This window comes from Punica granatum, chromosome 7 (assembly GCF_007655135.1).
Source record: "Punica granatum isolate Tunisia-2019 chromosome 7, ASM765513v2, whole genome shotgun sequence".
Classification (NCBI taxonomy): Eukaryota; Viridiplantae; Streptophyta; class Magnoliopsida; order Myrtales; family Lythraceae; genus Punica; species Punica granatum.
The window spans coordinates 15019599-15150198 of NC_045133.1; the positions used below are offsets into that span (position 1 = coordinate 15019599).

The 130600-nt window shown below is 36.5% G+C and overlaps 6 protein-coding genes, 2 long non-coding RNA genes and 1 pseudogene across 10 annotated transcripts; 5 read left to right on the forward strand and 4 right to left on the reverse strand.

Moving 5' to 3' along the window:
- The first annotated feature begins 6597 nt into the window (after window positions 1–6597).
- On the forward strand, window positions 6598–12735 carry LOC116212610 (protein PRD1). 2 transcript variants are annotated; one of them, XM_031547227.1, is made up of 9 exons: window positions 6598–7193; window positions 7592–7701; window positions 7793–7968; window positions 8243–8548; window positions 8923–9892; window positions 10003–10720; window positions 10812–11092; window positions 11173–11842; window positions 12202–12735. In XM_031547227.1, the coding sequence occupies exons 1-9, from the start codon at window positions 6714–6716 to the stop codon at window positions 12427–12429; spliced, it is 3939 nt and encodes a 1312-aa protein (XP_031403087.1). In that variant the 5' UTR covers window positions 6598–6713; the 3' UTR covers window positions 12430–12735. The 2 variants fall into 2 exon arrangements, with proteins under 2 accessions (XP_031403087.1, XP_031403088.1); XM_031547228.1 differs by lacking the exon at window positions 6598–7193 and having other exon boundaries at window positions 7593–7701; window positions 7798–7968.
- Window positions 12736–13058: 323 nt separating this feature from the next.
- Window positions 13059–20875, reverse strand: LOC116213371. Its single transcript, XR_004158077.1, has 4 exons — window positions 20749–20875; window positions 20426–20575; window positions 20035–20087; window positions 13059–13806 (listed from the first exon to the last, which is right to left on the reverse strand). It is a non-coding gene; the product is annotated as an uncharacterized LOC116213371 (long non-coding RNA).
- A 568-nt stretch (window positions 20876–21443) lies between these two features.
- On the reverse strand, window positions 21444–27256 carry LOC116213809. Its single transcript, XM_031548885.1, has 5 exons — window positions 27036–27256; window positions 26401–26592; window positions 25538–25714; window positions 22752–24962; window positions 21444–22429 (listed from the first exon to the last, which is right to left on the reverse strand). The coding sequence occupies exons 1-5, from the start codon at window positions 27073–27075 to the stop codon at window positions 21822–21824; spliced, it is 3228 nt and encodes a 1075-aa protein (XP_031404745.1). The 5' UTR covers window positions 27076–27256; the 3' UTR covers window positions 21444–21821.
- Window positions 27257–65896: 38640 nt separating this feature from the next.
- LOC116213087 (xyloglucan endotransglucosylase/hydrolase 2) lies at window positions 65897–67277 on the forward strand. The gene is made up of 3 exons (XM_031547898.1): window positions 65897–66237; window positions 66354–66547; window positions 66764–67277. The coding sequence occupies exons 1-3, from the start codon at window positions 65968–65970 to the stop codon at window positions 67140–67142; spliced, it is 843 nt and encodes a 280-aa protein (XP_031403758.1). The 5' UTR covers window positions 65897–65967; the 3' UTR covers window positions 67143–67277.
- A 309-nt stretch (window positions 67278–67586) lies between these two features.
- LOC116212940 lies at window positions 67587–71097 on the reverse strand. Its single transcript, XM_031547702.1, has 7 exons — window positions 70615–71097; window positions 69958–70063; window positions 69182–69819; window positions 68981–69083; window positions 68329–68894; window positions 68131–68229; window positions 67587–67999 (listed from the first exon to the last, which is right to left on the reverse strand). The coding sequence occupies exons 1-7, from the start codon at window positions 71056–71058 to the stop codon at window positions 67940–67942; spliced, it is 2016 nt and encodes a 671-aa protein (XP_031403562.1). The 5' UTR covers window positions 71059–71097; the 3' UTR covers window positions 67587–67939.
- Window positions 71098–71949: 852 nt separating this feature from the next.
- On the forward strand, window positions 71950–73667 carry LOC116213322. Of its 2 annotated transcripts, none has more exons than XR_004158061.1 (3): window positions 71950–72235; window positions 72431–72691; window positions 72931–73667. It is a non-coding gene; the product is annotated as an uncharacterized LOC116213322 (long non-coding RNA). The 2 variants fall into 2 exon arrangements; XR_004158062.1 differs by having other exon boundaries at window positions 71951–72691; window positions 72931–73270; window positions 73434–73667.
- A 2069-nt stretch (window positions 73668–75736) lies between these two features.
- On the reverse strand, window positions 75737–80728 carry LOC116212765 (crocetin glucosyltransferase, chloroplastic-like). Its single transcript, XM_031547444.1, has 2 exons — window positions 79859–80728; window positions 75737–76536 (listed from the first exon to the last, which is right to left on the reverse strand). The coding sequence occupies exons 1-2, from the start codon at window positions 80694–80696 to the stop codon at window positions 75875–75877; spliced, it is 1500 nt and encodes a 499-aa protein (XP_031403304.1). The 5' UTR covers window positions 80697–80728; the 3' UTR covers window positions 75737–75874.
- Window positions 80729–105169: 24441 nt separating this feature from the next.
- Window positions 105170–107325, forward strand: LOC116214421. Its single transcript, XM_031549829.1, has 3 exons — window positions 105170–106370; window positions 106481–106623; window positions 106762–107325. Exons 1-3 carry the CDS (start codon window positions 105170–105172, stop codon window positions 107323–107325), a joined length of 1908 nt encoding a protein of 635 aa, XP_031405689.1.
- Window positions 107326–115749: 8424 nt separating this feature from the next.
- Window positions 115750–117893, forward strand: LOC116215077 (annotated as a pseudogene).
- Window positions 117894–130600: the final 12707 nt, after the last annotated feature.

A 130600-nucleotide genomic window follows, 5' to 3' on the forward strand; every position in this document is an offset into this window, starting at 1 on the left:
TAACTCTTCTTATAGTGGAAGTTTGATATCTTATCTGCCGCGATAATGGGTGAGCCTTGCACATTCGTTGCACATTGAAGAAGTACATGGCGTTGTTGCGAGCCTCTACGTTGGTCAGTCTAAAGTAGTGTCTGAACACGACTAGTGAGTAGTTGTAGCGGCGACGCTTGCAGTAAATAAAGAATGTAAACCTCTCGCCTGGTGACCAAGAGGTCCTGAGTTCGATACCTAGTGAGACTATCCGTACCCTTTTATTAGATATTTAGGATTTTTATTTCAATGTGTTAGGCCCATCAGCCTCCATTGTAACAAAAAAAAAGAACGTAAACCAAACTCTAAAAGCGTGAGGGGTCAACTAAGTAGGGGCAGTCCTCTAATGCCTTGCAATCTCAAGAATAGAATCATGGAGGGGCCATCGTAGCCCCGCCTTGATCTGATCGGGGTATGCGACAATCTGGTCTTCTCGGGCATCGGTGGAGGTTGTATATTAGCTGGGCAGTTCAAGCCCGTCGTCATGGTATAGCATTCCTTTCGCTACAACATCAAAAAATGACAACTTCCAGAGGTGATTCACCAGAGTTGAGATCTTAGACGAAGCAACAACCTTACACTTAGCTTGGGAGGATGACTCTTCTGCCATAGCGATGGTGGTGTTTGTAACGGGGACGACGAAGAAGAGATCGAGGAAATACTTCAAGGTTGAGAGAAAGGAGTTTTAGAGAGATAGTGGGGATACTTGGAGTTGCAGAGGAGAAATGGCGGAAGGATGGGGATAAAATAGTTTAAAAAGGAATGAAGAAGCAAACGAAGAGATGGGGCATGCTAGGGGCAATAATGACACCCTAGACCCCGCGTGGATGGCTTTGGAAGATGAAGCGGCTGCTGGCAACTGTTGATATTACACGTCAAATGTCGAGATGATGCGACTATCTAACGGTCAAGGGGCACGTCCACTGTGTTTCCTGTGGGTCGATTTGTTGGCCAGAATGCGCCACGTTGATATCCCCATCCATGATCCGTGTGCTCACGTCTAAATCAATCGTGGGTTGACGCGTGTCAACGTGTTTGCTTCTTGGACAAGCCAGGAGCCAAACAAGGGGCAAATGATGGACTCTGGGCCTAGCAACCCAAGTCCAGGCCCATCAAGCAAGCTTGCTACGTTGGCTCATTAGACCAAGGGTAAGCGACAAGGCCCAACAGGCCTCAACCCGCTACTAAGTCGAGTCCAGTCGAGTGCCTACAAGACAGGTGATGTGATATTTCCTCAATCATGGTAACTCGTATCATCAAATATTCACAGAATATAACTCCACCCTAGTATCTTGGGAAATCCTGATATTTCTTCCCTCCTATATAAACATGTCAGGTACATTATTTATGATTAATGCAACACTAAAATAAATCAGAGACATCGAAGGGGAAATTGAGGAACACCTTCTACGTCCTTTCGTGCAAGTTAGCTTGGAGTGTTGTTCATGCGGATCGGATCGTGAAGACTATCAATACCTGAAGTTCGGATCCCAACTCCATCAAGTAATTACCTAATGCACTAATATAAATAAGAATTCCACTAAAGAAGTTCTCTCTATCTTCGATAGAATTGAAAATTTCCATCCAAAATCAACAAATTTAAATATTTACTCCCTCGGCAAAGTGCGGGTTTGTAGTTGATAAGGGCATATTATACTAATATTTTATTGTGCAATTCATGTTAAATTATTATTAATTTAATAGAAATTATAAGAAGTTGGTGCTTAATTATGTGTAATTTGATATTGTAGGTCTTTGAGGACTTAGATGGAATTACGAGCAATATTGAGGAGTTTTGCGCAATTTGGAGCCAGCCTATATCTTTCGGAAATCTTTTTTGTTTTGGATATAAATACTCCTCATAACAAGAATAGGAAACCCTGGAGGGGGAGCCATTTTTCACCATTCTTTTAACCTAGAGAGTTTTTGGAGAGAGTCTTGTCTGGAGCCGTCACTTGGATCAATTGATTTGAAGCGAAGAATTGTGGAGGAGACAATTCCTTAAAGGAATTGTTGGGTTTTTGTTTTAGGATTCAATATCTTGACTTTACTGCTGAATATGAATTCTCTTGCAATGACTCCTTTGAATTATAATTGTCTTTTCAATTCCATGATGTTCTAAGCTTCTCTTGTGGGAATATGATGAAACCCTAGGTAGCTAATTGATGATTGTCGCCATGTTATAGGATTAATAGATGTGTTAATGATTCATGATTGCAATTCCTATAATTTCAATTTTAATTCTTAATTGGTTATAATTGTTAGAAACACTATTGATACGGGAGTTGATATAGTGTTTGTTAGGAATTCTTGATTAGACTAATTAGTTAAATGCGGAAGCTACGTTAATTAGTTTAATTAGAGATTATCCAGGGATTAATGCAATGTTTCTAGTTAGTTATTCGTTAAGACATTAGGGATAATTAATTTAAGGCATTAGACAATCATAGCACTGGAAGGTGTATGATTATAATTTAGAGTCCACTATTAATTAGAGACGCGGGAGCTGATTGATTAATTAGGGGTTTAAGACTTTAATTTTAAAGGCTTAATAAACTCACTTGAATAACCACATAGCTATTAATCTATATAACATGATGGCAATCTGATTAGTGAAACTAGGGTGGATTCTATTTTTCCCACTTTCAATTGATATATTTTCATACAATTCTCTTTCTGCTCTTTGCGACGATTTATGTTGATTAGTAGTTAATTAGTTAATTCTCTCAATTTGATTGCTTAGATAATAATAGAATCTAATATAGGTTTAGTACTTAATTAATCCTCGTGGGATCGACACTCTATTCATCACTATATTACTTGATCTGACCTAGTATACTTGCTGGTAGAATTCGCGCTTATTTTTATATATATTTGCAGTGAATTAGTAATCACCGGTATATTATTATAACGAGATAGTATATCTCCATGCTCTTCCCAAATCATGTTGAATGTCAAAGATGTGAGGCTCTTATCCATGAATAATTATGCGATATTCCTAGCATAGTGGTCAATTAGATAACCCGAGTCTCAATTTCGAAAATTGGAAAGTACAAAGAAACTCGAAAAAATAATTTCATTTTAGATCGAATGAGAGTCTCTCCACAAACTTCCTGCATGACAAGATTGTTGAGAAAACGTGTAATTTTCTAACAAATTGCACATTTTACATATTTCCCCGAAATGTTAATTGTCACACGACAATTAGTGTTAACCTTTAATTTCATCCTAAAATCTATCCAGTCATATCCGTTCTACCTGCTTCTCCGTTAGCAATCTTCCGATTTTCCGTTAAGTTACCCTCCCTGGTCATTGCAGTAGAGAGAGACTCCCACTAGTGATATGTAACATCTAGCACTCTACCCTAACCAAATTTCGGAGATGATCTCACGCAATTTACCTTACACTGGTCAATCCACTAAAAGAATCAATTTTTCCATTCTGAAGTGAATGGACAAAACTTATTCATCATCGCATGAGAGAGATGAAAGACAAAAACACAACGCTTCACCAGACCATTAGATATAAAAATTGATTTTCAGTTTATTACAGATCGAGATCCTTAAGACACAATGAACACACGGGTCCAACGCCTATTTATCCAAAACACCCAATCCGACGTGACATGGAAAATCGAGAGGAGGTTCATGCGCCTTGACTCGAGTAGGGTCCCGATTTGAAGCGGCTCGAGTCGGGACGGGTGAAAATTCCTTCGACCTTATCTGGAATAGCACCACCGACTCCCGACTTCTAACTCCCCTGGAGGTTCATGCGACCCCCTCGGTGTCCAAAGGGCCGATCGTCCTCAGTCATAGGCCAAGGCGGCCTGCATTACACTATTCTCATTTTTAAACCATCGTCACGCACCTGAGCATTAAATTGGGAACGTGAGCGTCATAAAATCCAAAACACCGACCATCGATGATTCACCATACAGAAAATATGACCCGAATAGGCCCGATTTGACTCATGGTCGGCCCATTGGACGAGCTTGGGTCTTATTGGCACCTACTTTGGTTCAACCTCATCTGGATTACGGATCGGCCTATTGGGTCTCATGTGGGCCGAGATCCCACGTGGGGTCCCATCAGTCGATTTGAGCTAGTCCCCGGCCTCCAATAGGCCCAAGCCCATAAAATCATGAATATCCACATGATTTCACAAATCACAGTGAGAACGAGAGATTGAGACTAAGTGCATTTTAGTCCTAAGGCCCGTCTATTTTGGGATGAATTTAATAAAACGGGAAGACATTAAACAGATTCCTCGACTTCAGAACCCACAATTGTATTTATACAAGGGCCTTTAGCTTAATGCACATGAATTTGGAGTGAATAGAGAATCAAAATCAAAGTGGATTACGAAACCATATAGGACAGGCCAAGCCTATTATGCCACATGGGTCACTCTATGAGTGAGGACAAAGTGGCCGGGTTGAGCCCATTATGCCCAGTGGGCCACTCCACGAGCGAGGACAAAGTGGATTGGGCCGAGCCCAAAGCCCTTGGGCCATTCACAAAGCTTGACGAGACGAAATTCGGGTTCGCACAACTTGACGATGATCCGAGATAAAGAAGGATAAAGATATAAAGAGTGTTTAAGGTGTGGGAACTCTGGATACCATCGAACATAATACCATCGAACATAACACTAGGATCGAGTTGGGGCATGATTCCGTGATGTGTTTGTACATGAGAGATGAATGAATACATTCGAATTCTGCTATATTTTGTGTGTTAGCTTTCAATCTCTATATTTTTCTAACTCGTGTTCCATTTTAGGGAGCCTCGGTGTGTCCGAAATTGAGTGCGAGTGGCTGGTTGAGAACACGAAGCTGCTCAACACCATCACAGGAGAGTGATTCGAGGCTAATATCTGTATCCAGCCCAGACCCTATGACAATTGTTAAAGAATGAGCAAATAAAATTGTATGGAATAATTAATGGAATAGATTTGAAAATTGAGTAAATAAAAGCATGCAAGTGGAATGAAGTTGAAATTAAGAGAACAAAAATTAATAGAATGGAGGTGAAAATGTTAAGAAATTAAGTTTTATTTGGTTTTATTTAAAAATAATAATAATATGAATAAACAAATACATGCATACAAAATGATAACATATTATATATATTTTTACATATTCGATTCCGGTTTCGATTTCGAGTTTTTGTCTATTGAAACCGAAATCGAAACCTATTTTTACTGGTTCCTAATTTTCATTTCAGAAAACTACCCATTTTTTATTGATAGCTACCTAGAATCTACCTAATAGGGTATGTTCCAATTGGTTCTGGATATACCCTATGCAGTGCATACCCCGAATTATGACCTTAAAATTGTCACTTTGTCCCCTTAATAGAACATGTGCCTACCATTTTTTAGTGACTTTTTGGGGATAAACCAAACTAAACCCAATCGAATATTTTGGATGACCGAAATGAAAAGAGAAATGCTATGACCTCCAAAATTGGCAATCCCAAATAAGGGTGTGCGGGTCTGGTACCCTGTTTTTTTTTTTTCACGATGCTCGGATTCTACTTTGTAAGGGACATGTTCCAAGATTTTGGAATTGGACTCTATCTTGTTGAGTCCTAGAACCGAAACCTACCCAAAACTCGTATGAGGCGTTTGGTTTCAGAGTTAAAGTAACTTTGATTGTGAAAAATGACAAATGTTGTATAGCGTGTTGAGTTAAAGTTAAAGTTGACTTCGGAAATGTGTATTTTTGTTGTGTAGTGGGTTGAGTTAAAGTTAAAGTTAAAGTTTTTTGTGATTTTAACCCTGAAAACAAACGGGTCGGTATTATACCACAGGTTCCGGATACTCTGTTGAAACTTATAAATTTTTTTATTTCACTAAATAAAACCGAAAATGTCTCACCTATAATAATAACGCGAAACGAAATGTTGACATAGATTTAGATTAATTCACAATATATTTACAATAGAGAGTAATATGTCTCGTTAATTTAGCCTAGCCCACCTGAGCTCAATCAATCAATCCAGCTCCCTCCCGGTAACATTTCCCGATGATTGGTTCTTAGGGTTATGAACAATGGGGCTAGCATTACCGTTGCCATGACGTTACCGTGAAGTGTAGCAGGAATTAATACTATACAAGAGGAAGAACGAAAGACTAAAGATGGCTGATGGGCCGAGCCAATCCTTTTCTAAGTTTAATTTCCCTGAAGAGTGCAAATATTGAGATGAGGCCTATCCCATTTCTCTTTGGGCTGAACCGTTCCTTTTGTTTTTTTTTTTTTCCACATTGAGTTCTGATTTTAAATATCCTATATGTAAGAATTGAAATCGAAATTGATTTTCACCAATTTATTATTTTAATACTTGGACCCTACCTTATTTCAATACGTTCTACCCGGACTCTACCCTAATGGATAATTTTCGACCGGTTCTAAATATATCCGGTATCCGTACATACTCCAAATCCTGAATCCTCCTTATGAGGCAATTTTGTAATTTTAGTGGAAACTAGGGGCATCTTTTAATAAAGAGAGAGGGCCGAAGATTTATACACCGAAATCTTTCGGAGGAAAAATACTTTCTGAAATGAAAGACGGTATCAATCAGCGCACCGAACGGCTCAAGCTGACGGAAAAGTAAGAAAACATACGCGCGCGAACCAGAAAAATTCAAAAACTTTGATTTCATTCGATCATACTCACGATGTACTTCGACGATTCCCAGCTTCCCGACTTCTCGCAGTCGGAGCTCCTCGTCGACGGCGACGACGGAGGAGGAGGAGAAGCCGATGAAGCCTTCTTTCCTTGCTCTCGCGGCCACCGTTCCTCCCTCAACCTCCGAACCTCCCAGGGCGGCGCCATCTGCCTCGTCTGCGTCTCCAATCTCCTCATCGCCTCCCCTCGGGCCCCCACCGTCCACGTCTCCTACGCTCTCTCCCAGCTCTCCCAGGCCCTCTCTCAGCCTCCTTTCCTCAAATCCCTCCTCACATTCCATCCCCACTTCCTCACCTCCCCTCTCGTCCACGCCCTCTCATCCTTCGATGACGAGCCCATCGCCCGTCAGATCATTCAACTCGTCTGCGATCTCTGCGGCCACGGTGCTCTGGCCGGCGAGTTCGTCACCAGAATCTCGGCTGTGCTTTCCTCCCGCGCGCTTGCATGGAGCCGGCACCAGTTTTTCACTGTAAGGGTTTAGTACATTTTTCGCCTTTCCCGTACAACAGGCAGAGGAATTCCCGATCGGAACCACTGATTGGGTAGATTTTAATTAGATTAGCGGAACAGAGAGGAATGGCATGCTAATGAGTAGAAGCTGTGATTGAGTGGACATTGATGAGAGAAACTTCATCCTTACTGTAGGAGGTTGCTTTGAGGGAGACGATTTCAAGTACGGAACCTATGATTGGATTTTGTGATAGTACTCGTATTGTAGTGGCCATTTGTGGTCATTTTCGACCTCTGTTTTCCTTTATGAGGCCATGCACATTGACTGATTTGATTTGTGTTTGCACGTCTTAGTTCGCTAGTCGATCATGAAGTTACTGGGTTTGCTGAATCCTTTTGGCTGTCTCCCAACTGCAGCTCAATTGTCTAGGTGTCCTGCTGGATTCTCAGACGAACGGTTGTGCTACCTCCATTAGAGACCTGGATGTGCTAGTCTCTAATCTCGTGTCTGGCCTTCAGTTGCCAAGGTAACACACTAAAAGGACGGGAACCTAGTGTTTCACTCCTCCAAGCACTGAGTCCGTCCGGTCCCTTACTTTCTCTCATCCCTCCGTGCAGTGAAGATATACAGGGGGAGATCCTGTTCGTTCTGTACAAGTTTTCGCTCCACCATTATGCATCCAAGGAATGCGATGGAACCGATCCTTTCATGCCATGCTGTCCCAAGCTATTGTACCTATCACTGGATGCTCTGCTGAAGACCCAAAATGATGACGTCCGCTTGAACTGCATAGGTTTGTTACCTTCTTTCAGAAATAGCTTGTACTTCCTATGAAAATACTGACATTACCAGAGGTATCTCTCTCCAGTCAGATAGCGTGGTTTTAAAGTCATCAAATGTAGGTTTACAGACTACAGAGTTGATAAAAATATTCCGACGTAGAATAGCCGTTACATTTGTCTACTGCCAGTAAGTAGAACTGGTTCATTCTGTTGACAAGCTTGAGCTAGTGGACCATTATATTCCGTTCATGTCCATCTCTAACATAATTAGTTCAACTTGGCCAGCTTTTTTGACGGTCTTGACGCAGAGAGGATTTTTTCAAGCTTCCCATGCAAATGGCATGCGCACCTTGGCCTCAAATGCCGATACTAGTCTACAAATACCAAATTCTACTGATGGATGCCATCTGTATACCTTATTCACAGAGGCAATAAAAGGGCCCCTGCTTTCATCTGATGAGCAAGTCCAAATTGGCATTTTAGATTTGATATTTTATTATCTATCGTGTGAAGAAAACCCAGAGAAGAAGATCCAACTTTTGGTGGAAAGCAGCATTGGGGATTACGTATTCGAAGTACTCAGATTAGCAGGCAAGTATCCCAGCAGTTTTTTATTTTTGCTTCTCTCTAGAGATGCAGCACTGGTCTATTGTGAACTTTAGATATCAACAGGAATTTGGTGCATTGTAAATGGACTTTGGTGGGTCTAGGCATTTAAGAGTATAAGTGAGACAGTAGCCATTGTTTGCTAAGATGCTAATGATATATGGATGATTATATTAGACATCAAAAGAGCTGTTAGTGCTTGTCTCAACCTCCTTAGTCTCTACAAAGTAATCTGCTGAATTTGCTGACATTACATATCATGTGAGTCTGCTTCTTGATTCAGCAAATTACATTTTGTAAACCTTGCGATGCGTAAATAATTCAGATGATTAACATGTTTTATTGATGAAAAACAATAGGATTCAGGGATCCAGTGGTCAACTCTTGCCTCAGAGTGCTTGATATTCTATCAACAGCTGAACAAGCTTTCAGACAGACTCTTGCTGTGGGCTTCACGACTCTGATTCCGATCCTTCAGTGTGTGGCTGAAGTTCCTTATCATCCTTGTCAGAGTCAGATACTCAAGCTAATCTGGAGCTGTGTTTCTAACTTCCTTGGAGTGGCAACGACCTCTCAGTGTGAGGAACTAGTTCTTATCCTAACAAAGATGTTAAGGAGGCACAGAGAGGGTGAATTTGGCATGCTTTCAGAAACTTTTACTATAATCTGCTCTATATTTGTGAGTATGATAAAACATCCATCTTATCATGATCTACTAAAGCTCATTATAGGCGTCCAAGAAGCATCAGAACTTGCCATATTGTCTTCCCTGACTGTTTCTGGAATGAATTCCAACCAAATTCTACAATCCTTGTATCTGCTGAAAGAGGCATATGCTTATGGTCATGAAGATCACTCCACTAACAACTCCAATAAGGGAAAGCTGAGGCGATCTATTGTAGATGTCTGTAAAACACATATATTGCCTTGGCTAGTGACAGCAATCAATGAAACAGATGATGAGGAAGTTATTTTGGGTGTACTCGAGACTTTTCATTTCATACTTTATCAGGTATCGGATAACCTGGCCAGGGAACTAGCGGAGACCCTCATCTCCTCTTCTTGGTTCAGCTTTTCTTTTGAATCTTTAGGCTTGTTTCCTACAGAAAGAATGAGGTGGAGAGTGTATCTAATGATAAGTTCACTGGTTGATATTCTTTTTGGGAACGATAGTGGGCAACCAATTAGGGAGGCTGTGTCACACCTGCCATCTGATCCTAGCGACTTCTTGTTTCTGCTTGGACAAAAGAGTTACCGTGATGTGTTACTGTCTTCTTGTCAATCTGCAACTCTATTCATATTATATTGCAGCTCTTTGTATGACGAAAGGTTCGCTCTCTCTATCTATCTGCCTGTCTATCTATGCATTTATTTTTCCGTCTATCTTTCCATAAAGCTTATATATATCTCTCACATGAATGACATTTTTCTTTTGACAGATTAGCAGATGATAAACTGGTTTTAGCTTCTCTGGAACAGTATATTCTTGTGAATAGTTTTAACCTGAGATGCGGGTCAACAGATTCATTGACAATCTTCCTGTTAGTTAATCTGTATGGCCTATATAGGGGACTTGCCAAGATGAGCTACCAAATATCATACAGTCCAGAAGCAGAGAGAATCTTTTTCCAGCTTTTAACTGAACACGAATGGGACTTGGCTTGTGCACCAATCCACTCAATTTCCCTAAAATGGCTGTTCCAGCAAGAGAAAATCTGCATTTCACTGCTGACACATCAAATCTTGAAACTTTGTAGAATATATAGTTCAAATAACATTCCTGGCATCATCTGTGGTAAAAGTGGTCGAGTTTTAGATGTGCAAGCAATTGCACAGTTGGTTGTATCTGGTGATAATTATGCAGCAAAAGTTTTTGTCTGCTTACTGGAAGAGCTTGTTAATGAGAAAAGCCAAGAGTCTGACTTGCTTTCGTTATTGAATCTTGTTGAACATATCATAGGAATCCTTCCCGACACTTCTGACCAGTTATGCTTGAACGGTATTGCCAAAGCAATGCGGATACTTTACTATGACTCAGGCCCTAACTTTTCTCCTGAGGTATATTCAGATAGTTTGATCATTATTTTCAACTTGTTGAGTTCAGTTCACTCTGAATCAGTGGCCGATGGTGATGCATGGGTTACTGTGACTACGAAGGTGCATGCATGCTAACTACTCTTAAGAAATATAAGATTACTCTTCCGCTGATATCAACTCGGACATGCTAATTGTATTGTTTCTCTTGTAGTTGACTGATCAATTGATCTTCAGAGGGGATATGGTAAGTTTTAATCATGAAGAGCTGCTAATACTTGGCATTCTTTGCTTGATTTTGTACCACTCAACAAATGGAGCTCTGATGGAAGCTTCAAAAACTATACTCCTCAATACTCCCCTGACTTCAATGATGTGTACCATCATTCACCAAGCCTGTTCCAGTGGACCTACCTTACACGATGATGATGAGAAGACCATCAGTGGGACTATACTCCTTCATGTGATCTTGCTGCAATATTTCTCAATGAGAAGGTCAGCCAAATATATTACCAGCAGCACTTTGATTTACAACTCATTTAAAATTTCCTTCTTTTTTTTTTGTCTTGCCTCAGCGTGCATGCTGTTCTGCCTGGGACAATAGACTGGTCGAGTTTTCTAGACAAATCTAATACCATGCCAGTACTCCCCTTGTTGAGAAGCCATTGCCATGAGTTATGCATGTTGATACACTATGGGTGTCCTCTAGTCAAAGTTGTCGCTTCGTATTGTCTTTTGGAGGTGTTTACAAGATTGTCTGACCAGAGACAGAGACAACACGAGGATTTCAAATGCAGCAGTGTATATCTGAAGTCTGTGATGGCGGTCTTGGAAGGTTTACTCTTCTACAATGACAGCAGAGTAGCTGTGAACTGTGGCCAGTGTCTCTCCATGATTTTTGAATGGGAAATGGTGAGAAGTGGGACCAAAAAAGTGGCTGAGAAGAATAAATGGTGCAGGTTGATTGTCGAAGAGCTTGCAATGTCTCTAGCAGTTCCATCTCTGGTGTCGAAATCTTGCAGTAATAATCACAAGGCTTCAATTTATATGGCCATTGCATTGCTGAAACAAGAAAAAGTTCCTGGGTGGATGAGATCTGTGTTCGATGATGCTTGCATAAGCGGTATACTGCAAAATCTTTCAGGAAGCTGTCTGAGCACGGAGCTGATACTTCTATTTCGAGAGCTATTGAATGTTGGGTTCTTAACTGCGGAGCATATTGGTAGTCTAAACAGGGTACTCCAGGTACCTCTTCAATTTTGCTATGCTTGCTTTGACACGACTTGGTTGTTCAAATCCGACATGGCATTCAATAAGATACCCCCTTTTAAGTTCGAGGAAATTCTTGCATGTTAGGTGTCTTGTTGAAAGTTGAATCTTACTATTTGTACCATTTAGTGTGACACATTTCAACCGCTTGCTAGAGTTATCATTTCATATATTTCATCATCATCATCTTGCTTAAGGAACTAACTTAATCAAGAAACTGACAAATGCATAGGCACAAATTTATCAAATCACAGTATTTGCAATTGCGGATAGGGACAGATGAGCTGATCACCATTTTGGGCAACCGAAGTGAATAACATCTGGTACATTTGCAGGAATGCCGAAAGCTCATGTACCATGAGAATGTGGAAGTTGATTGTGAAGAAGTGTGCCCCGGTAAGGCTGCTGCAGTCAGGGATGATACCAGCAGAATTACTGATCATCTAGTTCATTTAATGTCATATAGCTCGCGCATCAACAGGGGGGGCGCTTCTGGTAGTAAACAACTGTTAGAAGAGATTGAGACATTCTTAAGGGCATCAGCAGAAGAAGGTAATGGTTAAGGAGGGCATGGCGAGGTTTCATGCTTTACTTGCATCAGCCAGCTGCTACAGTACTGTTTCGGTTCTTCAGATCCGGGTCATGCAAAGTGGTTGGAGGTTTGGAACGAAGTTTATAGAGATATGCTTTTAAGTATGTGTATAAAATGAAATTGTTTGGCTCATCGAACTAATTAATTTTAATTGTGGTCTGAGGACGGGAAAAGTACGATGCTGGGGAGTTTTCTCTTCGGGCCTTAGTTCACTGCTGCTTATCATATTAACTACGCTTATTGAGTTAATTCTAATGTTTAACTCAGTTAATTGCTATTGCCCTTCAACATTAGTTATTGCTTTTATCTTTGTCGTTGCCGGTCATATGTGTAGAAAATAATTTTAGAAACACGTGCTCCTCTATGGAGACAAACCGGGCGTGGATATAAAGGTCACAATCAAGATTTCGATTTTATTTAAATTAGTCCTTGTTCTAGTGTCTTTAGATGTAAGTACTCCGTAATTGTTAGCACTACATGCACGCTTTACTGAATTATGCATCCGTGGCTACACTTTTGAGTGCTCAAATTGAGTTACATAGCCATCATCATCATTCATGTATCGCAGGATTCGTCATGACAAAGCTTTTCCTTGTAAAGCTATATCTTCCCTTAGGAGATGTTTGTTGGATTCCCAGCAACTATATTACTAGTAATGTATATTCCCATCAATGTGAGAATTCATGTTCCCATCCCTTAGAAGGCTTTTGGTATGTATTACCCTAGGAGAATTGCAGGCAATTTTACATTTAAATTGCTTGGGCCCACACATTACCTTATTTGGTGACACTTTCTAAGAGGCAATCTATCTTGCATTGGTAATCTCCATTACATTTAGTGGGGTAATCCATATTGACTAAGGGAGAGAGTGCTATGTGGATCGCCACCAAGATGACCATCTGAACAAAATAAAATTACAAAACTACCCTCATCTTCTTCATCTCAGCCTTCTCCCAAAAACAAAAACTTTACCCGCCTCCTCTACCACCAGCACCGCATCCTCTGCCGCCCCCACCGCGTCTTCTGCCACCACAACCGTCACCTCTGCTACTCCCGGCGTCTCCCTCCACCGTTGCCTGAGCCCCCCGCCGCCACCTTCAATGTGCTTCGGTTCGAGTCACCTGGCCTTCGATTGAAGCTCAGAGGACTCGACGATCGAGTCCTCTGTCCTTCGATTGAAGGTCCCAATAGTCCATTAAAAAGAAAGTCCAGAAACGAGGAAGAAAATCTTGAGATGCAGCAGAGACAAGTCTTTGACGAAGGCGGCGTGCGCGAGCTGCAGGTGACCGTGGCAGAGGCGGAGCCGTGAGGTGACCGTGGCGGAGGTGAGTTTCAGGTGCAAGGGTTTCTGTCATAAAAAAGAAAGGGAGAAGGAGAAGAGGTGAAAGGGTTGTATTTGTAATTTTGAGTAAAGTCAAAGTCAACAAAAATATATTACCTTCAACATTGATTGAGCAAGTCAAACGCAGTAAAATCACATTAGCGGTGATTTAAAGGAGGAATCTATCTAGTGATAACATGGATTACCACTTCAACATTGCTAGGCAATGTATAAACACCCCCTAGTAATCTACATTACCATTCGAGTGGAGAGTGAAAATATAGATTGCCATTGACGAATCAAACATGAGAATCCTGTGAATTCATAAAATTTAAATCAATTTTCATGAGAATCCACATAGATTCTCATGGACCAAACGTCATCATGGAGATTACCATTCAGTTCGAACAAAATGAAGATAATGTATGGGCAAAGAGATCGAGTGACTAAGAAGCCGTGACATCCCATTTAAGCCCAGTCAGCCAATAAATATGTTCGGAAATGGCATGGATCTACGATATTCTTACTAATAATTAAGCCCAAATTTGCTTGCAAATCTAAATTCTACCAAGTAATGAAGTTATATTGCTGCACTTGGGATTCCCGTTCCTCCATTCTTTTGAGACTGCCACATTTTCCCAATTCTACCGATTGAACTTATCAATGCATATTGTAAAGAATGTATTATGACATATTTCGGGAATTCTTACCCTTGTTAAGAGATACACATACAATGTATGTGAATTTACCTTGTAATCATAAGTTTATAAATATACAATGAGCAACCTCTATTGGGTAAGGCATTAACCATTCACATCGTATCAGAGCAAATATATTAGTCTGCCAAAATTTTTCGCCGACAGGTCATCCGATCACCTCACCTCACCTGTCATGGAGTCATAAGGAGATAACATCAACGCCAACCCCTCTTCTTCCCCTCCACCTAATTCCTCTTCCTTAGACTCAACATCCCTCACACCACCCACTACTCAACCAACACTTTCTATACAAATTCTCCATACAAACAACGACACCATCACTATCCCTAACATCACAAATCTGATCACGATCACTCTGAATTAGAGGAACTACATCATCTGGAAATCCTTATTTTCCACTTTCTTGCTCTCTCACAACCTCTTCTGTTATGTTGATGGTAGCTACCCATGTCTAGAGCACACAGATGCAAATTATGCAAGGTGAATGCACACGGATCAACACATTCGCTCCTGGATCTTTGCAACCATGGATGAGGACCTTCTTGAAGAGGTTCATGATCTGTTGACTGCTAAAGCCGTTTGGGATTGCCTCCAGACCCGATTCGTGGAGCTTACACGCTCCCGTGCCGTGGATATCAAGATCCTCCTCTCTCGTGTGAAACTCACTAGTCAAGGAACTGATAAATATCTTCGTGATCTAAAGGTGATGGCCAATGAGCTCAGAGAAATAAGAAAACCCCTGTCCGATGAGGACCTAGTCACGTATGCCCCTACAGGTCTTCCCAAGGAAAACGAGTACTTTGTCACCACAAATGCAAATGATCGGAATCCACTGACCTTCGAAAGGCTTCACATAAAGCTCATGCATCAGGAGAAGAGACTCAAGCAATTTTACCTGGAGCCCAACTCTGGTTCACCTATTAATCTACAGATGGTGCTCCAGACACACTCAACCCGCTCAAGGGAGCGCTGCTCGAGGGGGTGGCAATGCTCGTGGTAGCTGTGGAGGTCGAGGTCGTGGTCGTGGCTGTGATAGACGTAACAACAATTAGTGGAGCCAAAACAACAGTAACTGGGGCAACAATCACTAGACAAATCACACGTCTGGTGGTCGCGATGCCAGTGGACAAGGTGCCTATAGTCGAGGAGGTTTCTCTCAGCCTCCTATGGGCAGAGCTGCTCCCTTCTAGCCTTCAGGTTCGGTAAGATCGTTCAATAATTCTCCACCTGTAATTGATTGAATTTTGGGACATGGCTCTGCTACTATGATTTGTCAAATTTGTAACAGTCCAGGTCCTACTGCCATCAATGCTATGAACTGTATAATGATTGTCCTACGCCGAGTTATTCAAAGTCCTTAGCTACCATAAACTTGAATGATCCATCAACACATGAGGCTTATCTTGACTCCAGTGCTTTCACACTCGACTCTATATTACGGTTCTGATGGTGTTATTGTCGGAAACAAATCATTACTGCCTATTAAGAGCATTGGTTCTATGACAATTCCTGCTTTACACACTGATCTCCAACTTAAAAATACTCTTTATGTCCCTAATCTTGACTACAATCTTGTGTCTATACAACGTCTGTGCAAAGACAACAATTACCATGCCATTTTCACTGATTCTGGTTTCTTTGTTAAGGACAATAACTCATGGAAGACATTGCTCAACAGCCATATTGATGGGTCCCTATATCCAATCACTCTGCCTCAACCTACAGCCCTTGTTGCCACCACCTACTCTCTTACAACTTGGCACTGTCGTCTCGGCCACTCGAATAAAGTTCCCTTGGAAATTATTAGATCTCGTAATCTGATTTCTAAATTTTTCTCATTTAAGGATTTATGCATATGCTGTAATTTGGGAAAGTCTACTCGTTTACCATTTTCAAATGTTAAACATTTATCTTCCTTTCCTTTGGAAATAATACATGCCGATGTATGGCAATCTTCTATCCTATCCAATATGGAATTTAAATATTATGTTATTTTTGTTGATGATTTTTCTCGATATACATGGATTTTTTCTTTAAAACACAAATATGAGGTGATCAATAATTTGTGCACATTCAAAATCCAAGTTGAAAACTTACTTAATCGAAAAATAAAAAATTTTCAATGTGATGGAGGCTTGGAATTCAATAATTCTCAATTTCATAATCCATTTTGTGAATCAGGGATTTCTCTTCGAATGTCGTGCTCACACACACCACAACAAAATGGTGTTTTAGAACGTAAACATAGATGTGATGCGATTCCCGCCGAAAATGACGAGACCCGACAACAAAAAGGTTCCAAAGATCATTCTATAATCAGAATTGATTGACAAACCTTCGACCTGTTATTTATGACATAAAGAAGAACTTTGGTATAACTGACCTCAACCCGTTGTTTATTGCAAAACAAGAACCTCGGTATAAGAAGACGCCACAAATGGTGGTGGAAATCCATTTAATAAGTCGATGATGAATGCCACGGAAATTTCCGATGAGTTCAAATTAGTTCTTCAAGAACCAAAGAGAATACTCTCACAATTTTCTGAATGGTCATTCTTTTAAAAATGACTAAGATAAGTATATATAGACCAAAACTAATCATAATCTGGCCATATTTCCTCGTAAAGTAAGGAAATTTTTTTTTAAGTATCTATAGAGATATGACTTAATGTATAAAGATATGAAATCTAAATATTTCTATAATATCTCCATGAGATTTAAACTTTAAACAAATCTGATGATAGCTTATCTTGATCTTCAACAAATATTCTAGAAACTTCTAGAAAATGGTATTATAATGGGATTAATCATTTGCATCATAGACTTGGCTGTAATCTTCTAGAACTTGAATCATGTTGATGTATTTTTGTTGATCACGCGGTTCATGTCCAATGGGCCTCAACGAATTTGCTTGAACCCAAACCTCTTGAATCAGCCGTTGAGTTCATCTTTAAATTTCTTTACTCGTGCTCGCGTAACCGGTCCAATTAAAACTTGAACTAGATCATTTGAAGTCGTGCTACAATTTGCATCAATATGGTTCGTACTTTGTTAATTCAAAGTCAACTACCTCCAAAATTCTGGGTAGATACGGTTTTAACTACAGTTTATACGATCAATCGTCTACCATCTTCTTCACTAAACAACCAGTCCTCTTTTGAAAAATTATTTAATAAAATCTCCGACTATAATTTCCTAAGGATGTTCGAGTGTGCATATTTTTCAAATTTAACTCCATATGTTTATCACAAATTGGAACCTCGATCAAAAGAATGCGTCTTCTTAGGATATGCTGTAGAATACAAGGGATAGATATTTTGGTCCAATTGAGAATAAAGTTTACACCTCCAGACATGTCAAGTTTAATGAGAATTGTTTTCCATACGAGAAACTTATTTCGACCCTCTCTTCATCTGTTAAGCCCGACACTTAGACTACAGTTCGCATCATGCCCATCCTTCACTTCGGCCTAGTACACACGCAACCCATGGGCTCCTCAACTCAGTCCTCAGAAAATACCCGGCCAGAGATTCAATCAAGCCAACCCACAAAACTACTCTCTAAACCCATCTACAGGTAGTCAGGCCCAAAATGCATTAGCCCAGTCTATACCTGCCAGCCCATCTCTGCCCAAATTGAATCAATGTCGTCTTCCGCTAACTAGCTCGTATCTCCAGACCAATCAAATGCACCGACCCAATCTCTACAAATTTCCGCACAAAACAGACCTCCCCAAATTCCTAACCCCTCTGCACCTACAAATCACCATCACATGATTACTCGTGCCAAATCTGGCATTCACAAGCCTAATCCCAAATTTTCTTTGTTTGTTTCCTCATATAATTCTGTCATAGAACCCAAATGCTATTCGCAGGCAATTAAGAATCCTAACTGGCATCAAACTATGGCTGACGAATTCAATGCACTTATTCAAAATGGTACTTGGAGTTTAGTTCCTTCGAATCCTCAAGTAAATGTGGTTAGGAGCACTTGGAAGTACAAGATCAAGTATCATGTCGATGGGTCTATAGAGCGATATAAGGCTCATCTCGTCGCTCAAGGGCTTCGGCAACAATTCGGAATAGACTTTCAAGAAACCTTCAGTCCGGTAGTAAAACCGTCTAGTTATTTCACTTACTCATTCTTATTCTTGGTCCATACGTTAATTAGATGTCAAAAATGCATTCTTACATGGATTTCTGTCTGAGGAAGTCTACATGCGTCAACCTTCGGGATTTGTCCATCCACAGTTTTCGCATCACATATGTCGTCTCCATAAATCCTGATATGAATTAAAGCAAGCTCCTTGGGCTTGGTTCATCAAGTTTAACACCTTTCTCTCAACATTACAATTTAATCCTAGATCAATTGATTTATCTTTATTCATATATCGTAATGGTTCTCATACTATCTTACTTCTTCTTTATGTTGATGACATAATTCTTATAGGCAGTTCTCCCACTCTTCCTAAGCGTTTTGTTAGAATTTTATTGGATGAGTTTGCAATGAAGGACCTTGGTCCTTTGCACTTTTTCCTTGGCATTCACGCCACTCGCTCCTCTGGCAAATTGTTCCTTTCTCAGCATAAATATATTTCTAACATCCTTTCTCGGTTTGGATCAACAGCGGTCAAAACAACCTTACCGTCCCGAACTCATCTATCATTAACAGATGGTGATTTATAGGATGATCTAACTGAATATCGAAGTATGATTGGTGCTTTACAATACATTACTATTACGAGACCTGACATTTGTTATGCAGTGAACTTAGTCAGCCAGTTCATGCAAGCAACTCGCAAGCCTTACCTTCAGACGGCTAAGAGGATTCTTCGGTATCTTTGTGGCATGTCCACTCATGGGCTTCATCTCCATTAGTCTACCAACCTTCACCACTTATACTGATGCTAAATGGGCTAGGTGCCCAGATACCCGGCGGTCAACAGCTGGCTATGTTGTGTTTGTTGAACCAAACTTGGTCTCCTATCGATCTAACAAGCAATCGACTATATCTAAAAGTTCGACTGAGGCTGAATATCGAGCTTTAGCTTATGCAGTTGCAGAGACACTATGGATTCGACAATTACTGCTCGACATTGGTTTGCATGCTCCTAGTCCAATAATAGTATGTTGTGACAATATCAGTGCCACATATCTAGCGGCAAATCCAATTCAGCACCAACGATCCAAGCATATTGCAGTGGATTACCACTTCGTACGGGAAAAGATTCAACGAGAGGATCTCCTTGTTCGCTATTTACCTACGTCAGCTCAGTTGGCAGACATACTCACCAAGAGTCTCTCGGTTTCGTAATGTCAAACACATTGTCGCAATCTGTTAGTGTTTTCGCCTCAACGGATTGAGGGGGGTGTATTAGAATATATTTCAGGGATTCTTACCCTTGTTAAGAGATACACATACCATGTATATGAATTTACCTTGTAATCCTAAGTTTATAAATATACAATGAGCCAACCCTATTGGGTAAGGCATTAACCATTTACAGAATGAAATGCGAAAAAAATGAACATGTTACCTGCTGATTGCTGAACGATTCTCTCCGTCATTGATCTCCTGAATATTTTCCATCTGCATTAGTATATTTTCTCCCTCATTCTATCTTGACATGAACTTTCAATTTAATAATCAAATCAGGAGAAAGAAATAGGTGTGTTTGGAGTAGAAGAGGAGGGAGAGGGAAAAAAAAAAGAGGAGCAGGTAATTATGCCCTTAATGTAAGGATCCTTAAACGATGTAATATAAATTATAGGGGTAAAATATGAAATAAAAAGTTAGACGAAGTAATTCCTTTTTTTTGAAGTAGTATATATACTATAAAATTTTGGAAGCGGAGCACACCCCGTCAAAATTACAAAGTAATACTGTATTTGAATCATGAAGCATCCAAAGAAAATACAATGCAATACCCCATTTAAATTATGAAGCGCCAACCAAGACCTGATGAACTCTTTTCGAAAACCAGATTGCTTCCTCGAAGTACTGTATTGTCCCTCGCGTAATGTATGCCGAAGCACTTCCTTCAAGTGCTTTATCTTCCCACCGTTAGCAGTCGTAACCTAGCAGAAGGGGAAAAAGTATGGACGGTTGAAAAAACCATTACACAATCACAGAGAAGGAAGAGGACCGGGATGGAAGAAAATAACCCATTGGTGTGATGCCTGTCGGGTACAAAAGAAAGCAAGGAGCAGAGAAAGAAACTACTATGAAGGAAAAAGACAAAGCTGCTTACATTTGCTATCAACAGAGGAGCGGAAGAAGACAACGTCAAAGTCCTTTCCGTTGCAAGATGGAAAGAGAGAAACGGGAGCCTATGGGGGACAGTGCTTTGTCAGATATAAGGAGGAGTTGTGTAAACCCTCAGAGGTAGTGGGAGGAGAAGATGAACGTGGGTGTCAGCGGGAACTGTAATTACCATATAACTTCTGGCCCTCGATTTCTTTACAGTAGTTTGATATTTGAGGAAAGAAGGGTAAATAAGGAAATGAAAACTGGGCTTCTTCTTTTTGAAGCAGGATAGATATAATTAACATGAGAAAATATTGTCCCAATCAATCACTGAACTTTGGAATCTTTTCGTGGATAATCTGCTTGATTTACATTCATTGATTGAATTATTTCAGGACAGAAAAAATCTCATGACAGATTTGGCATTATTTGTTGTAGCTTATTGTTAACTCCATAAATCTTTTTTTTTTCCTTTTTGGTTGAACGAGAATTCCATAAATGTATACTTGTAAAGTGAAGATATGTAAAAATTTATCCTTGAATCATATTTCATTCCAGTTGTTAACAAGCCCAGGGAGAGAAGGACTCACTGGTGATCTCGTCTCTTTTCCAGTTGTATATTCACAGAAAATCGAATCAGGACATCCTGATTCCTTCACAAGTCAAAAAATGAGTGTCACTAAAATATGAGTCACTGTATTACATCCCATTTTTTTTTAATATTAGGTTATGTTTTACCCCAATCAAGGGATTATTGATACGAACTGCAGGACCACATCTTAGAGATAACACCATATTTCTCTCGCAAACATCACTTGGTCTATATATCCACACACTCGTCCAACTATCGGACTCACTCAACCATAACACAAGACCATTTTCTAAGTACAAAAGAATCTCCTGCTAAAATCCAACAAGACCGTCTATGGATAAACCCCAAAAGTACAGTCACGAGCTCCCCGACCGGCTTTCCGCTCTCAACTCTTATTGGGTCTAAATAGAACTCATCCAATATGGACTGTCAGATCTGTTGGACTACTGACGGATGTTCTACTTGGATGGGATCCAGACCTTCAATCAGTTCACCGAAGAAGAACAGCAGACAAACTGAGCCCAGATTGGCCTCCCCTTGACTTTCCTCTTCTCCCTCTTAATCTCCGCTGGGTATCGGGCCGGGGAATTCCACTCTTGGGCTGTTGCCTGCTTCTCCTCATCTGCCTTTTGGGTCTCGGAGCCCAATATCGAGCCCACAGTCACACTCTTCTCCTCCTTCTGAGCTTCGACTGGTGCGCTCTCTCTCGGATTTGTTGACTTGGGCTTGGCATCTCGGTTGGCTTCTATGAGGAGGCTCTTCAGAGGAGAGTGCTGCTGTTGGTTAGAGCTCCAGTTTGTAACCTTTGAAATGATCTCCTCGTTCTTCTTCCTCCCCGGGGAATCGTTCGTGACATTAGTGAGGGATGGGAACCACCCAGGTTGGCCATGACTAGAGGAAGTCGCTGTCTTCTCGCCTTTCCCCGTAGGCTCCACTAACGTCATAAAAGATGGAGGCTCAAAAACCTCCGACTTTTCCAAACTTCTATTGGCCTCAGACTCCAATTTTGGTAGGTTCGAGGTTGATTTCCCAGCCTCTGATGTTGCCTTGGAATCTTCAACTGCAGCTAGGGTGTCCGACTGAGTAGAGAGCACTGTTTCATTCCAATACAGAAGAAATTTAAGAGCATTGTTCAAGGTAGAACTTCATCTTAATATAGCAAAGCCGTAAAACTCGAAAGATGTTTTTGTAGATAGAAAAAAATCATTTGGCTGACAAATAAGTAGATGCCAGTCTCCATTCCAACGTAGGATGGTCTCACGAGAAAGCCATGTTAGACCAGAATGGAAGCATTCTGTTAAGCTAAATATTACATAGAAGAGACCTGATGAAGCATTTTATCAGCAACCCCATGCAAGAATAGCCATTGACAACAGAACAAATCTGAATGAACAAATCAAAGCTAAAATATTTACCTGATACAGATCCCCAGTTTGCATCTAAACTGTCCGTACTTCTCGAATCGACTGAAGCATCGAGCGCATATCCAGATAATGGCGGTTTAACATGGTTAGTTTCACCCTCATGTTGCGAAGGATCAGACCCGGGCCCACCTAAATCATTGGCTCCACCAACTTCTATAGCTGCAGAAGCCGGAACCGAAGAGGCAGAATCTAAAGAAACCAAAGTCTCTTCCACCACATGATCTTCAGAAGGCAACTGCGCTCTTTTATCCTTTTCATTCATGTCACCTTCCTTTAGGGTTTCGTGGGAATCAGAAACTGCATCTTGGGCTGCTGTTAAAGTCTCCGAGTAGCCATCATGCTTATCCTCAGCTTTGCAAGATTCCTGAACATGGTCAGCTGACACTATCACATCTTCCTTAGCCGCACGATCATCAGAAGACGACTGCGTTCTTTTATCCTTTTCATTCATGCCACCTTCCGTTACATATTCATGAGAATCAGAAACTGTATCCTGGAAGGCTGTCATTACAATCTCTTGCTTATCCTCAGCTTCGCAAGACTCCTGAACATGGCCAGCTAGTGCTATCACATCTTCCTCAGCCGCCCGATCTTTAGAAGACAACTGCGCTCTTTTATCCTTTTCATTCAAGTCACCTTCTGTTAGGTTTTCATGAGAAATTGTATCTTGGTATGCTGTCATTACAGTCTCTGAGCAGTCATCATGCTTATCCTCAACTTTGCAAGATTCCTGAACATGATCAGCTGATACTATTGCATCTTCCTTAGCTGCAGTAGGTTTTTCTTCAACCTGTTTCTCATGGCTGAAAGTTCTTTCCTCTCCGATTGGATTGGCCACAGAATTAACTGGCACTTCATGGAAATTCTCAGCCGTTTCAGGAACTATAAGGTTTTCAACAAGACTCTCCTCTGCAACTCTTTTGCTTTTATTTTCTTCTTCAGCAATATATGATTTCTCCAACTTAGATGCAGATTCAGGAACTCCTCCTGCCAGGACTTCTTCCAATCTCTCCGTATGCTTTTCAACCTGATCAACTTCAGCAGTATGGGCAATATCCACTTTAGAGTTACCATCAACACTTCCCAAGAGTTCATGGGCACTTTCCGAGAATTCCATCTCTGATGAAGCATTGACCGCACCGCTAACTTCCTCACTATCAGCAGTCACAGCACCTTTGCAGATTTCCAAATCAGTCAGTCCGATGTTCCCGTGATGTGGAATGATTTTCCCCTCAATAAAAGCTGCTTCTTCCACAGGCTTGCTCTTCTCAGCCAGTTCGGAAGGGACCTCTGAATCCTGCAAACCTGAAGAGACCCCAGAGCCTTCATTTACAGCTTCTAGCCCAGACTCGGGAGGAGAAGCAATGATGACATCATCCTTATTTAGAATCACTTCAGAAGAACCATCGTTGGTGTGGAACAACCCCATTATTTTAGGGTCCTTAAAGCCTTCAATAACTCTCTCTGGATTCTCCACCTCAGGCAGACCATGAGGCACAAAGAACTCGTGAAAGTTTTCATCTACTTCTCTCTTATCATTTTCATGGACATCATTACAGGAAGTTGAAAACTCTAACTCTCGATCCACATGGAACTCAGCTTGAGGGGCGTCACCAGAGAGACCCACCTGGTTGGGAGCTTTGTCTTCTGGAGAAAGGCCAGTAGCAACGGTTCTACAAGTCTCTTCTAACTTTGGAATTGGTTCAGGGGCATTGCTGACACTGTTACCATCAAGAGATAATGGATTAGTTTCTTCAATTATCTTGACATCTCCCGGAGGCATGGGAATAACAGTTGTTTCACCAGTCTCCAATTTTGGAATAGCTTCAGGTGTATCTCTTGCATGGTTATTATCATGAGATAATGAATCAGTTTCTTCAAGTGCCTTCACCTCTGTGTCCCTTGACACACTTTCCAACAAGCATTCTGATACTCCCTTATCTTCATCATGTTTCTTAGCCTCTGTTATCAAACCAATAGAAGGCTTGGGTACAATGAGGACTGAACCATCAATCAGGACATTTTCGTGTCTGATTGTTGCAGCAGTTGATTCCTCAGCAGAGTCTACATATGTACCCACTGGGGAGCTTGATGAATGATCTGGAGCATCGGATTTGCTCGCAAATACATCAGCAGTACTTTCCGGAATCACTAGCTCTTGCTTTTCTGCACTATCAGTTGAATCATCAGCTTTCATGACTTCTGCACGTTTGAAATTGGATAGAAAAGCAGTTACAAGCATAAAAAAGAAGAAATGCAAGTAGCAATTCTCATCGATGATATCACACTTCTTCAGAATATTTGAGGTAGCAAGTTTCCCTAAACGAAAATGAGAACTCTGACAATATTTTACATATGCTTGACTTAAAAATGAAAGAACAGGAAAACGATGAAGCAGTAGCACCTGCTATGCAGAACTAATTTTTAGAGCTATGTGCCATGCTATATACACATAAGAGCCAAAATTATTTTCTTTCTAAGCACTCTCAAAACTGAGAATCTCTTGAGAAATTATGTTAAATTACAAAAAGCCAACGGTCTTCACATAGCCCTTTTACTGCACCAGAAGACCCAATAAGCTGGTTATAGATTAAGTCCTAATTTTCTGAGAGACATGATACCAGTAATCCACTCCATATGTTAATAACATCCTAATAAACCGCAACGGTCATCATTCCATACATATAAATATTATTTCAGATAGTCTCGATATGGTAAGTCAGAATAGCAGAGCAAAACCGAAATTAAGTAGATAACCCAGACATCAAATATTGTACCAGCAGTTTTCTGTGCAGGAATATCCTCCTTAACCTTCTCGCTAATACTCTCTGACTCAAGAACAGTCCCCTTAGCTGCTTCAGTTACCGTACATGATGTGACATCTGCAAAATTTGATGCAGCATCCGAGAAAACTTCATCCTTTTCACTTTCACTCCTCTCCAATGCTTTTGCACCTTACACAACCAAACATCCATCCATAACAATGAAACATAGTTTAGAAAGTGCATTGAAACCAAAACAATTAATGGAAAAAACAATTGAAGCCACCAACCTAACATTCTGGGTTATCAGATTCAGTATAGACGCCTGAATTAAGCGTGTCACACTGTTCATGCAAACTATGTGATAATTTAAAGGCCAGAAAATATTTTTTCCGAGACAGCTAATCTTTGGAGGGAAAGAACAAATATAAAGTAAAAAATATACCCTATGCAGCTGGAACATTATATATAGCCAACATAAACAAATCATCAAAAATCCTCGTCTCATTAAGATTTCTCCAGTAAAATAAATTTTAGCAAAAAGCGGACAGAGTATAATTAATTAACACCTCTAACATTCAAACTTGCCTTTACTATTCAGAAAGAACTCGAACAAACAAAAATATATTGCACCCTTTTCTTAATTGTATGATATCCTACTGATTCCTTATCCACAAAAAAAGGAGATCCTACTGGTTCCAAGTGACGTTATCCTTGCTGGGCGCAGAGTCAGTGCTTAAATCACTATGTGACCTAACAAATTACCATGAAATCTGTAATTTCCTAACTGGGGATACCGTTATCCCGATCTTCTTTTCACAGAGACAGAGAGCAGTAAGAATTCAAAGGCACGGAAAAGCCGAGCAAGAAATGCTCACTTGGGGTCTTGTAATCATCATCGGAGTGCTCGTCATCAGAGACATTCGAGTGCTGGCTGTCCTCAAGCTTGTAGCCTTCGATGGTTCCACAGATCCTCCTATGGGCACGCCTGTGCTTCGCGCTCGGATGCGGGTTCGGGAACGGCCACCCACATTTGTGACAGTGGTGCATTTGTTGATGCCCCTCGGTCCCTTCATTGACAAAACTCGTCTCATTCACTTACTTCGAACATCGCGAGATTTGAGATTGCCACAAATCTAGAACCTCGGATTCCCGCTACAACTCAACTCAACTCAACTCCCGAAGAATTATTTAGTAAAAAAAGAAAACCCAGAAAGTAGCATCTGGGTGGTTGAGTTGGGTTGAAGATTTGGCACAAAGGGGATGGTTTTAACGACATGACATCCTCGGAAATCTCAGATTTCACGCTTAGCGAAGAAGTGGAAACTCCACAACACTCATTCCCAAAAGGAGGAAGAAGAGTATGGAGATTCGTCCAAGTCTTGCGGTTAACGTTAAACCCCATAAACAAGAAAATCAAGATTCTTCTTCGAGAGGAAAGACAGATTCATTTAAAGCCCACATGAAATCAAGATTCGGAGGGAAAAAAAACCAAGAGGGGCTAGTGCAGAACCTGATGATGGGTGGTTCTTCCTCTGATCATGGTCTGCCATGGCGTGCCTCTCTGCCCGATCAAGCAACAAGCCTATACACAGGGAGAGCGAGAGAGGACTCGAGAATGCCAACAGAATGAGAAGGAGGGGGGGGGGGGGGGAGTAGAAGTACGGTATAGCAAGGAAATGTGAAGACTTCGGGAGGAAAAGACAAGTAAAAGTCTTTCTCGGGAGTGAGGAGGCAGGGGAGAGAAAAGTCCAGAGAGAGGGAGAGAGAGAGCGGAGAGAGAGTATTTGTGTCTGTGAGTGTGTGTTTCCGTGTTGGGGAAAATGAGGGACAGCGACGGTAACGGGCTCTACCCTGCGCACCCCCTGCGCACGTTATATAACGCTTCAACCGAACTCCTGCATCTAACTGTATATTTATTAATAACAAATAATAATAATAAAAATACACTGAGTAGTCTTAGTACCATTAAATTATCAGGTGATGTAATAAATACCCTCTCTATAAAAATCGAATACGTTTAATTTATCAGATGATAACGTGTTCTTTGTGGTACACCATCTTTTTCTTTATAGTTTATTTACTTAGCAAAGAAAAATTGAATTCGTATGGTGGGGGTCCTTGAGGAGTATATACTATGGAGTCTATCTTCTTGGCTGTTTTATTCAAGACATACAAGATTGATTATGTATCAGGTGATCCCAATGTTATTGGTTCCGGAATCATCGTTTGATTCGCAAGGATCGATTTTATAGATTTGGGAGGTAAGGTAACCTCTTGCTTTATTTAGCATCTATTCTTTCTGATCAAAAAAATATATATTTAGTATCCATTCTTAAAACTATTAAGTATAATCGGGTGACCAAAATGAGTAAGCGTTCTCATGGAAAATGAAAATGATTTTCGACTAGATTCTTCATTTAGGATTGATTACATGTACCGATAAAGCAGTGATTTCACCTGATAATTTGATCAGTACCTTGCATGGTGATACTAGAGAAAATTCATGAAAGAATCTAGTTTATTTCGGATAAGTTTAAGAGAGAATATAAATGAAATTGTGTCATTCTAATTCGATTGGATAAGCTGGCCAAATAAACTAGTCATACTTTGCATGGAAATTTCAGATCCCAAAATGTAGCAACACTTGTAAAATCTCCTGAAGTTTTAGGAAATTGCTGGATACAGTTTTTGGGTTATCCTATCTTGTCAGGTGGTATGAGAAAACACTAATTAAATTACATGGAACAGGGAAATTGGTATTAATCTCTCGAATAATTATCATTACTAAACTTTTCTAAACCGTGTTCTCACTTCCTGAATTTTTCCATGTTCCTGTATAGATGACCTTCCCTTTTATTTGAACTATATTATAATTATATTTATCTAACTAATTTACTTATAAAAATATGTTTACTCATCCACATCTCCATTTTTTGCTATGGCATAGAAAAAATAAATACAAACAAAATAAAACAAAAAGCTGTTAATAACACAATCAAAGGGGTGTCGTGCAGTAACGTATGCTATTGTCTAGTAATCAAGAAATTCTAAATTCGATTTTCGTTATGGGACTATCAACGCCCCTTTATTAGCTAATAAGATTTATATTTCATTATTCTTGACCCATGAACTTCCCTTTTAATCAAGAAAATAATATACATAAAAGAGTAGTGATTACATCTCAATGTACTTACAAATATGGGACGGGAAGATTTGTATAAAAAACACGAGGTAAAAAAACCGATTTTATTCTGGATTTCTACATATATTTAGTTTAATGAGGACAGCAATGAGGGAGTTCAAAGTAACAGAAAATGCAATAGATTTTTTCTTTTTCTTTTTTATAAATTAAATAATCCCTAGATAAAGTTAATTCTTTTTAGAGGATATAGTTTATGGCGGACGCTCATGTCTGATAATCAAAATGTTATGAGTTCAATACTCATTAGAACTACTGTGCATCCTTATTAAATATTACGATTTCTATTTTATTGTACTAGATCCATAGACCTCTCTTATAATCGAAAAAAGTTAATTTTTTCTTTTTCTAATAATATAATTAAGTAAAATTATTATAATAAAAAAATATAAAATTGGGGGAGTATGAAAATTTTCCGTAAAGATAAAAAAAGTTATCATTTGTATTTTTTTTTATATAGAGATACAATATATTACAGTAAACAATAAAAACATATCCCTATGATTGAGAGAGCGAGGATAGACATTTCTAGATACTCTAAGCGTGTTACTGTCTTTTTTTGACCCCCGTCCGTCGATCACTCTCGGGTAAAGTAAATTGCATAACGAACATTAGAAAGTGCGGCTCGCTTCGCTAGTAAGAGGCGGCTTGATGTGCTTCAGATTGCAGCCCAACATGTATTCGAATTTTCGAGTCCAAAAGCGTATTCTAGAAGACTCAAGAATAAGAATTTGGCTTAATTAGATATTAAGTTTCCTATAGCTATGATATAGTTTCCCTTAATTTAGATATTATTTCCTATATTAGCTTGAGTCAGCAGTCTTAAGTTTCCTATTTCAGATTATTACATTACTCTATTTTAGGAAAGTAATCTAGAGGATAACAGATATCAGTTTCCTATTTTATAGTCCAGGGGGGTGTCTTCCCTCTATATAAATATGCACCTTATTGTAAGAGAAGAAGACGAATTTGATGAATTTTTGAATGAAATTGCTTAGAGCGTTTCTTATCTTTTCTTATCTAAATAAGTTCATTGTTTAGTGGCGAAAACCCCGATTCTTATCGTTCATCCTTGAGCGTGGCGAATCAAAACGACTTTTCTTACTCGTGGCGAGTCATCTTATCGAGTGAGTTTAGTTGGTTCTACCCTCCACCCTTCTTTCTTACCCAGTTCTGGTTCGTGAGCCTATCACGGCTGCTTCGTCTCCCAACTCCCCGGTCGAATCCATAGCAGCATCTACGTTTTCCTCCTCTCTTTTTCGTCTTTTTCTTTAACTTTCTTTAAAATAAAAAGTGATCTGTTTTGCTGCTGTGGTAAGGTTCAACCTTTCTTTCCCCATTTCCTTTGGTCGAATCTAGCTGGTGGCATTTTCTCCCCTTTTTTCCTCTTTTCCCCTCCTTCTTTCCCATTCCTTGGCTGGCTTTTCTTTCTTTTTTCTTCCCCCCTCTCCTTCCTTTTGCTATTAAAATGGTCCCATTTTTCTTTCCTTACCTTTTTTTTTTCTTAATAGCCCTTACAATTATTCATCACCATTTACAAAGGTTCCCTACCCTAAATGGATTTCCCAAATCCAGAAATATTCAAAATTTTGTTATTATTCACTTAATGCTATCACCTAATCAATTTAAAAACCTCCTAGATGTGGTGTATTTAATTTTAGGATTCTATATTTGATAATATAATCGAATGATATTATGTTTAATTAATATTCAACATTTTGATATTATTCACTTAATGATATCATCTAATAAATTTGAAAATACCTCCTAGATGTGGTGTATTCAACTTTCGGGTTCCATATTTGATAATATATATGATCCTAAATCGAACGAAATTAAGTTTAATTAGTATTCAAAATTTTGATATTATCCACTTAATAATATCATCTAATAAATTCAAAAATACCTCCTAGATGTGGTGTATTCCACTTTAGGGTTTCATATTTAATTATATATATGATATGATATGATCCTAAATCTAATGAAATTATATTTAATAAACTATAAAAATTATATAATTAATAAATATAAATATCTCCACGGCAAAGCGCAGGATTTCGACCTAATATATATTCGAAAGCTGAATAAAAAATTAAAGTAAAAACAGGGAGTTATGGACATTAGTTGAGTAGAAGGAGGAAACAAAGGTAAGAGTAGGACAGACTTGCGGCACTTGTTGGTTGCTCCTCCAACCTCTGTACTGATAAAAAAAAAAGGATTAGGGGAAGAACTTTAAAAGCTTCATGACTCTTTATTTTTTGATGCAATTGGAGGAATGACATTTCTGTAAACCAAAGGTTAGGTTCACAGAAATTTTCTCTCATCTGTAATAGCGGTATATACATACATACATATATATATATATATACATACATACATACTATACTAAATTAATCAAGGAAAAAACAAGGGGCCCTTTGGTACGAGAGAACCTCAGGCTAATGTGCGCCGCTGCTGGACGGAAATAGTCGCGTCCAAATAGGGACACATACATGGACATGATAATTAATAAAACTGCTCTGTTGTCGTATTTTACATTTTCTTATTTCTATATTCCATACTCTATATATGTCAGTATCATTATCAAATAATAATATTAAATAATAATAATAATAATACAATTGTATATTAGGTTGGTTTAACGACCGTTTGATTTCTTAAAGTAGAGACTGGACACTGGACAGATGTTGCTCTGCAACAGGTTATTGAAGCCCTTTTTTGTCTGCCATTTAATTCCTTCGCACGGCAGCAACTTTTCCCTATTCATTCGGGTGGATTCCGTCCTACCTTCTTATCCTAAACTAACTTCACTACCAACTTGTGATTGATATAATAATGTTTTCAAAATCAGAATGGACGATTTCAACCAAAAAAAAAAACAGAGAGAGAAATCAAAATGTACAAAGCCAATTGAAACCGCTGAATACCGAACCCAAGAGTCCCTTTTATCTAATGAGAATCAGGCAAGAAGGCAAAAGAAGAAAATCGGACAGTTCAGTTACCGGACTGATTTCAAAAGCAAGGATTAAATTACAACTAGTTTACAAATTAATATGAGAGAGAGATCAAAGAAGTGAATAATAATGACAATCAAATACTCATACTATATACTCCTGTTTGATGAAAATACAAATAATGTATAAGCTGGCAATTATTCGAAAATGTGCATGCATATGGGAAAAAAACTAGAAATACAGAGCACAAAAATAATTTTTTTAATCTTCTCTTCCTAGGATGTATGGCATTTTTGAATTTTTTTAAAAATGTAATATGTCAAATTCTTTCCAAAATCTGAGAATACTTTAAATTTTTTAATTTTTTTAAAATATGACTATATACATATGGACAACTAACTAAAATTCGTCAAGCACACTCACAAATATAATAAAAGTTCATTAACCTGGAACTAAAAGATCAATTCAATGCGAAGTGGAGACATTCATAATTTGGCTTGCATAGGGTTTCCTCATCTTGCTTTTCGCCTTTTATAAATTACTAGAAGCTGAACCATGCTACGTACGGGTGAATTATTGATCAATTTACTTAATAAAAATTAAAAATTTATGTAATAATGTATGTAGCTTTTTTGGAGCGTGTGAATATATTTAGATAACGAAACTAATTCTCACTTCTATAAGGAACATCCATATCCCGTACTACGCCCGTCTATTGTAATTTATTTTGTTATTAGTTAAAAATTTCAAAGAAAATTACAAATATTTTTTTCCTAATTTTCGAATATACACATATTTTTTCAAAGAAATACGAAAGGATTTTTTATTAGCCAAAATTTTAATAAATAAAACTAATAATATAAAGAAAGAAATTATTAGATGGGAGAGAGAAGAATTGAACAACAAAGGAGAGAGAGGAGAGAGAATGGGAGAGACAAAATAATAAATAGAGTTGAGAAGTTAGTAGTTATAAAATAATCTGATGTGTTTGGTTTTAGAGTTGAGTTGAGTTGAGTTTTGATTTTAATTGGATTGTAATGATTGTATTGTTGAATTATGAGAAAAAGTGTAAAAAAGTAATGAATAGTTAAAAGAATTTAATATTAAAAATTGAATTGAATATAATGGAGGTGTATGTGGATTTCTGTATGGGCTTCATCTTTTTTACTTTAAAGAGTTGATTTTTGTTATATAGTAAGTATAGTTAAAGTTAGAGTCAAAATTTTAAAATTCGATTGCGAAACCAAACGGAGTACAAAATTTATGTTATGTCCTTAATATGTTGGCTATTAATTAATTCTATTATTTTTTATGGATATTAGTGGAAAACCACGTGCAACAGTGGGCCGTGAGGGGAGGTTCCTAAATCCTAAATTATAAAATTTGGACATCTCTAACACTCCTACTTGTATATTAAATTAGGAATATAAGAAGGTTAAAGTTCTAAAGTTTGATTTCTTTCTTGATAAGGGTAAAGTTTGATTTCTTAGATTACGAGCAACATATTTATAACGAAAAATCATCCATAATTTATAGAGCCCCGAGGAAGAGATACTTGCGTCTTCTATTACTAAGTTAGGTCAGCTATAGTCCTACAATCTTGCTTTCAATTTTATTTTATTTTTTTCATTTTTTCAATAGATACTTACGTTGATTTTTAAGATCATTGTTGTAGTAAACGTAATTGAAAGGGGAATCCATTTGATATTTTTGTCAAATGAGCTGAACTGATAAGGAACTTTCATAAAAGTATTATTACCAAGCGGAAGCAGGAGACTCAAAATCATGAAAAGTTAGTTTCTCATGCACCCTAAAATGGAAAAATAAACTTCTCCAATGTGAGAAATAGAAATGGAAGTTTGTAGGGAGACTCCATATAATAATGCTCACCTAGGTTTATAAATGTGGGAAAGAGAAATAAAAGTTTGATAGACGTGATGTTGCCAAAAAGAAAAAGATGGGACACGATTTTGACGAAAGAGATATAGATATTGAAGTGATTGGAAAATCAGAAAACTGTGAAACAAATAAAAAATGGACAATGTCGATCTTCACATAATCGATACAGTGTGGTTCAAAGAAAGGAAAAAAAAAAGAAAAAAGAACAAGTGGGGTTGGTGCACTCAAAGAGGCAATGTTTTTGATCGGATTGAACTTTTCAATTGAACCGAGGTTGATTGCCTGTTCGGTCTAGATATTGGCATTTAAATTTTCCGTAATGGTCAGCAGGTGAGCACGGTTACTTACACAAGCACGTACTTGTAATAAAAAAACAATATATGACATATATAAGATGGAAAATGGCAAGTTTGAAGACAATCTGAGTGACTAAAATATAGCTTGATGATGATTTCAAGAAGAATGCATGAGCATATAACTGAAAAGGCAAAGTCGGAGAATTCATTTAGGAAGGTGTAGACATTATGGGTCCACCCATGAGGAACCCGACCAACTCGACCTGATATGAATTCGGGAATCCGACTCTCACTTGTGGATTGAATGCTAAGATTGACCGACATTCAAATTGACCATTACATGAGATTTATAATCTCATGTAACTTATGTCATTATTCTATGGCCATTAATCGGGGATTAATGAAGATTGAGTGGGAGCACATCAGTAATGTATATGTGAGCTGCGTATGTACAAGTGTATGAGAGATGCACTTGCCAGAACACATGCCCATGTGCGTGTATGTGGCACTGCCCGAGAGAGTTAAAGTCTTGTGCGTGTTTGCTCCCATTAGACATCGAGTGGGCGGGTTCTTGGGCTGTGAATTGTGTTGGTTCCCGCTCGACTACGTAGTGGGAATCCATCGGCCGGTGTCATTTGTTTGTCGTTCTTGCAGGAGATTCAGTACGTGATCAACTTCATGTGACGTTTTTTGGGACCGACTCAAAGTTTCGCTTGAGGTAATTTGGATCTTTATTCGGGCTAATTATATATCGGGTAATGAAATGTGGGTCATGTTTTCCAACAGAAGGTAACAATACTTGCTTTTATTGCAGTGCGCTAACACTTGGCCGGTCCTTCAATTTGTAGCGAGTCAATACATCGGTTCCGAAAAATTTTGGTCATCAAATTTGTAGCGAGAGCCAAAACATAGACTCCCGGAAGAAACTTTTGCCACTAATTTAGTCCGCTAAAGTAATAGTGTGCTCCTTTTTTACCACAAAAAAGGGAAGTAAACTGTACATAAGAGTTGAGTTAAAAAAGAACTTGACAGAAAACTATTGTCCATGGAACATGGATTTGAGCATAAGCATAATTGAGGCAATACAGTGAATGCATTGGTGGCAATACTCTTCCCTCGATGACACACTGCGCGAGAGGAATATCTTGTGCTTCCATTGGATATGGCGGTGAGTTAATTCCCATAAAGAAGATGGATGTTATTTGTTAAAAGATACCAGGTGAAGGCCATAATCCAGAGAAAGGGATGCCTAGGAGAATAGAGCAATGAAACGATGAAAGGTCAATGGTGAGGATGAGTGAGGAAAGAGGGGCAGCCAGGGGCATCCATTTATGTGAAATACTTGAAGCAATAGTCGGTGGAGGGATATATGTATATGGAGGTGGAAAATGGACGAGCGTATTGAAGTGAATGCATCGTGACCTTTGGGAAATAAGGTAACTGCCCCCACTGGTGCTGGGGTTAAAGCAGGGAGGTGGAGGGTTGGATGGGGCAGAAATGGAGTTTGCTAGATTTTTTTCGAAAAGGTACGACTGAAATGGAGTTTAATTTTTTCCGAAAAGGTACGACTGAGGTGGCGGGGTAATCTAGTAGAGAAGAAAAAAAAAATATTTTTTTTTAAAAAAGTGATTTATATAGTGGATTTAGATTACATTTTTTTTACTATGGAGCCGCAACAAGAAGCTTGACATGTGAAAATTCATGAACGAGTTATGTATTTTTTTTATAGGGTAATCGATTGAAGAAAAAAACTATAAAAGATTGTGCAAGCATATGAGTTTTGGGAAAGCACAAATTAGTTAGTTGCATAACATAAACTATTAAATTTAAAATCAAAAGACAAAAAAGCAATATATATTAGGCCAGGAAGTTAATAAGTAATACCAAATACTTTTGTTTATAGGGGAGATATTGCCATCATAATTTCGAGAGATGTAATACAAATTTTTTTCTTTAATTGATAATAGTAGGTTAGGAAAATGCAACATGCTATACACAATTGATGCGAATCTCGACAAACCTGCCGCGAGACTCAGCAACGATATAATGAAATCAAACCTAGGATCATCCAATGAAGGTTTCGAGGATAAAAAATATTGACTCGTTGACTATAAAGAGCTAGAAACCAATAGTATAAATGTTGGGAATCACAAGTTATTATACTTGCAACAACCGCAAACTTGTTGAAGAACAACTAGGAGAAAACCTCTCTCACAAGTAGAATGAAATATGTTTTATCTTTCTCAGTGGAGGCCACATACCATTATATATAAAGATACTAACTACTAACCTAAATGGGCTTATGGACTTTGCTAAAAGAAATCCTAAATTTAACGAGCTCAAAATGAAATTGGCCCAACTTATTGAAAGCAACTAATTATGTCCTAGAATAAATAGTCTAAATTCAGTCATTTGAACTTAGATCATCTTCTAGATAGACTTGTAGAATATTAACGATCGTGGCTTCTTGTTCCACATGCATCTCAGCTCGACTTCTCCTCCAAGGACGGGCAATACCAGCCTTTGGATTCGCTTGGCTCGTGCTTTTGTACTCGGTCCAGCTAGCACATACATGTCCCAAAGCTCGCCTTCATGCCTGTCAGCACCAAGTTTTAGTCCACCGACACGCAAAGGCCATCGATACATTATCTGCTTTGAATCGAGGCATTTCCTCAATTTAACTCTTTCATGTTTTCAGAAAAAATTATTCTGCGGGACGTTTTCGGGCTTTATGTGTATCGAGTTTGATTTTCGAAATCTAGGACACAACTCAAGGCTGAAAAATAATTCTCTGCATAACGTTGATCCCTGAATTTTTTTTAACGCAATCGTGGTCCCGAATCATTTTTCGGGTACCTGATTGAAAAGACGAGAATTTCATGCCTCACGTGCATCAACTTGGTTTTTTTTTTTCAAAATTTGGGACGATACTCCTGATCGAAAAATATTTTTTTTCTACATAATGTCGGTTCTCGAATTTTTTTGTACACAACGGTGTTCTCGGATTATTTTTCGGATATCCGATCAAAAACACGAAAATTTCAAACCATGTGCTTTAATTTTGATTTTCAAATTCAGAACAAAACTCGGGTTTGAAAAATATTTTTCTACATAATGTCGGCTCTCAAACTTTTCTTAACACAGTAGTTTTCTCGGATCGAAAAGACAAAAATTTCAAGACCATGTGCTTTAATTTCAATTTTCAAATTCAGAACAAACTCGGGATTGAAAAATATTTTTCTGCGTAATATCAATTCTCAAATTTTTCTGAATGTAATGGTGATCTCGAATTATTTTTCGAATGTTCGGTTGAAAAGACGAGAATTTCAGGCCCTATGTGCATCAATTCCATTTTTTTCAAAATTTGGGGCGATACTCGAATTTTTCTGAACATAGCAATGGTCCTGGATTATTTTTTGGACATCTAATTGAATACCCGAGAATTTCGAAAATAATCGAGCAATTACGACCAATGTGTTGCGAAGACTCGATGTCAATTTTTATCAAGATTACATCTCTGTCAATGCAAATTGGAATTCTTACGGAGCCGATCATTTTGCGAATTTATCAATTTCCAAGTTTTCATTCTGAAAATGTCTACGGATTTTGAGAAATTGAATTTCACGAAAGACGCTCGTACGAGTAGTAATTAAAAAAAAGGGGAAAAAAAACAGGAGCAGGCGGTAGCCATGCCTAAACCTGTTGAGCCGGTTTCTTTCTTTACTTTCTTTCTCTCTACAGGAGGATCCACAAAATCGTTTTGACCATGGCTTTCCTTCCTTCTCTGCTTCTTCTCTGGCAGACCTGCAGCTAACGCCCATCCTCCTGCTCCCTCTGTCTTCTGCTGAAGCCTACTCCCTACGACTTGCAGCTGGCCGAGCTCAGAAGCCCATCACCTGCCTTCTTCTCATAATTTCTCAACTGCCTCCCTGCCTCATATGCCATCAGAGATCACCATTTTCTTCCCAGAATTCCAACTTCATCTGCTCCCGCTCCCCTTCAAGAAAAATAGTAACCACGCCCATACCCGATCCAGCAACTGGATCTTCTGCTTCCCTAGAGCCTACAACCTGCAACGCCTATGCCCCTGCAACACCATCACCATAACCTGCTTCTACTCACCAATTCTCGCTCTATCTCCATTTCTCCCTCTTTGATCACTTCCTGGACCCCCTTCACTGCAGTTTCAGCTTCTCTTCACGGTCTCACTGAGCTAACGAGCAAAAAAAGCCATCAGCTCTCTCTGGACTCGACCCTCTCTATAAGACCGGCAATCACTCTATCTTCTCTCTCAACCACTTTTCTATTTGAATCTAAAGACATCTCAGAATGAAAGTCCCCCGATTCCTCTCTAATCTCCTTGCGCTCCTCTTTCGTGCTCATCTTGCCATCACGACCGCTGCCCCAAAAGTGATGACTCGACCCCACCTCTGTTGCTGCCATTTCTTCCTCCTCCACGCTCCTGTTGGTCCTAACACCGGTGCCCGCTGCCCCAATGAAGTCATGACCTCGAGCCATCGTTTTTGCCATTTCCTTTGACATCAGTTATCCAAGTTAATGACCTAGCTTCGTGAATAACAAAGATAGGCGACATGTTTCTGTTGCTGAACTACCTTCCTCCCCTTCCTACTGTTGTTACTTGCTAAGTTCTCCAGCTCCTTCCTGCAACTGTGGTGTTATGGTCATCCATTGAAGCTCACGGCAACGGGTCTCTTCAATCTCATTCTTGTCATACCATTGCTTGCTGATCATGTGTTTTCCTAAAGCTATTTCAGGTCATATCGGCTACTTACTATTGCTTGGGGTCCCCCGAGTTACTCTTCACTTGTTCGGAGCTCCCTCGAGCTCCTTGTCATGCTTTACAGTTGATTCTCGATCCCCCTTTAGGATCCTCGAGTTGCAGTGGTGTCAACCAGCCACTGAGGTGCCCTTGGAGAGTCCGTTTCAGCTTTGGATCGAACGAATTTCGAAGCTTCTCGAGTTCCTCCTGACTTCGGTTTGGAAGAGGTATAATACTTCAATCTTAGTGGCATGACTATATCTCCATTTTTTGTTTAGTTCGATATTTGCATGGATGACGATCATGAAATGTGCATTTTAATCGACGATAGGCATGAACCGATTTAATGATCAAACTTGGCCTCTTAAAATCGGGATTTGTGATAAGAAGCAACTCGAGAACGAATTCAGATGTTTAGAGGGTCAGATTTTAAAACCGATTGTTTGAAATGGAAATGAACCAACACAAATTCGAATTTTATGGTTATTTGGCTCTAAGGAATAAAAATGACTAAATGCACCAAAATCGGCTTAATTAATCACTTGGACATAAAAACAACAAATTAAATTTTGTTGTGATCGTTGTGACCATGAATCGTGTGTTTTGGGATGTTTGAATGCATTTTAATCAAAACCCCACACCAACTGGATTAATCATGTAAAGTCAGTTTAAAATCGAACTTAATTCCAAGACAGTCAGGAATTGATGCTTTTATCGAACGGTCCATCAATGGCTGACTCAACGGCTTAAAACTCGCAAGCCAAAGCATTCGGTAAATTCTAATTTATTTAATAATTCCACACACGGGGCAATCGAGACGTTCCATTTGACTAATTAATTCGCTAGGTTTTTTTATTACTTGCACAAATTGGTTAATAATCGGTAACCAAGTCGATAGGTCATGAACTGGTAATTGTGCCATTTTCAAAACTTAAATTTTTACAAACCACCGAGACTTGTGGTCCGATGGACGTCTAGGAAGGACTCGCGCATTCTGTTTTAAGGCTTTGCCTAATTTCAGGCGACTCAGGACATAACACGGGAGTTATTCTTAGATCATTTCCGAACAGATCGACCGATCTTCTGGCTCCTTCAGGGTTTTCACACAACCCTGGTGAATCCAGGGAATCGGTCGACACCTGCTACAGGCCGATGTGACCCGCATCGCGCAGTTTCACTTTTCGTAAAACAAATTTCAACATTTCAAGGGCAATATTATCTATTCATGACTTACCAACAATCCTAGGGTTAAAGTGGTCGAAACACTTTGAATTACGGGTAAAGATGGAGTAGCCCATGTGGGCGCAGGTCTTATCTGCACGGCCTTCTTTACTCGATTCAGGTATTTCTGTCATTCTAGCGTAGTTTTGAGTATTTAGATTGAGTATGTCTGTCGTAAAACACAATACCTAACTAATCACGCACCCGATATAATTAAACATTAGAAAACGATTAGGCAGAACCTTAGGTTTTGGGTTTCAAGTAAAAACATACATTTGTCATAATCTGTAAATACTACATCATCACAATACATAATAATTTAAAAGCGACCCACACATTCGAGATTTGACTACAGACACCATGTCTGTCAGATCCCTTTAAATACTATCGAACGCAACATATCCTCCTAGGACAGTCCACGACCGATTCACATTGAATACATCACCATTGCTTTGTCTGTTTATAGTAGGAACTTGTATGCCAAGCAACCCCGATTCATAATTTGTTAACCATGTAAATTCGGCGATAACACACGATTTTTCTATTTTCTTCTATCTTGATCTGCTTTTTATATGTTTTGTTTGTTTTCATGCGGTTCGAGCTAGTGCCCATAGAATACGATGCACATGGGGTCCCCTTTATTGTCGATCACAAGTGTGTGGAACTGAATTTCGTCTCGTCGAGGCCTGCATGCGTGTGACCGATCGCAAGCTTTGGGAGTGTCCACATTCCCGTGGGAACGCGTGACGGGCACGTGTGAGAAGGAGTTACCACTACCTATTTACGACCCGAGGTCGAAGGCCGGTAAGTTACCCGGGTCTAAAGGTATGGGATACACTTAGTTTGCTAAGGCATTGATCTTGCAGAACTAGAAATTTCGGAATCGAAAGTTCTGTTATGTACGGGCCTATATCCCGCATGCCCTATCGGTATTCTATTTTCCTAGGGCTTGCAACTTTTATTTATTTACCGCATGATTAGGCTACGCTCGTCTTACCCGTTTTGACACCATAAATTCGAAAAAAATGATCGATTCAGACTAAGAACCCGAGAGAGGAGTCCGTACATCGAGGAATCGGTTCGCTATCCTCGCGTAACGGTTCATCGGACCGTGATGGTCGACGTCCCGTGTGAACCAAAACCACGAAGCATTAGGTTTACTTGTCCCTAGGGAAGTAGATCGACTCGACCGATTCAACACTCGGACTGTTCACTCTCTGACCGAGATTCTTACATGAATAAATGTATAAAATAAATCCTTACACTGTTATCTCAAATAAATAAAAATACAAATTGCAACAACTGGATCCCGGTCGGTTCGCGTCCGGTCATTATTTCACTCAGACTCACCGTATATTTAGGAAAAACTGAAACTGAAATTAAAGCGACACAGACTCATGAGAGCCGGAGATCGGGTCCTACCGGACCGATGGATTTTCAAGAGGATGGAATGGTCCTAGAGATAACCATGGGACCGGTCGAGCTACCAGGTGATTGTCTAACCTCGTTTCGCATGCCTTGATCCAAGTGGTCCTCCACATGGATACTAAACGGGTCAAAACGGTGATCCGAGGCAAGACCCCATATCGCACTCGTGTGTATAGGGCGTTGGACCCCGTGATCGACGGTTAGGGGCATTGAACCCCGTGTGAATTGTATCCTAAATGATCGGGGTTGACCCGCAAGAAAACAGAGAAAAAACATATCAATACAGAAGAAAACAGACAAGCTGTGTATTATCACCGGGTTTACGTGATTTATTAGGTTATGAACCAGGGTTACTTGGCAATCAAATTCCTACCCTAAACAGAAAAACGTGGTGATGAGAAGGTATGTAGCATTCGACGGTGTTTTAGCGGATCCGACAGAGATGATATTTGTAGTCAAGTCTCGAGTGTGTTAGTTGTTTTTAGATTGTTCTGTATCATGACAATGTGGCTTTTACAGATTATGTTAAGAGTGTTTTCGCCTAAAACCCGAAACCTAACCCTTTGCTTGACTATTTGCCCGTGTTTGATTAAACTGAGTTTGAGATTAATTTATTTTTCGTATTTTTGACATGTTTTAAGCACAAACTTAGGGAATGGGGGCACGAAACACTATGAGAGTGTCAAAATCTTTACACATGACCCATGAGGGACCGGTCAACCTTTCACGGGCCGCCCCAGCTCGTGCCTCTAATCCAATTTCCTAAGTGCCCGAATCTATAATAGGGTGACAGAAACATACCGATGGAAAATAGGGGCATACGAGTGACAATCGTACCTTAACAGGCACCTGCCCCTTTTCCTATTCAGTATGTTTCGGTCATCCTAATGCCTAGGGTGTCAGCGGGTCAAGAATCGATGGTCATGTCCTTGAACTGAAAAATATGTGTATGCATGATAAATTAAGATCACGCGACACGGACTATCGAAAGTCGATAGCCGGTGTTGACCGATCCTTGGATCCACCAGGGTCATGAAGACCTCGAAAGAGCCGAGAACTGGTCGTTTTGCCCGGAAGTGGTCTAAAGAGGACTCGTGTACCCTTACTTGGGCCACCTCAAATCGGGCCTAGACTCAAGTCAAAATATATGAGTACTCCCCATATATCCATGCTAAGCGTGACATATCTCGGTGCTTTTGAAATTGTGAATTTTAAAAAGGGCATGGCCAACAGTTCTTGAACTGTCGACGCGATTACAGATTATTGACCGATTCGTGTAATTTATTTAAAAAAGGCTGAGTAGATTAATGTTAGCCGAGTTTAACGTTCTGATTGTCTCGTGTGTGAAATTTTAAGTTAATTAAAATTTTCCGAATGCTTTAGTTTACGGGGTTTTGAGCCGTCGGAATGGCCATTGGTGGACCGCCCGATAAAACTCGAATTTCCGACTGTCTTGAAATCAAATCCAATTTTTAACCGACTTTACGTGATTGAACTAATTCGTGTGGGGTTTTAATAAAAAATGCATTTAAACATCATGAAACACATGAACAGAGCATACACAAGCATAACAAAATTTAATTTATTGGTTTTATGCTCGAGTGATCAATTAAGCCAGTTTTTGGTGTATTTAATTGATTTATATTCCTTAATGCCGAGTAAGCATGAAATTCAATTCGTGTGGATTCGTTCCCGCCTCAAACAACCGGTTTCAAGAATGATTCTTTAAATATTCCAATTCGTGCTCATATCATTTTTTTGTTTATTACACATCCCGATTTTTTTTTATGTCGAGTTAATATTAGTCATGTTCTTGTTATCTCGGTCAAAACATGTATTTCACGTCAACATCATTCATGCAAACATCGAATTCACCGAAGAGGCGAGTCCTGTACGTGCCACTAAGTTCGGGATTGTGTACCTCCTCCGAGCCAATGTGGGGAGGAAAGTGCAAACTTCGAATTTTATCACGAATCGACCCTAGAGCATCCAAAATAACCACAGCCATGGGAAGGGGGGCAGCAGCCACGGAAACAGCGAAATCAACTGTGGTTGAGCTCCTCGAGCTCGGGGATTTCTGACCTGCAAAAAAAAAGAAAGAGAAACCAGCAAAAAGGACACAAAAGAGACAGATAGCATCAAAGAAAAAGAGGGGAACAATGGGAAAGAACCGAAAATGAACAAAGGGTGAAGGCTTAGCTCAGAGGTTTGACAACAAGGAGCTCGAGAAGGAGCTCGGGTGGAGGTGGAGGCTTAGCAACAGCCGTGTCAAGTGAGGAGGTTAGGGGCAGCACGGCTCAAAGAAGTGAACATAAATGCTCACTGAACTGCAACGAAGAAATAAAAGGGCAGAACACGACAGTGAATGCAAGCAAATAGAAAGGAAATGAAAAAGAGTAAGAATGGAAAGATAAACGAGGCAAGATACTTAGCTCGGGGTGAGAGTTCAACTGCTTCTCAGCTTAGGGAAGCTCAGGGGACTCCAAGGAGCTCGAGGAGGAGCGTCAGTGGGGTAGCAAGCCGCAAAGAGGAGTAAGGACAGCCGAGAAGCCGCTCATGGGAATAACCAGGATGAGGTGAAGGCGGCAGCTGCTTCAAGTGGAAGGGCGTGCAGAGGGCTTAGGAGCTGCGGGGGATTGCAAGGCTCCAATTGAAAAGGGAAAAGAGAGAAAAGAGAAAAAATATATATATATATAGCAGCAGCAGGAGAAGAAGAAGAAGAAGAGAAGCTTCAAGCCGAGCCATGGGAGCCAGTCTGGTCGGTAGAGATGGAGCAGCTGGGAGTGCTCGATGATTCTGATCAGCCCATGAAGATGAACTGCTGCTGCGTTTTTTTTTTTTCCCGAGCCAGAGAGGGAGAGAGTTTGCCTGTAAGAGAGTGAGCTGTGGGAAAAATGTCCTTTGAGCTGAGGGTTCCTTTCCTCTGAGCTGAGGGCGAAAGGTTTTCGAAAAAATGAGCTGAGGGAGAGAGATGTGAGCTAAGGGTACGTTTTTAACAGAGTGAGCCGAGGGTACGTTTTTAACAGTGAGCTGAGGGAAATAGGAGACGAGGGAGAGAGTCGAGCTGAGGGCAAGCCGAGTGTCCAGAGTCAGATGGGAATGGGAGTCAGGCGGCTTGAGAGAGGAGCCCCGCCAGAGAGGGTCGGGAGTGAACTGCCATCCTCCCTCCTCTCCTTTTTTTTTTCCTTCTTTTTTTTTTCCCCGGTCTCTTTTGCTTTGTCCGACTGTTCTTCTGCTCTTCTGTTCGTTTTTCTGTTCGGTCTGCTTGCAAGTTTCATCTGAAAGGGAAAAGGAGAGGAAGAGCAACAGAGGACAGACTGTTCTTTCCCCTTTCGGGAACCTGGCATGCTGAGGGAAGAAGAAGGAAGAAGAAAGGTTGACTGGCGTGAGCTTGGCAGGCTGACAGGAAAAGGGAAAAATCGAGATGAACGGGGAAGAAAGAAGAAAAAATTGGTCTGTCGAGTTGCAGAAGAAAGAAAGAAAGAAAGAAAGAAAGAAAGAAGACAAAAAAGAAAACCAGGCTCGGGCTGGAAAGGAGAGCTGAGGAAAAAAAAAGGGAGGGAACCAATCAGACACCCTCTGTTGACTTCTTCCCCTTTTCCTTTTTTTTTAATTATTGTTTTATTCGTACAGCCATTCATTGGTCGATAAATCGATTTCTCAGAATTCGTTGTCATTTTTAGAACGAGAATTTCCACCTCGTGAAATTCGAGCAATAATCGACTTTAAGAGAATTTCAATTTGCATCAATGGAGACCGAATCTAGATAAAATCGGTATTGAACCTCTAATAAACTTCAATCGTGATTGTTCGATTAATTTCGAATTCCTCGTCTTTCCAATCGGACGTCCAAAAAATAATCTGAAAACACAGTTGTGTTCAGAAAAATTCAAGGATCGATATTATGTGGAAAAATACATTTCAATTCGTAGCATTATCTCGAATTTTGAAAAATGAAAATTGTTACAAGGCTTGAAATTCTTGTCATTTCAACCAAGCATTTGAAAAATAATCTGATACCATCATTGTGTTCAGAAAAATTTAGGGATTGATATTATGTAGAAAAAAAATTTTAGTCTCGAGTTTTGCTCCAAATTTTGAAATTGAAGTTGATGTATGTGAAATTCGAAGGCGTCCCGTGGAATATTTTTCTGAAAAATTGTAAACTTAGCCTCAAATTAGGAAAATGCCCCATTTCCAAAAGTCGTGCATGCTCAAGCGATTAGTTGAAAATACTTTCCTCCAATGGATGACAGAAATGACAAATTTGCCCCATGGAACCGGTAGACCAAAACAAGGTGCTGACAACAAGGTCCAACGCCCCCCACACACCGAGCACGCGCGACCCGAGTGTTATATGGGTCTCACCTTGAGTTACTGTCTTGACCAGTTTAGTATCCATGCGGATGATGACTCAAGTTAAGACACGTGAAACGAGGTTAAACAATCACCCATGAGCTCGACCGGTCCCACGGCTATCTCGAGGACCATTATGTCCTCTTGAAATCCATCGATTTGGTTGGACCCAATCTCTGGCTCTCACGAGCCCACGCGCTTTAATTTCGGTTTCAGTCTTTCTAAAACTCACGGTAAGTGCGAGTGAAATATTGGCCGAACGTGAGTCGATTGTGATCCATTTGTTGTAATTTGTATTTATTATTTGAGAGTACATTGTAAGGTATTTATTTGTACATTCCATTTAAGTAACGATCCCAATCGGCAAGCGTGGAATATGAGAGTCGGAACCAGCTGAGTCAGTTTACGAGGTCCCTGAGACAACCGAGACCACACGAGTCACGAAACTAGTCCATACGGTGAACCGGCCATCACGGTCCGGTTAGTCGAGAGGCGAGGACGGTGGACCGATTCCCTGACCTGAGGATCCGCTCCTCTTTCGGTCTCTTAAGCCGAATTGATCAATTCCACGAATTTAAGATATCGAAACAAGCGAGATGAGCGAAGCCTAATCAAGCGATAAATAAATTGAAAATGACAAACCCTAGAAAAACTAGAATACCGATAGGGCATACGGGATATAGGCCCGCATGTAATAGAAAACCCGAATTTCGGAACTCTTGGTTCCGCAAGACCATATGCCTTAGCAAACTAGGTTTATCCATTACCCCTAGGCTCGAGCAACTCACCGGCCATCAACCTCTCGGTCGTAAATAGGTAGTGGCGACTCCTTCTAACGCATGTCCGTCACGGGTCCCCCGAGAAGGTGGACACTCCCAAACCGTGCGATCAACGTGTAAGCATGTGGGTCCCGAGGAGACGAAATTCGGATCCGCATAATGCCCAACGCCGTCCTCTAGGGATTTTTCCTTATACCCATGCATAAGGTCCTTTAGGTGGTTCATATCATTTCCCCTCTTCTCAAAAGGATTCGTCCTCGTATCTGCACCCACATCAAGAAGAGAAAGATAAGAAACGTTTAGAGTGGAACTCAATTGATACTCACCTAAAAGATCCAACTTGTATGAATGACTATCAATTTGATGCTCAACCCATTTGATTGATCGTTGTGTTAGTGGCATTTTCTCGAGAAAAACATCATCGAATTCCTGCAAAAGAGATGTAGAAATATAGGACAAAAAATAATCAAGGTCAGTAGTAAAAGTGTAGCACCTGTTTGGTTAAAGAAATTGTTTTTAACTCTACTCCACTTTAACTACACTTACCTTCAATTCAACAACGCAATTATTACTTTTTTATTTTTCTTCAATTTTTTTAACCATTCAATTCAATTTTTAATACTAAATTCTCTCAACTATTCATTACTTTTTTTATACATTTTTTTCTCATAATTCAACAATACATCATTACAAATCAATTAAAATCAAAGTTCAACTTTGCTAAACTATAAAACCAAACATAATTGTAAACTTCTTTATTAAACAATAAGATCACTGGCCTTTTGTCCTTAAATGCACTCTTGATCTCTCTCTTTTGCAAAGACACTCATTTTATTTTCCTCTTTCCTTCTCATTCCTTTCCCTTTCACCACTCTTTTTTTCACTCTTCAGTCCACTCACTTTTCTCTCATGTTCACACTCTTTTTCTTCTTGTATTTCTGTCATCCTCTCGTTTCTCTTTGAATTGGCAGCAACGAACTTCTTGATTTGAAGTTGCTCCTCATCCACTTGGCTAGGTGGAGGTGACTCAAGCTTTACATTCTAACCATCCTTATTTAGACATTGGGAAGCAATATGACCCTTATCTTTGCTCTCAAGTTGAAACTTGGTCGTGAGTAGATCTTGATTGATGAAACTTAAGCAATCACTAGGACTATATTAGAGTGCAACTGCATTTTTGAACAATGAAGATTGGTTCACAAAGTCCTAGAAATTATCTACAACTATGGAAAAACGAGTATGCATGAGTCGGCCAAGCTACTCGAGTCATACGTATTGCCGATGAGTTTGATCCACTTCTAGAGATCACATTAACCACAATGACAATGGAGCATAGATTAAGAAGAAAGAATCACTCACTGGCTTATAGCATAGCACCATGACCTTTGGAGTCTGTAGGTATAAGCAACAGCTGGGTTTCGGTTTAATTGTAGATTGAATGTCGTTATCTGCTTGTTGAGGTGTTCGGACGATGAAGTGGTCGCCAAGGTTAGATCACCAAAGTTCTCCTAACGTGCACGCGATGTATGCCTGAAGCACGAGAAAATGGGCGGCCAAGTAGTCGGTCCCATGTGTTGCAGCTAGACTTCTTGAAGTAGCGAAAGATATGGATAACTCAACTTAAGCAACCGAGAGATAGAAACTCGGCCTGGAAGCCGAGATGAATGAAAGTAAAGGAATCAGCCCTAAGGTCGAAAAAGTGCGAGTCAATCTTGCCTAGAAGCGAGGGATGGTAGAAAGGGATAGGAGAAGCCGTGGGCTCTGAAAGTAATTGTAAAGGAACGAGTAGGTAAGATATAAAATGCGAGCGCATATAATGTAGGTATGTAGGAGGTGTCCGAGCAGAATTGAATTGTAAGATAAGAACATACGAGAACAAGGGTTGATCGTAGTTGTATTAAAAATGTGCTGAATGTAAGGATAGTGAGACGTTGAGCTTTATGGCGTTGACTCGGTTTGTGTGTTTATAGTGGGGAGCCTTACAATGAGTGCCTCTTCTTGCTTTTATAAGGCTAGACCTAAGAGACCCATATAGAGCAAGTTTTGGCTTATTCTAGTGAAATAAAGGGAAATAAGAAACTATCTACTAAGCTTCCTATCTACTTGCTAGTAACTAGGAAATTAACTCTATCATAGCTAACATAAGGTAATCGCCTAATATCAGCCAATATAATCAACAATATCTAAGTAATTCCCAAATATATGTATATCCATCCAAAGAAATAATCCATGGTTGTCAAATCAACATGTTAGCCTCGCCTTCTTACCTTTGTTTGCACGTTCAACTCATATAGTAAAAGGTCACAATGATTCCCATGCATGAGCTACTAACCATATCTTCTCGGTTGTTCACATTTCTGAATTGCCTTGCGGAAGGAAACAATCCCCGGCTCCCATGCAGAGATGCGCCAGCCTTATCTGCTTGCCTTCCGACCCGCGTCTACCTTGCATATGAAAGAATTGTCATACTTTTCTCATGTAAAAATACCTTCCTTTCATGTCTAGCCATTCCCATGTTCAATTGATTTTGCTAAGGAAAGGTTCCCAAGCTACCATGCAGAACTGCCATTTCCATGAGTGCGTCCAGGTAAGTGAGTAAGTCTTGTCTCGAAAAGAATCTAGAAACTCTCCACGAGAAGTTGCCAGCCATATGTTCTCTTGGCTGTTTCCTTATCTAGCTTTCCCTGCCAATGAAATTATCTATTGCTGCCATGTTGAGGTATGTCAGCCTTGTGTGTAAACCTAGATTCATGGATGGGCCTTGTCTTGGAAAGAATGGGAATTCTTTCCTTGTGAGGGCTGTCAGACATGTGCCCTCAACGAATTGTCATCTGATCAGCTCAGCAAGAAGTTTCCCTAATCTTCTTCGTGAATTATCCAACTCGGCAATGGTTGTCCAAATGAATCGTGTCATGGTTTCTCGGGTTGGGTTTGATTCGATCATGGGCTGCTTCCTTGCTTGGGCTCCTTTGTATATCCAATAAGCAATGTCGTCTCATGGACTTCTAATTAGGCCTGAATTTGACTAATTGAGTTCGATAAAGTACCACATGGATCACGGGCTCTGTAACCTATGCTAGGTGAGAAAAATGGGTATAAACACTACATTTTCACATATTATAGATTCGATTTAGAAATTGCATTGCAAAGTTATGGCTATTCTTAAAATTATTTATCGGATCAAAATTATAGGGTTTTCGTATCATGAATTGCAAAAAAACTTTTTCACTTTTGCCTATTACTCTTGGCTGGCGCCTGCGATCCACGTCGTCCTCTGATTATGCGATCCACTCTCCGGAGCAGTAACCTCAAGATGGCTTGTGGATGACGCGACCCTTCTATTGGATTTCAAAAACAAAAAGGACAGCAGGGAGTGCACCCTCGCCAAACCCAAACGATTCGACCCTCGCCAAACCCAAACGATTCGATTTCCAACTCGATTCGATTTCATATTCTCTAGTAATTTCAAGGGAAATTTTCAGATTACAGAAAATTGCATTTTCTAATTTTAAAACTGGGATATAATCATGCTCCGGTCTTGGAAGATTCTTTTCATTGCGTTATCACATGTATCTATTTAGTAAACATACTTAAGTGCAAAATGGGAATAGTTATCTACAAAAATTATGGATATTAAATCTTTAGTAAACTCGTATAGATTTTATAAATGAGCATGTTGATTAATACTTGCCGAAGAACGAATATTTCTTTTTAAGTTTAAATTTTTTCAATTACAATGGATTTTATAAATGAGCATGTTGATTAATACTAGGCAAAGAACGAATATTTCTTTTTAAGTTTAATTTTTTTCGATTATAATGGAGGCTTGTGGCCTAATACAATGAAATAAAAATCCTCATATAACTAATAAATGAACACGGATAGTCTTATTAAGTATTGAACCTGCAACCTTTTAATTACCAGATGAAAGCGTGTGCCACTCACTTCACTCTCTTTCATTCTACTCTAAGTTTAATTTGCCCTGTTTTCTCAGATAATCATGTCCTCAACCATATTCGGATCACTTTTTAAGTAATTTTTATTCAAATAATGATCCCAAATGATATTTTTTTGTTACAGGGGAGGCATATGGTCCGAGTATACTGAAATAAAAATTATAATAGCCGATGAAGGGTTAATCCTCCTACAAATATCGATCCCAGAACCTATTGGTTACTAAATGAGAGTGTGCACCATCGCGTTACATCATGTTTAATACTATCCTAAATTCTTACCGATCTGTAATTATAAGCTCGAAAATGTATATTAATAATCTGTTTAAGAGTCATAATTGTATTAAAAATTATTTTCTTATCGCTTAATAATTGGCATGTCAAAATAATGTTATGAGTGTAAGCTTTATTATCTTAATTTGTAGTACCATGTTTATAAAACATATTAGCTCAAATTAAGAGTAAAAGAAAGTGATAAAGAGGGGGGAAAAAGAGAGAGAGAGAGAGAGAAGAGACAGAACGAAGCAAAGGTAGGAATTGAACGAGGCCATTGGGGGAAGGAAAGTGGCAATATTGGTAGACCGAATATACATACATACATATATATATATATATATATATATTGATTGATAATGATAGTGTTCGGGTTTGGTCCTACTAATTCTACCGTTCACGAGAACACTTGCAAACTTACGAGATAGATAAGTCCGGCCATAGATCGTGCAAGTGGTCCAATAAAAAATACTTTCATGTATGAGTTTTGATGGTATTTTAGTTAAGTATTTTCTTTTTTATTTATTTGAATATATCAAGTATGTATGCGATCGAATATTATATTATATTTATTATATGCATCATGGATAGCTCCAAATCAAAGTAAGACATTATTACAGATGAACCCCCAGAGCCCCAATTATTCTATTTGACAGTCATGCACAGGAACATGACGGTAGACAAGCAATTGATGCTTGCAATTGCTTTTCTTTTCAGTCACCAGGAAGACCAGTAGATATAGATAATAAAATAAAAATCTTAACATATAATAAAGGAATAATAGAGTCGTAATATGAGAATCAAACTTGTAACTTCTTGATTAATAAGTGAAAAATGCGTGTCACTGCACCGCACCCAATTTCTCGCTTACAACTGCTTCTTTGCATCTTCATTCTCTCAACATATTTTTTGGCGAACGATCACAATTATATGTATGTGTGTATGCAATTTCTGGTATAAAGGACCATATTCTATAAAACCCAGCTCTTTTTAAAATCCCAATTATATGTATGTATGCTTTTTTGTTGGGTGGAACCCAGATAACTCTGAGTGGAGAGCGGCGGTACCTTAGATTAGGCTTTGGTTGGTGAAGTTGGAAATTAGGAAGTAGGGGGGGTCTCACTCTCACTTTTGGCTCGCGCAGTCCCACTTAACTCATTACTTATATCGTTCCATTCTCCGTCTCTGGCAGTGGCCCGCCCTCCCACCACGGATTCCTTCCTTCCCCGGCCGCACATATGCCCTTTCTCAACAAAATTTTAAACGATATTATCTTGCCATAATATGATTAAAAAACCAATGAAATTTTTTTAGTTGAGAATAATTATAACAATTATTCGAGTGATTAGTACTTATTTCTTTATTTTATGCAATTTGATCGGTACTTCTTTACACAACCTGGCAAAATAGGAATACTGAAAAATTCTCTCTCTCTCTCTCTCTCTCTGTAGGTGTAGATGTTACTTTTGGATCATGTGAAACCCGTGTGACTAATAGAAAATGGAGAATGAAAAATAAAATGCATTACAGATTTCATTGATGGGAATTAAATTCAAGACATCTTGATTCCGGATGGGGCATTTGTCACTAAACCTCATTTTCAGTTATTAGTAGAGATTATTAAGTGTTAGGACAACTAACCATTTTTCTTGTATATACAATAATCGTTAATCATCTCTAATGTATCCAAGAGCTAGGGCATATCAAAAAGAGATTTTATACTTATCCAAAAAAAAGAAGAAGAGATTTTAGATGATTGGAAAACTGTATTGATTGAGATTAGTCTACAGTCTGTTAAGGTTGAAGTCGGAGCACTCGAGTATATTCGGGCTGAATAAAATATTAACTTTTCATTTTCCATCAACAGAAAACAAAGAAAAGAGGCACTTGATTGCAGATAAGATCATTTAAAATTTCGATAAAGAATAATTACTCCTAGTTTGTTTCAATTATTGATTGATAATGAAATATTTATGATTGCCTTCATGCCGTAATTTTACTCCTCATGTCGAGGAGATTTTCATGTTTAAATTTTGATGTTCTTGGATTATTTTACTACTAAAATGTAGATATATTAATTTTTAGCCGCGATTTCTCTTATTGATAGATTCCCAATAACGGTTACCAAAGAGCGGATAGGTCGTTTCAGTCCCGACAACCTATTCTTGTGATAGCCTTGCATGGAGTAAAAGAAATAGCTTAATTATTGGGCTCTTTGCCCGGTTTTCCTACCCAAACAGAAAAGCTTAATTAATTTCGTGATTCTGTTTCTTATATTCTTTTGCTGTTCCTATTTTTCTAGTTTTCTTGCCCAGTGTGGTCCTATTGCTTGATGCGTATGTCATCAGTTATTCGAATATAAGTTTCACGTGGATTATAAATCTGTAGAATAAACTATAGTTTTTAAAAGTGGAGTTTTATATAACGCTTAATCACAAATAAATTAATCAGTCGCTGGTAAACTTGATTTGAAATGACATTAATTTAAACCGCAAGATGTTATTGTGCATTTAATTTGATAAACTGCACTATTGGTGGGCAAATTTTATGAGTATGGTAAGAGTTCAAAATTTATTGAAATCACCTTATGACCAGGCAAATCGACTCTCGAGTAAGGATTTTATCTATGTTATATTTTCAATTATGAGAGAGACCCAATAGCCTATTGAATGAATAGAGGTAAGGAAAAAAAAGGCATGAAAGACCAGTGTTGAGGTGTGTGTTGTATTCAGCCGAGAACCCGAAGACCTGAAAACCCATAAACAAGTACGAAAATCGACCGAATACGAGGAGGACGAATCACCACAGCGTGCTGCGACACGATCCCAAGTGTGTCACAATGCAAAAGTGCAGAGGCAACAAGCAGCATGATGCTGCGACACGAAAAGTGGTTTCGTGACAGGGAAGGCCAAGTGTTAGATTTCCTCATGATTTAGTTTCTGTTTTGATTAGGTGTCATTGCAATTCAGAATCTATTAAAAGGGGGAAATCTTCCGAGGTGGTTTAGGAATATTTTGGATATATTTTAGAGGATATTTGGGGTCTTGAATCTATAAATATGAGAAGAGACTTATAAGACTATTAACGTGCGTGAGATTGGAAAATTGCGTGTAATTTTCTTGGGAATTCTCGAGTTTGTTCTCTTGGAGTCTCTAGGGTTTTGTAGAGTGAGAGAGTGGTGAGAATTGAGAGGATAACGACTCTATTCTGGGATTGGATCTTGTAATGGGGGGCTGGGAAATAGAAGTGTGATCTTGAATGTGTAATCTGCGATTTATCGATCCGGTGGAATCTCGTTGCTTTGCCTGTGGATGTTTCCCTCATTTTGAGGGATTTATCACGTATATCACAGTATTCATTATTCTTATTTCTAGATTAAATTCCTCTAATTCGGCATCCTTCCCAACAACTAGCGAAAGTCGGATCTCTGATAGCGTATGAATCTATTTACACTCAATTTTGCACCTTGCAAGCATCCTTGGCCAGCCACTCCGTGCTCCCCTCCAACCGGTCACTTAGACCAAGATCACCACTAATGGCCATTCCGCTATACATCACACGAGCCATCTCAGCCCATTCCTCGACCCACTTTCAAGCCGTCACATTCCATCTACATCGAGGTAATTAAAGACAAAAGGGGGATTTAAGGGGTTAAATCCTTCTAAGCATGTAATCGACTGACTCTACACACTCAACCCCAACTCTCGATCGTTTTTAGCTGTTCAGTCCTTTAGACCTTCGGGATCATAGGGCTACACTCTAATACGGTGAGGTCGAATGATATTTCTGGCATTAGATCCTCTAGAGAGCGCCCTGGCATGCCCATCACTAGCAAAGATACCTTCTGAAGTCTGAGTCCTCAATTAGGTCATGCGGATGGGTAGTAGTGGAGCTTATTATTTCAATTAGCCTATAATGCAAGAGCCCATTAAAGTTATAATAAATAGGTAAAATTAGAGGAATTAGCACAGTTTTTACCTTTTTCACTCCGCGACATAATTTGCATTAGAGGAAATTACGCCATATATCCTATACTTTTACCGGATTCTCAAATCTATCAAATGTTTTAAAAATGATCCAAAATAGCCTATAGTTTACATTTGACTTCAAATCTATCTCGATGTTAATTCTTCCGTCAATATGTAACGACCGTGCAGACATGGCGCGTTTGAAGATTAACGGCATCTACGTGGAGCGTTTGTGGGACCGTACTTCCCACGCTGGAAATTTTTTCGGGATAGATTTGAAAAAAATAAAAACTATGTGATAATGATTGAGAATTAGGTGAAACCACATATATGACGTAATAACCCCTAATAATAATAATAATATTTTTTTGAGACAAAAACAGTGAGAGCGCATTGCAAAATATAATGGGAAGGAAAATCATAACTTATCATAAGATGAAAAAAAAGGGAAGGAAAATCATTTTTTACAGTATTTATCTTTTCTTTCCTATGACAATACCGAAAGAAAGGAAAGTCTCTTCATCTCAAATGCAAAGCCCATCTTACTTTCTTTTTTTCTTATTTATTTATTTATTTATTTATGTAATTTACCAAATATGAATAGTAAAATGAATGAAAATATATAGATATAATTCAGTCCACCATTTTTTCTTTTTCCCATAATTCACTTCACCCCATTTTTTTGGTAAATATTTTATTAATAGCAAACCTAATTTACATTGCATAGCCGACAAGAGTATTAACGGACACAAACACTAGACTGCCGACCATGGGGTCAGCCACTCGACTACCAACTAAGAAAATGACCACACCAACACAGATGGTTGAATGATGATCCCTCATTAACAAAACAAGAGACCAAACCACACATTCGATATGACAGAATCTCCGGGACAATCTAGTACTGACTAATTGACAATTAATCCGACCAAAAGGTCCTTAATACAGTCACCAGGAGGAACAGCAAGACGAACACTTGAGTGGCGTCGGGCAATGTTGGTAAGTCATTGAAACAGAATATCCGACTAGCTAGGGAGTTTTCTCCTTTAAAACTTCACCTTCACCGCCATCTTTTGATTGGTTTTTGTTTTTTTTTTGTTATAAATAATTAATAACTATTTATTACTGAATTTAAATAAAATGGATTATTACGCCATATATCCTATGGTTTCACCGAATTCTCAATCACTATCCCATAGTTTTTATTTTTTTCTTAAATCTATCTCGGGAAAATTTCCAACGTGGCAAGTATGGCCCCACTAATTCTCCACATGGGCATCATTAATATTCAAACGTGCCATGTCAGCACGACCGTTATATGTTGATGGAAGAATTAACGCCGTGATAGATTTGGAACCAAATATAAACCATGGGCTATTTTTTGTAATTTTTAAAGCATATGATAGATTTGAAAATTTGATGAAACCATAGGATATATAGTGTAATTTCCTCTTTGAATTAATTTTACCAAATATCATGAAAATTTTAAATTTTTTCACCATATAACACAACATTAATTTTTCAAGAAAAAAAATGTGATAGAAGGGTGATGTGGCACCATTTTCTTGATACCCTTGCCGCACATGTGGAAGGTAAAACCATACTATGTGAATAAGTTGCTGAAAAAGTGTGTTACAACATGCAAAAAGGGGTAAAAATCATGCTATTTAGTGTAATTCTCTAGATAGATGTTGCATCCATAGTTGACAAAAAAATTATTATGTGCTCTACGGTGAAAATTTTTAAATTCTTGCCTATCTGGTCAAATTTATGAAAAATTGTCAAAAACTGTCAAATATGGAGCTAAATGCCCTCTCCTGCCCTAAGTAGTCGTTCTTGTCTCAATAATGCCCAATGGGTCCAGGAGAGGAAGCTCCTCGTGTAATTGATCAATTGAACATGGTTACTGGTAAGTCTTTATCTATAATTTTCTATCGAATAAGATTACTCGACATGACCTATTCAATTAGGTTTTAGTATATTGAGTGTAATCTTGATTTGTCTACAGTATTTCTGGGTTGAAGTCGTAATGGTTTTCTATTATATGATTTCAGAATAGCTGTTTGAGGAATTAGGGTTTACTTTCTTTTAATTTCGTTAATATTAGAAATATGCTACATATGGCTGCCTTGTGGTTTTGCCATATTTGTCATGTTTTGAAGATGCCTTAAAAAGTTGCATATATACCGATAGCTCATTTCATTGAACACTTGTGGGGCATTTTTACAGACTATTAGATGCTACCTACAGCTAGTTATGAATGCAACGCACACAATTATCCACTTCCAACAAAAAAAATGTCATACAGCATATATATGTTATATAATTTATCAGACATTCATCTAGAGATTGTATGTAAAATTCAATACTTTCAATTGAGCAACTGTAATTTCTATGAAAATGTTGTATTGTTATAGAAAAATAGCGTGATAGATATAAGTACCTCTATTTGCATAGTTTTTATTTTTTTCCTGGTAACTGATGAAAGAGATGGGGTTTGAGAGTGGTGGGAAGAAGAAGTGGAATGAGGAGGTGTAAGGGTCGGGGAAGATAAAAGGGAATATAGTATGAGTTTTTACCATCGTGAAAACCCTATAAAGAGTTAGTAAGCCTTGCCCTATGATTTTAAAAGCTCTTGGCCAAACCTCATTAATGGAGTCTGAGCATAGGGTTTATTGTCAACATGTTGTCAAGTCAACATTCAGCTGCTGACCAAATTTTCTGGGTATGAAAGACTTCAGTTGACCCCATGCACGTGCTGACGAAACTTAGAAGGTCAAGAACTTCACTAGGCCGATGCAAGATCCACAATTGCCAACACTTAAGAGAGTGTTGGCAAAGATCACCCTACCTCAACGCTTTCTAGCGTCAGTTTGGGTGAGGGCTGAGTCAAGCTGAAGAATGCATTGGCATAGGTACCACTTTGTCGATACTTCTAAAGGGTCAACTGAGATATCCCATACTCGACACTATGAAGCGTCGGTAAATGTTATCTCTAATAAAAAATAATCAACATTAAAAATTAGACCTTTTTCTTGATGGTATAATATCGGGAAAAGTGCACCTCAGGCGACGTAATGGAAAAGCGTTGGAGAAAGGTAATCTAAGTGACTCTTTTTGCTGACTCTTTGGTAAGACCCTATAAACATACTTTTGGATGCTTTGTGAAGTGTCGTCCAAGGTCACTACCGTTAAATTTTTGGCGATGGTCTTGGCAGCGTCCAGAGATGAAGCCACATTGAGTTTAATGGGAGCAATTGCCCCACTAAAATTAAATTTCTAGAATTTTGCCTTAATCTAGATAAGTTTTTTCTTTCTTTTCTTCGTAATATTGCCCCAATAATATGATTTTCAAAGTTTTGCCCCATAATGAGAAGGTTCCACCTCTTATTCTTCCATATGCTTGGGTAACAGTATAATTTTGTCTCTAACTTGTATGAGATTGCAATACTTAAAATATTTCAAATTTAGCCCAAGTAAAATTATAAGCATATCTTGAATTTATTATTAGTATTTGTGAGACTCAATGCGAAAATATAATAAGCTTCACTGCAGACTAATTCGCTATATGGGTTAATTTTATGTATGCCATGATTTCTTATTAATTCTTCTAAATACATAAGCTCTCGATATTTAGACCTAAAACTGCTTCCTCGTGCATATTTCCTTGTGACTTGATAACATCTTGCTAGCTCCAATTAAAAAAATTTGGTCATTCACCGTAAGCATTTTTAGTCAATTTTAACTATATCGTATTTATCAACTCTATAATTTTATTATTTTATAAAATGATAAGTTCATCAAGGGATAATTATGGAATTTTATAAGTTTCACCGAACTCCCCTTTTCGTTTATTGAGATATTTTAATGTAGTTGTACTATACAGTCTGTCCATAAGTATTATAAGAGCAAAACATGTCAATTCATTATTTTACCCCCGTTGGAAGGAAATTCTAGCTCTATCCCCGGTAGCATCATCAAAAAACTGTTGCCAATACCTGTTCTTGAATAAGCAGGGCATTTCTTTAAATTTTCATGCCAATACCTGTTTTTCTATTTGTTTAGCCATCTTTTTATCAAGAAAAGATGCATTTCTCAATTGAAAAGGCATAATTCATGGCTATAGGCGAAATCAGGTGCATACAGTACCTTTTTTATGCCTGGAAAGTGGAAGGGAGAGTGGCGTTTTCTGGAAGAGGATTAGTTGAAATCTATATAGTTATATATAAAATATATAAAACCCAGGGCAATCGCCGGAAGCCATCTACCTTTGTATATTTGGCAAAATAGAAGCTTTTCATGCATCTATAACCATTCACATTTATTAGTAATATGCATTTATTATTTATTGTGAATGACATAATTTAAATGACATAAATATTCAATCTCATAATTAAAAAGAAACTAATTATTAAACAATCATGAATTTTGAAATAATTTAAAAATATATACTTTACTGTCTTATATATGTAACAATATATCGAATTTTTAACTTATATACTAGAGTGAAATATTTACAAATTTAGGTTAAAATCCAAAATAAACATTAATATTCAATGTTATAATTAAAGAAAAACTAATTATTCAAAAATCGTGAATTTTGAAATAATTAAATTCATATACTTTACTATCTTATGCATGTAAAAGATATATTGAACTAATGACAAAAAAGTAATTTAGTATAATAGATTGAAATAATTTATAAATTTAAGTTAAAACTTAAAATATACAAAATTATTCAATATTATAATTAAAAAGAAACTAATTATTCAAAAATAATGGTTTCAAAATAGATTAACGTTATATATTATTCTATCTTATATATGTAAAAATATGTCAAACTTAACTTAGTATATTAGAGTAAAATAATTACAAATTTAACTTAAAACTCAAAAGAAATATAAATATTCAATGTTATGATTAAAAAGAAACTAGTTATTCGAAAATGTTGAATTTTTAGTTTGGTATATTAGAGTGAAATAATTAACAAATTTAAGTTAAAACTCAAGATGAGCAAAAATGTTGAATATTGTAATTAAAAGGAAACAAATTATTCAATAATCGTGATTTCCAAATAATTAAATGTAATATACTTTACTAGATTTCGAACTCAGTATATTAGAGTAAAATATTTGACAGTTAAAGTTAAAACTCAAAATAAACATGAGTACTTAATATTACTAGTGAATTTACATGTGCATTGCAAGTGAAGCCTTATTTGTTAAGGTTAAAATACATAATACTCGAACGACAAAATATATAAGAAAACTCTTTTAAAAAAATAAATGTATAAATTATAAGTAAATCAATAGTATCTCCCTTTGAATCGACTAGTGACCATTTTTAGTCAGAAATCTATTCTTACTTTAGTTTATAAATAAATAAATAATAGTTAATAATATTTATGAGGATTGATGACAAAAAAAGGCAAAAAATTGGCCTTTTATTATTTCTAACATGCATTTTTTAATTGGAAAAGTTACAAATTATGAGTTTTTTATCACATCTAGCGTGCTATCACTTTTTTGTCAATTTTCATAGAGTTTTCTAACAGAGCACTAACATTGTAGACATGACACTTGAAAATCTACCAAGTGGACCCAATGGATATTTAAATATTAAATTAAAAATAATAATTATTAAAGGAAACTAATAATATTTGCAAAAAATATTTTATTTAATTTTATAATAAATAAATAAATAATATTAAATTCAATGGAAACATATATATATATGTATATATATTAATAATAGTATTTACATATGTGTAACATAAAAAAGTATATACAAAATTAACATACTAATGACAAATCACTATATGAAAATATATTTATTAGTTTTTGTATAATTTTACAAAATTATTCTCATTATTTTTTACTCTATTGAAAAAAAGTGAAACTGAATGTAAGAATAAAACTATAAAACTGTTTAAATTTTAAATTCGTATATCTTATCTCGCTTCTCCATCAATTTGATCATCTTCCACTATACTTTTTACTTATTTCTCTTCAACCTCCATTCTATCTCTTTCTCAATCTAAGTTATTTTTCTTTTCTTTTCACTAAAAGAATTATTGTTTTCAATTTTCATCACAATTTTTTTAATTTTTTAATAATAGCACAACTATGTATAATTAAAAATGGTCTATAATGATGAAAATATAGAGGCAACATTTTAAACTATTTTTTTCACACTGCGCATAGCGCTGGTATGTAATCTAGTATATGAATAATAAAAACTTGATAAGTACGATTAAAATATTGGAAATGATTTTTAAAAAGTGGAATTAATGTTATTTAAAAATAATTTATTTCAAGAAAATTTTTCCAGTTGTTATATTTTTCTGACTTGATCTTTCATTTCAATAAGATATTTTAAAGAAAAATAGAGAAATGAATTTAAATTTTTAATAAAAGTTTACAAAATAATTAATAGAAATATTATTTTTATGAATAGTCTTGCAATGACACCCATAACTCAAAAATTCAGAAAAAGACAACCCAAATCGATCGACAAATTCCGAAAATTAAACACCTTAAGGGTTGGGTTTAAGTTTTAAAGAAAGAAAATTAGAAGGAAGTTGATCGGACATGATTTTATGTATATATAAATTTATTTTAGTAATTCACATTATATATTATAATTTATACTTAACCAATAAAATAAAAAACTGGCAATACACTTTAGATTCCACCTAAGGCACAAGAGTAAATTTAATTTCAGTTTCAAACTGATAAGTTGTATTGATAATCGATATTAGATTTACATTAGAAGTAACTTATCTCTCCCTTTTTACACACGTATCCTTGAGGAGTAAGAACGAAAATGTACGTATAGCTTGTGAAGGAGGACATTGACCACATGAGCTTGTGCAATGTTATTAGCAGATGGTGGTGGCAGACACTACAGTGACAATAAATAAAACGTTAGCTGATGTCTGTGGACAGAAGAAAAAAAATAAGAATAGGGAGAGAAAAAGAAACTTAAGATAAGAGAAAACAAAATTAAATAAAAAAATTAATGGTACGATATCTTTTTTCTTTGAAACTCTTCTTCTCTTTCTTTCCTTTTTATTCTTCCAACTGCGTACTTTTGTATCCATAGAATCCCATAAAAAATTTGATTGGGACTTTAAAAACAAATTACTAATGGCATAATGTCTTAAATAATTTTTAGATAAATTAATATAAATTTTCAAAATTCGTCAAAAAATATAATTTTTTAATCACATGATATATGTCAGTAACTCATTAGAAAATATCCATCTATAAAATAATTTGAAAAAATTCTTAATAAAAATTTTAAAAATCTATTGATACAAATGTAAATAGGAAACATGAGAGAGGAACTATGACTATTGAATGGAGAAGTTATTTCATATTTGCTACGTTCGTTAGAATGAATAATTATGAGAAAGAACATGCTAGGTAATTTTTATAGTGAAAATGTATGAAATGATGCCTTGAAATCGAAATGTCATGAGAAAGTATATGTATAAGTTGGTTTTTGAAACTTGAAAAAAATAAAATAAAAGGATTACGGAAGAAGAAAGAGAATACGAGAATGTTTTTTCAACAATTAGCAAAGTCAAAGAATAAGAATAATTAAAAGTAGAAGTAATTAAAAACTGAAAGAGAAAATAGAAAATATGCAAATGTAAATAAGAAAGGGAAAAGATGAACTGTGACTATTGAATGGAGAAATTATTTAATGTTTGATGCATTCGTTAGAGTGAATAATTAAAAAAAAACATGCTAGGTAGCTTTTATAGTGAAGAAGTATGAAAAGGTGCCTTGAAGTCGAAAGATCATGAAAAAAGAATATGTAAAAGTTATTTTTTCTATTAAAACAAATGAAAGGATTCCATGCTATTAAAAATATGTGATGTTTATTAACATTCATACTATTTGAGTAAATGATAAAATAGTAATATTATTAATTTATCAAGGGTAAAAAGGAAAAAGAAAGTTGAAAAAACACTATGAGAATGGTCGTACTTTAGAAGATATGTACAAAAAGTTTAACTCGGCTGAAGTAATATTTGAAACGAATGTTGAGAATGAACAATGAATATATAGTTGAAAGTGTGTGAGAAAAAGTCATACTAACAAAACACACCAAAAGAGTGGGAGTAAAAAGTATGAAAAGAAAGATAAAAATTTATGAAGGATACTGGTATTTTTTGGAACAAAAAATGGGAAAATATGAAATTTTGAAAACAATCACGTGATTCATAGCGATGTGACAAAAAATGTACGAACCTGTTAAGACAATAGACGTTTCGAAACTATAAATCGTTATGAAATAATAATAAAACAAACATTTATGTGATAAAATGGCTAACTTGGTTGAGAGAAATATAAAACAATAAAGTGTAAAAAATGAGTAATGAATAGAAAGATCCGATTTATGTATATAGTGAAAATGCGCAATCAAACGTCATGAGCAAAAAAGATGCAAGGAAAAGTCACGAGAGTTTATGAGTATTTTTGGAATATCGAAAATTAGAGAAACTTGTCTTACTTTTATATATAATATAGATATAAATAATTAAAAAACTAATTATTCAAAAATCATGAGTTTTGAAATATTATAAAATTATATATTTTAATATCTTATGTATGTAAAAATATATCAAATTTTATATTAGTATATTAGAGTGAATTAATTATAGATTTAATTTATAATTCAAATTAAACATAAATTTCATATTATAATAAAAAGCTAATTATATTGTTAAAGGTCTAATTGAAGCATTACATGTGAAATTACGCGAAGAAATTTCAGAATTTTCCTTCGGTTACAAGAAACTTCAGAATTTTTTGTTATAGAATATACATACATAGATATATAGATATTTAGCTAATAGTGATATAGACAGTGGTGATATTGGATATCATCTTCACAGCTGTCAAGTCCTACGTGGACATATGAGAAGGCCAGCTATGACAGCTGACAGCCTCATCACAAAATTTTGGGACAGTTTGAAGTATTGACACAATCCACGTATGTAATTCATTGGGAAAAATCTAATAATTAGTTTGAATTACTATTCAAACCATGCATCTAAGACATCACTTTATCGGCCAAAAAGTGGAGAGAAAAAAGCAAATGGCACATGGCATTCTTCCTAATTGTTCGTGAGTCGGGTTTCATGCATGCAAATTGAATATTGAACCTCGAAAACAAGAAGTTGGGATGCAATATCCAAGAGAACCTGATAATCGACAAAGGCTAAAACCAAAATCCATATACTCCACCTAAAGAATTAATTCACCGCATTCAATTCTAATTTCCAAACTGCGTATTAGCATTCTTCTAGAGCAACAGCTCTGCGTTTATAGCTTTAGTATAGCTAGTTTGTGCTCAATTTGTAAGCTAACAGTCCTCGGACAGAATTGTATCACTTACAAGGTTACTTATGTTGACAAATTAATGTATGGTTGGTTCGGCTAAAGCATGACCATCTAAAATAGTAATTTGAAAATCACACACACACACATACATATGTTCAACATGGTCGGAAAGACAAATATACTGAATATATACATATATGTATATATATATATATATTTAGTTCATCCGGTTCCATTCCTCACCTGGTTGTCACTCACCACCAATTCTTCCAATCATGCTAAAGTCGGTTGGATGACGCCCGTACTTTTTATTAGTTCCTTGGGGAGATAAATTATATCATTTATAGAATGTTTACATATTTGGAAAAAAAAAAGAATTTGGTGTTTGATGCTCTTCTCACCTTGGGATAGTTCAGGTTCAAGGTTCAATTTTTATAGGTGAAACTTTTTTATATTTATTCTTACATCTCTTACTTAGTCTCCCTTTCAACAGAAAAAAAGAAGAAGAAGAAAAATGCTACGTCTGATTAAATCAAAAGATTACAAGTTTAACATTTGATGAAATTACGTGTACTCATTTATTAGCTATATATAGGTCGTGCGCTTCCTTGGTTAAAAAAGAAAAACATAAAAATCCAAAAGAAATGCCCATAGTTACAGAGTCTATAATAAGCAATTCCCAGACAAAGATTTTTCAGATTCTTTTTTGAATGATTTTTTGTTCCTATGTGTGCAAAGCTGGCACCAGCTTCTTATTCAATTGTTTGATTAATGCTCACGCGTCTGCTTTTCCTCTGCCTCATCATCATGCCACGGCCATCTCCTTTCTCCGCACAATTAATTAAAGCTTCCGCTCTTCCCCTCCCTTTGCATTTATAATTTCATGGAAAATTTATGCCTCTACCTTCCGTTATATATAGGAACCTGTCCCGCAAAGGGTAAATAATTAATAGACGTATCCGCACGCTCTTATTTTAAATTTAAATTACGTATATTTATGTATACACGTATATGTCTGTTGTGAATTGAAATTAATACACTTGACAGGGGGTTTTATGACTAGATAAAGTAAGTTGTAAGGTTATCTGAGAAATTTTACGATAAACTTAATCTGCGCTAGCCCATAACCAGATATAACTTATGGAAAATTGGATTTGTTTGTATGGTTACGAGAGAGGTTTATGATCATAATAGGGGATGCAGACAATTATTATGACAAAGTTATGGCATTGTAGTTCAGAGTAACCCGATTGAAATTAGAAAATTCCTACACTTTTGCCTCCATTTCTAGAATAACAAAACAAAATTAGGTTTGTGTCACCAACTGCGATAATTAAAAATATATTATGAAGGAGCTAAACATGCCTCCTAATCCGGATTGGCTTCTGATATGCTTTTTTATTGTTAATTAGGAGATTAAAAACTCCATGATTCTTCAAATATGGCACCTTTCAATGGCTTAACTACTTCATAGTCGGTCACTCGAATATGAAGCGAATAACAGTTACAATTTTTGAAAATTCTCGTTTTATTTTCTTTTTCGAAGATCAAACCACTACATGTTTCATCAAACACTGCACCAGTATCATTGGTATGCAAGAGGTAACAAGAATTTCATACTGAAAAGATATGAAGGGTTTGACAAGTTTATAAGATCAACAACCGCCATTTCTCTCAAGAGTTGCGCTCAACGCGGATAATACCTTGTTTGGTGGAACCTGTGGGATTGCTGACCTTGGGCCCATGCTACCATCAATCATGATGTGGTGCACCCCTCCATTCTTAAAAATTCCTCTGAGCATTTAGTAACTTTTTTTTTTTTGGCTCCCAAAAGAAAAATTATATGTTTAGCTTTCTCTCACGCTCAATCCCTGCACATATAAATACCTCTATAACCCCATCAACAATTTCATACAATCAACACATCTCTTCCCCCTCCCCCCCAAAAAAAAATTCCCCACCATACACACGCAAGGAGCAATGGCCTTCGCAAATAATGGAGGTTTATGTGTACTAGTTCTGAGTGCCCTAATGGTGGCCTGTACGGCAGGAAACTTCTACCAGGATTTCGACTTAACATGGGGTGATCATCGGGCAAAGATATACAATGGAGGACAGCTTCTTTCTTTGTCTCTCGACAAAGTCTCTGGTTCGGGTTTCAGGTCAAAGAAAGAATACCTGTTTGGTAGGATCGATATGCAGCTTAAGCTCGTAGCTGGAAACTCGGCTGGAACCGTGACTGCTTATTATGTACATCTTTTTGTTATTTCAACATTCACTTCCTAGAAAAGTAGCAGTTTTATTTTATCAATGCAAATTTAATGACTTATTCTCGATTACTTATGTTACATACATACATTTTGCAGTTATCATCTGAAGGGCCCATGCATGATGAGATCGACTTCGAGTTCCTCGGGAACCTGAGCGGCGACCCCTATATCCTTCACACCAATGTCTTCACTCAAGGGAAAGGAAACAGAGAACAGCAGTTTTACTTGTGGTTTGACCCCACCAGAAACTTCCACACTTACTCCATCATTTGGAACCCCCAACACATAGTGTAAGTCTCCTTTCCATTTTTATACCGTAATAATGAAACAATACGCATGGCAGCACGACTCCGACTCATATCGCCCTTTAAAAGTCCAAATATTTTCGCTGGCATGCGGATCATTTTCACTCCGAGTCCATTACATTTCTTTTTTCTGTTCCTTTTTCCATATACATGATGGGACCATTCCATAACAACTGATGAATCCACCCGATTGGTATGCAGCTTCTTGGTGGACAATATCCCTATTAGAGAGTTCAGGAATGCAGAGTCCATTGGAGTCCCATTCCCGAAGAACCAGCCTATGAGGATCTACTCCAGCCTCTGGAACGCCGACGACTGGGCCACAAGAGGCGGCCTAGTTAAAACCGACTGGTCCAAGGCCCCATTCACAGCCTACTACCGGAACTTCAATGCCATTCCATCTTCCTCGAACTCATTATCGAATAGCGCTCGCCAAATGGCAACAGCTGGCCAGCTCGACACCACTAGCAGGAGGTGGCTCCGGTGGGTCCAGAAGTACTTCATGACTTACAACTACTGCACCGACCTCAAGAGGTTTCCTGGGGGCCTTCCTCCCGAGTGCAGACAATCAAGATTCTGATGGATGGTCATTGAAGGAGTCTGTTATTCTTTGTTCATGGGTTCCTCTGTTTTACATTTCGATTACCTTGTCTTGATTGGATTGCTCATTACCTTAGATGCCTCAAATAAAGTAAATATGTTCTCATTTGCTTCACCCTGTCATTGTACTGTTCGATTTACATTCTGTATATTGCTCTGTTTACTACAATAAAATTTCCTTTTATTTTCTTCTAATTTCACTTGGACTAACTCGGATTACTTATTATGGGTACTTATTTTAGGACCAAACCACCCAGAAAGTCAGTTTCCATTCTGGCTGATAGGATCAGCTGATCTCGTCAGGTCCAATACGATGAGTTAGATCAAGTTCACATAATCTCTATGATCGACTTAACCTGTCAAATCAAAGTGCTGTCTAGTTCTTTGCCAGTATAAGTGGCCTGCAATTATCGAGGTTCAAACATTGGGGAGAAGATCACTTCTATCTGAACCAATGAAACAGGGAACAATTCATAGGTAGGCACAAAGGGATACATGCTATACTCAGCTGCAAACCACTCTAACCATGTAAGAGACACAAAGTTCTCTAAGCAAAAGAAGGGGCACACCAAGTTAAGGTTCTCGAATACTATATATGTTCTGATTGGCTTCTTCAATCATCTCTCAGAAGCGAAATGCTCTTTCCATACATATCTTCCTACCCTTCGTGTTTCAGTGCAACCCCAAGCAAAGAGCATCATAATCTCTGCCATTAATCGTTGTTTTACATTCCAAGGTTGTCCCAAAAAGTATTAGCAGCACTGTCGTTGAAAAGTCTCATTGGAATAAATCTTCAGCAGTAAGTTTGCCAAACATAACCCTCGGTCGGTGCAAGCACTGTCATAAATGGGAGATAGAGGCATAAAAGTTCATCATATGAACGATTTGGAAGACTGACAAGGAGTAAATCGATATCTCCGGGAAAAATGCTTAATTTATGAACATTAAGGATCTCTAGATGTGCTTACTTTGACTCTGCAGTGCATGTTGAGGTCCTCATTCATTTCCCTAAGTCGGTCTTTTGCTATACCTTCTGCCTCAGATGCTTTCCTGCATGCTTCTAGCACCTACATAAGAGTAGACAAGTTGCTGAATTAAAAAAACCTTTCACAAAAGAAACTGTTCCAACATAATCTTTCCGTAAAAGCCAGTTGTCTAGCACTCACCAAATTATCCGGTGTAGTAGCAGAACCATTTATTCTCTCCAACATATCTCGTAGGTGAGACAACTCCTTCATCAAATCAAGAGCTAATTCTTCAGCATCTTTCACCTGGTTCCTCGAAAACTCAAATGCCCGTTCGGCATTTAGACGGAAAGAAGTGCAGTTCAAGCAAGGACAGAGCCCTCTGCAACCTCGGGGATTCCTCTTGAGAATCCCTCTCTGTGAATTCGTACAAGGGATCCCAATATGAGCAGAAGCTCCATTCTGGTATGTGTCTTCAAGAAGTAACCTACCTCCTTTGTTCATCTCTGTATGAAGTTCATTGATCACCTTCTTGTTTTCAGGAGAAGCTACTGACACGCCTTCTGAACCTTTAGTAATAAATTCATCATTCCCATCTCCATCAATTTGCGAAGAAGCACAGGGAAGTGTAGAGACTAGAGCAATCGGAGAATGCTCATTCAGAACATCAGCTGGTGGTTTGAGACCGTATGACGATTCTGTTGCTGATTGTATGTGCTTTTGGCTAGAATCAACAGCTTTCAGAGGGCACGTGTTTCTCGTAGTGCCTGTTGAACGGAGTTTTAGCTTCAAACTATATATTGCGAATGGCAATGAATTCATACTGAGACAAAAGCTACAACAAGTCACTTACACTGATCATCTTTTTCGATTTCCATCAGATATGGAAGCAATCTCCTGTAGCTGAATGTATTAGGGCTCTTTAAGAGCTTCGAGCGTGACTGTGGATTTAATACCTATCCAAACAGCAATAAGAAAACCGGAATTAGTGAAAAAGCAGGAACCAAATACATTATGGCTCAAGAGTATGTCGCTAAGGTAAATTGATCCTTACTGTTTTGCTCTTGGTAGGAGATCTTATACCATCCTCCGGACTGCTGGTCTTAATTTTACTGATGGAGCCATTTGGTGAATTATTCATCAGACCACGTGCTTTCTCGGAAACAGGACGTATAGCATTCTGCTCAGCCGTACTCGTCGTATACTTTGAACTATCTTGACTATCAATTCCATAATCACAGCTCATGGAACATGCCTGTTTCCTAAGAGATGCTTTGTCATCTACTTCCTGGTCGAAATCCACTGGAATAACCTTCTCAGCTTTCTCCGACACTTTACCCTCATCAGAACAATCTTCAATACCGCTATGAATGCATTTCCTCGTATCTGGTTTCACTGGGGATTGATCATGAATTGAGGTATTACCAATTATATTACCATCTTCACATGAAGTTCCGGTATCACCCAAGACCTCATTTGCCGGAGCAGAAGTAACACCGTCCAGAGAAAGATCCTTCATTAGACCCGAAGCTATTGGTGGTTCCATGGCTGAAGACGGAGCCAATGTTTGGGAATGGTCTTGGCTAGATTCATCCGTTGGAATATCTCTACAGTTAGAGTCAGAAACCTGTTGGAGCAGCTTTCCTTCATTGCTCTTTTCGGGTTTCTGCCTCTGGCATGTCCGAATAATGCCTGACCAAAGTGAATAAAAATTTCAGCCTCATATTAAGATTGGAACTTGGAATTAGGACCATTTGACTGGAAGAAGATATTCCGGATATCATGGAAGTAGCTGTAATACAAGAGAGCAGAAGCGCAATGAGATTTTACCAGATTCATCCTCCTTAGCTATGTCCATCAAATATGGAAGCAATCTCCGGTAGCTCAATGAGCTGGGGGGTTTGAACAGCCTCCCACGAACCCACAAAGGCCGACCCTATCGAAGAAGAAAACCATTTCATTCTCCCTAACATGGTCTAGTCGTCAAATAGAGAAGCAGAAAGCAGGGGAAAATAAAAATTTAAATCAGTCAAGTCGAGACGTTTGCTCCCAACTATTCTATGGGCATCACGAAGTCGGGCAAAGGATCGGATATTTAACAAAAGAGCTCAATTCAAGCAAAAGCCCATACAACTTCAAGCTCACTTCATCATCATCATCATATGTACAGAGACCGAACATAATCGGTTCTCCTACTACTGCTATAGAATTAGTTAAATCCCTCCCAGAATCAGTCAAGTGGAGATGTATGCTCCCAACTATTCTATGGGCATCACAAAGTCGGGCAAAGGATCAAATATTTAAAAATAGAGCTCAATTCAAGCAAAAGCCCATCGAACGTCATGCCCACTGCATCATCATCATCATCATCAGACGTATGGAGATTAAACATAATCGGTTCTCCTACCACTGCTCTAGAATCAGTTAAATCCCACGCAGAATCATCCCATTGAAAAATGGCTCAAAAAAAAAAGAAGAAAAACTCACAGATCGGTTCTCCGGGTGACTTGTTATGCTGCTCATGTTCGACTGCTTGGGTGAAACCCGATCTGCATTACGCGGCGGATCATGCCCCGAACGATGAAACATTTCAACAGCTTCAGGAGGAGTTGTCTGGCCAAAATCTTCGACCGGATCCGGTTCAGCCACCCGTTCACTCCCCTTACTGCTACCAACATCAGAGGAACAGGGATTTCTTCTGATCTTTCTGGTCTCCGCCGGCAGTCCTCCTCCATGTCCCGGGTTCTGGATCTTATTTGGGGTGGGAGAGAAGACTCGGCGAGTTGGAAGAACTTTAATGAGGACGCGAAAGCCAGACGGGTGGTCGCCTCTTTCTTCATCAGCGTGGAAGCAATTAGAGTTGTTGCCGCTGAAGAACAGTTTGGAGGAGGGGGCGGAGGGCTGCTTCCGCTTGTAGGGGTTCGTTTCCATGGCTGCACAGAGAGAGAGAGGAGGTAGGAAATGGCGGGGATTGAGTCAGTGACTGAAGAAGATTAGATTTATGGCGGGAGGGGAAAGAGGGAAAGTGTTATTGGCGGGAAGGAACGGACGGCCAGGATTGTTTCCAAGCCAAGCATATTTATTTATTTTTTTAATATATATTTATGTAATTATTATGTTAAAGAAAAAAAGAAATAAATTCTTAGTGCGGCCCAGAGTCAAGCCCAAGCCCACTCGTTTGAGGGGGAAGGATCAAGCCCATGCCCAACTCGAGCTAATGCCCATGCAGTGGGAATTATTCTGACATAATATATCTCGATTCCCGAGAAAATTTGAACAGTTCCTTTTAAATTTTTGCATTTTCATAATTAAAAAAAAAAAGGCACACAGTATGTGTAAACAACACGCTCCGCGAGGGCCTAGCAGGATTTTCCTTTTTCCTATTGTTATGTTTAAACTTTTTGTAAAAATATAATTATACTTCATAACTATATATACTTTGATTATTTTATATAAATAGTGGAATGTTTATCAATTTTAATAATGCCAATAACTGTGCAGTCCGTGATAATTTTTGTCAATTTTGATAAGGCCGAAATTAAATAATCAATACATAGATGAGTACAAATGAATATAGATATACGAAGAAAATATATATGAAAAACTATATATTTTATATAACACATAATAAATACTACAAACTACTATAAATTGTGAAAATAAATTCGTGATAGCAAACACGTACCATAATCTAGTTATAAGGAAATGTAAATGATATTCGTACATAGAGGTCATAATCCTGTAATATGAACCATTAATACTAGAAAGTCTTGTATTTATCCAAGACTTTTTGAAAGGGACAAGGTGAGAGCTTTTGAAGCTGACGGCTGAAAAGAGGAGCAGCCCACAGTAGCTCACTGTGGTCCTACTGATGCTGCGAATGGGAGGCCAAAATCGGGTACGTTTCGGTTTTTCGAAAAGCTCAAGGCCACTGCAACGCCCAGTCTCCCATTCGAGAGCTAAATCCTATCGCGTGGACAGCCCGTGTGGATGAGTTCAGACCGAAGAAGGGGCACCACTTGGCAAACATAGTGTTCGTGTGGACGAGCTAGAGGCCGAATGCTTGGATGGCTCATACACAGACATCAACGGGACTTTGCTTCACAAGGTAACTCGAGAATAAACTTTCCTCGTAAATGTTAGTTTCACGTTATCTAAGTCAATGGAGGGTGTTACCAAAGCTCGGGATAGGATTCCGGGTTTGATCCTTGAATGTTTTATCGGTAAAAGTTTTGTCTTATTGGTTATCAACGCTTCCGCTCGCTTAACCCAACACCAACAACAGCTTCTATGATCCATGAAGAGTGCAGAAAAAAAAGTCATTTGCAATATATGGGCGATGAATACTATCAAGATTCTATTATGGTGGAGATAAAGGGGTAAAGACTGAACTAGTGAAAATTCTGACCGTGTTTGCAACCATCGACTTCTTAAGCAACTTCTTCCAAGGAAAAATTCCAAAAGCGATTGGACATCTGAAGGCACTCAGGGCACTCGACTTGCCCCACAGCACTCTGACGGGCATCATCACTTCTTCTTTGGGGAATGTGACTGAACTCAAGTGGTTAGACCTCTTCTCAAACAAGCTTAATGGGAAGAAATAGTTCGATAAGGTTGAATTGTCTGAAATGAATTTCTAGATTCGCAAATTTACCAGCATCGAGTTCATAAAAAAAAATCAAATTCTTGTTGGCAATTATTTGTGCCGCACTCCTAGTCATAGTATGTATATTGTGAAGAAGACTAATCCCTAGAGGTTTGGTTCTTATCTCACTCTCCTGCTTGAATCTCCCGAATAACCAGCTTATAGGATTGATCCCGCAATGTACGCAGTTCAACACATTCAAGCACTCCTTTGACGGGACTCCAGGACTGTGTGGGGGTCCTTTAAAACCATGTGGGAGTGATGCAAGACAAACACACCCCTCAGCTCCCGATGAAGAAGAGGAGGCAGACTCCAGCAGCAGCATTGAATGGAGAGCGGTACCAATAGGCTATGGATGCGACTTGTGCTTGGGATTTCAGCAGGTTATACTATGCTGGAAACCAAGAGACCTAGATGGTTAATGAGAATCGTTGAGCGGAAAGGATGCAGGAAAACAAACAGGCTAAAGAGAACTGTCGCTCCAAGAAATCATGCCAGGTACTTTTATTATGAAAGATTTTCCATTAATGAGATGCATGTCTGAAAGCATGTCTATGTCATCATCCATACTTGATTATAAGGGGCATTCATTTTGTTTAACCTCGAAAACTTTCTGATAATTGTGAAATGTTCAATATTCATGATGTTACTCTTTCTCAAGAGGTGCACTAGAAGTCGATGAGATGGGGGACAAGGCAAACAAATGGTGCAGGACTGACATTCAATTATGATAAAACAAAGCATTACTTCTCTGTTTTGTGGATGCTCTTGTTCATTAACATGTGGTTTTTGGTGTTTATTGTAGATCCTATCAGGAAGATGAGCAGTTATTTTGATTATCAGTAAAACTTTCGTCTTCCTGCTGTCAAAAGAACATAACTATATATAGTATGGAATTTTATATTTCATGTGTCGTTTTCAATCCGACAGCGCAAGATCTCTCTGCAAAGATTGAAGTTTTACGAGATTAATTGCCATGGTTACCCCCATATACGATTAGCTCATGACAATCAGGAATCTCTCGTTTCCACAAAATCAAACCATATGATCCACTACAACCAGCCGTCCGTCCATTTAAGGCTGCAATAAAATTTGGGGAATCAAATCTACAAAACTTGAAGGTTCCTATGTATCAACACAACAGGACACGGATACTGTCTTTCCAACAAATGTAGTCATACTAAAAGCTGTGTTTTGACATTGCAACACTAACAAAGAGCCAAGCAAATCGTAACCAAGGGCTACAAAAAACCATCTCGAAGTAGCAACCGGATACTGCTAAAGCAGCCCTTGACTGTGCCCCGGGCTAATTTCAAGATTTTAGTTCTCTCCACAGACTGCCAAAAGCCGTATATATGAACTCAAGTAGAAATCGTTTTCCATCACAGCCAGAAAAACTTCAAAATGCTGTAACTTTCAAACCATTCAACAAAAATGAGTTGGTGATCAACGGAGTCTAAGCATATTTTGATCTGAAAACACCTTTACAAGAAGCTGCCATTAATGAACCTCCAACAAAACTCTCTCTTTAAGTCTAGAAATCGTTTAACCATGAATGGCGTTGAAAATCCTTAAATGGATGCTGGCGAGCCCATTGTGGTGATGTTCATGTCCCAATACAGCTCAACTCCCATCTCTTACTGAGAGTCATCCTTACAACTTCTCTTTCTTTCTCTGTTTCCTCTTCCCTGCTCTGATAGTTGAAGAGAAATCAAATAAGCTTCCAATCTGAGTTTCCCCCAGAAGCAAGGTGACACCTCAAACTAGAAGGATCCAAAAGCTCGGAACTTGATGTCTTGTAAGAAGGATGGTCATAGCAGCCACCCTAAGGTGTTGCCTGAGGAGTAAGGACGGCGGTATCGCAAGATCATTCCTATACTAGATTCTCATGTATGCTCAACGGATAAGAAATTATTGGAAACAAAAAAAGGAAAAAAAAAAAACAGAGAATGGATACCCCTTCAGGAATGTATCGCTCTAGCACCCTGAGCTGGCCTCACTCTTGTTATATACTATGTAGTTTTATATTTAACCCAAAATAAGCCTTGTAGACCATGGAGGGCGTGTCCCATGCAATACCTACATGTACAATCATCAATTATATCTGCAAATCGACCAATTGGCATTCAATGGTTCGAGGAAATAACCACGCCATCCTTAACCCCCAATTGACCTACATGACATTTAATTTCAGCTACAATAAGCCTAGATCAAAAGGAGCACATGATCCTTCTAGTACGTGCTGATTGATGGCCGATGACTTAGAGGCTCTGCCCGTAATATCAACATTTCAACCGCGGTGGCCACCGAATGATGGCGTATGTTCTCTTATTGGTCTGGAAGTTTCCTGGACTTGGGGCTTTAGACGGCTGAACTTGAAAATCGACTCGGCTGTGATTCAGAAGCTGGTGGATTGAGTAGGAGACCTACGCTCCTTTCAAAGCTCCTCTGGTTCAATATAAAGCAGATTCTTGCGGAGGATTGGCAAGTTGAGGTACTTCATATTTATCGGGAGAGGGAAAAACGTGCGCTATGCGTTACATTTCCAGCAGGGTATGCATTTACGGGACATTCCGCCTTCGGGTCCTAGACCACTTATCTTAGGCAATTCTGTTGGAATTCTTTATCCCGCTTCTGTACTTTTTAATTCCTCTAAGCCTAGGACCTGTCCCCTTACTAAAAAAAAAAACAAAAATTAGTTATTCTCTGACATAGCATTGTAAATTCGTAATGCACGCTTGCGTCACTTCATAATTTCAAAGAACCCAAATGTAAATTCCTCGTAAGTCAGGTGTATCTTCCTCAGTAAAATGTATTGAATCCAGAGATTATTCATTGAGTATTACGCATTCACTTTGGATGAGTAACAAACCAATTAGAATATTTATAAATGAGAGTTTGTGAATCAGTTGAGGGGTCGATTTTCTATTTTCAAGTATTCTGATTAAGTGTTACATATTTAAGTGACTGAGTAATACTCACTGAATATTTGCTTATTGAACCTGTAATTACGAAAAATAAAAAAAAACAATAAAATTAAAAATTCAACGTAAAAAAAAAAATGTAAGAGAAGATAAAGGAAGCACTTGAGGCATATGCACATCAAATATGAGAACCTCGACTAACATCTTCCATGAAAGCCTTCAGATTCATACAAGAGGAGCCACCTTCCTTGACAGCCTCCCTAGCCAACTCCTTCCACCGCAAGGCATTTCCTTTCATCTCCTTCCTCCTCTCCCCGAGAACAACTTCCAAGCACCTCTTTATCTCGTTGGAATCTACTATTCCTTCCTCGTTCGCCTTGACCCTCGTCCCGGTACCCCACACATTCTCAAGCAACATTGCGTTCGTTCCCTGATCCGTCCACTGGGGGAATGCCACAACCGGCACACCGCAGACGAGGCTTTCAAGCGTAGAGTTCCACCCGCAGTGCGTGATAAAGCACCCTAGCGATGGGTGGGAAAGCACTTCGAGCTGGGAACACCATGGAATTATCATGCCTTGTTTTTCGAGCTCCTCTCTGCAGCTGAGCTCTTCTTCTTCTTCTGGTGCTTTTACTTGTTCTTCTTCTGTCGACTTTTCTTTTCCTTCAGCTCCTTTCTCCTTCTCTCTTACCACCCATAAGAATGGCCTGCTGCTTGCCAATAGCCCGCATGCGAGTTCTTCGGTCTGTCTCTTCGATATCTCTGCGAGGGTTCCAAATGAGATGTAGATAACTGAACCTTCGTCCTGCGAGTCCAGCCATTTCTTGCAGTCCTTCGTGCCTGTAATATATTTGAAAATTTACCCTTGGAATCATGCCTATAGGATCAATATTAATTTTGTTTAATGCAGCGATATCATTTCTAATTAAGTATATAATATCATTGAAGGCCAAATTGGGACCAAACAAATTAAATCACGTAATCAAAGATGGTGTAGTACAGTAGTACATACGTTTGCCTGATAACCAAGATGTACTAGATTTAATACATGTAAAATTATCTGTGTCACTTATTAGCTATTAAAATTTTTATTTCATTGTACTAAATCCATAGACCACACTTATAATAAATAATAATAATAATAATAATAATAATAATAATCGCACAATTCACAGGGCGAGTTTATCAGCTCAAGCTGTCTCGTGAATGCTAGTAGGTAACTGTCTGCATCAAATCTAGAAACAAGCTGGTGAATCAGTCACACCTTTAATTTTTTCTTTGGTTTTTTTTTCCCCTCCTAGGGTTACAGTCACGCCTTTAGCTTGGACCTAAGATTGAAATAACAAGGAGGAGGACGTTTCACAAGAAAATGGACCAATATTTTGATGATTTTTTTTTATGAATAGAAAAAGGACCGATAATTAAAGAAAATAAGGACAAAACATATATGCCACGTGGGATTTGACTATTAGTTGTTGGTAACTAGTCCTCGGAAGAATAATCCCCAAATAAATCACCTTATTTTCTTGTAAAACCATGGAATAGGTGAGGATGACTACACAAGTTGATAAGTGGTCCAATAGAGGTTTTTCTTTTTTTGCGACTTTACTGTCAGTGGCGAATCCAAGGACCGAGATGGTTAGCGGGTGTTAGACGAGTCTTCTACTTAGCCTTAGTAGCGTATTTTTTCAGTAACATACGCCTCCCATATTAACATATAAATTCAGTTGATAATTAAAATTTTCAACTTTTGTTGAAATTAAAAATAATCGAAACATCTTAAATTCCTTTTTGAGATTTCATTTTTCGAAATCTTCGAATTTGCCTAATCATCAAGATTATCCAATAAATATTTTTAAATGAGTAATGAAATAATCGTCCATTAAATTTACTTAAAATTCACGTGCATTAGAAAGATCCCTCCACCATTGTATATAATGCAAGATAAACGGAGAAAAGCTCTTTTTCATTTTTTCGCTCAAAAAAAGTGGTGAATGGAGGGAAGAAAAACTTTGATGAGATGACATGGTTATAAGAGATGATGTGTGGTGCATGTGCGAGAGGTGAAAACTTCGATGGATGACCGGAAACCTAATTAAGAGACGAGATGACAAAACTTGATTTAAGAATATATATATATATATATATATATATATATAGAATTAGAGCTTGAAATTTGAGGTCAGGAAGGGATTTTAAGAGTGCGTTTGGTTTCAGAGTTAAAGTAACTTTGATTTTGATTTTGATTTTAATTTTGATTTTGATTTTGATTGTGGAAAATGACAAATGAGATGGTATTATAAATTTGACTTGGAAAACGTGTGTTTTTGTTGTGTAATGGATAGAATTAAAATCAAAATCATGATTCTAAAATCTCACTCTCAATCCAAATGCAGTCTAAGTGTCTGTAATTTACTTTTTATATCGAATGAATAAATATATACGTCCAAATCGCTTATAAAAGAAAAAAAAAATAGTTTCAAGTTTCAAAAGAGAATTAAGGGATTTTTTTTTGTTTTTAACCCTATAATTTAATATTTTCATATTTGTGTTAGAGAGAAGATAACTGGGTCAAAAATCTTATTTTACACCTTACTTATCTTGCATATTCAAAACAAAGATAGCTAGAATTTAAGAAAATAAATGCATTTTTTAGTATTTGTTGTTAATTTTATAAAATCAAGTGGGTCGCTTGATCCCACCATAGAAAATCAGCCCTTGTTTAAGATGACTCAAACTTGAATCATTTCGTGTGCAGCCGCATCATTAAGCCAAACAGGCCAATCCCATTGGCTCAGTATGATATTATGATAAAATCTATATAACATAAGATCTGCGTTCTGCTAAGCCACAGATATCAATTTTACTGGAAGGTTTGCGGCAACTTTATCATCTCATCCTAGTAATTAAGGTAGAAAGGGACAAAAACACCCCCGATCCATTGAATATGTATATAGACCCACTCCATTATTATTATTATGTCAATAAAAGTAAACGTGGAATTTTGTTTTCAAGGAGAAAAATCAACTTACAATTGTTTTTACAGGATGGGTCAATGAAAACTGCTAGAACAATGGCTAGCTATATATACGATTTGCAAATCGTGTGTCTCAAGTAAATTTTGTCTGCATAATGACCAACTAATATTATAGTTATATATAATTAATATTGCAAAATAATCAAGTGAATATAGCTACTTCGTGTAATTTTGTAGAAAATAACTGACATATAATTTATTTTTTTGATGAAAATATTAAGCATCATCTTGCTTATTTATCCAATAAAGATATTCCTAAAAAATTATGAAATGCGACAGTTTTTTTTTTTCGGGTTACAAAAAGCCACGCATATCATTTATAAGCGTAATCACGCGCTTTGCTCTAAACAATTAAATTGACTCCTCTCTGGTTGAACAACAAAACATAAAATTGAATTCTCCTTTGTTCAAACACATCCTCTCGAACTTCTCTTTTGGCATAATAAAATATATACTTCTTGGCACAAGCTAACTCTCGCATGATAACTAAAAAGTTCTATGTTCGATATTCAGTCAGACTACCCGTGCTTCTTTATTAATTAATTAGAGTTTCTATTTTATTGTACTACCCATGAATCTCCCTTATAACAAGAATATATATATATATATATATATATATATATATGTCTATGTTTATACTTGTTACTAAAAGAGTAAAGAAGGAAACTAATCCGAGTAAATTACAACACCAAATTCATTAGCTATGAGGTTTTATTAGTAGGTTTTCAAGTAATCTAACTATATATATAAAAAAAAAAAAGGTTTCTAAGTAATCTTTTCCTTCTCCCCTTCATTATCTGTAATCCCATAGTTATGAGGATCGTTTGCAATGTACTGTGAATGGAAGTTGACAAAGCATAAAAGGAAGGAAAATGAAAAAGAGAGTATGACGCAATGATACATAATTGTCACCTAATAATTAAGAGATTTCACATTTAATTTTTGTTAGTGGAGTTGTGTATTTTTATTTGGATTCTCGATATATTTTTTTTATTAGGTTCACGAGTTTTTTTTTAATCGAAAAAGATAAAAAGAAGGATAATGTTCAACGTTTATTGAGGTGTGGGTTTAATTCTATGTCATGCATGCTACGGGAGGATTTAAAGAAGGTTGCTCGTGACCTACCTTGAAAAAGATCGCCACCGAAGGAAGTGTCCGACGGGTCTTTGCCGTCTAAAAATGCCGAAGGAACTAATGGCCCGATTCCTATCAAATTGTACTTCTCAACGCCTTTTAAGGCCTCTGGCTCAAGTGCATCAAATGTGTTCACTAATATTCTGGGGTTGGGCTCCTTCTGTAGTGCCTCCAACTGTTCCTTAAAACTAGGAAGGGCGAAAGCGTACGTGTTCGTGGGCAAGAGGAAGGAGGGAAGGTCACGGCTGGTCAGCTTCCATGGCAAACCGGGCAGTTCAACCGAACCGTTGGGGTCGTTACTACAGCTCTCTACGATAGTGTCCTTGTAGCCATAGAAGTAGGAGTGGTAGATGGCGAGGACAGTGGCAGGTTGGATCCAAAGAAGTGCGGAGGGAACGTTGAGCTCCCGGGCCACGTCAGCCGCCCAGGGGAGTAGCAGGCTATAGACGAGGCAAGTGAATGGACGACCTTGGTTGGCATGAGAGGCGATAAGGTCCCTTAGGCTCTCGGAGCCTCGACGCTTCAGCTCGGAGAGAAACTGCGGAATATTATCCCCTTGCTTGAACCCGTCATCATAGCCATCAGAGAATGGGGCAAAATGCAGCCCTTGAGAGTCCGGGAGCTTCGACATGCGCCGACTGGCAGAGACAGAGGTGGCAAAGGTGACTCGGGCGCCATTTCGGATGAGCCGCTTGGCGAATTGGAGGCCCGGGTTTATGTGGCCCTGCGCAGGGTATGTTACGAGGAGAAAGTGGCTAGGCTCCATATCTTGTTGCGAAATCTTATTATGGATTAATTTGATAATAGTAGGGTTAAGGATGAGGGGCATGACACGTTCTTCGTAGGTTGTTTATAAATAGAGGATTTCAGTGCGGATGAGATGATGTTCGTGATGACGAAAATCGAGAGGCAGAAAGCTGATTTGCCCGTGTTTTTTGTCATTTAGTCTGTGGAATTTAACTAATTGTCCTTTTCAAAACAATTCTTGGAAATTCTGACATACATATCCTCTTGCACTAGACAAAGCTGGAGGTCGTGGTGTTCTTTGCTTGGCCTATGCAATAATAGGACCAGCTTACGTTCGGTGCCACTTTCTAAATCCAATGATATAGGATTTCTATATACTCGATCGCCCTTTATTTTTCTTTTTTTGGTTACAAGATTAGTCCATTGAGCTGATAATTGGATAGGAAAGACAAAAATTAACTGAACATATTCAAATGACGTGAATTCATTCCCAAAAATCTTGATTTAAAATGACAATACGCTTCTGTACATTAGCCGGCCATTTCTCAATCCAATGGATAAAGGATTTCTTTGTAATCACCTATTATTTTTCTTTTTTGGTTATAAGATAGGTCCATTAACTTAATCATCGGGAGAAAGATGAAATAGCCGAATAATTGGATAGGAAAGAATTTCTATGTAATATTCAATAACTGGTACCACCGTTTCACTAGATGCTTTCTCGATAACTGGAAAGGGAAGAAATAGCTAGCAGGACTTCTTCTTTTTTTCTTTTTTTTTTACGGGGTCACAGACTAGTAAAATGAAATATAAATTTTGATTGTTAATTAAGAGACAGGTCTAGTCCCACCGAATATCGAAACTTGATTATCAGACGAAGGCGTGCATCACTGTGTTATATTCTCTTTCATTTCAATGAGATAAATTTATTTCAAAAAATTTTGATTTCAAGTAAGTATGTGCATCGCCCCAATTGTCGAGATCCTCTGATTTAGTGCTCCATATATTACCATACCTGTCCAAGAATAATGACGTCCTATTTGTATTATGTTCTTGCCTGATAATCGAGGAATACCATATTCAATTCTCGTGGTACAACTAATCGTCGCTTTTTATTAAGATTTTTATTTCATCGTATCAGAAATATAAATCTCCCTTGTAACCAAAAATAGATTCTCAACATAAATGGCAAATAAAACATTTATGATGGAAGCTGATAGGGCCTCTAGCCCCCGTCGATGGAGAAAATTTTAAATGATCCTACCTCAAATAACGTGGTGAGGAAGAACCAATAAAAATTATTTAATGAAGAATAATTATGGCAATTATCTGAGTGATTAGCACCAAGTCTCTAGTTTCATACATTTTGATTGGTGCTTCCTCACGCCACGTGGCGAGGTAGGATCACCCAATAACTTCTCCCTTCGATGGCAATAATTAGGTTGTGTTTGTTTATAAATTAATTAGATAAGTATTTAAAAGTTAGTTACATGAAAAAATAAATTGGAGAAAAAGATAAAGATGAAAGATAATGGTCTCATCTACTTAATCGCTAAGTCAAAAAATTTTGACTTAATGAAATAAGTAATTTTTCACTTGTTGATGCTCTCTTCTCCTCATAAAATATTTTTTCATCATTATCATTCATTCTCTTTCTATATATTTCTTTGTCTAACTAATTAAATCCTTAATTTTTAAGCACTTAATTTATCAAATATCACCTATTGAGCTTGCTGTTTTAGCCCAAGCGAATATAACTACCGCGGCTTGGACAACCACCAACCCCTTTTGGTCATCATAATTAATAACTCTAACATGCGTACACGTGCGGGCCCTTTCGTCTACTGTCCGCTATTTCATTGATCAGACCTTAGCGCATGCCAGCCAGTAAGTCTAAAAAGCGGGACATTGTGCTACAAATATGTAAGTGATAATTCATGAAATTTCACGTTCAAGCCAATAAATGTGAAACGGCAATGTGATAGCAACACATCCTCCGTAAATATAAAGGACTCTTTTTTTTTTTTGTGGTTTGCGACACCTTGTATCCAAAGGCAAATGCATCACTACTAATTCACATTTGAGTTAGGTTGGTTCACAAAAAGATAAAACTCTCATATCGTGAATTTTCTCGATTTATAACATTCGAAACTGAGACCTTGCTCATGGAGAAATTGTATCAAAACCATCCGAACCATTAGTTTGATATATATATATATATAACACATATATATATATTGGGAAAATTAGGAATTAGTCTAATAGAACTGTCATTTTATAGATTGAGTAAAAACAAAGAGAAAATACTTACAGGTCCAAGAAAGGAAAACAGCACTTCACCTAATTGTGTATATACATGAACAATGTTAATATTTATATGTAGTAAAGTTTCCGTTCCAAATCTTATCTCTCTCTCTATATATAAAGTTGTAACCAATACATTAAATAGGGATAGAAAGAAAAATGTCAAAATTATATAAGGGTAAAGTGATAAAATCATTACTAATTTATATGTTAATATACTATATATTATAAAGAAAATATTCAGAAATATATAAAAATATATATATAATCATATATACTTATATAATCTTAAAATTAATTTTAAAAAATGTAAGCAGTATAGCTAATCTTATAAAAGATTAATTAAGTAACAATCTGATCTATATATATATATATATATATATGTTGTATTTCCCATAATCAGTGGGGTTAAAAAGTAATTTTATATATAGTATAAGGTTATAAAGGTAAATGTATAAATAAACAATTATAAATGTATATACAATTAGGACTAAATTAGTAAACGCATATAAATCATTAAATGCTTAATAATTTTAATATTCAAAAGCATATTTTTGATTTAAAATATAAAAAATTATTTTTAAAAAATTCAATTTCTTAAAATAAATATCTATAGAAAAATTTCCAACATAATTAGTAACTAAAAACAAAATCTACTATATACAATAGGTATGTTTAAATAGGGGTTGAAAGGAAAATGTCAAAATAATATAAGGGTAAAGTGGTAAAATCTTTACTAATTTATAGGTTAATATATTGTATATTATAAAGAAATATTCAGAATATATGAAAACAAATATTTCAATCACTTATTATCATATCGTTAACAAATAAACATATTGATCATTTTAAGAAAATATGTAATAATATATACTTATATAAACTTAAAATTGATTAAAAAAATATAAGCACTTATAAAATGTTAATTAAGTAAAACTCTCATCTACAAATATATATATATATATATATATATATATATGTTCTATCTCCCATAACCAATAGGGTCAAAAAAATAATTTAAATTTTTTTTATATATAGTATAAGGTCATAAAGGTAAATGTCTCAATAAACAATTGTAAATGCATATACAATTAGGTCTAAATTAGTAAACGCATATCAATCATTAAATACTTAATAATTTTATTATACAAGCATATTCTTGATTAAAATATATAATTTCAAAATTTATTTATAAAAATTAAAATTTCTTAAAATAAGTATCTATAGAAAACTTTTCGACATAATTAGTAACTAAAAGAAAAATCTACTATATATGCAATAAGTATGCATAAATATTGAACGCTTTTGAAATAGTAATATATAAATCTATTTAAAAATTATTAAAAATAGATGATTTGCTCTTCTTTTTTGTTACAAAATACATGGAGGTCATCTATTACAATTTTTTAGAATTTGATATTCAAGAAACTGTAACATGTTTTCTAAGTAATATCAATTTTTTCATGCATATTTGATATTATAATTCATTTCTAATTATTCTTAATTTGTTATTGTACGCACTAGTATTTGAATGCTTTCAATTTGAGAAACTATATATATATATATATATAAAGTTGTATCTCTTGTAATAAATAGGGTTAGAAATTAGAAAGGTAAATATTTATTGATATGGGGCTAGAAAGATCAATATGTATATAATAAATAGGTTAGGAATGTAAACGCTTAGTGATATAGGTCTAAAAAGGTCAATGTCTAAATAATATTTATTATTATATCTAATTTAAATGAATTAATTTAAAAATAACTAAATTAGAAAAAAAAAAAGCTTTACTTGAATTAATTTATCTAAGTAGTTTTGCCCTCAATCTATAAAATTTTATTTGTACTTAAAAATTAAAAAAAATAGAAAAGAAACTTTACTTGAATTAATCTATATATATATATATGTATTTAGGGCAAATTACAAAAAAAACCCAAGTTTTGTAAAATGTCTCAGTTTTGTCCTAAATTTTGTTTTGTAACAAAAAAAACCATAAGTTTTCTAAAATGTCTCAAAAATGACCTCCGTTATAACTTCCGTCAATTTTTGCCTACGTGTGACCTACGTGGACTGTTAAAGGGACCCACCATCAGCAACAAAAATTGACGGAAGTTATAACGGAGGTCATTTTTGAGACATTTTAGAAAACTTATGGGTTTTTTTGTTACAAAACAAAATTTATGACAAAATTGAGACATTCTACAAAACTTGGGTTTTTTTTTTAATTTACCCATGTATTTATAGTTATATATGAAGTTGTATCCCATGCAATAAATAGCGATGAGATGGTAAACTCAAACTATATAAAATTTTAATTCAATTTTTGAAATAATTTTGATTAAATTAAAAGTAATTTTAATATCATATATATTTTTGGGCCACATTTTACACAAATACAATTATTGTAGGTGATATGACCACACGAGTTACATATTAAAATAAGAATCATATTTTTTATAATGACTCCTCAATAAAAAAATAATTTATGAAAAATTAATTGAAGTGATTGATGACTATAGAGCCTGTAGTTGAACTAAAATTAATATTAATAAATAATTAGACTTTGATGTTACCGATCTCCGATCTTAATTCATGTAACTAAACTTAGTATGAAAAATAATGTTCATATTATATGAAACAAATAATTCTCCAAGCCCATAAAATTAATTATAATATATTCTGTCAGCACCCCATTTTGGTCCACTGGTTACAACAAAGTCTTGAACTAATTAGGCCATAATATGAGTCCAACAGAAAATAATTAGACAAAGTCGGTTCACTATTCAAGATCTCATTCATTTTCAGCAAAAAACTAAAGAAATTCAGTCAGCATTTTGGGGGAAATATCGGCCAAGTTTATGGATAGAAGAAGAAAGGAAGTTCATTAAACCGTTTTTCCAATCTTGAGCAACATTCCTATCGAGATCTTTCTTTCCTCCTTGCCCATAATTTTCATTCATTGCTCCTATTCATTTTCAGCTAAAGATGGGGAAGAATTCAATCAGCATGATGAGCATAATAGGAGCCAAGTTCAGCTGAAAAGAAAAAGAGGAAGTTCGTGGGAATTTGCCCGGTTTTTGGCACCGCTTTCCAATCTAAACCTGCCTTTCTCTTCTTACCTTTGACCCTCAAGCAATCAGCATTCAGTCCAGCACCGGAGCAAGAGGAGAGGAGGGAGAAAAGAGCAAAATTCGTCCAAATTCAATCGGGGTAGAATAGAGCAAGAAAAATCCCATTAATCGCTTTCCCGTCTTGTACGCTTTCCGATCTTGGACCACTTTCCCATATTGCCACTCCCCCTCATTCATTACGCTTCCATTCAGCAGAAAATAGAGGGAATAGGAGAATAATTACGTCCAGGTTCAAGGAGAGCAGAAGAAAGAAAGAAAAAAGTCATTAAACCGCTTTCCCGTCTCACACAACTTTCCGATTTAAACCCTTCCTTCCTCTCTTACCCATCACCCTCATTGATTCAGGAGAGATGGAGAGGTTTTCAGCAGATAAGAGTGAAAAGAGAACAGAGAGAATTCGGAGAAAAGAAGGGCGGTAGAGGAGAGAACAAAAAAAAAACCGTTATTGTCAAAAAACGTCGTTTTTCGAGCAAAACATCCATCTATCCTCACCCAAACTTCAAAAAAATACATACCCCACCTATTTTCGACCTCCTAAATCGATTTCTGAGCTTAGTTTTAGCATTTGAGGCCTTCAACCCCTCGTTTCAGCAGATAACAGAAACAGCACAGAATCGGGTTTCCATAGCCCTTCCCGGGTCCTAGGCATGCCATTTCCTCTCACGATCATGGTGAGTTGTGCCTACACCTCCTAAGGGTTCCTCACGACCCTCACTCTCCCTCGTGACAAGGTGGTCACGTGCCGAGAGCCGATCAATCGCGCACAACCTCCATTTCCCTCTTTCCTTCTCCTCGGGTTATCACAGTTTTTACCGATTTTCTTTTGTCATTTTTTGGTTTGTTCAGGCCCTTGCACGCCCAAAGCTTGTCACGACCACCTTAAGCAGTCCCTTGGGAGTTGAGAGGGCCCGTGCCTATACCGTGCAACCACATTGAACCATCCAAGCCATCACCTTTCTTCCCGGGAGCCGCTGCTGTTTTTTCTGGACAGCTTCTGTGCAACCGAATCTTCCGACTCTCTTACCACTTCTCCGACTCTTTTCTCGCATTCTGAGGCTAGGTATAACTTCTCTACAACTTAGAGAAGTAGGTCTCTTAGTTATCTAGGCTTGTGGGGTGATAAGGTGAACCCGATTCGACTTAACTTCCATGTTCTAAGTTTATTTATTTATTTATTTATTTATTTTTGTTTTGCATGTAAATATCGACTTATTGTATGTGTGTTTACTGCTGGAGTGTTGGACGAGTGTCAATAACTCATTTCATATGCTTTTTCTTAGATCCCAAGTTTGGCCCTTGAGCAATTTGGTGAACCATCCGACTTCAAAATGAGCTGAAATTTTTACCATAAGTTCTTGATGTTATTTTAAGATCCTACACAAAATTTCATATTTTTCTGGGTGCTTCAACTCCGAATAAAAATTATTTACCGAACTTTTTGTCTATTCGATAGATCAGATCACATTGATTTTTGGGTCCAATGTAGCCCTCTCCAGACTGAATCTAGATCCAAAACAGACTCCTTGACCCCGATTCAACTCTTTTTTCATATTTATTGAGTTTACGATTTACCTCGTTTTTCGTGCCGATGCTGTTTTATCGATTTCTTTAAATATCGTGTTTGCGTTTGTATTGTGTGTTTGTGTGCGTCTCCAAGAACATGGCGGCATCGGCTTTGTAAAATGTGGGTTATTATCGTGTTTGATGTCTTATGCATGCAAGAACCGGTTAAAACCGATTCTTGGAATTGATTGCAATTACATTTTTTGTTTAATTATTAGTTTCGTGTTAGTTTGTATGTTAGGCGCGTAGTTTCGAACAACCATCTCATTAATCCATAACAATTGAGGTTCAAGATCTCAATCACTAAACCACTCCACAAACGGGAAATTGGATGTATCATTTGGTTAATTAAATCATTCGGCTTAAATAAAATTGTATGAACTGGCTATCAATTTATAAACGCGTCGATGAATCATAAACCAACGGAAATGCCTTTTTTACATTCACAATTTCAAAATGCCAAGACGCGTAACACTAATAGAGTCGATGTCTAGGTGGATTTGTGCACTTTGACTCGAGTCCGAGCCCGATTTGAGGCAACTCAAGTCGAAACACACAAGTCTCCTTTAGACCCCTTCGTGTCACGCGATCTCAACTTTTCATTAACTCTTACACATTTCGCAAACCAAAGGGCATAACTGTTGTTTCGTGATTCGCCGACATTCTAGGCGTTCAGGAGGTCGAAACACCTTGATCTATGGGTAAGAAGGGGCAGCCCGTTCGGGTGCGAGTCTTATTCGCATGGCCCGTTTCATCCACTTTCGGTGTTTGTGTCATTTTACCGTAGATTCGGTAGTTAGCGTTATTAGTTTTGTCACAAAACGTGTAAAACCAAACTAATCATTCACTCAGCTTATATAAACATTAGATAATGACTAGGTGGAATTCTAGGTTCCAAATCTAGAGTCAAAACATGAGTTTAGCGTATTCAGTGAAATCTCAGTGTCATTTGCAGAGTAAAGTCTTAAAACAAACTCACACACATAGTTGACTTAAGAATTGCATTTTAGCATATTCATCTGCTTGCCTAGGGTAGGAAAATTGTTTGCCAAGTAATCCCGGTTAATAATTGACTAAATCACGTAAATTCGGTCTAATACACAACTTGTCTGCACTTGTCTATTTATCCGTTATTTGTCTGTTTTTATCTGTTTATATAAGTTTTTATCAGTTTTCTTCTATTTTTCACTTTTATTTGTTGATTTGTTGCGGTTCGGGTCCGAACCCTTAGGATACGATTTACACGGGTCCAACGCCCCTTAACCGTCGATCACGGGGTCCAATGCCCCCATACACCGAGTGCGTATCTTAATTTAATTTTCAGTCTTATCCAAACCACACGGTGAGCACGAGTGGAATAATGACCGAACGCGAACCGATCGGGATTCAGTCGTTGTAATTTTTATTTTTATTTATTTGAGAGAACAATGTAAGGGTTTATGTTGTACATTTATTTATGTAAGAATCACGGTCGAAGAGTGGACGGTCTGAGTGTTTCTTCGAATTTACAATGTCAAAACGAGCGAGTCGAGTGCAACCCTAAATTATGCAATAAATAAATGAAATGGCAAGCCTAGCAAGCTAGAGTACCGAAAGGGCGTATGGGATATAGGCCCATACGTAATAGAACCCCCGAATTCGGAATTTTCGGTTTCTGTACAAACCATTGCCTTAGCATACTAGGTGTATCCCATACCCCTAGACCCGGACAACTCACCGGCCCTCGACTTTCGAGTTGTAAACAGGTAGTAGTGACTCCTTCTCACGTGCATTCGTCGCGCGTCCCTGGGAAGGTGGATACTCCCAAGCCGCGTTGCATTTAGGCGCGCGCATGCGTGCCCCGACGAGACGAAATTCAGGTGCGCACATATTCATTTATACTTTGGATAATGATTTATATAAGTTTATTTTATTAGAAACCCAAAAAGAATAATTACATTAAAAAACATTAAGAAATGTAATCTTACGTTTGAATGCAAAATTTTCAATTAAATTCCATAAACAATTATTTGTGCATAGATTTTCATCACACAAGGCAAAAACTTGCGACATGAGGAATCTGACTATTAAATCTTTTGGACATAAAATGATTCTAATGAAATTCGCCATTAATAACCTCTCGAGCTCTCTCTTTAATGGGGAATTCTATTAGATTCATTTTTTGTCCAAATATTATTGACATGGTCATATTCCTCATGAAAGAAGGAACTACAATAATCACGGGTCGTAATTTCGTTGTACAGTTTGAGAGATATTGCTTTCCAAAGGTTTTACGCCTTGTGTAATGAAAATCGAATTTCAACAGCAATTTCCTAGCTCGTTTCTTCCCTTTTTGACTCAAGAAATGTTTCGTAGTTGTAGACCTATATATGAGCTTTCCGTAGCATCCAAGAACTCGCAAATTGGTGGCTTGAGCAATGAGAACAGTCGGCTTGAATTTGGCTCGACGAACTCTTCTTGACATCTAGCGATGGGAGGGGCCCTCACGCTCTACATGTGAGCATCGTTAAAAAAAAGGGGAAAATTCCAGGACATATTACAGTTTGAAAACAAGTATCACAGTGCATCATATTTCAAAAAATTAACATGATGCATCAAGAAAGTTTTGAAAATTTTTACCGTGCATCATATCGTTACTCTTCCGTCCAAAATGGGATTGAATGGTGATGTTACAACATTTTCAAGGACATTATTGCACAAAATAAAACTTGAGAGATTTAAACGAAATAAAATGAAAAATGTAAAAAATAAATAAATAAAGGGGCTAATCGGGGGCGCCCGCCGGCCACCCGGCACCCCCGCCAGCAATCGACCCCCCCATTGGGGTCGTCGGTCGGCTTAGACCAAGCCGGCGACCCCAATCGGGGGGTCGAGTGTTGGCGGGGCCCCCGATCAGTCCCTTCGTTCTCTTTTCTTTTCTTTTTTACATTTTCTATTTTATTTCGTTTAAATCCCTGAAGTTTTATTTTGTGCAATAATGTCCCTGAAAATGTTGTAACTTCACCATTTAATCCCATTTTGAACGGAAGAGTAACGATATGATGCACGGTGAAAACTTTCAAAATTTTCTTGATGCATCTTGTTAATTTTTTGAAATATGATGCACTGTGATACTTGTCTTTAAACTGTGATATACGGTGTCATTTTTCAAAAAAAAAATAACGTGCCACGTCAATTTCTTTGTTCAAAAAGGATGAAAATTTCATGGTGGGATAAATTTGACACTGAACCCTAAATGTTAGACTGCCTCATGTCAATTTGAAAGGTCATACTAAAATTGAGAAAACGTCACAAGATTAAGATACATGCCATTATTTACCCTACCAATATTTAGTTTATTTGTTAAACATGCACCCAAATTCCAAAAAAAAAATCATTAATTAAATACAATTAAAACTGTTGTTTATGATGGACATGTGTCGCTCCATTAAATTTTGCACCTTTTTTTTTATCTTTGCCTAATCGTGTTTTAAAAGTTTGAAGGGGGCTAAGAGGTTAGAATTGCTAATTTGGTGTAGTGGTAAAGCATGCCCCCTTGGTGTTGACATCTGGAGTTTGATTCCCTGCCCATCCGAATTGAAAGCAACATTTTATTCTTTCTTTTTAGGGTAAATTATAAAAAAAAAACCCAAGTTTTGTAAAATATCTCAATTTTGTCCTAAATTTTGTTTTGTAACAAAAAAAACCATAAGTTTTCTAAAATGTCTAAAAAATGACATTCGTTATAACTTCCGTCAATTTTTGCTGCTGATGGTGGGTCCCTTTAACAGTCCACGTAGGTCACACGTAGGCAAAAATTGACGGAAGTTATAACGGATGTCATTTTTGAGACATTTTAGAAAACTTATGGTTTTTTTTTGTTACAAAATAAAATTTAGGACAAAACTGAGATATTTTACAAAATTTGGGTTTTTTTTGTAATTTGCCCTTCTTTTTATATACTCCTAACATTTTTCCTCAACCACCCGTATTTATAATTTTTTTTTATAAATATGTAATTTTTCTTTTTTATATATGAAAAACAACTTAATCACTTCGATATAAAAAATGATTATTTTTTTATAAATATAACCATAAATTAAGTATTATCTCTAAATAACTTAATCATTTCATTATAAAAAAGATTAAATTTTTGGTATATATAACCATAAATCAAGTATTATCTACTAAATATAAATGATAATATAAAATGTAATACAATAGATTTGTTAGTTTTTTTAATGACTAAATAAAATTACTTCCACAATATTGATACAAACATCTTGATACATGCCATTTTACATACTTATATTAAATTAAAATGAATTAAATATTGGGTAAATACCACAATAAGTCAAATATTATATACCAAATATAAATTAATGATGATATGAGACATAATACAATAGATTTTCTAGCTTTGTTTAATCACTAAATAGAATCATTTACCTAATATTAACATGCAAAAAATTACATCTACCATCCATATTATTTTTATTTTTAAAATGATATGTTTACCATTAATATTTTCTAAATTGACTCTTCAATATTCAATATTTTTTTGCTCACATCGTAAAACAAAACCATAAATTATGAATTGTTATACATCTATTAGGTATGCTATTCAAATAATACTGGGTAGAACATCCATACTTTCTGAAAAAAAAAAAAATTATTACTTACAGTAAAATACATTTCTCTATGCACATTTTGTTTATGAAGTATGACATAAGATAAATAAATAAAATATATGGTAAGTTATCTAAAGGTAAAGATAATAAAAAAATTTGATGATATGTAGAAACAATTATATTTTTCTCAAAGATAATGAAAGTATTATTAGAATTTCAAATCCAAAAAGACGCATAAATTTTAAAGAAATGATGATACAATTAAGTTAAAATTTTAATTTTGTTTGATAAAATGATCTTTCTTACACATTAATTCTTTATTACAATAAATGTGCACATGATTTAATAGATACAGAAATTTGTATAGATTATTTATTTATGGTTGACATTATTAAGTTTTACAATATGATCTATTTCTTGAACAATTATGTAAAATTTATAAATAATTAGTATTTTTGGATTAAATCAAATATCATAAAAATCAAATGACCCGCTGAACCGACAGCAGATCACAGGAGTTCAGCCTAGTATTTGTTAAACTTGCAGACACGAATCGCCTGATATAGACTCATGACGAAGGACATACTAATAGATGTAATGTTGGACGCTGTTCTAGACTTTACTATGAGAGAGAGGTGCAGTGCACATGCTTCTCAACTAGTATAAATAATTTTTCTGTCCTTTGATATAATAAATCCTATATTATGATTTTTTTCGGCTACAAAAGGAGATCCATGTGTCTAGTAAAATTAAATAAACCTCTTAGGTGACGTTTGGTTATGAAGTAAAGTATGATTCTATTTATCTCCACGGAACGAAGATGAAATTCGCCGAAACAATGTGATGAAATGAAGGGTGGCTTGCTGATTTGAAATGAGAATGGTCATCTCAACGGGAACTGCCTCATAAGAAAACACAAGCAGGTCAAGTCCTTGGCAGATTTACGTGTCGCATGGGAGAGCTTTGGAGAGGGAGATGTTCTCGTAGCAATAGCTGATTCTGATGGGTATGTGAGTGCCATAGGACTATGACTATTATCTATGCTCTAATAAGCTCATCATCACTTACTCACAAAAAAAAAAAAAAAACAGATTCATCTTTTTGTTGAAATTTTATTAATATTTTCTCACACCAAATCACACGCAAACCATTGTGATCTCTACTGACCTCGACTGCGGCCCGGTTGCGTGGCCACCAGCCCCAGTTGATGTTTTTCCTTTTCTTTGTTTCCCTTTTTTTCTCAATTTGAAGGTTACGTCAATCGAAAATTCAAACGTGAATGAGTCGTGTCAACAATTAATCGACAAAACAATTCCTTTTAAAAATTGGCAGCAAAAATTAAAATTGTGATTTTTAAAATCAAATTTTAAATGTTAGTTTTATTTGAAAAAATCTCAAATATGATGACTTTACAAGCAATTTGTGCAACATTTTTAAATTATTTTTTCGATTACAAAAGAGTTCCATAGATTTTACAATGATATAGAATTCCTAAATATTTAATAAAAGACACTTATAGTCCCATTTGAATATATAATCTAGAATTTATTAATTACTAAGCGATGACATACGTCAATACATTATACTCTCTTTGACTTTTTTTATGATTATTGTATTGTAAAATGATGGTAAAATTGCTATATAACAGGAACAGAAAAATAGCAAAAAAATTTCTAGATTTTAGGGTGACAGGAGATTTATCAAGGTACAAGTGGACCACATATAGGCATGCCACGCATCGATCTTGCGCCATCAATTTTCTGTCATTATTCTGTCATGTGACTTATAAATTTGCATTGCTAGTCACAATCCAAAGCTCGTCTTCTCATGTGATATAGACGTCACCGACAGTTGCCTTATCAATACAGTTAACTCGTGTTGATCCCGAAATGACTCGTAAGGGCCAACTCCCCCAAGTCTAGCATTTGAATTCTTGAATCCTTGTCGAATGTAGATATATCACATATTGCTCATTTAGATGCAGATTTCTCTTTATTATCAGCATCCAGCGTCTTGGCTAGGCCTCCATACCATGACAATTTCACCTCACCAAGCTGCGTGATGTTTGGACATTTATTACAATAGGGCTGCTGCCCATAAGTAGTTCTTTCTGGTGGGCAATTGCTTTCACGTCGAGGCTTTGATCGTGATTGTTTGATGAATTCCTTCCCTTTTCATTATCATGGACTCATCTCTTCCATTCATTTGGCCTACTATAAGTCAAAACGGGCAAGTCCATTTGGGAAATGTTTTTTCCTGGCGATTTTATTTATTTATTTTTACTAATTTGATGGTTGGACAATGTTTGGATTTTATAATTGAATTTTCAGTCACAATCCAAAACACTTACTTTTACTGTACAAGAGTTTTGAATTTTATACAAGAGCTTTTTGTATAAACTGTGTAAAATAATTTTATACAAAATCCAAAACTCTTGTTGTACTTGACCCATTACTGAAATTTAACCACAGAATCCAGAAATTTCCCTTTAATGGTCATGCCTTCCAAATTGAATAGTGGAGAATGTATGGACATTAATGCTTCGGCAGGACTCAGGCAAAAGGCTACCCCTTGAATGGTCCTGTGCGGAGGTTTCTGATTTGATGGAAGGCGCGAGATTCGCTGGATGGATTTGATGGTATCAAAATTGAAATTCTCATCGAATTTTTTCAATTTATAGACTTTTTGGAAGAAAAGGAGGAACTCCATCCACCGGAATTGCCACCATTTCTCTCGCCCCTCGACCTGAGCTCCCATTGGCCTCTCTTGGTCGGTCCGAGCTTCCGAGGGGTGGTCGAGGGATTGCAGCGGCGAGGGTTGGAGGGACGTGTGCTTGAGGGGGCCAGCCACCCTCCACTCTCCAAAATCCACTCTTTTACATAATTTATTTTATTATTATTTATAAAGATTATGTATTTTTTTTAAAAAAATAATATTCCCGATCCGGAATAATCTCACTATTAATATGAAAAAATTTAAAAACTATGATGCAAATTCAAGAGAAACAAGTGACCAGCGTCTCCAGTAAAATATTATCAAAAGCAAGTAGCCACCTTTTAAGAAGAGTCCCAAGCAATATGTGACGTAACAATTCTACAATTTAGTAGATTGATCATAAATCTGTCTCTTTACGTTTCAATACAGGTCATTTCGGTAAGGTGAGATGACATTACATTATTGCGTCATTTATCATGTTACTATTTGTGGTCACACGAAGGTTACGCAAGGAGAACTATCTTATGTCCTACATAGCGCTCATCGATGTGTCGTCCCGTCTTTTAGTATTTTATATAGATATGTAATATTTTTATTCACCTTTTTCCCACCATATATTTTTAATGATGATTTGGAGTATAATGATATTGAAGACTAATTTCAATCGTAATTTCAGGGCAAATTCAAGAAGTAAACAATACATATATATAATTAATATTTTACACGAAATCGCTCGCGTAGCACGGGCACAAAATTTAGTATAGATATTTTTAATAATAATCAAAGCACGCAGCAGCAGGAAGTTAGCCCTGCTCCATGCGTGGTTCTTCTCATTTTCATGTGAGCACTGTCCCTTCCTCCCACGGTCTACTGATCCCTAGCAATATATAATGTCCGCCATGTATGCACAGTACATGTTGGCCTGCCTGACTATGTCTGGAGGGCTGCCGTCGTCTTCAACTGCCCCGACATATTGTATCCTATATAATTTCTATCGTTTTCATCCAGTTATGTATATGTGGCATTAATTATAACTAGCGGGAGGACCTAGCATTTCATTCCGGGTAAGATTTTCATTCGCTTTCTTTTCTAAGAATTACCAAAAATAAACAAAAGAAGGTGTAGTATAGTAGCGTATATTTTCGTATGGTAGTCAAGAGATTTCATATTCAATATTTAGTGGGACTATTTGTGCTCATTTACTATTAAATTTCTATTTTATTATATTAGGCTTACGACTTTTCATTGTAACTAAAAAAAGAATTAAAAAAGTGAGAGTATTCTAATTAGAGAATAATTGCTAGTAATAATTTCATGGCATTTTATTCAGAAATATTTTAATCTTTATATACATCTCTACAATATTTATTGTAATTTGTTACATGGTACGTTTAATATTTTCAATTATATCAACATTTTGATAATTATTTAATAGTGATTTTATTAACCTTATTGTTGCCACCAATTAAAATTAAACACTTAGTTACTTTTTAAATATTAGTTAAGTTACATTAATTTACCATATCAATTCGATTGAATTTACATGTTTTTTTTATAAGAGTTCTAGATAACTATTATTATGGAGAATAATAACCATCTATATTAAATGTTCTGAAATGATATGTTTTTGTTCATATTTCTTTACATTTATTCATATTACTATTCATTAATATTATAATTTCCATATAGTTCAGCTATACATGCTCTGGATGCCTTGGAAGAGTAGATATACAAAGACTAATTTTTTTGAAAGAAAAAAAAGTGCAATTAACATTAAAATTGCAAATACCATTAAGAGCCTGCTGGGGTCATTGACAACATTAGGAGGTGGTAGCCGTTGGCGAGGCCACCCGCTCGTGGATTGTGATGAATAGGACCTTCTCAACTATTCTTTTTTTATTATTATTATTTTTCTGATTTTAGATGCCGTGTTGGACCAAATAAAAAATAAACACATGGCAAGCGGCACATGAATACTAATATCTGAATTGAGCACTTGGCTTAATTTGGGGAAAATTCAAGAAAGATTTGTAAAATTAAATTTGCAACTTTTGATAAGTAAACGTAATAATTTTATAGGTCATTTACCCAAATTCAGAAAAAAAAGACTTATTCTTTGTTAATTCCTACTTAATAGTTAATAGATCAAAGTTAATTGTAACTGGATGAAAGGCCATGCACAAGCACGGGCTAGAATCGTCATGCATATAAAAAAAAAAAACAACGACCACTATTTGAATGGATATATAGGTAAGACAATTTCGTTAGTGACTAAGATTTGTGACCAACTCTTTGTAAAAATAATAGTAACCTTCTTTCCAATCGTACAATCTTGTAGGGCACTTGATTCAGTGAACAAATATTACCCATATCTCTATAAGCGAAAGGACTAAGGACGGAATCTACCTATAATCGTGAAGAATTTCTTCCACTCTTAAGTTAAAATTATAATGCATCCCAATGTAAAAGAATCTCACTTTCAACGTGACAAAAAAAAATGTGATTCAAATTCATGAGAAGGAAGTGACCAATCTCACAAGTAAAACATTACCAGAAGCAAGTGGCCATCTTCTCAGAAGAGTTCCAAGCAAAATGAGAAGAACTATTCTGTGTCTTGAAAGACTTAATACTGCAATTTAATAGATTGATTATAAGTTCGTCATATCATCTTCCAATGCATGTTCGGTTTTAAAAGGTGAGGTGACATCACATTATTGCATTATTTGTTATGTTACTGTCGACGGTTACACAAAAAAGTAATGCAATGAGAACTCTACTTTATCTTACGTAGCGCTTCTTGATAGTTGGTCGAACGTTTAGTATTGTATATAGAAATAAATATAGATATATAGGCTTGTAAATCATGCCAACAGGTCAATTAGGGCTATGTGCTTGAGGCCCAGTCTGTCCTTTAATGTCGAATCTGGAGTCCAAGCTCACCATAGCTAATACCTACTGCAAGACTTATTCTGTTACTTTTCAGAAAAAGAAAAAGAAAAGGAAAAGAAAAACCTATTGTAAGGCGACCATTCAACGATCTGCGTGATTTGACCCCATGATCGAAAGCATGTTTTGGTGACAAAATTCCAATTTTGACTCTTCCTTAATCCCGTTATGAAATTTCCGTTCTCCTTTCCTAGCTTGATTTTTCAGTTCTGACTCGTTCTCCACGAGGGAAATTTTGAAAAAACCAATAAGCAACTCTCCATCACCGCCAGTTCCCCATGGCCGCCCCAGGGATGGGCCAGGTGTGTTTGGATTGAGAGTTGAGTTGAGTTGAGTTTTTATTTTAATTAGTTTGTAATAATTGTATTGTTGAATTATGAGAAAAAATGTGAAAAAGTAATAAATAATTGAGAGAAAATAATGATTAAGTAATGATTGTGTTGTTGAATTGTGAAAAAATAATGAATAGTTGAGAGAATTTAATATTAAAAATTAAATTGAATGGTTAAAAATATTTAAAAAATAAAAAAAGTAATGATTGTGATGTTGAATTGAAGATAAGTGAAGTTGAGTTGAGTTGGGTTAAACTTTGTTGCAAAAATAAACACACCCAGTGAGCGAGAATAACATATTCATGTACATACTAGGGTACTATAATAATCTATACAATAATTAATATATAATATAGTTGAAATTAATGATAAAACTATTTTATGTATAAAAATTATGAACTCTCGATTGATAGTAAATAATTTTTGTTTCTTAAAAGATTGTACTAATTAATATTTCATACGTTATAAAAGTTAATCTTTCTCTCAACTAATCTTAATTTGAATTTTTAATATTTCTAATTAGAGTACTATGATCGTAATATAATAGGCATTATGTGGTCCGGTAATTTTATGTGGACAACATTCTTGACAGTAAGTTTAATATTTATTAAAAGTATATCATGGCTAAAGCAAAGTTAATACCCAAACAATAATTACTCTCAAACAATATGTTAGTCTAACATTGCGTTTCACCAAAAAATAACGGCATTTCTAACATCACAAATAAAAAGAAATTACCTATACTGATGACGAATTGAGATACGTTTCTTTTACGAACTTTAGTGGTTATTTTCTCTAAGTAATTTGAGTCTTGTGATTAGAGAAAATTTACAATCAGAAGAGCATTATCCTTAGTGAGTAAGTAGATCGGAAAAAAAAAAGAAGAAAAAAAATATATATATAATAAAAAATAGGCTAGCGAGTGGGAGTCGCTCCCCATTCACCCTCTCTATGCCTGATAAAACAATAGTTTCAACTTTTTTTTAATGAAATGCTGTTGATGTTGTAATACATGTAAATGTAAGTAAATTATATAATTTGAGAAAAAGCAACTAATTAAAAGTGCTAACATGTGAAGGAATGGATGTTAGTGCAGTGGCATAAAGTGCCACTCGGAATCAAGAGATCTGGATTCGATCCTCACCAATGGGAGTTATGTGTCCATTTATTTGGCTTCATTTCATTTTCTTGTACTGGACCTATGTGTATCTCTTATTATCGAAAAAATAGAAGTGTTGACACGTGGCTTAATGAGGAAGAAGAATGGGACCTGTTTTGATCTATCTTAATATTACCTTATTTTACTATTTAAGGATTAAATATCGTTTGAAATAATTTGATCAATTAAAATGTATTTATTTTTATCTTTATAATATAAATCTTTAATATTTTTCAATTGAATTTTAATATTTCTTTTTTTATTCTACCAATAAATTATATTTTACAATAAACAATAATATGAAAAATAAAATAACAAGAGTAGAAGGAGATGATGACCGCTCTATGAATATATAGATACACTCCTTTTTGTCTTAAAAAATCACTTGGTTCAATATTTTTCTTATTGAGAATAAGATTGCAACCCTCATAATATTTATTAAAGATTAACAGTTATATTTAGCTCTAAGTTTTTAAGTTAAATAATTGATACTAATTCTTACCATCTTTATAATAGTCATTTAAGAAAATATTAAAACTATTGAGATAACAGATAATATTTCAATCTTCACCTAATTAGGGAAGAAATTAGGATGCAAAATTACCTAAATGACCTACTGTCGATAGGCAATTACGCACTAGCGATTTGGTTGGGTTATATTAGCCTAAAACTTGAGACTTGTTTGGAGTCGCCATTACACCGTTTAACTTGGCCGGTGAGCCACCTAAGTCTCTAATATGGTTAAGATACTACCACCTTTTATTTTGACTCGGTCTTGAACCAGAAATCTAGACTCGGGGGTTCTATTATAACACCAAGGCCCACAAGTGAGGGCATTGCCCGAATCGGTACCCCATGGGTTTTACTACCTAACACTTATTTTATTTATTGTCCAATTGTTGTATCTAGGGTCTTATTCTTGTATATATACATATGTACAAGTATGAAATTACAAATACAAGTACACCACACGTGTACCCATACATCCATTCCATACATACATCAATCCCTGCACTACAGTCACATTCGTTCTCATTCATCCATCCATGGACCCAATGGGCCTTGTTGGGCTCAAGAAAATTTAATTGGGCTTAAGCCCAAAAATAGAAAAATGGGCCTATTGCCCAATCCTATGAAAATCTAAGTCAATTCTTCTAAGTCTACTCATTTTATTCACAATTTTATTTTTTCTTCGTTTTTCCTAATTTCATTATGGCCAAATTTAAGTGATTATCAAATTAATCCTTGTAAGAACCTCGTTTCGGCTCTAGGATCATTGTTTAGGGAGCACTCAAATCAAAGAACCTACAAAGCACCCCAGGATCGCCCGTAAGATACGGACTATCAAGAACAAACAGATGCGTCCTCGAGTATTGAGTATTTAATTTTGACTATCCGTGCCTATATTCAAAATCCATATGAGTTAATGGCAATATTTCTTTCTCCCGGATAAGCATGTAAAACGAATTTCGAAAACTTGATGCTCACTCTCCGAAGACCTTGTTTTAAACCCAATTACTCGTATTTTTTTTTATGTAAAAATGCATGATGAATTTTCTCTGATTAAAACTTGTTGATTCAAATATTTTATCCAATAGGACAATGGTTCGAGATGGAGAAATTGAGATTCTCACGTACCGAAAATATTCATTTCGGGGTGGTTTCTAGTTAAGAAATTTTTTCTAAACCCAAAGATATTTTTTGATAATTTTTCTCCACTCAAAAGTGCTTTAAAATCCCCAAAAATGGTGAAAATATAACGTTTTTGAAAGTTTGAGGGCAGATATGTTATTTTTGCCCTACCAAACCAGTTCAGACCAACTCGTTCGAGTGAGCTCCTATCGGGATGAATATTTACGACTGCGTGCGGTTTGCTCCCGCATCCCTATACGGAGGCGGGGGTACCAACTGCGCCTGCCGGCCAACTGTCCCAACGGACTGATTCGGACAGTTGGACCCATCCATAACTCTCAAATTTTAAAAATTAAATTGCATTTTGTAAAACAACCCCTGACTCCCTTATGCCTACAAATAAGGGTCCATTTTCAGCATTAAAAGACTTTTGGCAATTCATGTGTTGAAACTCTGCTAAGGTAACCCCAAAATTCCTAATAACACCTATAGTTCATAAATATTTAGTAGGATATAATGAGCTTGAGCCCGATTACACCATTTCCAAGCTCGGGATCCCGAACCATTGCCTGAACTAAGGTGAGAGGAGGTCTAGGACCTCTGTCCTGAACCGAGGCTGCTCTCGAGCTTGTGCCTTGGTTGTTACATGCTTAATTAGCTTAAATACGTATAGATTAGATGACTAGGTTGGTAAATTGTGTGAATTAGAGCTTAATTAGGATTAATTGAGTAGTATCTTGCTTAATTAGGTTCGAACTTGGCTAATTAATCTTGATTATACTCGAGGAAGACTAATTGCATGTTAATTGGACTTGATTTGGTGTTGAATGAGTCAATTTGTGTATAATTAGTTATAATAAGTCGTAATTAGTTGTAATTAGTCTATGTATGTGCTAATTAGGTTCTAATTGGGCTTAATCGTGCTTAATTACTCGTGATTGTATTCTGGTAGTGTGGTGATTTGGTCTAATTTGGGGTCAATTGGGTATAATTAGGCTTAAATCGTGTGTAATCGGCTTAATCACGAACTCGGCTATGATAGGGTCTTATTAGCTTAATTAGGTGAAATTAACATGAAATTGGGCTTTGCAACATTCTGAAATTTTCTGTAAAATAGGCTTAGGGGAGCTAATTTGATGATTTGTTGCTCGATTAAGTCTAATTAGCGTGTTTGACTTCGTATTGTTTGGATTTCTTGATTGGGTCTAATTAGTCTTAATTAGCTCTAAATTGACTTCTTAAGCATGCTGAATTTTTTTTGCTGAATTGATATGAGTCCTAATTGATTGAATTAGGGCTTGATTAGGCTAAATAATTGTTAATTATGTTGAGTATTCATTCTTCTTGTGTAATTAGGCCTAATTGTGGTCAATCCTTTCAATTTATGCTTCAATTGATGTATGGAGATCATGAATGTATGAATGATGTGTAAGGCTGAGTGGATTAGGGTTCAATTGATGATCGATTTCACTTACTTAGAGCCTAATTATGAGTAATTAGACCAATTTAGGTTAAATTTATTTAATTAGTGTTTTTGCCTTAGAAATTGGAATCCAATTGAGTCTAATTGAATGTCTTTAGGTTTGATTAATATGGATAGCCACTTTGTGAGTGTTGGTCGAACTTTTTTTTTGCTAACCCGGGGTGTCCAGGCTTCGCCCGACTAATCCCCAAGGCTCCGTGAACCCTCGGTGGCGCACAGAACGGGTAATAACGCCAAAAACGCTCCAGTGACCCCAAGGGGATTCGAACCCGAAATTTGGTGCAAATTTAGGCGCACTTTAACCACTAGGCCAAACCCCTTGGGGTTGAGTGTTGGTCGAACTTGTATGTGTTTAATTGTGTCAAAATCGGTCAAACCGTGAAATTGACATGTTAATTTGTAATGATCATGTATATTTGACTTAATTACACGAGCCTAGGGGTAATTAGATACCATTAGGGTGTCTTAGACACTTAGGAAGGTCTTTGGGACCTTGAGGGCGGGTCATTAGGACTCGGGATCCCATAAACCGGATTAGTCAACCACTTAACTTAATTGGATTAATAATTCAACCTCTTGTCTGTAAATTGGTTAAAAATGAATAATCACGTATATTGATACGAACCACGAGGTTAAGGGTAATTAATCCATGAATTGAGTCTTGGGGTCCAAATTAAAGGTCAAATTGACCTTGAGGGATTATGATCATTTCATAGAATTTTTGGGAATTAATTGGTTAATTCACATAAATATGATTATGTAAATCAAATCAGATAAAATCCTAAGCCGTGAATAAAATTTGTAAATATAGGGGATTAACTTAGAATTTTTCTAACTCAAGGGCCCAAAGCCCATTTTTCCCTTTTCGGGACTTACGCAGATTTGTAGGTTCACTCGGCTCACTTCATGGATGTTGGCCTGAATGTATGGCCAGTGATGTAAGTTGGCCTGAATGTATGGCCCATCTATTTTTCTTAGCCCGAATGTGGCCCATTATTCGAGAGTTGGACTGTATAATTGTATCAACACGTATATCGTGCGGAGTTTGTAATTCATTCTTTAATTTTCTCGTACATTCGCGACAATATACTCGACTCTAAGACTAAATAACTCAACTTTAACGAATAAAAAGTGTTAGAACTATTAGGAGCTCATGAGGGTATCAAAAGGGTGAGTTATTGGCTTGCGGGCCTCTAATCTCGTAACAAAGCCTCTGACTCGTTTCTCTGGTTAGAAAGAGCGAGTCAAACTTTAAATCCTTAGGTGGTTAGTATCATGACCCCTTAGGTAACTTAGGTGGCTCAACGACCAAATAAACGGTGTTGTTGCAACTCCAATTCCAATTGGATCCTAGGCCGCTTATCTAACAGAACATGCCGAAGTCGGCGGCGGAAGCCTAAAAACCAGGCCCGCGGGACGATCCCCAAATAATCTAAAGAAGGTCCTAATCCCTCAAGACTCTTAGGTCTTATTTGATTTGTTCCCAGGACTCCTTGGTGAGTTTACCCCAATCCATGGAATCAAACGTCGATTTACATGATTAGCCAATTTTAATTTCAATTAATCAATTATCACACAAATTGGACACTTAATCAATCAATTTCACCCTTATGTCCAAATGAGGTAATCAATTTATTTCCGACTCTAAGAGCCCTAATCCCTCAAGGTTACCTGAACCTTTCTCGATTAAGCCTTAGACTTTTATCTAAGTGGATGAATTAATTCCCAAATCTCGTGAGTTAAGTGTCGAATATATATCATTTAACCGATTTTAACTCCAATCAATCAATAAAACACAAATTGACACTTAGAACCAACAAATTGCAATTTCGTCGAGACCTACTTCACCATCACAGAGTCAAAATTCTTCAATTTTAGGGCCATGTGAATTGATTGAACCCATTTTGACTCTAACATCTAAATAGCCGAGACCTATTAACCAATTCCACCAATTTCAAATCAATTCGGCACAATTAATCAATTTGACCACAAGGACCCGAGAGCTTGCAATTCAAATCAAATGCATTTGACCTCAATTGACCCTCTAAACACACTCGGCCCTAGGAGACACGAAAGCGTAACTAAGCTAAACAAGCCTAATCCTAGCAAGTCTGCCCCTAATTAGGCACATGAAAATATAATCTAATCACTTGGCCTCATTAGCCAATTCTCATCCATAACATGAACATCATAAATAAACTAAGCTACAAAGACCCAAAGGCCTCTCCTCACACAAGCCGTGGTGGAATTGGAAGAATTCTCATCATGCATATTAAAGCTTTGAGAGGGGGTTTGGGGGTTTCTCAGTCTTTCTCCTGATATTAAATCGAGCTGGATCATATTTTCCCTTGCCACTGCCGACAACCTGTTCGACGAAATGCCTCACTGAGTACAATCCGAAGTTTCCTTCTCCGGTCGTCTCCAGTCTGGTCGTTCAGTCTCCAGTGTTGTCTTCCTGTCGGTGGTTTCGTCTCTGCTTTAGTCTGGTCGTTCTCTTTCCAGTGTTCGGGAGCTCGATTTTGCTGCTTCTGCGTGCAAGTAAGGTGTTCGATGATATGCTCATGAGAAGTGTGCACTTGTGGAATAGTCGTCCCCTGATTCCTGCTTGCTTGCTTCCTGCCTGCCTGATTCCTGGTTCCGCCGCTGAGAGGCCTGTGGGAGGCCAAATCTTCACCAGCAATGGCGGAATCGGCTCCTCAATCAGTAACAAATGGTGTCCAGAGTCTTCCGCAACCCATCTCCGGTGAGAAATTGGCACCGAAAGGGCCATTAAACTGGAGAAAAGTTTTTCCAAAGGTAAACCAAAATCTTGAGTACTTTGAAGGAGTCGACCACTGTAATGTAAAACCTCCATCGGAGATCCTGCAGATGGGACTCGACCAATGGTGCTACACTCTTGTTGGTCGATTCTTGGGCAAGACTCCCGAATTTGGAAAGATTGCTGCTGTTGTAAACGGTTTATGGGGTAAACAAGGGAAGGTTACGGTTAGCACCATGGGCTCCCTATTTATTTTCCAGTTTCCTAATGAGGATGTCATGACATGGGTTCTAGAAACAGGACCGTGGCATGTAGAGCGCAATTTTCTGATCTTGCAAAAATGGAGTCCGACTTTCACTGAAGAGGAACTGAGTTTGAAGAAGATGCCGATGTGGGCCCAATTGCGGAGAATTCCCCTTCAGTACTTCCATCCTAAAGGCATCAGCTTTTTAGCAAGTGCGATTGGTAAACCACTCTACATGGATAGAGCTACTGCCCTACGCTCGAGACTGGATTATGCTAAAGTATGTATAGAAATTGACTTTGGGAAGAAAATTCCAAGTGTTTTGAATGTTGATTTGGGAAATGAACACACAGTAGAGGTTCTTGTGGACACCCCATGGCTGCCTGAGAAGTGTGACAAATGCAAAGTTTTCGGTCACAGTTGCAGCAACCCATCTGCAGCCACTCCAGCAATACTGACACCAACCCCTGTGGAAGGGAGTTCTCCTCGGGCTGGTGAAAAAGCTGATGCTGAACGTGCTGAACTGTCCCCTCCTGATGCTGGAATGCTCGCTGGACAGGGAGTTTGCGAGTTGGAGGTCCCAAACTCTATTACTCCCACTCCCCCCCTTGCATCAGAGCAAGGAAAAGTGGCTGAATGGAGTGACTTGCACGGGGACAATATCGAAGTCCCTTCCAAAGGAGAGTCCTCACAGGTGAATAGCAAGCAAGTTCTCTTAGAAGATGTGAAGTCTCGTTCTGATGCGATCAGCTCAGATGATGAGCTGGAGGTATCCTCGCGTCGGGGAGTTACAACACAGAATCAGAGCATTACAGTGGAGGAGGTGAAATCAACCCAGAAAGTTCAAGGCAAAAGGAAACCTAGAACGGGCAAGGGAGGTAAACCTCCTAAATTACTATCATGATAATTACCTCTTGGAATGTTAGAGGGATAAATGACCCTCTGAAACAGAAAATGGTCTTTAAGTTTGCGAAGGAACACGATATAGGGATTTTTGCTCTCATTGAGACACGGGTAAAGGAAAACAATTGTCTAAAGATAGTGAATAAATGGAAGGGCTGGTTGTTGATGGAAAATTATCAGCATGCCCATAATGGCAGATTGTGGATTCTGATACGAGAGGACTTGCAGGTGCAATTCCTTAGCAAAACTAGTCAATATATCCATTTATTGGTAAATGTTCCCAAAGGAGTTGGTTGGGTTGTTTTGACTTTTGTTTATGCTTCAAATGACTTGTCGGAAAGAAGGGTGTTATGGCATGATCTGCAGACTTTAACAGTGGGTATGAGGTATAGTTGGATGTTGATGGGTGATTTCAATGCAATTAAAGAATTAGAAGAGGCCAAAGTAGTTGGGAGGGAAATTGTTGTTGATCAAAGTATAAGAGAATTTGCAGACTTCATTAGCACATCGGAGCTTAAGGATCACCCCTATACCGGCTGTTTTTTCACATGGAGCAACAAAAGACAGGAGGGGTTTCAAGCTAGGAAGATTGACAGAGCGTTGGTTAATGACTTATGGTTTCAACGGGATATTGCCTCAACAGTGGAATTTCTTTCTCCCGGAATTTCTGATCATAGTCCTATCATGTTGAGATTTGGTGCCAAAGAGAATGCGGGCCCAAAGCCTTTTAAGTTTTTCCATTTCTGGACTGAGCATCCAGAGTACTTGAAACTTGTGGAACGTGTGTGGATGGAGGTCCAGGAAGGTAATCCTATGGCAGTGCTTTACAAGAAATTGAGGAATCTAAAGAGACATCTGAAAGATTTCAATAGATCTTACTTTGGGGATGTGCATGCTAAAGTTGACGCCTTGCAAACTCAACTCGCTTAGATCCAAACTGAAATTCTTGAAAGTAATTGCATGTCTTCTGAAATTATGGAAAAGGAAATCGCTATAAGGGTTGAGCTATTAGAAGCCATGGATAAAGAGGAGAAGCTACTGAGACAAAAGTCAAGGGTGGCATGGTTAAAAGCGGGGGATCAGAACACTTCTTTCTTTCATAAGGCAGTGAAGATAAGAAATGCAAGAACCTCCATTCGAGTACTCTACACTAACTCAGGTTCCAAGCTGGAAGATATACATCAAATAAAAGCGGAAGCAGTCAACTTTTACCAAAGCCTTCTAGGAGAAAAGGATGCAAGCGTAGCGGGCACCTCTGCGACGCAACTTTCTTCTATTCTCAAAAAGAAGATCTCTCAGGCTCAACAACAACTGCTTGTGTCTCCTATCACAGAAGAGGAAATCAAATCAGCTCTGTTCTCAATGGGAAATGATAAATCACCTGGCCCAGACGGCTTCACGGTGTATTTTTATAAGCATGCTTGGAGAATTGTTCATAAAGACTTCTTTGCTGCTGTACAACATTACTTTTCGACAGGCGAGCTGCGCAGAGAGGTGAATTCTACAATATTAGCACTTGTCCCTAAGAAGGAGAAAGCTGATCGCATGAAGGACTTCCGCCCTATCTCATGCTGCAATGTGGTGTATAAATGCATTACCAAGGTGATCACCAACAGAATGAAAGGGGTCCTTCCTGATGTTATAAGCCTAAACCAGACAGCTTTTGTGCAGGGCAGGAGAATATCTGACAATGTCTTGCTTGCTCATGAGCTTGTAAGAAACTACCATAGACAAGGAATAACCCCCCGTTGTGCTATCAAAATTGACCTAATGAAAGCCTTTGACTCCTTGAACTGGGATTTTATTCTTAACTGTTTGAAGGTCATGGGATTTCCCCTATCATTTCTCAGATGGATCAAGGGATGTATTACCTATCCTTACTTTTCAGTGGCTGTCAATGGCTCCTTATGTGGTTACTTTGCCGGCCAAAGGGGATTGCGACAAGGTGACCCCCTATCACCCTATTTGTTTGTTATTGCCATGGAGGTCTTCTCAAAGCTTTTGGACACTGCTGCAGACGAAGGCAGAATCGGCTTCCATCCTAGATGTAAGTCTATCAAGCTCACCCATCTCTGCTTTGCTGATGATCTATTCTTGTTCACAAACGGGTCCAAAGAGTCTCTTGTTGCCATTCTGGAAGTGTTGAACACCTTTTACAACTGGTCTGGGCTCAAGCTGAACCCTGAGAAATCTGAAATCTTCACGGGAGGCATCACTGAGGAAGGCATCTCTATATTGGTGAATAGCTCGGGTTTTAAGAAAGGTACTCTTCCTGTGAGATACTTGGGGCTCCCTCTTGTCTCGGGCAAGCTTTCCACGAAGAACTGCGAGGCTCTTACTGAGAGAATCCTAAAGCGTATAAGGAGTTGGTCTGTGAAACACTTGTCTTACGCGGGACGAGTACAGTTGATCAATTCAGTACTTTTCAGCATGGCCAGCTACTGGTGTATCCACTTCATTCTACCCAAGAAAGTCATAAAGTTGGTGCAGCAGAAGTGCAGATCCTTCCTCTGGAAAGGCCTTGAGCAGCATATAGGAGGAGGAAAGCTCGGCTGGGAAACTCTATGTCTTCCAAAGTCTGATGGAGGACTCGGTATCAAGGACCTAACCCTGTGGAATAAGGTATGCGTACTCAAAAACCTTTGGTCTCTCCTCGTGCGTTCAGGGTCTCTTTGGGTGGCCTGGGTTGCTAAATATTTAATCAAAGACCGAAGTATTTGGTCTTTAAGGATACCTGGTGATTGTTCTTGGAACTGGAGAAAACTTTTGCAGCTGAGGACTTTGATGTCTCCCTATATCCGCTATTGTGTTGGCCCTGGTACGAATGTATCTTTCTGGTATGACAAGTGGTTACCGGTCGGTTCTTTAATAAACTATTGCACCAGGGGGCTCCAGTGCTTTCCGTCGATTAGGGAGCACGCAACAGTTAGTTCGATTCTGGTTGATGGATGCTGGCATTGGCCTAGAAGCTCGGATCTGCAAGCTGGCCTGCTCCGTGATCTCGCTAATGCAATTCAACTCTCTGATCGTGATAGGGTCACATGGACGGCTCACAAATCCGAGACATTTTCTGTTGCTAGTGCGTGGAAATGCTTTAGTCCCAGAAGCCAGAAGATGGAATGGAGGAACGCAATCTGGTTTGAGGGGCAGTTTCCTCGATCCTCTTTCATTAGCTGGCTTTGTATTCATAATAGATTGAGTACAAAAGATAGGCTTATGAGTTGGAGAATCTCGATTACTGCACCCGAATGCGAATTCTGTAGTTTGGAATTGGAGACCCGAAATCACCTCTTTTTTGAATGCCCTATCACCCAAGGGATTTGGAGAAGTTTATTAGACCGTGTTGGAATGAACAAACACAATGTCGACTGGAATACGGAACTTTGCTGGGTCTCCTCTCTCCGTGGAAAGAAGCTGGATATTATTTGTCTTAAACTTCTCTGGACTCACTACATTTACTGCATCTGGAGGGAGAGGAACGCCAGGCTCTACCGGAATCAAGTCTCGCCTCCAACAATTATAATACGAAGGATCTTCTCGGATGTGAAAGCAAAGTTGTCTGTTCTCCCTCGATTCTCATGCAAAATTGCACACTCTATCATTGCGAGGCATATGTTTCACCATTTTGATACTGCAACTAGTTGACTTGGGAGTAGCTCTTGGGTATTTTTTATTTTACTCCGTATAGAGGAAAATGGTATTGGTTTCTGATGTAAATTCATCTGTTATCAATGAAGTTTCATCATTTATCCAAAAAAAAAAAAAAAAAAAAAAAGCTACATACAAGTAAACAAGCTTACCATAAATACTCCAATGCCCTTATCTTTTGTTGGAACTTCCAACATCAAGGGATTATCTTGCGAGCATTTAGGACAGTATAATCGGAGATATTACCATATGTGTATATATATATATACATGTTACTACCATACATAAAACGAGAAAGAAAAGATCGACTGAAGACACTCCTCTTCTATGCCGGATTTGGTATCAAGGGCCGGTAGAACATCATCAAAGTCGCCTTATAGCCTCATCACCATCATTTATTGTCCAAATAACTTGAAAATTGAAGTAAAAGCAAAGAAAAGAGCATGATTTCACTAGGGCTACGTTTGGTTCGTTGGAATGCAATGGATATAGAATAGAATAGACATGGAATAAAATAGACAAGGAATAAAATATAAATTTTGATAATTTTTTTTTGTTTGGTTGGAGCGAATAACAAAATTGAGAATTATAATTATGATATTCGATTGGCTTGAATAAGAAATGGAAAGAACAAAAATATAGTGAAAAGATAGAATTGCCCTTCATGCTAAATCTAATATGATTTTATAGGATAAATAGATAACTTTAATGACAATATTTATAATTAATAAAAAATAAACATTTTAAATAATTTAAAAGTAAATATTTTTCAAAAATTAATTATTTAATTAAATTACTGAAAATTGTGATTATTAATAAAAGTAATTATTTTAATTAGAAATAGTAAAATTATTAATATTTAAATGTTTATTAATAATATTATTTTTAATTGTAATTATTAGAAATAACTATTTTAATAAATTAAATATGTATAATTATCTAAATAATTAATAAAAAATTTCTTAATGAAAACATATTCTCTCATTATATTAAATAACATAAAAGTAAAATGATTAAAATATTATATTAAATTTAAAAAAAATAAAATAAAAGAAGCTACTATTAATCTTTTTCTCAGAGAAGATGAACAGTAACTTCTTCTCGGATCAACTCGAACTCGAGCCAGAGTTTGCAGCTTCCACAGTCCGCACTCCGATCTCGACCCCTACTCCTTTAATGGCAACCTCCAACACCGCCTCTCGTCCCTCTCCCGATTCAGATGGGATCCAATCCAAATTCAAGTTCGAAGCCTCCAGTGGTCATCAGAGAGGCCTGACCCCACAACCTAGAGTCCGAGTTCGCGCTGATCCGCGCCGTCATCAACCGCTACCCCTTCATCTCCATGGACACGGAGTTCCCCGGCGTCGTCTTCGCCCTCCGTCCGAGGACCACCGTCGCTGGCGCACCGGGAGCTTCAAGCAGGGAATGGGGGTGAAGAGCAAGCTTCGAGTCGCAGAGCTTCGAGGGAGGAATCGAGCTCGGACGAGGCTTCGAGCACTTCGCTTCTCTGGTTAGCTCTGCAATCGGGGGAAGCTGCTAATATGTTGATGGCATGATATTGTAGTAAGTGAAGTAACTTGAGGTCATTTTTGAAATTTCACGCCATTTTCCGTATGGACAATTGCTATTCCGGACATTCAAGTGAGACTTTCCTATTCCTTATGAAAGCCGGATGGCTATTCCGATCTGGAATACCTATTCCGCATTCCCACGAGCCAAACGTCGGAATGAGTATTCTGTACGGAATATGTATTTCATTCCCTATCATGTCATGCGAACCAAACATGCCATGTAGGTTTACAAAATCGGGCAAGGAATAAAGAAATGACAGAGGAGCCAACTTGAATCCTAGCTAGAGAGCTCGGACTCAACTCGACCAGAGTACTCCATGAGCAGCCATATACCTTATTCCACCGATTTCGAATAAATCGATTCCCGAGAAAGGTTGCCTTAAGCGTGGTTAGTGGTTCCTTGCTCTTAGTCGTGTAAATAAGGTATAGAATTAAGGAATTTTGGTCATTTCAGCAGCCCTCCAGCACATCGACATTAGCAAAAGTCCCCTAACATTGAAAATGACCCTTTATTTATAGAAGAATGGGAGTCGGGGAGTCGTTTTGTAAATACCAAAAGTGTAGGCTGGATATTTGCAATTTAATTTTTCAAATTCGATGGTCCGGGACGCGCCAGCTGGCAATTTTGATAAGAATGGCCAGCTAGCATCCACGCGACGTTGTTCCCTCCCACGTGAGCCTTCCTTATTTTTTGCAAATGACGGAATTGAATTTAATTTCTTCGAACTGAACTAGTTCAGTCCGATTCAATTACGTCTCATTCCCTGAACTTTACAAAACTTCATTTTCACCAATTTTGAAAATATTCGGCACATTCTTGGAGAAAATTTATCGAAAAAGATTTTTATGATCGGGACATAATTATCTTACTGAAAATGATCACAAATGAATATTTCTCGCGACGAAAGAATATCAATTTCTCCGTCTCGAACCCTCGTTCTATTGAACAGAAAATGTCGTAATCAAAGGATTCGAGTTTTTACCAGTCAAGGGAATTGAGGTGCCAATTTTGGCTGAAAAATACGGATGTTGGGGTTGAAAATCAAAATCTCTAGGAATTACACGTGACCTTTTTGGAAAACTATTTTTCACGTTCAAACCCCAAGAAAAATATTGCCAACCATGCCGTATCATTTTTTAAAGGCCACCAAAAATAGAGAATTACTTGAAAAAGGCACTCGAGGACTTATCTTAGTTTTCTTGAAAACCATCTTTTGAGACTGTCATTGTACAAGACTTTCTGCTTGAATTCTCTCTTTGACCAATGATGTGCTTGGAGGCTTACTTTTGATCCCGATCAAGTCTGGACCAAAACGAGGTACTCATATTTATATTTATTTGCACTTGAGGGGAAACTCCTTTTAACTTGAGAGGGAGAATTTCAACATTCGCACATTGAATTGACTACTCTGCAAGATTATCCGATTAGAAAGAAGGCTTATATTGTTTGTACAAAGAGCTGGTCACAAACAAAATTGCCTTACATGTATATCCATTCTAATAATGACCGTTATTTTTTAATATGCCCGATGATTTTAGTCCATGCATTTGCACGGGCCTTGCATCTGGCTTAAGGAATTAGCCATGCAAATGAGAGAGAAAAATGGAGTTAATAGATGGAGCAGGGGTTTAAAATATAAGATATTTATTAAAAAGGGTGTAACGTAGTAACATACGTTATCTCCTGATAATCAAGTGGTTTCAGATTCGATACTAAGTGTGACTATCTATATTCATTTATTAGATATTTAAGAATTTTTATTTTATTTAACTAGATCCATGAATTTTACTTGTAATCGAAAAAATCTAATATAAATAGACGTATACTCTCAACTAATGTCCAAATGGTCCTGAATTTTAAAAAATTATCTATAGTGTATGTTATCCAAAAGTGAAAGTTAAAACTTTCTTCCTTTTGTAGTAATATAGATATACATAATATAACATTATAACTTTATTATATTATTGGCTAACTTTCCTGTATCTCCTATTTTAATAGAATACAACATGTATCTCCTATTTTACAAATATGACACTTGCCTCCGTACTTTTACTTGAGTGGCATTTAATGTGGCACCATGTGGATATATTTGCTGATGGAGCTCAATAAATATTTTAATTTTAAAAAATAATACTGAATAGTTAAAAATCAGAAAAACTTGAAAAAGAAAATGAGAGGAGACCACATCGAAGAGGGAGGGCTCAGTGGTGCCTCATGGAAGGTCATTTCCCCTTTGTCCTTCCTCTTCTGGCGTGGTGGAGACAACGTTAAGGTAACTTGTGACCTCGTTTGGCGTGATGGAGACACCTGACGAGTCACTTGCCCCATTTATCCTTCCTCTTCACCTCAAGCGAGGCCGTTGGCAGCCACCTTGCGCACGAGGGAGGTGGCATCTGGTGAGACACACCACCAGGCCTCCCTCGGTGGTCTGCCTGGAGGCTTTTTTTTTAAAATTAATTAATTCTATCATCTTTTATATTAAATCTTCCTAACTTTTCCTTTTTTATCCATGTGTCAATACGTCTGATGTGGACATCTCATCGGATTCCATGTAAGTGAAATTAACGGATTAAATAACTGAATGACGAAAATAGAAAAATGACGAAAGGTATAGGATTGAAATAAAAAAATTAAAAATAGGACGAAAAAAAAGTGATAAAAAGTAAAGGACCGAAACTATAATTTTCTCTTTATTATATTGGTAGATTTTACAATTGAACACTAATTTGTATTTTACGATGGAACATTAATTTTAGACATTAAATCCTAACTTTTGATCTTATTCGTCTATTATTTACATATTTTACCATATTATTTCTAGTCCTTTATGTTTTCATTTCATAATTTTCACCTACAATACTATACCATTGTTCTCGAATCTTCCCGCCGCATGTACCATTCACATTTCGTCACGTCACCCATCATCGCCGCGTCACCGAATCGGACGATAAAAATCGATTTTTAAAGAAAACCGGTCTAACATAAGCTGGGCATGTTAACGATATGTCATCGACATGTAAGTGGGGAACAAGACTAAAATTGACGTATATATGAAATTAGATTTAATGTATATAATATGAAAATTAGAATTCATAAAAATAAAAAAAATAAATTACAAATGTTCTCGATGAGCTCTCATAATCTGAAAACTATTCAAGATTTTTTTTTCCTTTTCAATGCTACAAAAAATACAGGTAACCAAATAATCGCTCATCCAATAATCTCCCGTTTTATTATGGAGACAGTTCCTAACAATTTTATGGCAAAAAAATTCTTTCAATCGATGCGGTAGCAGCAAGTAATATCAAATCCCAATCTCAAAAGTAAACCAGTGGATACACAATATGCCTTCTTATAGCAACAAACTTTTGTGAAAGATTTTCGATACTTTTCAGGTTCGAAAACACTTCATATAACCTTATATGAAGAATGTAAGTCTTGAGTTGATTCTTAATATCACATGGTTTGATTTTTATATTCTTAAAAACTACAAAGAAAATATTTTATTAAAATTACCAAAACTTTTCTGTAGCCTACTAAATTCTAGTTCATTGTCGATAAATATTTGAGAAGATAAGCCTATTGAAAAAAATATTTGAGAATATATTAAATTCTAGAAATATGATTATTTATTAATATTCTTTGAAATTTCTAAAATATAAAATCATTCCTTTTCAATTAAGAGAGGTAATTTAACTATTTGTGAGAAAATCTGGCGACAAATCACTTATATCTCAAGAGTTTTTTTTTTTTGGCATCTGATTTATGGCTTCTTTTTCTTTTTCCTTTTGGCGAGATTCGAGGGGTGAGGGGGGCATTTACTTGGGCAATCAAAAAATAATCTATTTTAGGGGGGCACTTACTGTAGATATCGAATTTTTACTTAGAGTTTTATTTATTTATATTGGTAACAAGGGGAACTTTGTGAATCTTAGGGGGGCAGGTGCCTCCCTAAAAAGGCTGTGGCCTCCCTAAAAGGACTGTGGCCCCGGCCCTAACGTCATCAAATACCTCATCAATCAAAGATCAAAATGAAGAGGATGGCAATACAAGTCAACGGTCAATTATTACCATTCTCCCCTTATTCATCATCGCAAACGCAATTGCCAAAACTCCAGATTCTTGGTTCTCTTTGGTTTCGCAATTGTATTTTACAATCACAATTCTAACTTAATTCTACCCATTACAAAACAAAATAACTCATACAAAGTCAAAGAGTGAGTCCTATTTTTATCATTTTTTCTCACAACAAAACAACATAATTCATACAAAGTCAAAGGGTGGGCCCCATTTATACCACTCAAAATCAAAATCAAAATCTGATTTTAAAATCCTACTATGAAACCAAACGCAACCTTATATATAAATAACTTCATTCTCCTTCAATTCCATCAATTATAACTTGTGCATTACATATGAAAAATATATCATGGATCCTCCTCACTTCCTCCTCGTAACCTTCCCCGGCCAGGGCCACATAAACCCTTCGCTCCAGTTCTCGAAACGCCTGTCCGCAATGGTGCTCGGGTCACCTTCGCCACCGCCGTCTCTGCCTGCCGCAAGATGGTTGAGTCGAAGTCTTCAAATTTTCCAGATGGCTTGTCTCTTGCCACCTTCTCAGACGGCCACGATGATGGGATCAAGCCCGATATTGACTTCGACCACTACATGGCTGAGCTCCAATGTCGAGGGTCTGAAACTTTGAGAGACCTTATTGTGTCTAGTCTCGAGAGAGGGCAAAAATTCATGTGCGTGTTCTACACGGTGCTCATCCCTTGGGTGGCTGACGTCGCAAAGTCTCTCCAAATTCCGACCACCCTCGTCTGGATTCAACCTGCCACTGTCTTTGATATCTACTACTATTACTTCAATGGTTATGAGGACGAAATCCGTAATGCGGTTGATGATCCTTCATCTCAAATTCAACTACCTGGGCTGCCAGTGCTCAATGGTCGTGACATACCCTCCTTCTTCAGCCCCGCAAGTCCGTATTCGTTCAGTCTTCCACTTCTTAGGCGCCACTTTGAGATACTGAATGAGGAGACCAACCCGAAAGTACTAGTGAACACCTACGATGCGCTGGAACCGAATGCAGTTCGGGCCATTAATAGGCTCGACATTCAGGCAATAGGGCTTCTAGTCCCGTCTGCATTTCTTGATGGACAAGATCCCTCGGACACCTCCTTCGGAGGAGACCTCTTTCAAAGCTCGAAGGATTATATAAAGTGGTTAAAAACAAAACCAAATGGATCGGTGGTATATGTTTCCTTTGGCAGCATCTCGGTGCTGTCAAAGCTGCAAAAGGAGGAAATGGCACGTGGGCTTTTGGAAAGCGGCCGGCCATTCCTGTGGGTCATCAGAAATATCGGAAACGAAGAAAATGATGAGGATCGACTAAGTTGCATGGATGACCTCAGGAAGAAAGGAATGATCGTTCCGTGGTGCTCCCAAGTGGAGGTTCTATCGCAAGCTTCAGTTGGGTGCTTCGTGACGCACTGTGGTTGGAACTCTACCTTAGAGAGTCTGGTGTCTGGGGTCCCAATGGTGGCATTCCCGCAGTGGACGGATCAGCACACGAATGCGAAGCTGATCAAAGACGTGTGGACGACTGGAGTGAGGGTGAACATGAACAAGGACGGTGTTGTTGAAGGAGAAGAGATTAAGAGGTGCTTGGAGTTGGTGTTGGGAGATGGGGAGAGGGGGGAAGAGATGAGACGGAATGCTAAGAAATGGAGGGAGATGGCAATAGATGCTGCGCGGGAAGGTGGCTCTTCCGACCAGAACCTTAGGTCTTTCATGGATGAGATTAGGAGATTAAGCTTTGCCACTATTTAGTCAGTTTGAAGTATTTGTTCATCAGGATTTCGTAGTCGTAATTCACCCAAAAAAAAGTATTAGCTCATGAAATTTTATGTTATTCATATATATATATATATATATATAATTCCTTTCAACGAGATCTGCTTAATGTATTGGCTGAGAATAGTCTATATTTGAGTGTCGGCTTGTCGTAGTGAAGTTGTCGGCAGAGTTCCATATTCACGATTGCAGTTAAAGTCTATTATAACTGACAGTATAGATCGGTGATGGCACCAACACCTCGTATTGTGGGCATTCATACTTTCATATATGTTCCATCTTCCCACTGGTTTTAGAATGATACGACATTCATTATTTTTATTGCACTAGTATGACGAAATTATATTTGAAAACTATTATTTTGGGTTTTTCTTTTTTTGGGTGAAATTTAGGGATATGTTTTTTTTTCTTTTGAACATTTTGAGTACAATTTTATTCTTTTTATTATATATACTTGTCTCAAATACAATATCATGTAATTAAATCTTGTGTGGTTAAAACTCTAATTGTATGTTTGGTTTTAGAGTTAAGTAGAGTTGAATTTTGATTTTATTTGGGTTGTAATGATTGTGTTATTGAATTATGAGAAAAATGTGAAAAAATAATGAATAGTTGAAAAAAAGTAATGATTGTGTTATTGAATTGTGAAAAAAGTAATGGATAGTTGAGAGAATTTAATATTAAAAATTAAATTGAATGGTTAAAAAATTGAAGAAAAATAAAAAAGTAATAATTGTGTTGTTGATTTTTGTTGTGTAGTGAGTATAGTTAAAGTTAGAGTTAAAATTTTTAAAAAGTGATTGTAAAACCAAACGGAGCTAAATGGTCCATTATATTGTCTTTAGTATTATGAATATTACTTGTACCAAATGAAAGTGCTTCACACTCGATTCGATCATTAGAACTATTTTATATATAATAAAATTTCCCCTTGACAATTTAGGTGATGAATCTAATGGTCAATATATATATATATATATATATTGATGAAAGGCGATTCAGATGATCAGTTGTGATTAACAACTAAGCATTGCAATTCCATCATAGAATTTGCAGCCAACATGTCAAAGCCCTCTACTGTAACACTTGGGACTAGTCCAAGCATATATCTCGACAGTGTTAACCCCATATAGTCAAAGGCGGCGAAATCTTCTAATTGTCATCTTTACTTTAATATTACAGATCTATATCTATAAGCATATCTATCTATATTCTGTATAAATATTAAAAGCCCGGCAATGCAGAGAGAAGCGCCATGTAGGATAGAGCAAGCTTTTCCTTGCGTGACTCTTCGTATAACCACCAATAGCAATGCGGTAAGTGATGCAATTTTTTGATGCCAAGCCGCTTCTCAAAACCGATAAACTAGAAATCTAACTTATAATGAATCAATTAAATTATCAAATTAAGATTTCGAGGATCCAAAATTTTGCGATGAAAATAAGCTGCATACGTATGTCTTAGGGGGTAAATAGTATTTTGCAGTCACTAGACACATGGAACTTTGACTGAACTTTCCGAGCCTACCCTTTGAGGACTGCAAAGACAGTTTAATATGCACAATTTATAAGAAGTCAACATGTCATGTAATTTCGCAACTTCGTTTAGAAAACCAATCTAATTTTAGTCCTTATTGCAAAATATGTTATACAATGATAGCAAAATAAAATAAAATAACTTGTCTTAAGAAAAAAGAAACAACAACAAAGCAGACTAAGAGAAAAATGATTGACTTCAACTACCTGGGGATCTGGGATACGTTTGGATGGATTTTTTCTAACGTTCTAACATATTATAACAAATAAATTAGATAAAGTTTAGTTATTTCAGGAAGACAAGACCTATGTGCATAATAATAATACAAAATATCATAGGAAAATATATTAGACATGTAAATCTATTTTTCTAGATGTCGTACACCGAAAATAAATCTTTTTTGTAGATGTTATTTTTCTAACTTATTACCTATCTATTAAAACAAATTATTATATATGTGCGGGCCTTTCTTCTGTTACTTAAAAATAAAACATCGCTAACCCCAAGGGGTTCGGTCTAGTAATTAATGTGTACCCAAGTTTGTACTGAGACCTGGATTCGAATCCCCTTGGGGCCACCAGAGCGCATTTGGCGTAATTACCTGTTCCGTGAGGGGCGCCGGGGGTTCATGGAGCCCCGGGGATTAGTTGGGCGAAGTCCGGACACCCCGGGTTAGCAAAACAAAACAAAACAAAACAAAGCCGCGCTACAAAGCAAAAATAATTATATATGTTGTAAATTGTTAAGAAATACTTATTCCACATCTCCATAAAAAAGATTAACTATTTTGTTAGCTCAACAAAATAACTATAGCCTAACTTTATCTGAAGAAAATAAATGCTCCCTGCCAATTATGAGATCAACATTACGAAGACGTATAATATCAATGACTTCACCATCTTTAATTTATACAATCCATCCTTTGTGCAAAATTATTATTTATGATATATTTTTATTTATTCTATCATTTAGGTGGCGTTTAATAGATTAAGTTTAAGTAGTTAAAAAAAATTAATAAGAAGAGAGGAAAAATAATAAGGATGAGACGATATTTTGTGAAGGGTTAAGGGCACAATAAGTAAATAACTTATTTCATTACGTCAAATATTTATTCTTACTGATTACGTCTCATTAAAAAATTTTAACTGGTTTACGATTATATAAAATTTACCTCTCGATATATTTTAAGTTAACAATGAGCATAAAATATATATTAAATACAATGCATTTAAATAAAGAATAGGATTTCTAGTTTCTAAGAGATTTCAAGTTTTTAACATTAAAATTGTAAAAGTAACTATGATCTTTAGATCTCGCATCTTTTAAATAAAATAAATCAATCATAGAATTTGAATTTTTGAACTAAAATTATATTAATTTACTTATAAATTTTAATTTTAATTATTTAATTTTCAATAATGAGACTTTTTACATGAAAATTGAAAATGCTATTAACTTTTCTAATAATCTCATTACATTTTCGAGCAAGTAATTAGTTGTGAGAAATTTATTTTGAATTTTAACTTAAATTTATAAATTATTTCACTCTAATATACTAATTTAAAATTCTATATGCCGTTACATACATACGATAGTGTAGTATAAAATTTAAATTATTTCAAAATTCACGATTTTCAAGTAGTTAGCTTCTTTTCAATTTTAATATGAATATTTATATTTATTTTGAGTTTTAACATAAATTTATAATTATTTTACTATAATATACTAATTTAAAATTTGATATATTTTTACATGTATAAGAATAAGATAGTAGAGTATATGACCTTAAATTATTTCAAAATTCATGATTTTTTAACAATTCATTTCTTCCCAATTACAATATTGAATATTTATGTTTATTTTTTGTTTTAACATTAAAGTTTAATTATTTAACTCTACTATACTAAATTAATATTCAATATATAAGAGAATAAAGTATATGACTTTAAATTATTTCAAAATTTATGATTTTTTAATTATAATATTGAATGTTTATACCAATAAAATTATTTTATTCACAATAGTAATAAATGTATATCATTAATTAATGTAAACGATTACAAACGCTTGAGAATTTTCTCTTTCGCCAAATGTGTATACACTGTGGCCTCCAGCGATTACCTCAGGCATTATATATTTTATATAGATATATAATAATACCTTTTTGTAGCAGCAATAGTAGTAGTAGTAGCAGCAGCAGCAGTAGTAGCAGTAGCAGTAGTAGCAGAATTATCTCATTTACCATTTTTGCAGTATTTAGATATATAATAATAATCTTTTTTGGTAGTAGTAATAATAATAATAATAATAGTAGTAGTAGTAGTAATAGTAGTAAAGGAGTAATAATAATAATAATCTTTTTGGATGGTGATCTCCACAACAATTATCCCATTTCCTATTTTCCCAGTACCTAGATATATAATAATAATGTTTTTAGTGGAAGTTAGGAAATAATTTAGCATACGAAGAGTTGATAAATGAGAATCTCCCATTTCAAATTTTTGGACAAATGACATGTAATGACAAATCTTCCTAGGAAATTATATTTGATATATATAGGCAAACAGCTTTTTTTTTTGTAATTTTTTTTTTGGTAAATGGTAAACAGCTTCTTTGAGACCTCATTACTTATTTCAAAAGATATTGCTAAAGTTTGTAGCACATATCATTCTAAAAATAAAAAGCATGACCAAGCAAATAGCATTATATAAGAGACACCAATTATTCAATAATAATTGGATATTTTAGTGCCTTTTCATTTGCCAGAAAAGTATTTACTTCGAGGATGGTAGTATAGTAAAGATATTAATCAAATCAGCAGTTTGTATACCTTTTTGAATCAACTAAACATATGGTATCTCCAAAAATCTGTACACAGAATAGTCAAGAGAGAAAAACTGAACCGATGACATGTGCTCCAAATAAGAGAAGAACCAATTGTCTTTAGTTTGAAAAAATGTGAAATGGCAAACTAAAACAGATTTGAACCCAAACCAAGTTTAGAGCTCAGCCAAAGGACATAAATTCACAAAAGTGAGTATTTATTTATCAGAGAGAGAGAGAGAGAATGGTATGACGGCGAACCGCTTTGGAAATGGAGGGAATATGGAGAATTTCGAGGATGGATTCGAGCAGGCCACGAGCAAATCGTTCACCATTATTCACTTTATCTAGTAGAGATGATTTTTTCGGCGTCTTAGTATAGGTTGATGACCTTGTTTTCACAGGGAGCAATGCAGAGCAGTATACTGCGCCGAAGGAATATCTCCGTCAATGTTTTCATATCAATGATCTCGGGCTAGCTCTTGAAATACTTTCTAGGCATATAACTGGCTCGACAGGGTTAAGAGTTATTTTTGTGCTAAAGCAAATAATTGGATAGTCTCACGGAATGTGGCATGCCCAGACCCAAGCCTGCCAATTTACCGATGGAGCAGCAACATCGCTTAGCTTTAACTCTGGAAGCAAGATTTTCGAACTCGGACAATACTTGTGGCTAATTGGACATCTTATCTACTTGACAATTACGAGGCCAGAGTTATGTTATTATGTTCATATTATATCGCAATTCATGCAAGACCCACGTCAGCAGTGAGATACAGCAATGTGAGTGCTCCAATATCTCAAAAAAACTCATGGGCAGGAAACTCACATCACATGGGAACTTGGACACATGGCAAGACATGGCAACGCTTGGCAACACATAGCAGAAGTTAGAGAGGCCAATGATTATATGTGTCGAACCTGGTTAACTGTTCAAGGGATTATATATTATATATAGATTCGAATCTTAAGTTCGATTAAAATAATTTTTTCGTTTAATTAAGTTTATACAAAGCAGTAATTCTACCAATTCGAATAATTAAGTTTACGTAATTAAGGTGAATAATTTTTTTAGAATGGCAATTAATTTTGTATTAAGGGGTTCGAAGATGAATTTTTTAAAAATCAATTGTTTTATGTAAGAAATATTTGTAATTATGGATAATTATTATTTTTAAATAGCAATTTTGAGGTGAATTTGTTTAAATTAATTGTTATGCGTAATTAAAGAGTTTGGGTATGTGAGGGAGAGATTTATGTGCTTTTATTTGAAATAGTAAATTATGTGATAAAGACATTCAATACATGTGAACTTGGACACATCACACATGGCAACACAAGGCACTTGGCGACACATGGCAGAAGCTAAAAAAGAGACCAAAGATTGCATGTAATGGAACCTGATGAATTGTTTCAGGCATTATATATATTACTAGACATGGCCTGCTTATATGTGCGGGCTCGAATGGTTGCGATAGTCAAGAAAGGTACTGGTACAACTCTATAAAAATGACTTGTATCTTCATTACTGTTAATATTAAACATCTTAACTAACTAATATTATATATTTTCCTGAAGATTTAATATTTTTGTGTGCCTTAACTAAAATGTAAAACACCCTGCACAATATGAATAGTTTAATAAATTTACTATATTAATTTTTTCGTCTTCCATGACAGGAAATAATCTCGATTTGGTGAAACGTCATTTCAACATAACATTGTGCTGCTTGTGACATGGTTATAGGTGGTCAGACAAACGGTCACGTAATGGGAAGCCTCATTCGTTCTACTTTGCACTTATCGATACTTTGACCCAACTTTTAGTATTTTACATAGATTCGAATATTTAAGTTTATGAAATTAAGGTGAAATTTTTTTTTAGAATAGCAATTATTTTTGTATTAAGGGGTTCGAAAATATTTTTTTAAATCTTGTTTTATATAAGTAATATTTTTAATTAAGGTGAACAATTATTTTTAAATAGCAATTTTAACATGAATTTTATAAATCATTTGTTATATGTAATTAAAGAATTTCAACACATGGTGAAAACTAAATGGGAACTTGGACACATGGCAATACAGGGTAACGCTTGGTGACACATGGTGAAAGGTAGAGAGGCCAAATATTACACATAGCGAAACTTGATTAGTTGTTCCATATATTATATATTGTTTATGGATTATAATTTTGTTTACACCGGTTTTTCGCATCTAATGGTCGTTACAAGCCCGTGACGGATGCAATGATTTGGTGAGCTCAATTAGGCAAATTCGGGTCCATTCAAGGCCCATGACTTTATATTTGCATTTTTGGATATTCAAGGATGCCCGTGTTATGAGGCGGTCCATGATCGAGGACTTGAAGACCTGACTCAAGAGTCCACGGCACTACCCTACTAGAACAGCCGTTGGTGGGGAGGGAATTCGAGGAAGAAGTCATGAGATGCTTTAGCTGGGCTGATCAGATCAGTTAGCCGAGAGTTAGCTATTAGCTCGCACTAAGGGAGGAGTTTTGATTTTTTCCTAAACGGTATTATTACACGAATCTGGACATTCATGGAGACAGATACATGGCTCTACATGGCAGCGGGAGACATTTCCTCGACTTGCACACCAGACAATGAGAGTTAGAGGTACACGTTCGGTCATTAGCCGAGTATGGGAACAAGTTCAATTTATTTCCCTGCTTGGATTGATGTGCGCAACTATGTCAATGAAGGAGTGGTCGGTGCCCTAATTATGACGGCTAGGGATATTTCCATGAGAAGAAGGTCATCCATATGGAGATTTCTAGAGGGTTTAGCATGTAAAATATTATGACTAGGAAGTTTCTATGTAATTAGCCATAGAGGATATTCACTTTCTTAGTTTAGCTAGTTGTTAGTGCAGCATGATTTTATTGCTTTTTGTTGCTTATTTCCTTTTAATAAAGCCGAATTTCTGCTCAATTGTGGTTCCTAATTTCACCCTATAAGAGTTAAAAGGTGCCATCATTGTAATTCTCTCAGCAACATAAACACAAACCAGTTCTACGCCAACGTATTGTTACTTTTCTTTTCCATTTCGTGTCGTTTCAATTCCATAAAGTTCTTCAATATCTCATTATCCATTCAGCACTTTTCAATATCTCGTTTATCGGACCATGCCCTTTCGAATAGACTAGATTCCTGTACTACATCTTTCACCGTGTGTTCGGAGCTCTTGATTCCATCTTCTCCACCGTTTCTCGCTTTTGAGCAAGGATTGGGCAATTTCTTCACTTCAGCTTAAGGGCTAGAAGTTCTGTTGACTTTCAGCTGCATCAATTGGGTAACTTGCATCTTGTGCAGATCAGCAAGCAGTTCAGTTGCATAATGCTCGAGCTAGCTGATTAGCCGCTCCTTCTATCCCAAAGCTTCAAGGTGTACAAGTCACACGCTCGTGGGAAGAACTTCGACGATCTATTCCTAGAGACTATTTCATCGTCTAACACATTTGACATACCCATGATACATTGATCATATCCACGAAACCCAGCTACCACTTGCACCTACGGATCTCATGGACCGAGTAATTACGCTGTAAGTAGGTGAGGCTAGCTGCAATTTTGCCATTATTTTGGGACGGCGCCCTGACACTCCTAGTACACTTGTCTTGCCATGTGTAGGCCGGAGATTGCGGTCCATTTTAGGCGGAACAAATATATAAGATATAGATTAGCCTCGTGCCTCAATTACTTTCACAAATGAAATAGGCCGGTTAAAATCCAATTTAATTTCTTTTTTCTTTTTTTCATTTGCAGCACAGCCCTTCATTACATTTGGGTCTCCATCTTTTGTCCCATTCTTCATCTCACGGCCAAAATGAAGATATTTTTGTCAGCTCATGAGATTAATGCTCAATTTATCAACTTTTCAATTCAGGCCGCATCTTTTTCCTATTTCTATTTTCAAGTGTTTCAAATTTGATCCATAAAATTTCAGCCTCAGTCAAGATGATAACGGGCTAATTTTGGGCTTTTCTTCTTTAATAAGATGTGAATAAATCGGCCTTCAAATGTTGACCAACTAATGGACTAATTCATGAGCCTTCAAAAATCATCTCATTTAAAATAAGCCCAAAATCATGAAACTATGCCAACACTTTGTTGGCCCAAAATTTCTAAGTAATATCTAATCAACCATCCAGGAGTATGTAATTTTTGAAATTTCCGGTAATTAGGTGTCTATAGTTGTCCACCATATTTATTGCGCAAGCTTTGTCTTCTAAATAATCAGCATTTGTTTTCGATAAGATGATATATTTGAACCTAAAACCACTTGAACTAGACTCCTGTAATGCGGTCTGATCTGATTTTCGCTGTTCGTTTAAGTCCAGATAGATATATGTGTATGACTTATGAGATCTGTAACAAAGTTAATTTTGTAGAGTAGAAAGTAGTAGTTATCCTAAAACTTTATAATTTCATCCTAGTCAGGACCAAACTAACTTTTAAATAAAATTAATCTCAATCAATAAATTGAGGATATTCGTGATGTGACCAAAAAGAGAGAAAAAAAAGAAAGAAAAAAAGCTCCATGATTAATTTAAAAAATCATTTTTGCTTAAAATTATCCTTCAGATACAAAAGACGCTGGTAAATACTTTTTTTACTCCATTACAAGCATGCTGAGAGGACTAAAGAAATGCTAACAGTGATATCCAAGTTAGAGCGGCAATACGTACTAAGTTGTTCATGATTTTACTGCATCAGCTATTTCTTCCAAATGATTAGTGCTGTGATCTGAATTTAATCCAATAATCTGGACTACTTGTGATAGAGTCCGGTCCGACTTTTGCGGTTTGTTAAGTCTGGATAGATATGTATACCAGAATGTCGTATACACGTCGCATGCGCCTAATAATATATGCTGCAAAAAAAAAATTGACAAAGAATTATATCGAGGCGGTCAGAAGACACATGCCATATGTCATTATTATCCAAGAATAATTGTAATGGAGATGCGTGATAATAATATATAAGTATTGAGATTTGATGACATCGTTTATATTGAGACCCTGTTGACTCAATTTATGCAGTTAATGGTGGCACAAATTAGGGTGGGTTACCTAACCTTTCGGCTGTATCCCAGTGCAACTAATGTAATAATGTCATGTCATTTAGTATTTAGATAGTATTTTATTATATTGATATATACAACTTTAACATATACAATTTTGATAAACAATCCTATTTATTTTAGATTAAAAAAATCTCAAAAAGAGATATTTCGAATAAAAAAATACCAAAAAAGTTTTTTTTTCTTTTCGCGGCCTAGCCTGATTAATACCCAGCCTGACCCTTTTTTTTTTTTGTTCCAAATCAAATCGTAGATAAAATTATTGTGCTTTATTTGTTTATATCATCACATGTTGTTCCGTTAGGTCCAACATGCAAATGTCATTATTGCCCACTTATTCAATTCCTCGCAAATCAATATACATATATACATAGCAATATAATTACCCAATATATATATATATATATATATGAAAGCAAGATACGAGGTGGCCCGGCAATATTGCATCAGAACGCTCCGTTTCTTAATGGAATTTTCTCGATTTTTTGAGTTTTTAAAATTTTAAATTATGTTTTATTATCAAATTAGCAACAAAATCATCCAGAATAATTTTCGGTTATAATACTCCATCTAAAAAAGACCGAGAATATCACAAAGTCTTTTGGGTACTATGATTATCTCTAATTGAACACAATATGAATTTTCCAAATGGAATTTTTCAGGTTTTTATTTTTTAAAGATTTCTCATCATAAAATCTGAGTTCTTGAGTTCTTTAATTTTATAGTTTATATATGATTATTTTTATTATAAAATTAACAATAAAATCTTCTAGATTAATTTTCGGTTATAATATTTCATTTTAAAAGACCGAGAATATTACAAAATCTTTTGGATACTATGGTATCTCTAATTGAACGCAATATGAATTTTCTGAAAGAAATTTTCAGGTTTTCATTTTTTATTTTAGGAACTATTTTTGATAAAAAAAAATTTTAAAGATATCTCATCATAAAATGTGATTTCTTGATTTGTTTAATTTTATAATTAATTTAACATAATGTATTTGAAATAAATGAGAATATTTTATTATATATATAGTTATATAGATATTAGTCAATAATCATAAATTTTTGAAATAAAACACTATCATTCATCACATAAATATTAATACCAAAATAATTAAATATTATTAATATATGGTTACATGTACAACATTTAATGTGAATATATATAGGAAGAAAACGTATATATAAATTATATGTTTTTACAAATATCTATTTTAAAAAATAAATTAGATAATATTGTATAGATATATAAATTATTCTCTTTTCAAAATAAATCCAATTTGTTCACCGAAAAAAGAAAATTAAATCAAATTATAGTTTATCTAGATTTTGTACGATAGTTATAAATATGAATTATCATACTTAAAAACATAGGTTTATCCAACTCTTAAATAATACGTCTATAACTAGACGCGATCACTCAAAACGTATGTCTATTCTTATATGCAAATTAGCTGATTAAATTTATGCTTCGATTTTATCTCTCATTTTTATCGAAAATAAGAATTTTATGTTATAATATTCCATTTAAAAAGACCGAAAATATCACAAAAAATATTTTGGATGCCATGGTTATCTCTAATTGAAGGCAATATGAATTTTCCGAATAGAATTTTTAGCTTTTTATTTTTAAATTATCGGAATTATTTTTTTATAGAAAAATATTTTTTAAAGATTTCTCATCGTAAAATCTGATTTCTTGATTTTTTTTAACTTTATAATTTATATAAAATTATCTTTTATTATAAAATTAGAAAAAAATCTTCTAGAATAATTTTGAATTATAATATTTCATTTAATAAGACCAAGAATATCACAAAATCTTTTGGATATTATGGTATCTCTTATTAAAGCCAATATGAATATTTCGAAAGAAATTTTATCGGTTTTCACCTTTTATTTTCGGAATTATTTTTTTATAAAGGAATATTATTTAAAGATATCTCATCATAAAATCTGATTTCTTAATTTCTTTAATTTTAAAATTTATATAAATAATGTATTTGAAATAAATGAGAATATTTTATTATATGTATAGTTATTAGTTAATAATCTTAAATTTTAAAAATTAAAATTAAAATTTCGTCAAATCAATATTAACGTCAAAATAAGTATATAGTATCATTTGTTTTCTCAAAGGAGTTTTCTAAGTTTTATTAATTTATTTTTTATTTTCGGAATTATTTTTCATTAAATTTTTTTTAAAGATATCTCATCATAAAATATGATTTCTTTAATTTTTATAATTTATATAACAAGAAAATATTTGAAATAAATGAGAAGATTTTATTTTTTATATATAGATATTATTTAATAATCATGAATTTTTGAAATAAAACATTATATTTCATCACATAAATATTAACTTTAAAATAACTAAATATTAGTATATATTCATACATAATATAAATATATTAATATATGGTTACTTGTACAACCTTTAGCGTATACATATATATGAAGAAATAGTATATATAAGTTTTTATAGATATCTATTTTTAAAAATAAATTAGATAATATTTTATAGATATATAAATTATATTCTCTTCCCAAAACAAATCCGATTTGTTCACCGAAAAAAGGAAAATAAATCAAATTATATTTTATCTAGATTTTGTACGATAGTTATAAATATGGATTATCATCCACAAAAACATAGATTTATCTAGCTCTCAAAGAATATGTCTACAACTAAACGCGATCTCTCGAAATGCATCTCTATTCTTATATGCAAGTTAGCTGATTAAATTTATGATTCGATTTTGTCTCTCATTTTTTATCGAAAATAACAAATTTCAATTATAATATTGCATTTTAAAAAAATCGAGAATATCACAAAAAATTTTGGATACTATAGTTATCTCTAATTGAAGGCAATATGAATTTTCCGAATTGAACTTTTTAGGTTTTTCGGAATTATTTTTGATGAAAAAATATTTTTTAAAAGATTTCTCATCATAAAATCTGATTTCTTGATTTGTTTAATTTTAAAATTTATATAAAATTATCTTTTATTATAAAATTAGCAAAAATTATTCTAAAATAATTTTTCGATTGTAATACTTCATTTAAGAAGACCCGAGAATATCACAAAAGCTTTTGGATATTATGGTATTTCTAATTGAAGCCAATATGATTTTTTTTTCAAAAGGGATTTTTTAGGTTTTCATTTTTTATTTTTGGAATTATTTTTGATAAAAATATCTTTTAAAGATATCCCATCATAAAATCTGATATCTTGATTTCTTTAATTTTATAATTTAAATAAAATATAACATAATGTATTTGAAATAAATGAGAAGATTTTATTATGTGTATAGAAATTATTTAATAATCTTAAATTTTTAAATAAAAATTATTATTTCATCATATCAATATTAACATCACAATAAGTATATATTATATATTATTTCTCAAAGGAGTCTTCTAGGTTTTATTTATTTATTTTTTAGTGTCAAAATTATTTTTAATTAAATTTTTTTTAATGATATCTCATCGTAAAATTTGATTTCTTTAATTTTTAAAATTTATATAACATAAATGTATTTGAAATAAATGAGATGATTTATTATAATGTATAGATATATAAATATTATTTAATAATCATGAATTTTTGAAATAAAACATTATATTTCATTACATAAATATTAACATCAAA

Excerpts from the sequence above, each read along its gene's own strand:
- LOC116212940 (XM_031547702.1), bottom strand. The coding sequence starts at position 71,058 with ATGGAAACGAACCCCTACAAGCGGAAGCAGCCCTCCGCCCCCTCCTCC. Across the intron at positions 70,064-70,614 it reads GTCACCCGGAGAACCGATCT|GGTCGGCCTTTGTGGGTTCG; the intron begins GTGAGTTTTTCT and ends CTTCTTCGATAG. Across the intron at positions 69,084-69,181 it reads CTCCTACCAAGAGCAAAACA|GTATTAAATCCACAGTCACG; the intron begins GTAAGGATCAAT and ends CTGTTTGGATAG.
- LOC116214421 (XM_031549829.1), top strand. The coding sequence starts at position 105,170 with ATGGCGGAATCGGCTCCTCAATCAGTAACAAATGGTGTCCAGAGTCTT. Across the intron at positions 106,371-106,480 it reads ACCTAGAACGGGCAAGGGAG|GGATTTTTGCTCTCATTGAG; the intron begins GTAAACCTCCTA and ends AACACGATATAG. Across the intron at positions 106,624-106,761 it reads TGATACGAGAGGACTTGCAG|ACTTTAACAGTGGGTATGAG; the intron begins GTGCAATTCCTT and ends CATGATCTGCAG.
- LOC116213087 (XM_031547898.1), top strand. The coding sequence starts at position 65,968 with ATGGCCTTCGCAAATAATGGAGGTTTATGTGTACTAGTTCTGAGTGCC. Across the intron at positions 66,238-66,353 it reads GAACCGTGACTGCTTATTAT|TTATCATCTGAAGGGCCCAT; the intron begins GTACATCTTTTT and ends TACATTTTGCAG. Across the intron at positions 66,548-66,763 it reads TGGAACCCCCAACACATAGT|CTTCTTGGTGGACAATATCC; the intron begins GTAAGTCTCCTT and ends ATTGGTATGCAG.
- LOC116213809 (XM_031548885.1), bottom strand. The coding sequence starts at position 27,075 with ATGGCAGACCATGATCAGAGGAAGAACCACCCATCATCAG. Across the intron at positions 25,715-26,400 it reads TGATGATTACAAGACCCCAA|GTGCAAAAGCATTGGAGAGG; the intron begins GTGAGCATTTCT and ends TGGTTGTGTAAG. Across the intron at positions 22,430-22,751 it reads AAACTGGGGATCTGTATCAG|TGCTCTCTACTCAGTCGGAC; the intron begins GTAAATATTTTA and ends GGAATGAAACAG.
- LOC116212765 (XM_031547444.1), bottom strand. The coding sequence starts at position 80,696 with ATGCCCCTCATCCTTAACCCTACTATTATCAAATTAATCCATAATAAG. Across the intron at positions 76,537-79,858 it reads CGGTGGCGATCTTTTTCAAG|GCACGAAGGACTGCAAGAAA; the intron begins GTAGGTCACGAG and ends AATATATTACAG.
- LOC116212610 (XM_031547227.1), top strand. The coding sequence starts at position 6,714 with ATGTACTTCGACGATTCCCAGCTTCCCGACTTCTCGCAGTCGGAGCTC. Across the intron at positions 7,194-7,591 it reads GCCGGCACCAGTTTTTCACT|CTCAATTGTCTAGGTGTCCT; the intron begins GTAAGGGTTTAG and ends TCCCAACTGCAG. Across the intron at positions 7,702-7,792 it reads TCTGGCCTTCAGTTGCCAAG|TGAAGATATACAGGGGGAGA; the intron begins GTAACACACTAA and ends CCCTCCGTGCAG.